The 144179-nt window shown below is 37.9% G+C and overlaps 2 protein-coding genes across 12 annotated transcripts; both read left to right on the forward strand.

Annotated features, from left to right (window-relative positions):
• The first annotated feature begins 17511 nt into the window (after window positions 1–17511).
• On the forward strand, window positions 17512–32927 carry LOC306848766 (AKT-interacting protein-like). Of its 5 annotated transcripts, none has more exons than XM_079383525.1 (10): window positions 17512–17593; window positions 19028–19131; window positions 20535–20743; window positions 21074–21138; window positions 21672–21772; window positions 24998–25086; window positions 25252–25350; window positions 27730–27837; window positions 31405–31505; window positions 31705–32927. In XM_079383525.1, exons 2-9 carry the CDS (start codon window positions 19090–19092, stop codon window positions 31475–31477), a joined length of 786 nt encoding a protein of 261 aa, XP_079239651.1. In that variant the 5' UTR covers window positions 17512–17593; window positions 19028–19089; the 3' UTR covers window positions 31478–31505; window positions 31705–32927. The 5 variants fall into 5 exon arrangements, with proteins under 5 accessions (XP_079239651.1, XP_079239648.1, XP_079239649.1 ...); XM_079383522.1 differs by having other exon boundaries at window positions 31405–31465; XM_079383523.1 differs by having other exon boundaries at window positions 31405–31465; window positions 31708–32921.
• A 1512-nt stretch (window positions 32928–34439) lies between these two features.
• LOC306871333 (chromodomain-helicase-DNA-binding protein 9-like) lies at window positions 34440–118080 on the forward strand. Of its 7 annotated transcripts, none has more exons than XM_079419166.1 (39): window positions 34440–34532; window positions 46694–48365; window positions 75056–75450; window positions 83741–83849; window positions 84915–85061; window positions 85290–85358; window positions 85950–86005; window positions 86205–86322; window positions 86475–86561; window positions 86686–86823; window positions 87440–87561; window positions 88423–88666; window positions 90696–90872; window positions 90962–91105; window positions 91205–91460; window positions 91558–91768; window positions 92925–93120; window positions 93212–93385; window positions 93528–93713; window positions 94472–94582; window positions 102021–102217; window positions 102612–102811; window positions 102924–103083; window positions 105543–105632; window positions 106265–106368; window positions 106456–106573; window positions 106681–106738; window positions 107299–107347; window positions 107464–107707; window positions 108522–108727; window positions 108845–109717; window positions 110830–110990; window positions 111206–111436; window positions 112313–112490; window positions 113028–113167; window positions 113279–113500; window positions 113608–113745; window positions 113848–113952; window positions 114662–118080. In XM_079419166.1, the coding sequence occupies exons 2-39, from the start codon at window positions 46827–46829 to the stop codon at window positions 115535–115537; spliced, it is 8829 nt and encodes a 2942-aa protein (XP_079275292.1). In that variant the 5' UTR covers window positions 34440–34532; window positions 46694–46826; the 3' UTR covers window positions 115538–118080. The 7 variants fall into 7 exon arrangements, with proteins under 7 accessions (XP_079275292.1, XP_079275293.1, XP_079275294.1 ...); XM_079419167.1 differs by lacking the exon at window positions 34440–34532 and adding an exon at window positions 34864–34975; XM_079419168.1 differs by lacking the exon at window positions 34440–34532 and adding an exon at window positions 34864–34975 and having other exon boundaries at window positions 112316–112490.
• The last annotated feature ends 26099 nt before the right edge of the window (window positions 118081–144179 follow it).

The raw sequence follows: 144179 nt of genomic DNA on the forward strand, positions 1-144179 counted from the left end.
TTAAAGCTTTATTTTTGTATCTCTTATTGCTTCTCTTTTTTTCTTTTCCTTTCAGAGAGCAGGTGGGTTGTAAAATGTTTCTGCTATTTTCGGGAAGTAATCCTAAAGTAGGATTACTTATCAAAAATATTTAAGGTAAAGGATTTACAGTGGTGTGAAAAAGTGTTGGCCCTCTTCCTGATTTTTAATTTTTTTGCATGTTTGTCACACTTTAATGTTTCAGATCATCAAACAAATTTGATGATCAACCAGTGGATAGAAGCACTCATTTCAGTAGACCCTTTTTGTGCTCCAATGTGTGTGTGTGTGTGTGTACGAATGTCAGTATAGCTTGATGTGTGTGCACAGATGTTTTTGGTACCAGTCAAAACATCAAGTTAAAACTTTGTTTTTTGAGAGCGGTGCGATTCTGATAATGGCGAATGGACAGAAGAAACCTCTCTCTCTAATGGATCTTTACTTTAAAATACCTCACCAGAACAATCTTACTAAAATAATCATGATCCTCCAGTAACACCAGCTAATAAAAAAATAATTCTCCCTCTTAGAGCAATATAGTCTGTTGTTTATTAATTCTGAACAGTGTTCTGATTTTAACAATCCGTGTAATAAAATATTCCTACACTGAGTTGAGTGCAAACCCTTGTCTGATGAGTGATGTACAGAGAGCTGAGAGGAGAGGACATTAATATTAACACACAGGTGAGGAGTGGATTGACTTTCTAATGCGTTTGATTTCAGACCAATTTAACAGCGCCTGCAACGCCTTTGTTTTAACAGGTTGTAAATGGAGTTGTTTATTCTTGTACTTTTTTCCATTAGGTAGATTACATTAACCTACCAAAAGGTTATGACCTGTCACTTGTGGTTATGACCTGTCACTTGTTTTTGATGGCTATGCATGTTCTCTGTGACGATATGGGCTATACATGAAGTTTAGTTAGGAGTGTGGTTATGGTGATGTCTCACTTGATATGTTGACGTAAAAACCAACATGTCTTAGATGTTCAACATGTCAATTGGACATCCTTAACACATAACCTTCCATTTCAAAATACAGATTAAGGAATTTAAGTACAAGCTTTCGTTTTTGGAAAAACTTCTTTTCATCCCAGAGTGTCTTTCAGAGTGCCAGCCAGTAATTCTCCATTAGGGGCATTTAACCAGAGACCATCTCATCGCAAGAAAAGCTGTCTGTAAATTTGCTTGGATTAAGGTTTTAATCCATCTTTTAAAAATGCTAATGTAGGTTTTATGCCAATTAAATCTATCGATTAAACATAGTGGTCTGAAATAGGTGTGAGGGAGATTAGCCCGTTTTGCTCAGAGACTAAATTTATTCCTATTCACAGATTCTTAAATTCATTTATTTAAATTGTGAGGAGTGTTTCGGAAATAACATGCTCCTTCTTGTGTGTTAGATAGATCATTTGTTGATTTAATAGACCACTGTTGATAGTTTTGAATGAAGAATAGCATATTAGACTGCAGGATGACATAACCAGATGTACAGTAGAGTTTATTTAGTTTAACAGATTCAGTGAAAATAACTATTTGCAAATTTTTCAAGAAATTTATGATTTATGGGGGGGGGGGGGGTCTGTATGTATAAAACAAAATAGATAAATAAATAGATAAGAAATAGTCAGCAGTGTCTTAGTTCCACATATTCTTGAGAAAAAACTAACTATTGATTGACTTCAGAAGACTATATTGTATATTAAGACTATATAAAATATATTGCACAAGTAGAATGGACTGCTGCAATAAATTTCATGGTGCTTTTGTAATTTAATTTGTACATTGGGTCTAAGTAAAGTCATAGAAGACTGATGAATTATGTTATGCTTTTGCAATTTTTCAAGAAAGAAAGTATAAATCATTCCTCTTTAAAAAAAAAGTAAAAAGTCCACTTTCATTTTATGGAAAAGCATTTTTTTTATTATTATACTGGTTTAGCCTTGGTTAAAGTAATGGAAAGCTATGAAATGAGGCTAATGCTGAATCACAGTAGAGTCATACAGCACAAGAATGATACGTCTCTAGAGTGATGTTTCCTTATGAGAGTGTGTTGACAAGATCGTCATCCAAGAGCACTTTGAATTTATGATCATGCGAGAAGCTTTCAAAGGACAGTTGTCCAGACTAAGACAAAAGAAAAGCTGGACGCAAAGTGCTTCCAGACCTGCCACACAAACACACTGCTGCATTGTTCACAGTCAGAGTTATTCCCGTAAACTCACATTTTTCATGTGCGGACTGGTTTGAGGTAAAACGTCATGATTTATGGATGATTTTCAACTCTGTATCTATCCTTCCCTTTTTCCTCCTCTCTTTCTTTTCTCTCCAGCCGTTCTGTTGCTAAAAACAGCCTTCGTTTTCCAGTTCAGAAGACGCATATTTTATTTCACACACCTTTCCTCTATTAAAACCTCCATCCTTACAGCATATGTGGTGCATTAATTTGGATCTGTGCTTTATTAATATTGACCTAATTTTGCATGATATATTAAAGCTGTGGCTCGTGGCACATCTGACTTGGAGCGCTAAGTGAGAGGCGTGCGGTGTGAGCACAGATCTGGAAAATGAGGCTATACTGCTCATATTAGCTTATGCTTCCAGACAACTAATGTCCAGGGGATGGGATAGATTAGCTGACAATTCATTATAGCTGGTGTGAGGGGTGGAGGGTCAGGCCTATTGCACTAATTGGGCTTATTGGAAAACTTCATCTTCGTAGGCTGGGTAAAATTAGCACATTATGGCTTTATTTAAATGTATGCAATTCTGTTTTTCTGCTGGAGAGCAACTGGAACATACTGTAAAAGAACCTCTCATAAACACACAATCTGTAGCTCATAGCCACATAAATGTAGTATTTGTGCTGTGTTTAGGCTAAATTTGTTGTACTGCAAGGGAATTTTAGGGATAGTAATACAATGAGTGTTTTGCATTAGCTTAGTGTAATTATGTCATTTGTAGTTGCTGTTCGCAGCAAACAGGATGTTCCCAGTTCAAAGTTTTCTTGCGGTGAGAACCAGTCAAGTCTGTCTGCCACACTGGTGAGCTCTGATAGAGAGAGACACATCCAACAGTGCGGTTATCTGATGACTGGCCTCTTTTCTGCTTTTTGTCTCGCTCTTCCCTTCTCATAATTGTCTGTTGGAAATTTTCAATGGCAATTGGCTGATCATTCCGCCCGTGGTTCACCAGAGCTGTTGTGAGGTCCTTCTCTGTGAACAGAAAAATACAAACTAGAAAAACTTTTGCTTGTAAAGCAGCAAAAAATTGCGTTAGCATTTTAAGTATGCTTAGGAATTAGAATTTGAGTGCATGAGAATCAACTCAAGATTTTAACAGTGTAACAGCTATTAAGGCCAGTTCGCTATAATCAATAATTATATTAGCTTCCACATCAAAAGATGATAATGTCTTGTGTGTTATAAACAAGTCTGCAGTTATGTCTTCTGCCGCTTTAAATGCTTGAACTGGGGCACGTTCAGGCTAAGACCGGTGCCCAACGTTTTGCTACGGTTTCGAGGTTGAACGACATGTTTCCTGGAAACGGTGTGCAATGGGGTTTGAGATACGTTTTCTCTTGTTTGGTGGGTGTGACAAAAATGTCAGCCCAATCAGCAGCAACATGTTTATAAACCATGCGATATTAAAGAGACAGCTCGCACAATGGGTCCAAGTGATTAATGTAACGTAAAAATACTATTATATATTTTGCTATTGTATTGTGGAGTAACATTTTCATAAACTTTTCTATACTCCTCTGATTATATAATGGTAAATATTACAATATCATAGCACAACAACAGTGATCAGCAATAATGATAAGCCTAATACTCACAAATAAAAGGGTCATATAGATCATAACACAGTCTCGGAGGCAAGAAGTGGATTACTTCACCTGAAATGTTTGTCTTTTCATCCTGAAATGCGAGGCAAATGTTGGATCATAATAATTAGGAACCCCAGTTTCCACAAATCCCTTCACTCTATTAGGATGTTCTCTTTTATTCTGGACGACAAGGGCAGTGACTGTAACGTTGAGCGTATTTTGCAGTATTAAACACCTATACTGTATATACCGATTTCATCAGGCTCCGAAAATTCTTTAAAAAAACACACAAAGAATGGCCTTCTCAGCTGCCATAGTTGCAACACTTGTGTCATCAGAACAGGATGTTCAACGCATCACCGTTTCCTTTTAAAAAAACGTTTTGCATGAACGCAGCCCTATTTAAAGTCTGATGGATTCTGATTGGCTGTTATTGTTTTTTTCATTTTCCATTCAAATTAGAACTATTATTACAACTATAGTTATAGGTATCATCATTGGTGTGAATGGGCCTTATATGTTTACATAGATGAAAAATAAATAATCACATTTCAGTATGCAAATAGGTAAATTTTACCATGTGGCCATTACTGTTTGTTAGATTATGAATGTGGATTCTATCAGTGTAGGTCAATGTGAGATTTTCCAACTTTAATCTTTGCAATTTTTATACTTTTCATTTTAAAGACTACATTAAAGTATTTTTAATGTACAAACTTTGTCTTTTTATCTTTTTGAAATCATAACCTTAACATTTAATAATTTTATGAATTAAATGGAAAAAAATGGATCATACAAATTAAACCTCTCTCACACGCACAGAGAAGTCACTGTTAACCTGAAAACCTTTTGCAAAGCTTTATGAGATTTGAAGTTCATTCACTTATAAGCACTTTTTAATTTTCTTTTTGATTTTCAAATGTAGTAATGTTGTGATTCATCTCAGATCTGGCTTGTTGAAGAAACTTCATGTTCCTGTGGAGAAAATGAATGGGAAAACACTTCTGCAAGCAACCCAGGCCAGCGGGAAAGTGGCCGCCCACTGTTGTGCTCTGTTCCAGGAGCCGAAAAAGCTTGATTCCTTGACAAAAAGCTCTACAGGAGGTTCATCTGCTCTGTGTTCAGTATTCAGGTGTGCGGTGTCCAGGTGTGCATTTCTTTCTGTCCAAGTGTCTGATCTCACTGTAACGAAGGATGCTCTCATTAATATTCTGCGGGAAGCACGACAAGCCATCAGGTGCGATTCTCTATTTGTTTCAGCACATCTGAGACACAGCCACATCAATACAGTACATTTCAACCCTAACAAGAACAACTGTTCTCCTTTCATCCCTCTCCTCAGATTCCCATTGTCTGCTCAATAATGAAAAGCAATTAGGTAGGTATACAAAGCCCATCGGCCATGCTGCCTTTTGTCTCATTTCCGTCCACATAATCCACAGGCAAATTTTTCTGTGTTTATGGAAGACGATGAGATTCTTACAGATCCTCTGGGTCACAATCAGGACAAAGTCCGCCAGCCCTGTATTTCCCATTTTGTCGCTGCTTATTTCCATCTAAATGAACGTGTTAGCGGTAACAGGTTTGTGCGCGAGCGTGCGCGCAGCCGGCCGTCTGAAAGCTGAAGGATATGAGAGAGGGCAGCTCAGATTGTATCTGCGAATAAATTATTCAGAGTTCAGCTTCTCTATCCAATGACCCCACTAACAGAGCACAAATTATTTAGCAAGCTGCCAGAGTGACAGCAATGCTACACACGTGAAGCGCGGACTCCCTGAGCAAAACCACGGGTGTGGGAGGCCACCGGGGGGGGGAGACGGAGAGAGAAAGAGCCTTATACATATTCATCCGTTGCATCAGCTTGCAGATGCTCTGATTTCCCATTGTCACTAATGTCCTCGTCTCCCCAAGCAGCAGGTTAGAGTTAGGCCTTCATGAACACGCTGATCTAAGAACACTTTCTTTGTTTTTCTTTCATCGACTGTCTCTCTGTCTTTGAAAGATGAGATGTATGGAGAGATTCCTGTAGCAGCTGATGAGATGATAGCTGGAGGACCTGAACTTGTACAGGGTTGTTTAGGGACACATGCACACCGGCGACGTCTCAGGTGTCTGTTCTGTACCCAGCATTCAACACCAGCACCTTAAAGCTGACACATGCTGCGGATGGGTTTGGTGGCAGACCGCCTCATAGTTGCCACTTTAGTCTAATTATATCCTTGACTATAATGAAGTCTGAATTTAATTGACTCAGCAGTGATAAAGCAGTTTTCTGAGACTCTAAAGGAAATTGTGAACAAAGGATGCATATTTTTTAATACTGAGATCATTTTAATAATAAAAGTGAAAAAAAATGTGATAGGCCATTTAATTCATTTCTACATTTTTGTAAATGCCACTGACAAAACTCATAATGTATATTTTTATATAATACAATATCAGTTCTTGGTTCATGAGTCAGACATGACAAAATTATTGAGTTGTGGTTCAGTAAGTTGCCCAGCTTTATTGAAAAACTGCTTTGTGTTTTTGATTCACTAAAAAGAGCTGGCTCATAAGAGTCTTTCTCTTGAGAATCAGACTTCATGCTGCATGATGTTGATTCACTAAAAGGAACCGGTTTATAAAGGCTTTCACTAGGCCTAAGGGCATCAGACTTCACTAAATCACTAAAAGAATCAGCTCATAAAAGCTTGACAATCTGACCTCACTGGTCGCACTGTATGAGGCTGATTCACTAAAAAGAACCGGCTCGTAAAATGATTTCGCTCAGGAATCAGACTTCACTTGTCATTCTGCTTTCAGTTGATTAAAAAGAACCAGCTTCTCAAAGTTCTTCTCTTGAGAATCTGACTTCATTGTTCGCACTGTATGTTTCTGATTCACTATAAAGAATCTTAAGAGTCAAGCTCAGAAGTGGGATCTAACTGGTCACGCTGGATGATGTTGATTCGCTAAAAATAACCAAAAGAGTCAAGCTCACCAATCAGACTTCACTGGTTATGCTGTATGTTTTTGATTTACTAAAATAAAAGGCTTATGGGAGTCATTAGTCGGAAATCCAACTTCACCTGTATGGTAATACAGGGAACAACACACCACATGTCTATATAATCTGTTTTAGCATTTGGTAACCTGAATAATAATAAAAAAAGATGTAGGCCTGCCCATCTGAACTCTGCATGATCCAGGGTGTGAAGAGCCCAAGCTAGCATGTTGGAGAAGCAAGTTTTGGTCCACTGATAGAGTAAACATAAACATAACCCTTAAATATCTAGAGCAAATTTAGAGTAAAAATGGTTTCTAGCCCTCAAGTGTGTGAAATACCAATGTGCTGTTGTCTCAAGCTCAGTCATGACCAACACACCAGAGGAGTAAAGAAAGAAATGTGGGAGAGACACAGGTGTTGGAGGGTGGGATGGCATTAGGTCTTATTCTTATTAGCAGTGATTGGTTCTCTCAGACCTCACACTTGGTTAGGGCTGTAATTGCCTCTGGCAGGATTGGGGCTGTAACCGTGGCGATCGGGGAGGAAAGTGCCATGCCTTTGTTTGCGGCAGCAGCCACATGCTGTTGTGTGTGGCACCAGCTTTTGGGAAATGATTGTTATAACCGTGGTGCTGCCTTTTAAAATCATTTTAATAGGCAGTGCGTTTCACAAGCATGAGCTCCGAGGCTTTGGAAAGCAACATCACAGAGGGGTTTAGAAGTTCAGCCCAGGAGAAAACGCAGAGGAAATGATAGAGAAAGGCCGCCACCTGCAGTTTATGTACTGAATTACTGCTGACCGGAAACAAGTGTATTAAACATGAAACAGCTTTTAATTAATTAAGAACTTCAAATTCTTCAAATTTGCTAAGCAGGCTCGGCAGCTCAGAGAAAGGGGCTCAAAAATATTTCATCAGTAGCCTATTTTATAGAAAATTATTTCAATATTGCCTTATCAAATGTGTCTGTAAATGCTCTGCTGCAAAAGGTGAGTTTTTATACTGATTAATTTAACTTTCACGAAGCCAGTCTCGATTCGTTTTCTTTAGTTTTTACATTATTGAAAAATGTGTAAATACGTGACTGTAACAAAAATAATCGCGCTATCGCGATTTTCTAGTGAACATCGATCAGTTTGATTTAGGCAAAAGCAGATTGAGATTTCTCTGGAATGGAAGTCGACTGCCTTTGTCTAAATCACACTTAAGTTCAGCTTTAAGTAGACGGGCTCGCCGTGCCCCTACTGCGTTAAGTGTCTAGTTTAATTTAATTCAATAATCCCGATAAATGAAATAAATCCCTTTTGGGACACCCATCTTTGGTTAACGAGATAATGCGAAATGAGGTTCGGAGAGAGAAATTAGGACATTATGGTTGATTGAGCTTTAACAAAAAGAGGAAATATTAATACCGAGATATCCTTTATGTCTTTAATTTTAGTTTAATGAATGGACGCATCCGTGTGGAAAAATAATAATCAGAGGGGAAAAATGAAAGAGAGTAGATTGTTAGGGGCTTAGTTTGGGAACGAATTAACATTTAATTCAATCCCAATGCAAATTGTTTCACTTAAACTTTTCATTTCATTTTGTGTTATGACTTATGCTTTTGCTTGTGTTTTAACAGTCTGCGGATGAAGCTAAGTTATGTTCTTGTTGCAGAGTATCTAACTTTAACTACAAGTGCTTAAAATAAAGACATGATTTAAAAAATATATAGCCTAGTATAATTTAATAGCCTAGGCTTTATAAAAATATATATTTTAGACTACTAGCCTATATATTCACAATACTTAAATGTTTTTTTTTTTACTCTAAATAAACTGAGTTGTATTTTGTATGTCGTGTTTGGCACACTAAGGCTAAAATATGAAAATGATCAAATGTTGTTTGAGCGCCCTCTTGTGTCCAGAAGCATTTCCTTCAAGTCATACTTATATACGTTCATTATTCGGTTTGTAAGCAATATTTCCCCATTTAATTATCTTCCCAGAGTAGGTTACTTACGACATTTAGTTATTGATTAAGACGAATAAATGGAAGTGCTTTGTTGTTTAGGCATCTCACAGTGTGGACAGGTGCTCTCACTAAGTAATATTGAATGAGCTGTCCTTGAGCAGCTGTTGTTCCACCAACTCTCAAAGGTAATCACAGTAATGGACGTCAAAGTTATCTACATACACACATAAATAAACGTGTTTCCGAAGAGACTCGCTCAGTAATCAATCGCGCGGCCACAGCGGAAGACGGACGCGCTGATCGATGCCTGCAGCTCATTACCCGGGTCCTCTAGCCTTCTCTGGAGGAAAACTGACACCGGCGTACAACCTAACACTGTTGTAAAGGCTCCTTTAAGAGAGGGCTTTTATTCTGACATCGTATGAGCAGTCTCGTTAGTTAAGCCGCTGTTGTCTGCTGAAGTGAACATGAGTCTAGTCGATCGCTGAAAGGACATTCCTGTTCATTTGCGATATTTCCTGCAGCTGTTACCTTGAGGTATTAGTAATTGACCTACAAGTAAGCATGCTTGCTTTATTTTGAAATACCTCTGCTTTTGATTAACGCTGTGTTGATACAGTAAGAGTTAATCATCCCAACGCGATCTTAAGTTGAATCACATAAACATAAAATAATAGCCTATGAAATGTCTACATTCACTGCGGAACTCGGATGCAAGTTAAACTGAAACTAGGTAACTCAAATAAGATATGGCTTAATAATTGATCTCTGTAGATTTAATATATACAGTGATTTGCATTAAACCGTAAGCCCTCACACTACAAATAAAAGAAAATCAAATATGGAAATATTATCTGTAGCAGCTCTTTGATCAGTTGTGCTGCCCAATATTTTCGTGTAAACCGTGATATTTTTAAGTATTTGGATAGATTTCAAAAGAGCAATATTTATTTTAAATAGTTTTTTTTTTTTTTACAGTTTAAGTCTTTACTGTAACTTTTCAGCAAATGAATCCATCTTTTCTATATAAACATAATATTTCAAAACAATAAATCTTTAAAATATTGAAAATGTTTATAAAACAGAACAATGACTAATTATAACCACATTAGAACATATTTCACCCAAACATGTAAATTCTGTCGTTAATTACTTACCCTCATGTCGCTCCAAACCCATAAGACCCTTTTGTGCCGAACACAAATGAAGATATTTTTAACAGATGCCTTGTGTACGCAAAAAAAAAAAAAAACACAACAACAAAAAAGTATGTCTGTATTCACTAATTATGTATCTCCAACCATTTTCACAAAAGCACCATGAGATGGCCAGCTGTCACTCCAACACAACACTGATGCATAATGTGCTCTCGTGAACGTGTTATTTTGTAAATAAAAATGCAATATTTTTTTGTGCACACAAAACATTCACATATCTTCATAAAATTGAGGTTAAACAACTGGAGTCACATGGATTAATTTAATGATGCCTTTACTACCTTTCTGAGGCTTGAAAGTGGTAGTGGTAGAGCAAAAATTTCTCTAAAAAGATCTACATTTATGTTTCAAAGATGAACAAATGTCTTAAAGGTTTGTAACGACATGAAGGTGAGTGATGAAAATGTTTGGTTGAACTAACACATTAGGTAAATCTGTTCCTTCAGTGACGCCAGTAGATCTCTGCTCTTCTGCTCCTTCCACCATCCCAAACCTGGATTATTGAGCCACGACAGAAGTTTCCACTTTGAATGCTTTAGCCTGGCTATTTTTTTCTCCAGCATCTGAAGTGAGAAAGAAAACAATAAACAAAATGTAAAATATATATATATATAGTTAGCCTGATGCTAACGGACTTTTTCCAAAGACACTAAACCATTTCTATAAAGTGAAACGTGTCATTTACATGAAAGAAAGTGTCAGGAACACTTGCATGTACTATTTGTGTAATTTTAGAGACTAAATTTACCTGAAATTAGTGAAAACAACAGTGAGAGACGCGTTTAGCTGTTTGACAGTAGAGCTGCCGTCCCGTTTCCATGGTGACTTTCTCAGCTCCAGTTCAGCCACGCCCATTAATGCAGGTAGAGGTCACGCAGAATGTACGCACATATAATATAATACATTATATTGTATTATATTATATAATAGCTTTAGAAACGGTAAACTTGGTGTAGAAATAACGTTGAATAAAAACATGAATTTGTACACAGCCTATTTACACATGTATCCCGAGGAACAAGCTTTGTTTAATGTACTTTTAAAATATATTTCAATATATTTAACACTGCTTCAGATATATGTCAGGTCATTCTTCACTTGCTACATGTGCATGGCTATTTTAGGGCTATATAGTGCGAAATAAACGTGCTTCTGCTAAATTTGGACTAAATTAGACAGACCAAACAAAACCCAATTTTAAACGTTGATTTTTGGGCTAAATCCTGACCAAATCCGACGGACCAAACAAAGACCAATTTTCAATGTCGATTTTTGGTCTAAAATAAGGCCATGACGGGCCGACTTGATTTAGCCCAAAAAACGACGTCTGGTGCTAGGTGGGTATTGATTATTTTGAGCTGTTTATACCAACAGCGATCACATTCTGATGTGCCGTGATTATAGCCATATATGGAGGGATGTTTATCATGTTAGATGATCACTTATGGCTTAGTGTGTACGTAGATACTTTTATTCTCCCTTCTTGAATAGTATTCTTCACTGAGGAATGTTACAGAAGAGGATTTAGTATACTTTGGCTGCCTTTATGTGCCAATGGATGTTGTTGTGTACATGCCTAATTATTGTTATTCATGATTGTTTATTGTCTTTCTTGTATTGCAGACTAATGTCTCTACTGCCTGTAAATTGATAATATCATGTCAATACATCATCTAAACCCAATCACCGGTCTCCTCATCCTTATATAATATTGTGCTCTATACCGGCACCCAGGAGGTTCACTCATTCAATTGCAATCAGATCCTGACAGTCAAAAGTCTCTCCAAAAAAAACGATGGTTTAAAGTTAAAGATAGATACAATCACAAATTACAATAAATACAGTATCTGCCAAAAAATACGGCCCATTATGTACGATACAATACAATATTTATTATTAAAATAAACATCATGTAGGCTATAGCCTAGGCTACATGTCAAAATATATGCAATTAAAAATCAAAACTAGACCTACAATAACCACATACAAAACTGTAACTCTATAGGCCTATAACCTATACAATATTTTAATTACATACAAATAAACATTTATCATGTCAAAATAAATACAATTAAGAATATAAATACTGAATAAAGGTAAAGACACTTTATTAATATAAAAATACAAGTATAATTACCCTATTGTAGATTGAGGCCTATAATTCAGTCTGTAATAAAGTAGTAAAAGTAAGTAATATATCTGCCCATGCATATAGACATTTAATGAGTTGTAGCATGGCTGAATAAGCGCAAAAGATGGATCAGCCTACAGCTGAGTGTGCATACAATAATAATATAGCTAAAAATGATGGTGATTTGTATCTTTCTGCATTATCTGGAATATATCTTTCAGTATCTTTTCGGTTTGTTATAGTAAAATGCCTGTCTGCTGAAGAAATATACCTCAGAGTATGTCATATACAGGCATAAATAAAGCTTAACATGACATATGAAGTGATCTATCCACTAGCATACATAGAATTTTGTGAATTTACAAAAGGAGCATATGTTCAGATGTCTAATTCACTCTTGTTTAATATGGTGACTTGGAGACCTCAGTTAAGTCACAGTGCTTTCTCTGTTCCTGCTTTTGAAGGTTGTGCCAGAGTGTCTCCCTGTTTCTCCAGAAGCCCGTCTGAACCTCATAAGAACTCATCTGCTTCAAGACTGACAGCTCAAGCCTGCCTTTTTGGGCTAACCCCTGCTGCTGAGCAATATTCATAAATTTAATTTCCAATCTTCTCTGCCTTTTATTAGTTTGGGTGTTATTAAATGAGATTGCTTCATCTTAATATATATCCAGCGCCAGAGAACGTGTCTGGGATCCAATAACATGGCCTGTACTTAGTGCATAGCTCTAATAAATGGAGGCGTGTGTGATGCATATGCGGACATAGAGCCCACATCACTTACTCGCTGATACTGCAGACAATAATGTGTGCACTGTCTTTCAAAGCAACTCTGCCAGAGTCCCAATTCTGCCCAGAGCATCCAGCCTAAAGATAATTCTTCATATTGTCTGTGCACTGGTTATTATAAGTGAGTTTCCCTATATATTTTTGATTAAAACTGTTGTGTGGATGCTAGTTTCTTAGTTAAAATTAAGTTATATTATTCTGCGTGCAGATCTGTTAAGATTAGCATAACATACCCAAGAAACAATAGTGAATTATGACACATATCATTCACGCTGACTGCACACAATTTAATAGTATTTCATTGGATTATCAATTAGATGGGGCGGTCATAGATTTCAGTTCATAAACTGTGCAATTCTTGAAAAATCCTAAATTGTTCTCAAATATTTTCATAAGAACATCTTATTTTTCTGACATGATTAATGTTATCTGATTGTGGTTATAATGACACTATAGTCTTTTTAGAGCTGCTTTATTGCAGAATCTTCATAGTTGAGTTTCCATAATTGATTCTGTTATTTTTGTTGTTTATCACAGTGAAGCTGCTTTGACACATTCTGTATTGTATAAAGCACTTTATAAATAAAGGTGACTTGATTTGGTTCTTGCCAAAAGCTGACTGATAAAAAAAACACCTTTTTGCACTGCCAGCAGATTACTCTTTGGCAAGGTCCGAAAGCTGAAAAATGCTGCCTTGAGGATACATTCCAAAATAGGAAGGCATCAAGCCACATCCTAATCCAATGTTAGCCTCAATTCCTTCTCCTATGCCCAGGGACGGATTAACGCACGGGCCTACCGGGCACATGCCCTGGGCACTGGACCAGAGGGGGGCCGAAATACTGCTATTCCCTGGCCGCGATCATTCAGTGCGGCACATCATCAGCTGCTAAATTGTTCGCTCATCTTCGCTGGCATTATGCATTATAACCAATCACACATGATTCTGTTGAGTTAATGAGTACAATGGCCAATAAGAGGCGTTCAGATGAGTCATCGCTGAAACAGCTGTTCTGTTCAGTGCACGCGCTCCTGAATGAATTCTGCTCTATGCCGATTTCTCTCATCAGAAACAAGTGCGGAAGTGCCTACGATGTAAGCAAGATATTATTTTCACAATGTAAGCAACTTCAGTGATTAATGGGAGTTTTTGAGAGTGCTTTAATTCTGTCAATGATAATGTTCTTTGATAATGTAAATTAGTGCAAATAGCCCACATTTTGCACTTATAGTGTAAATAGCATATCGCTAAAAATACTGCTATTTTCACTTAGTGTAGATAAAATTACTATATACTATTTGAATTTAAGAAAAAATGAGCGCAATTTCAACTGAGGGGGGCCTATAATCAGTCAGTGCCCAGGGCACCAGTGAGTCATAATCCGTCCCTGCCTATGTCTTCATCTGATTTTTTGCTGCCACAATCGTGTGTTGAGCTAAAAATGCATCTGAAAGTTGTGGATGATTGTCAGTTTGTGTAAATGTAGGTTTTTGACCAACTTTTTTCACTTTTTATGTTATTTCTTATCACCGAAGCCCTCTATATTTTGTTGTCGATCATTAAACCGTTATGCTGCCTTTGTGCACATACAGTACCTGCGAAGTCAAGGCAGTGAAGCATCAAGTCAGCTGCCTAAGCTTTCGAACACAGCCAACATACACACTATAGTGTGATGACGTATTTTTGTTGGCCAAACCTGAAGTTCGCATCACCCTGGTTCCTTTGACAAAATCCCAATAGTATTTTTCCATCGGCTTTTCGGTTATTGCAGAAACTATGCTCTGTGGCCAGCAATGCGTCGAACTGTATTTAATAGTCTGTGTAAACCAGAATAATGGCCATTATCTCAAAATAAACCCTTATCCCTTTCAGCAGGGTTCAGTTGTGCGTAAACACAGCTGATTAGCAGTGCATTGTCTCCCCCCTTTGTCCAGACTAAGAAACAGCACTCTGTCGCTTTTTCTTTTTCTCTAACTCCTCTTTCCACTTTATCTGCATCACAGGTTGTCTTTTTCCTGTAGAGGCTGCAGCTTAGGAAAGCTTAGCCTACTCTGTGAATAACCTTTGCTTTTAATATGAATATTTCTCTTTCATTATAACTGTCATATAGTAAAATCTACGCACATGATCGGGCACAATAGATCTCCTTTTCATTAGTGCAGTAAAATGCCAGCCCAGGCAGTGTAAGGGACTTCCAGCCCAGCCAGACTATTCGTTCCTCCGTCTGCCCTTGCTCCCATAACCACCTCTTGACAATGAGAATTAATATGCGTGCAGTTCTGCTCTCTCTTCTCGCTGGAGTTCAATAGGCAACTTTATCAGGGGGAACATTATTGAGAGCTTTGCCGAGAGCTTCTTCATCACACTCACATCTGAGCTGGCCCAACACTTGTCACTGTCAATCACAAGGTGATAATACACTGAAGATTTCCTCATTTGGTTTAATAAAATCTCCAGGCTTATTTGAACTGCAGTCATTATAGCAAATAATTGCTGCATTGAGGTGCTAGCCGGGCCATAGCCTTAGGGATAAGACAAGACTATTGCTGTGTGTGGGACTTGGTTGATGCTTTTTTTCCTCCTCTTTCCTCTCCCCAGTCGTGCATATTCCAACAATGAATATTGCATCTGAATCCAGCTCTGGCTTTTCTTATTCAAACTAACATTGTTATTACTTATTATGTAGACGTGAAGTCATTCGTTCTGCCTGCTTTATGGCTTTTGCTGTCGTGGCATATTTCACTGGGGGGCTGCCAATTGCAATTTTTAACTGTCATTTAAACCAAATTGCAGATCAGAATAAGCAGGCCCTTGCTGTCTCAGAGGAGATGCAGAGTGATGGAGAGGATGAGCACAGGATATTTTTCATCTGCAGTTTCGAACACAATGGCCTTCTGAGTGTCTGCTTTTTAGAAAGTCTGGTACATTAATCTATAACAAAAAATGACAAAACAACATCCCAGCTGCTCATTACTGTTGCTTTTTTCACTTCAAACAACAGACTAAGGAAGCAAAAAAAAAAAAAAGCCTGATTAAAATCCATTATTTTAAAGTCTTCTCAAAAAAGACTTTTTAAAGCAGGTTTTCCTAAATGGGAGCACAAAAAGACTTGCTGAATTTGAGTTCTGTTGACCTCTCAGGTCAAACCTCATTAGGTGAACTCATACATTACAAACCCTAAGAGACAGTATCAACAGAAAGCTATGACAAACATTGCTTCACAGCAGAACATATACAATATTCAGCGCTGACTTGTTCTTACACAGCATCAGGATGAAAAAGATTAAAAATTAAATTAAAAAGTTCAGGCTGAAACCAAACTGCCACATTATTTTATTTGTCGAACAAAGCAAACATTAATTTTCTGTGCTGGCAACATTCTTAACTTATCCAGCTCAGGTATATAGGCCAGAGGGTATTTGCATCAGAGGCTGAGTGCAATCACCTTTCTCGTGTCCAACATTTACATTTTGGAAATGCCACTGGAATCCAGTCAAATTCATCCTGTCAAAGAGTCAGTGACCTTGCTTTGTTTACTGGCTGCATGAAGAAACTACAGGCCGATTACTTTTATTAGCAGACTGCGTTGAAAAACAAAATGGAATCAGATAATTAAACAATAATTAAGTCAATAATTAGCTTCCACTTTTCAGTTCTGGACAATGTCATTTTCCTCAATTAGGTAAATCGGTGAAGCAGTAAATTAGCTTTTTCTATTTCTCTCTGTTCCTCATAAATTATTATTAGGCATATCCCTCAAGAAATCAATCAATCAATCAAACGTCAGGTACCAAATTTTACAGAGCAATCACTCCAGAAGACACAGCAGGAAGAATACTCATATGTGACTGTAGCAGGCCACCATGAAACTGTCTATATGTAATCTACTATTGTGACCATGTAATGAAATCAGTTTTGATAATGACACTAATGATTTCCGAAGCAAAAGCCTATGTGCTTATTTAGAGAGGGTGAAACTAGGCCGTCTGAAAGGGACAATGTTGAATTAGGCTACTCTGAATCCTAGTATTTGACTCCCTCTGTTGTCCTAAAGGGGACATTGCAAAATCAGTCAATCCATTTAGCAATCACTGTGTATGCGGAAAATGTATTTGCTGCTTAACTTTATTCTGCAACGCTGAAGTGAAAGGCCAAGTATGCGTCATCAGATATATCTCCAAGCATTTCTTATAATGACTAAAAACTGAACTTTTCTTATTTTAGTATAGCCTATGAAGAGAACTGATAGGCTACGTTACGTTATTTCTACTCCAACGGTGTTATATCTTAGGAATATTTGATGTTTTGATTTTATAAAGGCTTATATAAAAAAATTAAGAAATATATTACATATTCCCATTTTCATAACTTCATAATTAAAACAATGAATAGCTGTAGGTTCACTAAAGCTTGTCATAAATTGACCTCATTATATATGAATAGCTTCCAATGAATCTGTTTAATAAAAGCATGATTAAAAGCACCAATCCGAGTGTACTACTTTGGTCTGACATGATTAAGAGGGAAATGCACCAATAGGGTGCACCGTGCGTCTCTATAAGCCAATGACAGCGCGCGAGCTCACTCTGTGCCGTCCGTCAGCGGGGAGGGTGGAACCTAAAAAACATGTTTTAAAAAGCCGTGAAATGTCCTGAGTTTAGCACGGTAAGTTTCTCAAAGTACATTCGGATTTACAAATGTTTATGAACGTTTAACGTAGGTATGCCCGTGTATATCGGACTGTAAGCGCAAATCCACAACTCACGTCAGTTAAAACGCAGAGTTTATAACTTGAGCTGCCAACATAAGAAGCTAGTATTTTTGTAATCTGATTTAAAACCACTTTCGCTGTACACTTCGCTGCTGATGTCTTTCCCACAATATTTTCCATCTAAAACGATCGGTATGTGCCAAATATTTGCTCTCTAAACGTTAACCTGGAGACATTTAACCTTGTGGATTGCTGTTTTGAACGTTTGATAGGGTGAAGGGCTTGTCACTCACAATGAGAGCCAATCACCGTCTCTCACTTGTGTTTATGTCCCGCCTTTTCCTGTCAAGTTAGTTAGAGGTGTGTTCGGTATTTGCGTGAGATTATTCGGATAACAGGGTCGACGGTGGTTTAGCTAACTGTATAGAATAATAAAGTTTAAATCAAACTGTTTCGCATTTGGACAAGTTCCCGTGTAACATGTCTTCAGCCAGGTGACATTATTTGTCTCAAGTAAGTGGAACCCGTTACTTTTGGAGGTTTTGCTAAATAAAGGCTAGTCTAGCCATACTACAAATACCGTGACAATAACGCAAACTCTGTGTTTTCATCCCAGAGAACACTTCATTAAACGCTAAATTTTACCGGTCACCAAACAAAGCTTCCTGCAGTGGGTGTCAGGTAGAAATAAAGGCAATATATTTGCTTTACGAGGAGTCCGAGCTCTTGTTTCTAGTAGAGGCGGTTCGTCCAGTGTCTCAGGCGTTGATATGTCACTGTATAATATTACAGCTGGATTTTCCCTCACCCTGGTTATAATTTTATATAAACTATATGGAGAATTCTTGGGCCTTCGGTTAATGTCTGTTAGAGCTGACCGTATTGATTTGTTTGCTCTTGTAGATCAGAGGTTTTGGGGTCCATGGAAAACTATATATATATATATATATATATATATATATATATATGGAAAAGAAATACACAATACGTTTAAAGTTAATAAATAATAATCAATATAGCTTTTTTTATTATGTAAGCTAAGAGAAACTAAATATTCTGCAAAATAATTATTTACACACTTATAATATTAATTGTTTAGTCAGTGTAAATTGGATCTTTATATATACAAATGTATAGCTGCCTTTTACGTTTTAGGGGTCTCTCAGGATGATAATAGTTGGGGGTCTGTGTCATCTAAAAGATTGAAAACTTCTATATTAGACAGTAGCTCACTGAAGTTTTCACTAGCGCTGACAACAACATGGCAATTGGGGATTGGATTGCCACCAGCTGCCATAAAGCATCAGGTTGCCCATTGTGTTCTCCAAATGTCCAGGCTCTCATCAGCACTTTTTTCCTCTTTCTCTTTCTGTCTCTTTCTCTCACAGCAAATTCTTCGGATGCCACCAAACAGTGAACAAGCATACACCCATCGAGAGTTCAATGAGTAATGAACCCATTTTGGAGCATGTCGACAAACGCTGGTCGTAAGGTGAATTATGGCAGTCCACCTGTATGTCTTCTCATGAACACATTTGACTTCTTGATCCTATCGTTTATTTCTGATCTATTAAACTAGCTGGCGGATCAGTTTGTGAGATTGACACAAGATTTGTCACCATTTCTCCTGTCAGACAATGTGCTGTAAAAGCAGTACTTGTAATGCAAATATATGAACTTAGTTGGCTTTTTCTTTTTTTTTTTTTTGAGATACTGTCTGACATTGTTAGCTTATCCCTTTACCTGAAGTCTAAATGACTGGTCACAGAGTAATGTTTACAACAGGTGACTTCAATAAGAAACCACGTGGAAGGCTCAGGGTCTAAAGGTAATTTTGCACAGAGCAGCCTCTCTGAAGTCACAAGCTTTTTTTAAGTGAAGGAGGGCTTTTTTTCTTACAGGATGATGGAGGCTTGTCACTCAATTCTGATTTGTTTTGGAGTTATGGTTGTTTGTTGGTAATGTCTGAGAATTGCTGTCAATTAGTGCTTTTGATTTGGCTAACAGATTGTTTGTTGTAAACTACAAAGGTGTTGTCCTGACTTGGGTGTGGCGTGACTTTGCAGCTGTCATAAAGACGTTAAATTCAGCTGTTTCTTAATAGATTTCTGACTCATGACTAAACTGCTCTGTTTAATTTATGATAGACATTTGGACTAGCTGTTAGTAATTACTTTGAAGGGTGTATTTGACTGTATTCTGTGATTTATTCAGCTGTGTTTTGATGTCATTGGCTTTATTACAGGCTGTGTGCTGAATAGCTGAATCAGTTTGCAGTGTTTATTTTTCTTTTTATTAATCCCCAGACCTAGGATTTATGGTGACTGATTTTTACCTTCATAAACCTTTTTGATTCTTTACCTTTGATTTTAATCTCTTGAATTATAGTCAAGCCCAGATGGATTCTCTGTTTTTCTTTTCTCTCTGCTGATTTATGGAGAAAATGTGTGGAATTCTGCATTACGAATTTAAATATGGTAAAATGTATTAACCGTGCTAGATATGTATTGGTGGATGAAGGCCTTTGAAGGCACTGTATGAAAAATGTATAAGAAAGAAGCTTGCAAAAAGTTTTCCAAATCAACATCACATTTCAAAAGAAAATATTTATAGGTAGGTAGCATATCACTTTGCTAATTCTTTGATTTTTAGCAACTTGTTGTTCTACAGTAAAAAAAAAAAAATACTTTGTTAAGAACTGCTTGTTTCATTTACTACATTGAAAATGTACACTTCTTTGAAGAAATGATGCTGGACAGTGGCAGGCATATTGAGTATTAGATGATCATTGATATGGCCCTGGAAACTTCAAATGCTTAACATTATTAACTATTGCAAATAAAAGGTTTCTGTAGTTTTTAGAACCATTAAATAAGTGTGATTTTGTTTATGTAGAGATCTGACGGTGAGGAGCAGGGTGGTCCAGGAGAGCAGAGATCCAGTCCAGCTCGTCCTCCGTTTGGTAAAAAACAGCTTCCCTCCATCCCAAAGAATGCCATCCCCATCACTAAAGCCGCCTCGCCGGCCTCCTCAACAAAGCCTGCCAATGGCACCCATGCCTCATATGGCCCTTTCTACCTGGAGTACTCGCTGCTCGCTGAGTTGTGAGTTCTGCTCTGTTTTTATTTATTGGTTTCATGGGTAACTGTACAAAAGACCAGGTTCCACAGGCTTCGACTACGCTTTGGGCAATTTTTTTTAAATTTTTTTTTTTTTTTTAAAGAAGTGTTGAATAAATGAAGCTGTGACTATAAAACATCTCATACTTGAATATAATTTTATGATCATATAACTGAATTAAATAAGAAAATGCATCACGTTTGTTATTCAGCAGTTGTCTTGGAGTTTTTTTTTTTAGCAACACCCTTAAGTTTGACCGCATATTTTGAGGTGTATGTTTGAAATGTACAATTATGACCATCTGTCTGTTGCAGCACATTGGTGATCAAGCAGAAGCTCCCTGGCATCTATGTACAACCTTCATACAGATCAGCACTAAGTAAGGATGTCTTCGTCTCTGTTCTGTCTGTCACGGATGCTTTCAAACAGAACGCTCTTATGCTGCATTCCATTCAACTCCTATAGAATTTCCAACTTCCTGCTTGGAAAAGTGCAACAGAATGTGCAGTTGATGAACTTGGAATAACTTGTGTTGAATTCTATGTCTGTCAAAATGGAGTTTCAGTGTCACGTGAATATGTTGGTGCCTTGGGAGATGTGCATGATTAATGAAATCGAATATGTTCTCACACATGCGAAACATACTAGGATTGGCATTTTATTTTGTTATGCATCTACCAAACATCAGACCATGGAAATCAAAATGGTCACAAGTCAGGCTTATAGAAGACTCCCACACCTGTTTTTGTAAGGAGCACAGCATTAGTCATTGTGCTTCATTGCTTGTTTTGAATCCTCAAATAGATTACCTGTGAAATTATCAATGTTCAATAACTGAGTTGAGTTTAATTGATTTGCTATATTGCTGATTTGCTCCGTTAAGTATCCATCAATGTCTTATCTCTATTGCAGTGTGGTTTGGTGTGATTTTCATTCGACATGGCTTGTACCAAGATGGTGTGTTTAAGTTCACCGTCTACATTCCTGATAACTACCCAGATGGAGACTGTCCTGTAAGTATAGTATACAATTTCCACACATTTTTCCGCTGAATTTTGTGCTGTACCATGACCAAGGTTTTGCTACGTGTTCAATCTATCCATGGCTCGCTGTAATGGCTCCCCACACTAGTTTGCGGGGTTTTTTTTTTTTTTTTTGTAATTGCAGACTCATTTACAGTCATTGTAGGAGCACCACACACCATGAATTAGAACTATTTGAAGTGTTAGACCATTAAATATGAGCCCAAGATTAATATAGCGATGGTTGGTTGCTTTAAAAAGTTCAAGGAAAAGTGACCAAGTAGAAACGAATTTCTGTGCATAGCTCCTTATGCATTATATTTTATGATGAAGCAGGAGAGTAGGACACTTGCATACTTGTGGCTTTAAAATATAACACCAAGAGTGTGTATGCATGGTCTTGGCATTTTGTTGATAAATGGAGAAAACTGCTCCTCGATCCACAGCTGTTATTGGAGTTATGACTGCCGAAACTAGTGTTGAAAGTGGAGCTTGTATTTCCTTAGTGCAATCTAAAACCAAGGAACTGGTATAGCAGAAATACTTCCATTATACACGAAGTGCATGTTGTTTTTTCTTAAACCCTATAAATAAACATTTACTGCCTGTGAGACTGTGATGCAGTATTATGCTTTGTGTATATATAGCAGTTTATACAATACAGATTCTGTCAAAGCAGCTTTACAGTGTTAAACAGGATAATAGTGTTGCCACAGTTCATTGTTAATTCAGTGTCATCGTCCAGCTCAGTTCTTCTCAAATAATGTCTGTGCAATAAAGCCGACAATTTTGCCAGAAATGAAGCGTCCCCAACTAAGAAGGCCAAATGCGACAGTGGTAAGGAATGGAGAAAATCACCTTGGGAGAAAATTGGCTCAGTCGGGGTGCCAGTTCTCCTCTGGCCAGACGAAACCAGCATGGTGTATTTAATTCCAGGCTACAACACAAGTCAGATTGTACAGAGAAGAGTTTGTCATGTAAAGGTCTGTTTTAAAAAAAATACACCCAGGAGACTGATGATGATAAACAACTTTTTGAAGTAGAATTTGACTTGTACGAAGACTAAACATTTTCACCTCTTACTTAAATTAGACATGGTAAAATCAAACTTTGCTGAAGTCTTTACACGTTTCATTGTTTTAAAGGTGCCATAGAATGCATTGATACAGTATTTTAAATTGTTCTCTGATATCTACACAGAAGGTATGTGGCTTAGGTAAGGGCAAAAAATCTCCAGAAACGATTTTACATGTCCATTTACAACCCTAGGATTTCTCCCTAGAATGAAACGGTCTGTTATTGGCTTATTTGGCAGGGTCATGAATAATAATGAGCTCTGCTCTGACTGGCTGTTTCACAGCGCTGCGCAATGTTGAGCTCTGCTCTGATTGGCTGTTTCACAGCGCTGCTCAATGTTGAGCTCTGCTCTGATTGGCTGTTTCACAGTACGGCTCATCAGCAAGAAGGAAGCATAGGGAGGAAAATATATATTTAAATACTTTCTCTCGCAGTTATATCGTCGGGTAATTATACTGTATATAAAACGCGGGCATCAGGGAGCCGTTATTAATATGCGAGGCATTGAAACTGCTTTTGAACGATCCATCGATCGCGTTATAGTTCACTTTCAAGAGACGCGATCACACAAACTATGTTTACATTATGGAGCAACAGTACTTACCACACATGTCACAAGATCAGATGCTTGTCAGTGGTGCTCAGGATCTGTAAGTCATTCGCCATCATCCTCATCTCTCCTTACTGAGAGTGAAATCTTATGTACTGTAATAGGCTACCGCTAGCAAGGAGCTAACCATGTCCCTTTAGTGGCTCGCGTTATTTGCTTTCTGTGCCTTTCTGAATACAGACACCAACCCATCCCTGCACTTCACACCCCCTGCACGGCCTGGAACATAAAATTTATTTTATTTTCGCTGTTGTCCGCGCTTGTTTATTTACAATACCTGCAGAGCTTCTGATGGTTCGGCCGGCTTAGAACAAGGGCGGGTTTATGCAAATGTTGGGGGCGTAGTGATCCTGACTGTTGCGTCACAGTCGGTGTTATGTTCTGATTCGCCTGTTTTTCAGTGGTCTTTTTTAATCACGAGATTTGCATATGAAGGCGGAAACTATGGTGTTTGAGGCTCACTGTATGTCATTTCCATGTACAGAACTGTTATTATTTAAATATGCCAGGGTAAAGACAGTTTTTCATTCTATGGCACCTTTAATGCCAAATGGAATGTTGAAATACTTCAGTCTAAATTCTGTAACTGTATGATGTAATGTCATCAGGGTGTGTCTAAGAACAGAAAATTACTGGCGACATTATCAAGTCAGATGTTCATTTTATTTACATCATACAGTTTCTTACTTGCATGTTTGCTTGTTTTCTGATTTTTCATTTATAGAAATGAACGAACACTTCAAGGGATAGTTCACCCCAAAATGAAAATTGTCATTAATTACTCGCCCTCTTGTCATTCCATACCCACAAGACCTTCATTCATCTTTGGAACTCAAATTAAGATATTTTTGAGCTCTCTGACCCTGCATAGACTGCAACGCAACTGAAATGTTCCCAGACCCAAAAATGTAGTAAGGACATCGGTAAAACTGTCCATGTGACATCAGTGGCTCAACTTTTTTTTTTTTTTTTGTTTTTTTTTGCGAAGCTACAAGAATACTTGCACAAGAAAAGAAACATTTCATCTCCCCGAGTTACCGTATTCTGCCATTTTGGAGAGTATCATGACGCCCAGCGTAATCAGCATTGTTTGCGTTCAGGGGAAAGCTTGGTATTCTCCTAAATGGTGGAAGATGGTAACTTGGGGAGAAGAATTGTTGAATTTATTTTTGTTTTATTTGCGCACAAAGTATTCTCGTAATTTCACAAAATTGAAGTTGAGCCACTGATGTCACATGAATTTCATCAAAAAAATCTTAATTTGTGTTCCGAAGATGAACGAAGGTCTTACGGGTTTTGAATGACATGAGGGTGAGTAATTGATGACAATTAAAATTTTTGGGTGAGCTATCCCTTTAAATCATGGAAATGTCTATCGATAATAGCTATGCTTAACTCACGAGCGACTAATTGTTCAAAATGATTGGGAACACATTTTTACAATGCCCATGTCATCTCAGTTTGCTGCCACCAGAAGAGCTGATCTGTTCTTTTGTTGCTTTTTTTTTTTTTTTTTTCTTTTTCCTCAGAGGGTTGTTTTTGACACCCCAGTTTTCCACCCACTAGTGGACCCTGTCTCTGGAGAGCTGGATGTGAGGAGAGCTTTCACCAAATGGAGGTCTGTTTAAAAAAAAAAACACACAAAACTCCCCCCCCCCCCCCCCCCCCCTTTTGCTGTATTGACATTTTTGACATCAAGGTTGTTTTGGGAATATTTATCTTTTGTGTACTATGTGACTATTGGAAAAGCATTTTATTTATTTAAATTTATATAAATTTGCAGGCGAAACCACAATCATATCTGGCAGGTCCTTATGTACGCCCGCACAATCTTCTATAAGATCAACATCATGGATCCTCTCAACCCAGAGGCTGCAGTGCTGTGAGTAGGGCTGTCATGATATTAGATTTTTCATAAGAATTCACTATCGATATATCTATAGAAACCTTGGGGGGGGGGATATCAGTCAAATGTATTGAGTTTTTCTCTTTCACCCAACGAACATAAGGATACTGAAAAACACAGGGCACAAGACTCTGGCTTTCTCTGTCGTCTTTGGAGCTCCTATGAAATAACGAGAGAAAATGCTGTCAAGTTCAACAGTGTGATGAATAAATATTAATGGTAACACTTTACAATAAGATGTCATTTGTTAACATTAATGTATTAACTAACAATATGTTTATTACACAATTTATTAATCTTTGTTAATGTTAATAAAAATACAGCCAACTTGTGATTTTAATGCATTAGTAAATGCTGAAGTTAACATGAACTAAGATTAATAAATGCCGTGGAAGTATTGTTCATTCTTTTTTCATGTTAACTAATGTAATTAACTTATCTTAACTAATGAACCTTAATGTAAAGTGTTGCCATATTAACATCTAAGCTGATATTTTAACATGTTAACTTGCGTACCCGTATTTTAAGCTCTTTAACCTATAGTTGCACCGGCGCCACTGAAATCATGCAGTAAGAGCGCAGCTAATTCAGTATTAATGTGAGTCTAGAACGACCGCAGATGAAGCATTAAGTGCATGGCACTGCGAGCAGCTTAACCTTTTACAGAGTTTAATGTAGTAATGTGGTCGCTCAGTTTTTCAAGATCAGTTTTAATCGTGTAACTGTTAACAGATATAAACAAAGAAAGTGTTACTACGCACAGGCCATATTGATTGCAAATACAAAAGTAAGAAGAGTAAAGAAATCACCCTTTACTTAATATATGAACACAGAAAACCTCTGTTTACAGGTTAATGTAACACTTCCCACTCTATAGTAAAATAATGACAACTTACTCTGCTCACAGCTACTCCGAGAAGAGCTGTGTTCGGTGTTGCCAGATTGGATGGATGATTTCCAACAACAAAAGCTCACAAAAACCCGCCCAAAACTTTAACTGTCAAAATAATGTGATTATAATGGAAATCAAGGTTGATAAGAGAAATGTTTAACTCCTTAAAACAAAATGACGACAAAATAATAAAATAATGCTAGATTAAAAAAGTGCCCAATATAAGTGATCAGAATTAGCAACATAATTAGGTATTTTTTTTGACAACTGTCATTCATTGTCATTCATACTGTATGATAATCCGACAATAAAAAAAATTAACAACAACAATAATGTCCTGCTCTATAATTTCACACAGAACTAGAAAGTCTTTCGTGAAGTTCATACAGAACTTTGCACATTCAAAACTAACAAGTCCAGCAGCTTTCAGGGATATACCAATCTGGACCTTTTAAAAGATGAAAGACCGGATCGTATAGATATAAATAGATTTTGATAAAATAATTTAACTGTGCTCTGATTTCAGAGTTGAAGTGATATAGCCTTCATGTCATCTTTCCCTCAACAGGTGTAATTCACATTTTGAGAGTTAAAACACTCGCCACTTTACCATGTAACTTTATCCGTTATCGTGCTAAAAACCTGTCACTCATGAATCATTGCGTCTGTCTGCTGATCCCTAGTGATTGGCTAAAAGTGTGGCCGCGACGTCAACATCAGCACCAGTCTGCAGCGTGCCTGTGTTTAGTAACGTTGGAATGACTGATTGGATGCAGTATATGCACACTTGGGCTTGTATGTTAATAAATTAGCTTATACAATTTATGTTTGAAAACCGCAAAACTGACCCCAAACCAGCCCAAATTTTGTCCACCCGCCCAAGCCAATATTAACCCGCACAATCAAATTCAATCTGTCGCAGCTCTCTTGTTTGACAGGTGTCAGGGTTAAGGCGCAATACTGCCACCTGGAGGTCAACCAGGTACTGGCGCTGGAGTATTTTTACATGTGGTGTTATCATAAGAGACCTGTTCATTTTAAATATTGTGGTTATCGTCAATACCTGTATATCGCGACACCCCTAGCTGTGAGTAATAGATATTCTTTTTTTTCAGTCTCCACAGTTTGAAATCTTCCCAGCACATACACTAAATAAGTGTCAGCCACTGAAGTTGCTTCGGTTTCGATGAAATGATGTAACCACACTATCTCTCTCATGTGCTTGGCCATTGCCTGTGTTTGTTTAATCTTGTTTTGACTTCCTGTGCCTCGGAAGTCATATAGTGCTTACAGGCTTATTCCAACCTCAGGCTTGATTTCATACATCAAGATGAAAGCTTGTTTAGTACCCCCCCACATTCATTTCCTCTTAGTTGTGCCTGCCTTTCAGTAGTTCAGAGCTTGTTTTGAAGTCCTATAAACTCGACTGCTTTTGCTTACTTGTATCAATGCTTTCTGTGCAGGTATGACAAAGACATCCAGCTATTCAAAAGCAAGGTGGTAGACAGTGTCAAGCTATGCAATAGTCACCTGTTTGATCAGCCGAAGATAGATGACCCTTATGCAATAAGGCAAGTACAGCACTCAGATATTGTATTGTGAAGTTTTCCCCCACAATTATGAACTCTTAACCCTCTGGTTGTGTTCGGGTCAAATTCACCTGAAATTTTTTTTCTTTTTCCTGAAAATACTAGTTAACGTTATCGCATTGGACTCAAACTTACTGACTTTGCGCACATAGGGTACAAGTATTTCTCATAAATTTTTTTAGAATTTTCGTAATTTTTTGTGGGTTTTATTTCACCTAGTCACACTCGTTGTGTTCCCGGTCAAAAATGACCGGACTCCGAACAACTGCTTATAAATCTGTCATTATGCTATATTATCACAAAATATTGGATTCATTCTTTTTGTCAACTTGTTTTCTTTCATTTAGGACTGGTTTTGTGTTTCTATTTGCTTCTGATTAATCGTAAGCCTCATTTATCTGAGAGTAGGCACCTAATTTTTTGAGTGAAAAAAGCATTTTTTATGAATAATTTTCACAATATGAGAGAAAAAATTATGAAAATTTGCACTGTTTCTCACACTAGTGTACTTTAATGTTTAATCAAGAAGTTTGCTTTTAAATGCTTTTATTTTGTACAAAATTGCACAAAGTAACACTTGTCAAAAATTGCCGGCCATTGAAAGTGAATGGGGAAGAATAAAAGAAACAACTAGTGTTCAGGAGCATGTTGTGCTTGCAAACAAAGACCTTGGACCTTTGCATGTGTGGATGCATTTATACTCAAGCTATCACACACACACATGCGCACACACGCACGCGCGCACACACACACACACACACACCCATCCATCCATGCATACAAACTATTTTATTACACCTATTTCATCCTACCCTGAACTGCATGCAATATCCTTTTATAAATAAAAAAGGATCTCTCTCTCTCTCTCTCTCTCTCTCTCTCTCACACACACACACACACACACACACACACACACACACATGCTCAGACTGCCTTGTCTTTAGCCTGCATTGACCTCAAAAATAATCTTTTCTTTCACCACATATTCTAGACTACGGAGCCCCTTAGAGCTCATGGTGGTGGAAAGATTTCGGGGTGGGTGAAAAAAATTTGGGGTGGGAGGAAAAAATATTTTTCAAATCTTTTGCGTTCTCTCGCAAAGATGTTTGCGTTCTCTCGCAAAGATGTTTGCGTTCTCTCGCAAAGATGTACGCAAAGTTTTGCGAGGGAACGCAAACATCTTTGCGAGAGAATGCAAAGTTTTGCGAGGGAGCGCAAAAGATTTGAAAAATATTTTTTCCTCCCACCCCGATTTTTTTTTCACCCACCCCGAAATCTTTCCACCACCATGAGCTCTAAGCGGCTCCGTACTAGACAAAACATTATGACAATATGTTTAGAGGCTTTCGTGTTCTCTCAGAGTAAACAAAAGTTTACAATTAAATGCTAGAGCATACAAATGCCTCACAGTGCCTTGCTTGTCATTTACACGAGGAAGAGACAACTGAAGAAGAATTTTACAGTGACGATGCATTGCAAGATATATTGGAAGATAAAAATATCACTGGACAAGCTGAAAACCTTGCAACAACTGAAAAGAAGCAATCTTCTGATTTTGAGGACCCAGCTGAAGTTGATGTAACGTTCTGGTCGAGGGATGGAAAAAAAAAAGATTATTTTGAAGTCAATGCAGGCCAAAGACAAGGCAGTTTGAGCATTTGTGTGCATTGTGTGTGTGTGTGTGAGAGAGAGAGAGAGAGTTATAATATGAGATTCATAAAAGCATATTGCATACAGTTCAGGGTAGGATGAAATAGGTGTAATACAATAGTTTGTATGCATAGATGTGTGTGTGTGTGTGTGTGTGTGTGTGTGTGTGATAGCGTGAGTATACATGCACGCACTGGTCCAAGGCATTTATGTTTGCAAGCACAACATGCTCCTGAACACTAGTTGTTTCTTTCATTCTTCCCCATTCACTTTCAATGGCCGGCCATTTTTGACAAGTGTTACTTTGTGCAATTTTGTACAAAATAAAAGCATTTAAAAGCAAACTTCCTGATTAAACATTAAAGTACACTAGTGTGAGAAACAGTGCAAATTTTTATAATTTTTTGTTTAATATTGTGAAAATTATTCATAAATGTTTTTTTCACTCAAAAAATGAGGTACCTACTCTCGGATAAATGAGGCCTACGATTAATCGGATGCAAATAGAAACACAAAACCAGTCCTAAATGAAAGAAAACAAGTTGACAAAAAGATTGAATCCAATATTTAGTGATAATATAGTATATTGACAGATTTATAAGCAGTTGTTCGGAGTCCGGTCATTTTTGACCGGGAACACCACGAGTGTGACTTCTTGCAATTTTGTACAAAATAAAAGCATTTAAAAGCAAACTTCCTGATTAAACATTAAAGTACACTAGTGTGAGAAACAGTGCAAATTTTTATAATTTTTTGTTTAATATTGTGAAAATTATTCATAAATGTTTTTTTCACTCAAAAAATGAGGTACCTACTCTCGGATAAATGAGGCCTACGATTAATCGGATGCAAATAGAAACACAAAACCAGTCCTAAATGAAAGAAAACAAGTTGACAAAAAGATTGAATCCAATATTTAGTGATAATATAGCATAATGACAGATTTATAAGCAGTTGTTTGGAGTCCGGTCATTTTTGACCGGTAACACAAAAGGCGTGACCGGAGTCCGAACACAACCAGAGGGTTAAGCTGTATTTACACTGGAACTCGCATCTGACACAGATTGCATATTGTCGCACACATGTAAACACAACTCTATTTTTTTGGATCTACTCTGAGCCACTTACAAATGTGGTTTTAAATCGTATACCATTCTGATATCTGGACATCTGATCTACATCAGAGTTCGAACTCCAAGCCACCACAACTCGCAGCTGCCTTTGAGATGGAAACTTTATATTATATAAGAGATTGTGCACATTCGGGAGCATAGAAACATGTTTTGAGCCAGTGCCCCATGAATATTCCATCTTTGAAAACTAGCTTAATTTTCATCAATGAGGTGATTACACTAGTGTTTTTGAAGGAAGAGATAGAGATGCTGTACAGACCACAGATAATTTATACGCACAATCTCTTACTCAAATTCATTTAAATAAATTGCTGTAGAATTCTAGATCTAACAACCTGCAGATTACATAACTGGCAAAAACCACAGTTTTCATTAGTTCTGTCAAATGTTGTGCTACAAATAAGTTACAGCTTCAATGTGTCAATGTTGGCAAGTGGACACGATTAACCATGCTTGGAACATATCTGTTGTGCATTCGACGTGAGTTATATAAATTTCATGTACAGCCATTCAAAAGTCAAGAGTCAGCAGTTCAGTGGAATCATTCTAGTTTGGTTGGAATAAATGTGAATACAGGCAAGACAAAAATCAGTCAAAAGATCTTTGCAGTGTAAATATAGCCAAACTATTTGAAACTTGGATTCATTTGTGAAAATGAAACCAGGAGTTTTAGTTCAGTAGGGTTAAAAGTTCAGTGTTAAGTCATCAGACTGGACTTTGGCTCATTTGTTTTTCCGCATCTGATGTTTGTGTTTTCTCTCTGCAGCTTCTCTCCGTGGAATCCAGCGGTGCATGAAGAGGCAAAAGAGATGATGTTTGCACATAAAGTGAGTGTGTGACGCTCCCCTGACTGCTCCCCACAACCAAGTAAAAACTGGCTTCTTCCTGGTATCTGATGCATGTCTCTTTTTAAAGCATGAGCTTGTGTGTGTGTGTGTGTGTGTGGATCACGGTTTCCTTTTCTGTTTCCTGTTGTCTTTTTCTACTTTACATACTTGGGTTGGTTAGAATGTGAATTTAATTACACCCCTGGTGCTTGTGACCAATGGTCGTCTTGTTGTTGTAGCAGCGGCCAGAGGATTATAACAAAGGACTGCCGGTGTCTGGCCTGTCTTGGGTGAAGCCTGGTTCCACTCAGCCCTTCAGCAAAGAGGACAACCCCCTTCAGACATGAACATTCAGTGCTTCTGTCTGTCCACCAGGAGGGGCGCTACGCTACTGTGGCTGCATCGAACCACATAAATAGAATTCTGATGCAGTTCTAAGAACTTCATCTTCATTCGCAAAACCCTCGCTCAGCTTTAAAAGAAAACCGTTTTAAACTGCTATAATGGCTTGAGAATTATAGACCTGTTCCCAGTATAGAGCTAAAGACCCCACTCGTTCATTTAAGTGCTGAGGCTTGAACGCACAGACAGCACAGAGATGGTTCTAGTCAGTACTGTTACTTGCACGTGTTAATGTTTTCAGGCACAACAAAGCACCTCACTTATTTGTGTAGGTCATGCTCTTCTAATTGATAAACTTGGTTTAATGCATTTTATTTTCCTTTCCCTACAAACTTGGTTTATAAGGTTTTTTTTTTTTTTTTTTTTTTTTTAAATTTCAAGCATTTGCAGACTGGGAAAGAACGCTTTGATTTTGCGTCTTGATGTATTTGGGTTGAGGTCGTTTCTTTGTGTGTGTGTGTGTAATATCCTGTGTATGAAATGGTTTTAATGTAAAATGCAGAGCAAGACAAATACTATTCATTAAGACACCAAGTTAATCCTTATTGTTCAGTAATGTTGTTCACTTTGTGTGTCCTAACGGTTTGATCTAAATGGGGTTTGATGTGTAAATAGTGGAGCAGTTCAATGAAATGAATGGCCTCTATAGAGTACATAGCTCTCATTTATTTATCTAGAAATGTACGATGGTTTAAATTTTAGAAATTGTGCCGTTTTACAAATTATGTTTTTTACTTTTATTTTGGACCGTTTCAGTAAGTATACTGATGTGAGCTCAGCTGTGCAAGTAATGTTTTTTTTTTTTTTTTTTTTTTTTTTACCGTTATAAACAAATAAATGCATAAATCATGAAACTGGTCTGATTTTGTATTTAGTGGCTAGAGTTTGCAATAAAATATGTGTGTATATAATATGTGTGACCCTGTACCACAAAACCAGTTGTAAGTCGCTGAGGTATATTTGTAGCAATAACCAACAATACATTGTTTGGGTCAAAATGGCTGATTTTTATGTTAAAAAAAATAATAATTGGGGTATTAAGTAAAGATCATGTTCCATGAATATATTTTGTAAGTTTCCTTCCTATCAAAACTTGATTTTTGATGAGTAATATGCATTGCTATGATGTATTTGGGTTGCATTGCATGACTTCATTTGGACAACTTTAAAGGCGATTTTTCTCAATTTTTAGATTTTCTTGCACCCTCAGGTTCCAGATTTTCAAATAGTTGTATCTTGGCCAAATATTGTCTGATCCTAACAAACCATACATCAATGGAAAGCTTATTTATTCAGCTTTCCGATGATACATCTCTATTTTTAATTGAATTATATTTTTAAAGTATTTCTTAATGAGTTTTTTTTTTTCACTCTTGTTGTCTTCACTCATACTCTGAGCATTCTGATATTGTACTCGGTTGTTATAAATCGGGGCTGATAAAACAAGTCATTTTGGTTATTGATTTATACACATTTTCTGTTTGACATCAGGGCCATAGCCAGGATTTTTCAAATACCGAGGTCATTTTTTCTACCCCCCCCCCCCCCCCCCCCCCCCCCCCCCCCCCCACACACACACACACACACACACACCGGTGCGGTGGCTTCACTTTTATGACGTCATGAACTATCCAGTTCTCTATTATAGATCAGTGGATTCTAATGACAAATGAAACTTAGCGCTTGACAGTGCTGAACAGTCTGCCACTGACACACACAGGCGCACCTTCTCTCCTACTCTTTCCCTGCCCTTCTGTTGTTGGCTTTTTAAAACTTAATTTAGTTTGATGCAAGTTCCTCTTCATGTCTGCATTTCGCTCAAGACCACACTACGATCGATGTACTAGCTTACGTGAAAAAACATACGGCTTTCCCGCCTCTCTGAATCTGTAGCCTAGGTAACGTGACGTCAAGTGCCGCTGCCTGCAAAGACAGATAGAGGCGGAGATTTCACCTGAGAGATTAGACGGAGAATGTGAATTTAATTGGGAGAAAATACAGACGACATATATGGATTCGGACACGGACCGGGTTCTGTGTTTGGCATTGATCATCACTGCTGGATTGACTAATTTGAAATTTCGGGAAAAAATACCGAGGACATGACCTCGGTGTCCTCAATGGTAGATACGGCACTGTTTGACATGCTCCAGTTTCGGCTGGATTTGTCATGTCAGTGTTTACAAGAAGCAGTTCCCAAAAGATCCACCAGAGGTGATCAAATATCAGAGACACCGACAGCAACTTTTCCCCACTTCTCTCCTCCCACTGCCTCCACTACCATAGGCTGATTCACAATCACTGTAAAACCCTGACGCCCCGGCACGGCCATCTTGTTTGTTGAACGCTCTAGCTTCACGTTTTGCCTTCAGGACGCTCATGTTACAGATTACGAGTAACATTTTAAAGACATGATATGGATCTTTGCTAAAACTCAACTTGAGGACTCAAACGGGCGTCCCAGTCATTCCAAACACACGAATTCAATTTCGACCAATCACAGAGGACGTAACACATATGCAAATGCACGTTTATCATCATCCTACGTCAGCAGCGCTGGAACAGCCGAGGTCGCCCAGCAGCGATATTAACTACGACGCAAACTTCGCTATTCTGTCTCTCCGTAAATGATCGCGCTGTCACCGCATGATTTGGCTTCGTTTGGGTAAGTTCGTTTATTTGTTTCCTCTCCTAGACTAAAGATAATGTAGGTGGTTAGAGAGTGCGACAGTGCTGAAACTCAGGTGGCTGTCAGTCCTGATGAGAGAGAGAGAGAGAGAGAGAGAGACACACACACACACAGACACTGAAGGGAATCCCAGTCTGGATGAAACAAACACTCATAGCACCTGAGCTCAGGTAGACTGTCACGATATGAGCTCCACGTGAAAGGCACGACATGGACAGCACTGTGTTTCCAGCAAAAGGTGGTTGTGAACTAACAGCGACCGAGCGCACCTCAGAAAACAGACCAGATTGCCGTCTCCGGACGAATGTAACAGTTTGTATTTCAAGGATTATCACGTTCCTTCGCTGTCGTGACCAAATATGTGGAGGACACACGTTTAAAGTTGGAAATGCTGTGCTTTCAAGGTGATGTTCTGGAAGGTACAGTGATTTCATCTGTACTGGAGTGTAGTTTGATGAAGATAATCTGTGAAGACAGAGGTAGATTACACGCTTGACCACTGGACAATAATTCAGTAATAATAACTCATTAACATGCTGAGCTTTCTGATCCACTCACAAAGTACTGTGGTAATACCATGGTATCATGATATATGGGTGATTCTTCAATTTGGCACTTTTGACTACTTTGAGAGTTTATAAAGGGAAACATTCACAAATTATATGTTAAAATATTTATCACATTTACTGGAGTATAGATTTGATTAAGGCCTTGTTTAACCTTGAAGTTGATTTTTGTGTGATAACAATTACTGGCTAATACTGGCATTATTTTGGAGATGAATAGTGTATTTTTAATTTAAAGAAATGGTTTGGTTATGAATTGAAATGTTCAAATAATGACATGTCATTGACTCTCAGATCAGGATGGAAAAATTGTACATTTAAAAACCCAATTGCTTTCAGCCTGAAGGTAATGACACCATTTTTTTTTTCTTTTATGAAAAAACAAAAACAAAACACTTAAAGAACATCTATTTTAATTACCTAAAAAGTTTTGTAGGAAAACGTGCATAGTATTTTTATTTTTTTTTTAAAGAGAGGTTAAAGGGTCTCGATGGGCAACAGGTCCAAAAGAGAGAGAGAGAGGAAAAAAGGTAACTTAAGTTTATTATAGAATATTATTATTATTATGTTTAAAACCTGATAATGCATCCTTTAAAATTATACAACAAAATAAATCATTGGATTTTTTTTTTTTCAGAATAAACCCAGTTGACAGAAAACTCCTCCTAATTGAAGAATCACCCCCCCATATGTATTTTTGTTGAATATTACCATATCCATGTACATTTACTGAAAACCTGCTAATGCCTTTTGTACTTTATTGTTTGTGGGACCTCCAGAGCTCAGTTAGATGTTCTTCTGTTCAACAGTATTTTTGTTTCTGCTTAAATATATATAAAACTCACCTAGTTCCATAGACTGCAGCGATAATGTGCTCTAATGCTCTGCTTTCCTGGGGAACCCAACAGGGTTTCTTCAGAAACACACAGCATCTGTTTCACTGGACCGCTAGTTTATAATTTGCAAATATTCATTGTTCGTTTCAGCTCTGTATACAGATCTGTATGTGATAGACTGTGTGCAGGTTATTATGATCATATTAGTTCTGTCCATAGTTTCAAACTACAGGTTGAGTATGTAAAGTCTGGCCTGGGGAGATGCTGGGACTCCAGAGAGTGTTCCTTGCATTTAGCCTTCAAAATGTGCAGATAGACCACCTTGAGTGCACTGAAGTGTACAGCAACATTTTTTTTTTACGTTTCTACTTTTGACACGGCAAGTCAAACGCAGTGCCTGTGACGTCTGTCTATTGCTGTTTACATAAAAACAAATAAAAAAAAAAACAGATGGACACGAGAAAGCATCCTGTGTGAATGACCCCTAAGTCACTTTGGATAAAAGTGTCTATAAGTGCATTGCTCACATACTGTAAAAGGAAACATTCAACACTGAATTATATGTATATGGAGTGTTTTTGTAATATAGGGCAACCAAAATCAACTGCTGCGAGCAGGAAGTGTTTGAATTTAGAGATGCACTTCATCTCCAAAAACAATAAATACCTCGACGCCCATCTCCAACTGAAGTGCTGTTGAACTTACATCAGGAAGCAAAATGTCGCTCAGTGATGAGTCAATGGAAGCTCCAGCAGGGACAGGATAGTTTGAGCCCACATACATTTTCCTCTGCTTGAAAAAAATCATCTATGAGCATCATGAGTCAAGATGAGATAGAAGATAATTTAAGTACTTCTCCATTAGATCAAGAGAAAATCTTGTTCTGCCAGCTTTACATTAATTCATTTATACATCATCTAAGACCTGTAACTGGTACATTGTCAGTGGCTGGCACAGAATGTGATTATTTAATGTATTTTCGGACTCTCTTAATTATCGTGGTATGCCCTGTGTCTTTTTGTGCACCAGCAAGCAGTTGTTTCTTTCGGCTTCTCTTTGTAAGGAGTGGCTTTCGTCATTCCTCAATGGAAGCAGGTTCATTATTTGTCCACTGTTATGTAAGATCTTATGTATGGTCCACCTTTATGTTTAGAAGTATGCTAAGAATAGATACAGGTTTGTTGAACAGGACCACGCTCATCTTGAATTGCATCTGCAAGACCTGAATGACTATTAACTGTAATTACCATTATACATTTGTTTTGCATGTAGATTAAGGTTAGTCCTTTATAAAAGTTATTCTAGGACTAGACTTGCTCTTATGCTGGAATATAAGGGAAGTCTTACCGTTGGGGGATGGGTTGTTTCTTTGACTTTTTTCACTAGGAATGCACAGTAAACATGTCAGTTAGCAGGCAACATTTAAAAAAATGTATTGGCCAATATTGGGTATTTAATGGACTCTTTTCACAGACTATGATGGTGCGATTCATAGGTTATCGCAACAGTTTAAAAAAAAAGGTATTTTTAAGGATTTAACATATATATTTTTGCACTATAGTTTGTGTTATATTACGGAGCCATTAAACAAAAAAAGGTATTAGAAATACCTGCGAAGAGAGTGGCTGCAAATCAGTAGGAAAAGTTGTGTAAATGCTTTCGTGGATATTTTTATTTTTTTGCTATTAGACAAATGTGAACGCAAAAATTGCTGTAGTCCCCCGTTCACCACTATAGAAGTTTACCAAACTATGATGACTGTTGGCTGAAATGTGAAAATCATCAAACATCATCCAACCTGCACTTTAACTTAATCTAAAAAAAAACTAACACTAATTTAATAACACTGGTAAATGTTATCTTTTGCAAATTTCATAATGTAAATCCATTTTACATTTGTTATGATGCTAAAATTTTCTTGTAGCATTTACATTTTTTTTTTTTTTACTTTGTTTTATTTTTAATTAATTTAAACAAATTTAATGTTGCAATTTATCGTTTGCCAACCATAGGAAAAAAATAGCAGCTAAGTCATATCGGTCAACAATTTTGATGGACAGACATGTACTGTTCTTGTGTCCTCATGGCACAAGATGTTAAAGCTTGCATAAAAAGACAAGAAAGCCATATCTTCCTTCTGTTGTTCCACTTTTGATGTGGAAGTCGTTGAAACTTCACTCGCCACCTGTTGTGTTGGTTAAAGCATGGCTGTGCTGTGGGAAAATGAATCACTAAAAAAAGAGGTTACTTGATAGGGGTGGTCCAGGATCGGCTTCACTCGTCCAGAAAAAACCCTGACCCAGTCAAATACAGCTCCGAAACTGGTCTCGGGTCTTTGGCACCTGGCACCTCTTTAGATGAGTCACATTCTAGCATATATGACTTGGCTTCTGTCACAGGGCAGTTTCACAACGGAAATGGGTTGACGTGTGCAGTCCAAGACCAGCAGCAACTATGCCTCATCTTGTTGAAGTCATACACTCTCACTGGCACGAAAAAAATTGGATTAGATTTGTGAAACGCATTGAATCACATCATTGACTCATCTTAGTGACTCTTTCATTAACCAGGGATGTAAGACACATTGCAGAAATGCAGATCGAATTGGATATTGTAGGTTACTCTATGAAAGAGACTTGTGTAAGAGAGAATCTGTGAAGAGTGCGTGTTGGGGGAGGGGTCGCAGTGTTTTTCAGTAGTAGGAAGTTGTAAGTGTTTTTGCTTGTATAGATAGTGCACGGCTAATGGCCTGAGACGGCAGGGCTCTTATCAGCGTGTCTTTCAGCTGTGGACTGATGCAGTTTCTGGAAAGACACCGCTGGCCTCTCTTCTCAAGAGAAATGTTTCTGGCCTGATGCTTATCCTTGGAAGCCGGTCGATATAAATCAATCCTCACAGCCAAACAGGCTGATCAAAACTGGTAGGCTATCTGGGCTTGGAAGGTTGGCAATGAGTGTTTACATAAATCTGTTTTGGGTCTGTTGTGTCTGTGTCTGTTCCACAGTGTTATTTTTTAAATCATTATTTATTTTTCATTGGTACTGTAATCACAAATATGAATCTCCATCTTTAGAATTGATATTAAAATATCTGTTTTATGTCATTGCATGCTGTTTTCTTAATGTATTGTACACACCGAAAATGAAAGAGAGCTGCATTTTTTTTTTTTTTTTACAATTTGATACAGTATACCATTCAAAGGTTATCTTATCTTATTCTATACAATATCAAGGCTGCATTATTTGATCAAAAAAGCTTAATATTAATATTATGAATTATTATTACTACAATAAAAATAAGTTCTATTTTAATATTTAAAAATGTAATTTATTGCTGTGATGGCATTGCTGAATTTTCAACAGTCATTATGCCAGTCTTCAGAGTCACATGATAATTCAGAAAGCTGTTTGATATGCTGGTATGTTGAAAACAGCTTAATATTTTTGTAGAAACCTGTGTACATTATTTCAAGGTTCTTTGAATAGAAGTTCAAAAGAAAAGCTTTTAGACTATTTGAAATAGAAGTCATTTGGAACATCATAAATGTCTTTACTGTCACCTGTAATGTGTCGTTGTTGAATAAAAGTATTATTTTTATTTTATTTTAATATATTTAAGAAATAAAAAAAACATGACCCCTTTTGAACAGTGCTGTACATCAATAAATCAAGTCAGTGACTAATTGGTCAACTTCACAAACAAAATGGTACGATTTTGAATAAATATACAGGAGGCAAGCAATGTGGCAATAATAGAAATCCCATTATAATAACTGAGGTTGACACTCGCTGCATGTTTACTCAGTCTCATTGTTTGAGCCCGGCAGTTCAGCGCAACTTACTGTCTGCACGCATCGCATGCTGGGCTTTACTATATGTGACCCTGGACCACAAAACCAGTGTAAATTTTTCTAAATTGAGATTTATACATCATCTGAAAGCTGAATAAATAAGCTTTCCATTGATGTATGGTTTGTCAGGATCAGACAATATTTGGCCAAGATACAAATCTGGAATCTGAGGGTGCAAAAAAATCTAAATATTGAGAAAATTGCCTTTAAAGTTGTCTAAATTAAGTTCTTAGCAATGCATATTACTAATCAAAAAATAAGTTGTGATATATTTACGGTAAGAAATGTACAAAATATCTTTACTTAATATCCTAATGATTTTTGGCATAAAAGAAAAATTGATAATTTTGACCCATACAATGTAATTTTGGCTATTGCTACAAATATACCCCAGCGACCTAAGACTAGTTTTGTAGTCCAGGGTCACATATGTATTTTACAGTGTTGAGAATTCAAGATCATTCTAAATTACCACTGCTCCTTTTCACTTGGTTTCTAAACATATTGTAAAATTAAAACCACAGTAGAATGCAGTAAATGGAATTGTCTAATCAACACTGTTCAGAATTAGGGAGTAAATAATTAAATTTTTTTTTTCAATTAATTATGCAGCTCTATACTTAAGACTTTAAAAATCTGTAAGAAACAGTGAAATGCAAAAAGCCGATCTCACTTGTAGTCTGATATCATATCAGTTTCATCCAGATGACTTGACATCACAGTAAGCCTTAATTACAATGTGCCTGCCCAAATGCTTCTAGGTTTGAGACAGGTGTACTACTTGCAAAACAGTACACTAAAGCCAGCCCTAGATAATGGGAGGTGCCCTGTCATTTTGAACACTGGTGACAGACGCAGTTATGGCTACGTATTATTCAAAATCTCCACAGAGCTGTTAGTTTGCTGTTGATATGAGATGAGGCTCATGTTTGAGTTGTTTTTTTCTTATTTGAACGCTACTGCCCAAAGGACTGACCCTTACTTCGTGTTTTCTTTCTTTATTATTTTAAAAGTTAAATCAATATAAAACAGCTGTTACAGTCAATTTCAAATGCCCTTGTAGGCTCGATGTGGAGCGACAACTATTGTGTTATGCTTTCTTCTCTAGTGATTGAATATAGTCTATGTTGGTGTGTTAGTTGAATTATTGTAGATTTAATTGAAGTAGAAAAGGTTGAAACCACAGAGTGGTATTGTAGTAATGGACCGTGTCTAGGTTCTGTTCACTGCCATTTTGTTTATCTGTGCGTGTTGTGAGTCATCAGGTCGTGACTGACCTCCTCCACAGCCGGTGCTGGTCAGGACAGCCTGTTTCTCTCTCACCCTTTCTGTCCGGTTGTGTGTGCGTGCATGCGTGCGTGAAATGGAATGACCTGTATGTGTGTCCCACACTGCTCGAGTCGCTCCTGTCGCTGTCCTCCTGACCAGGGCTTGGCAAAGAATTATGCCGTTCCCACTGACTCTCTCTCTTATCCATAGCTGAGGGAAGTCTGAGGGGAGTGTGAAGCACCTGGTTTTTGTCTGGTGCTGAAAGCTCTTCAGCTGCTGTGCTTGCTGTAATGCCTGTTTCTGAGTTCCACTAATGGTGCCAAATGTTCCCCAGACATTCCTTCCCCTTTCACCTCTCTCAAGCCTCAGGGTGTTCTGGAGGAGTTTATTGCCAGAGTCTGACTTAAGGAGATAGGCATGTTAGAAGAGCATCAATGCGGTATTGTATCTTGTAATGGAGTGATGTAACATCGGGTTTGTATATAAAGTATGACATTACATGCTCAGTGCTAATCCTTTTGTGCTGAGTTTTCTGCTACTCCTTTTCACTTTGTTGCTGAGTTTATCCTGCATTGTTATATTTTGGCAAGTTGTAATTCTCAGCTTCTTATTAGGAAAAGTTCAATAGAACACCATTTGATTGTGAACTTCCTATTTGGAAACGCTGACTTTGCTGAGATGTGGGTGTATGACGTCATATGATTGTTGTGAAACCCAAGGAGAGGTACACAGTTCATGATAAACCTTCACTTTTAAAGAAATATATTGATATATATATGATGAATATATATTATATATATTGAGTCAACATTCTTGTATAAATTATGATCAAATTTCCTTAGCAAACATTTCCATTAAAGTTGCCATAGAATGGAAAACTGTATTTACCTTGGCATAGTTGAGTAATAAAAGTTCTGTACATGGAAATGACATACCGTAAGCCTCAAATACCATTGTTTCCTCCTCCTTATGTAAATCTCGTGAATGCAAAAGACCACTGAAAAATTGGCGAATCAGAGCATAACACCGACTGTGACGTTACAGTCGGGATCACTAATATGTACGCCCCCAACCTTTGCATGTACATGGGGCAGATGTGGCCTAATGGATAGAGAGTCGGACTTGTAACCCAAAGGTCGTGGGTTCGAGTCTCAGGTCCGGCAGGGATTGTAGGTTGGGGGAGTGAATAACCAACATTCTCTCCACCCTCAATACCACGACTGAGGTGAGACCCTTGAGCAAGGTACCGAACCCCCAACTGCTCCCCGGGCGCCGCAGCATTGGCTGCCCACTGTTCCGGGTGTATGTTCACTACTGTGTGTACACTTGGATTCCGAGTATGGGTCACCATACTTAGCCACACACTCTCCACCATGTTCTATGCCAGCCGAACCTGCACAGCCGAATCATCAGAAGTTCTGCAGGTAAGCGAGGACAACAGCGAAAATGGCAGATCATGGAAATAAATGTTATGTTCCAGGCTGTGCAGGGGATGTGAAGTGCAGGGTTGGTGTCTGTATTCAGAAAGGCAAATAACACGTTCTAATAAAATAACACAAGCCACTGAAGCAGTGGTCTCAAACTCAAAATCACACCTGCTTGGAAGTTTCTAGTGATCCTGAAGAGCTTGATTAGCTGGATCAGGTATGTTTGATTAGGGTTGGAGCTAAACTGTGCAGAGCTGTGGCCCTCCAGGAATTGAGTTTGAGACCAATGCACTAAAGGGACATGGTTAGCTTCTTGCTAGCGGTAGCCTGTTACATTACAGTACATACGATTTCACTTGCCACATAAACAGAGTAAGGAGAGATGACTGAGGATGATGGCGAATGATTTACAGACCCAGCACCACTGACAAGCATCTGGTCTTGTAAAATGTGTGGTAAGTACTGCCGCTCCATAGTATAAACGGAGTACGTGCGAACGTGAATTTCGAATTACCCAACGATACAACTGCGCGAGAAAGTATTGAAATATAGATTTTTCCCTAGAGCTGGGTATCGAGTTCGATACTTTTTAGGCACCGACCGAATTGCCGCGATACCACAGAGTATCGAAAAATCGTTCGGTACCAAATTTCGATACCTAAGGGGTTAATCTCATTAACGTCAGTGAACCAATAAGCCTGCAGCACTAGGTGTGTTTGTTTGACTAGAAGTGACGCGGTGCTGATTGATCAGTGTTTGACATCCGCGAGAGCAATCCGAAAGCGTACGGAGCAGTCTGCTCTCTATATCGTGCAGTTTCGCTTACTTGACACAGACTGAAGCTCGCGTGACATTTCAGCGTCTGCCGTATCACTAAATGAGGACATAAACACATGAACAACAGCTCTAGAACTGCTCTGAGAGTCACTTCATGAGCATTTTACCGTTTGATTTGAGTAAAACTTGCGTCATATCATTTACACACAGAACTGTAAAGGTATTCCCGGAAACCCGTCAAAATAAAAGTTCGGATTAACTTGGAAGACACTGCGGTAGAAATAAATTAATATTGTTCAGCAGAGTGTACATACTGCTACTATTAAAATTACTAAAACTCTTATTTTTAATTAATGATCACACAACATTTCTTCCATGTTTTAATTTTAATAGTAAAATTTTGTTTGCCAAAATAAATAAAGTTTTATTTTCAATAATTTAAAAGAAAAATTTAATTAATGTTTTATGCCTTCATTTGAAAACCAGATACAGAACTTCTGAGGAAAAAGAAAACATTTCATAAGGCTGTTTTAAGAATAAATTTGACATACTACAACATAGAATTGAATAACAATAAAACATATTGTGAAAGAAAATAAAACATCCACTTATGAAAGTGGATAAAGATTTTAAATTTCTTGAAGTCTTTAACAACCTAGAATAAATGAATAGAAATGATGATTCTGTCTGAGCTATGCGTTTTAAAACGAGCACACACTAGTGTAAACTGAAAACTATTTGAGCTTTATTAAAATTATTTGTACTGATTTATTGTGTTGGCTATATTTTGTTCCTTTGTGCAGTGGCTCAGGAGTCTTTGAGTCTGTATACATGTCAACAAGCTGAAAAAAATAAAACCAAAGTCTTTTGAGATAATGTAATCTTGTTAAAACTGTTTTCATAAAATTGGTATCGAAAAAAGTATCGTTCAGGAACCGGTATTGAACTCAAGGTATCGGTATCGATATCGAACATTTTTGAACGATACCCAGCCCTATTTTTCCCTGTGTTTCCTTCCTGCTGTGTGAGCTACTGAAATGATCCGCACTGTGAAAAAGCCAATCAGAGCAGAGCTCAACATTGAGCCGCACTGTGAAACGGCTAATCAAATATTACCTTCCAAATAAGGTAATAACAGACCATTTCATTCTAGGGACTATTCCTAGGGTTGTAAATGGACATGTAAAACTGTTTCTGGACATTTTTTGCCCTTAACTAAGCGACATACCTTCTTAGTAGATATCAGAAAACAATTTAAAATATTGTATCAATGCATTCTGTAGCACTTTTTAATGAGTATAAAGCAGTACATTATATTATGTGTGGATAATCATATCTGCCAAAACAAATGCTAGCATTTCCATTTTGTTTCTGCATACGTCACCTTACGAAATGGCAATCGTCACCTTACGAAATGGCAATCTGTTGTTTGATTCATTGAAGATGTCAATCTAACTTTGCTTAGAGTTGCTGTATTTCACATTATACACAATTAAACAAGCTTATTTTTTTTAATTACATTGAGATGTGTTGGAAACAGGGTTGTACATTGAGGTACCTAACTGGAACTAGCCTACTCCATTTTAAGAAAAAGGAAAAGCTTGTTTGAAAGTCTTGAAGTTTGAGATTTTATAGGCCTTTTATGCAGACAGGCAGAATTGTTGACAAGGGTGGAAGAACACTTAATTTCCCAGAATGTGGGTGTGGCCAATTTAATGTAAATTCACAATCTAAATTGATTTGAAGCAATTTCTCAAATAGTCCTGCTTGTAAGTGAACTCTGGCCACGTACACACTGCAGCTAAATTCGGTTGTCAATTCACCTTTAACACCTTAATCGCGTTCTGTACACACATAATTCACTAAAATATGGGAGTGATAACCGAATTAACTCCCGAAAAATACAGGTAGTGACAACCGCATTTACAGAAATTCTACGCAGTGTGTACGGAACTGAACTGAATAACTAGTTATTAATGACGTATTTCAACGTGCATCAGTGTATTCGTCTGTATGTGAGATGCAGGAACATAACAGTGAAAGAAGTCTTAACTTAGCACGGGGCTGGCTGCATTCATGAGCCCTGCGGTAAAGTGTCAGTGTTGCCAGATCTTCATAGAAAAAAACAAACAAACGAGGACAAGCACAAAAAACATAAAACAACCAAATGATTTGTTTATAACAAAAAATAAAATAAAATCTCATATCCGAGACAGACCACTTTAATAACTTCAGAAAGTGCCTATCTTTATGAGCTAAGACCAAACATGCCTGAAAGCGCTTGTAAATATGAGGACATAGCAACACTGCAAGACAGTACAAATCCTCCCGAGCAAATACAACGCTGCACGTCTATCAGTGGTAGTTTAGTTAAAATCGACGGACAAAAAGAGTCTTTAGTCAAAAAATGGCATAACAAACGGCTAAACTTTTATTCACTCCTGCAAGACGACAGAATGTTGCTATGGTTACAAATGCGGGAGTGAGTGCTATTCCATACACACATGGCGCAATAATTTATGGGACTCACTCCCGCATTTAAATGCGGTAATTTAAAGGGATAATTCGCCTAAAAATGAAAATTCTGTCATTAATTACTCACCGTCATGTCGTTCCAAACCCGTAAAACCTTTGTTTATCTTCAGAACACAAATTAAGATATTTTTAAAATCCAAGAGCTTTCTGACCCTGCATAGATTCAACTACAACGTTCAAGGCCCAGAAAGGTAGTACTGACATCGTTAAAGTGGTGGTGATGGCGCAGTGGATAAGACACATGCCTTTGGTGTGAGAGACCCGGGTTCGAATCCACTGTGAGACACCAATGTGTCCCTGAGCAAGACACTTAACCCCTAGTTGCTCCAGAGGCGTGCGACCTCTGACATATATAGCAATTGTAAGTCGCTTTGGATAAAAGCGTCAGCTAAATGAATAAATGTAAATGTAAAGTAGTCCATGCAACAGCATACATCGTGGTACTCCTTGTGAATGCATGTCAAAGACTGACACAAAAGAAAATAAATTGTGGAATAAAGTTAGTTTTGAATAAAGTTATTATTCATGGACTATTTTAACAATGTCCTTACTACCTTTCAGTTCCTTGAACATGTACGTTGCATTGCTGCCTATGCAGGGTCAGAAAGCTCTTGGATTTCATCAGAAATACAGACACTCTGTACTAAACACTAAAGACACTGAATGCTGTTAGTCAAATTTGGCTTATGCTATTAGGAAAGCTCAGAGAATTATGAAATGATGTTGAAACATTTTTAAAATATATTAAAAAAACATTTTAAAATAAGATTTAATTAATTATCTAATCAACAAAGTATGCAGAATGTTATTAAAATGGTTCTGAATCCCAAGTGTTTTGCATATCTGAAGTCATGTTATTTTGTTTCTCTTTTTCTAGACTGTAGCCCTTCTTGGTGATGGACATACAGCGGTTCAACAAACTCTGACCGTATTTAGCTCCCTATTGCATTCAGCAGTCCTGTCGTTGGGGCCGCTGAGGGGGCAGACACTTAATGCACTGAACTCAAACAATGACCGACCCCATCATGGACTTCTTTAATGACCCTAGCATATTTGGGGGAGGGCTTGACAGCTTAGTCCAGGATGATCCAGGTTTTACCCCTGGTTCTGTGTCCTTGGATGATGAACTTCACCTGGGTCCTAGTTTGGACACTCTTCAGGTGGATGCAGGGTCCAGATCTTCTACTATCCAACATGGGATAGCCTACAACCAACCTGTTGGGCATTTTGACACTATGAAGGCACAGACCTCAATGGAACAGTCCTTTCCTGATCCAGAAGGAGGTGGCAACAACAGAAGAACATTTTTGCCACAGCAGCAATCATTTCAAGGGCATACTATGAACCAAGTGCCCCAGACCAATGGACTGTTTCTTCACAACAGCCCCATGTGGGGAAACCATGATCAAAAAGGGAATAACTACCATCAGCACAATCAACACCATCAACAAATTCATCATCAACAACTTCAACTTAAACAATTTCAGCAGCAACAACAGTTTCAGCAGCATCAAGCTCAACATCAGCAGTACAGTCAGCAACATCAACATCTTCAGCATAGACAGCACAGCCTCAATCAACACCCAATCTCAAACCAGCTGCAGCTCCCTCACCAACAAATAGCCCATCAAGGCTTGCATCATATTGCCAAGACCTATCAGGAACATACAGGTTTTTACTATGAGAGCAACGTCCCTCAAAATCATTCCCAGCACGGCCACCATAACTCGCTCAGTGTGGAGGGTAGTCCCTTTCACTCTACGGTTGAGGCCTCAATGATGCCTGTGTCTTCTCAACAACACAGTGGCTTTCAAATATCCCAAGGGGTCCAAGGTTTTACTACAGGTCCAAGGTTGGAAGACAATGACCTGGCCTTCCCTGTCCAGTCTTCACCTGCAACCCATTCTTTCCCAACTGACTCAGTTAGCCACACTTCATCCTATCCTACTGCTCATTATACTCTGACTGGTCAGCCTCCCCCCTTAGTAAATGCAACCCGGTCTTACTCCTCTGCCCCAGTCTCTATGACAACCTCTTCAATGGCCATCCCATCATCAGCTTCAAACCTTTTGGATACTGGTTGTCCTTTCCTGTCTAATTCTGGAATGGAACATCAGCAGCAACGAGTCCAAATACCAGGCAGTCCGGCACAACGGTGCCCCTTAAATAGCTCCAAATCAAACCAGGATCCCTTCAGCTCTTCTAAGGTGTTCCCAGATGGTCTGAACTCATTCGGTGCAGACTGTCCATTCTCTACGGCAGAGCAAAGGAACCATGATGTGGCTGAACCTTTGGTTACGAGCCAGAGCAGTACTAATGGGTTTCAGGCACTGGAGGAGGTCTTGCTTGGAGAGCAACATGGTCACAGACTTGACCTGGCTGATGCTCCTGACCTTTTAGGGGATGAGCTGTTGCCTCAGCTAGAGGCACTAGACCAGGACGAGAACTCCAATCACCCTTGGATAAATGCAGGACTAGAGAATGACCAAGAAGAGGTCGTGAAGGACGAAGAAGGCATGGAGGATGTGCCAATGGTTTACAACGTACAGGTGAGTGAATCTGTTCTCAGATCTTTTCCAAAGGTTTCTTACATTTTTGATGGCTTTAAAAGTTCAGTGCTGGGATGTTGGAGTGAGTCAGAGATTACAGCTTTGAGCTCTTAGTTTCAGTGATCAGCTTTCCAGAGCTTATTTTGAAGGGAAGTGAATGATATGCAACAGAGTTTTTGTGGTTGTTGTTGGTTTATCTCCATCAGGAAATATACAAGTTAATGACATGGATGAGAGATAAATGAAATGACCGCTGGAATGTTGCCAAGCAGACAACAGACTTTGACAACAGGCTATATTGTAGTGTTCAACTGAACTGAAAGAGAAAGGACAAGACAGACATGCTCCATTAAATAATTCACAGCTCCTCCTGTCCAGGGCCTGCAGACAGGTACTGTAGCAGCCGATTAGGAGTTGCAATAGTGTTTAGGACTTACTGGGGCTAAGCATACTTAAGGCTTTAACAAGATATGGGTCAGGCCAACCGTAGGATAGCGGGAGGTGCACTCCGGCTGGCTAGAGTGGGTCTGGCTTGTGGTTTTTCTGTCTGCGTGTGTTGATGTGAGATTAGTGTTTGTGTGTGAGTTCAGGCAGAAGGGAGATGTTGATAATAAGGTTTCCTGAGGGAAATTGAGAACGAGAGAGACAGAGAAAAGAGCAGGAGTGCTGTCTAGTCTGTGATTGCAAGCAGCAGGCAGTGCTTTCAGCAGTACTGCCTGACAGTGTCAACTCTCTCTTTCACTGTCTGTCTCTCTCTCGTGATGCAGGAGCATCAGTCTTTCCCCTCAGCTCTTTGCTGCTGACACAGGGAGTTGAGGCTCAGTGATTCAGTTGCCACACACACACACACATGCGCAATCGTGAACTCTTTCCACCAGTTCTGCTGGGCACATGGAGTGCTCTCGCTGTCAGACATGTGTGCACAAATACACCTACCCAAATACAGATTCTGATTTGCCAGTGCTCTTGTTTTTCCACAAGGAAAAATGCAAACGAGAGTCTCCTCTTTGTGTGTCAATAGAGTTTGATTGTAGTATATTTTACCATATAGATTATTGGCCTATAGTATAATTTTTTGCCGTATTGTTGATGTTGGATATATAGATAGATAGATATAGATAGATAGCTATAGATATAGATATAGATAGATTAGTATATTTTATTGTGAATAATCATTTCCAGTTTTAAGTTAGATTCCTTTTGCACTCAACACTCCCTTCAAGTAATCTTTAAAAAGACTAACACAATTACATGAGATCTTTAACAGATCTCAAAATGAATATCCATCGAGTTGATATATTTTGTTTTATTTATTTAGATTAAAAAATGATTGACTTTTAAAATTGGCCATTTATTGGTTATTGCTCATAACATGAAAATACATATCGGATCAGCCCTGAATTTTAGTAGCCTATTGGTGCATCAATCTATTGGTGAAGATTATAATAGAAGTCAAAGAGACTTTGTGTAGATATTGAAAGCCAAATCAGACGAGATGGATTATGTTCTCCTTCAGCCAATCTGTCTGTCCTCACAGATCCTTAATTAAAGCAGAGGCAGGATGTGGATCAGAGTTCACATCGTGTGACTTCCTGTAGTGAGTGTGTTTGTGTTGCAGTGTCTGTCTGCATTTATGTGTGTGTGTCTGAGCGAGAGAGAGAGACGAGCCATTCATGTGCACTGGGCTGTGGAAAGCCAACAGATGTATAATGCGAGGCAGTCCCAGGGTAAAAGAGAGAGATGCACTCAACCTTCTCTCTCCCTTAGGGCCTCGTGGGCGAGATTGTGCTTTAATGTTCCAAGTCTTTCTAAGCCTCTGGACCACGAGGGGTTGGTGTTTCAATACTGAAACTTGACTTCACCTATATGTCACTTTAGCTGCAGTAGTGGGGAATGGCTGTTTTTTTGTGTGGTTTCCTTGGGTTAAATGTTTGTAGAAAGTACAAGATCATGGTTGAACATGTTCAGACAGAAAGTTCCCAAGTATGTAACTAGATTCAATCATGCTACTGCAAAGATACCGCTCCATCATGTAATGTATGTAAAGGCCAAATCAATTTATGAGGGTTTATGAGGTAGTTGGAGCCCCCAAATACAGAATAAAACCCCATTAGACTCATACATGATGACAAAAACTGTACACGTGTCTGTACTTACACAGGTATTTTCCTTAGGTTAGATCTGTTATGTTAAAAAAGGGGCATTTTCACAACAGTCTAGTGTTGTCAAAAATATCGATATTTCGATAAATATCGATACTGAAATATCTGAACGGTACCAATATTAATTTCCCGAAGTATCGATACACCGATACTAGCCGAGCTGTCACTTTCACTTCTCTCCAAAGGCGCGTGGACAAGCACCACACATGACCGCACTCGTCTCCTTCGCTCTGGTTAAATAGCAAAAGTGGAGTGAATAGAAAGATGACTGCTCTGGTTGTTAAAGAACACAGCAGGAGCGCTATCTGTAGGGATCTATGATCTCCGCGATGCAGAGAACGCGCACGGAATCCAGTCATAAAAACGGAATTTACAGTTTAACGCGGAATGTCACGGAATTTGTCAAAGTTTGGATGAATTCATCAAAAGTAGGTCATTACACTTAAATCAATCGCGATATGGACTAGTATCTGTAAATATTAAGCTGCAAAAGTCGATTTAAATATGAATCCTGCATGTTCTGCGCGTCTCTTTGTGAATGTGCTGCACGTGTGGTTTTGTTTACTAATGTGGCGCTCGCGGTGATTTCAGCGTCTGCCGTCTCAATGAGGATATAAATACATCAACAATATCTCCAGAACTGATCTGAAAGGCACTTTATGAGCATTTTACCATTTAATTTGAGTAAAACTAGCATCATATCATACACACACAGAACTTTAGAAGTATTCACGGCAACCCGTCAAAATAAAAGTTCGGTTTAACTTAGCCTATTAAAGACCGTGTGCCAGAAATAGGCTATATTACTATTATTTAGTAGAATGTACATAATACTACTACTTACTACTACTGTTAATTTTTTTTAAAGAAATAATCACAAAATATTTTAATTTTAATAGTAAATCCCCTTCATTTGCCAAAAATGTAAAGTTTAATTTTCATTAATTCAAATATAAATGAATTAAAATTGTTTTATGCCTTCATCTGATTTCCAGTAAAATTTAAATACACAACACAGAATTTCTGAGGGGGAAAACACATTTCATAAGGCTACTGTAAGAATAAATAAAAATTGTTTGTATGCATTCAAATAATAGACATGCTAAAACACAGAATTTGGTAACAATAAAACATAAGGTGAGAAAAAATAAAACATTTCATACGGCCCTAAACGTGTCATTTTTGTTACACTTTTAATAAATTAAATTGTATAATTTTCATGATTTTAATGAATTAGACATGCTTTTAGATTAATAGCATTTAATTTGACCATAAAAAAAAAAGAGTCCAGAAAAATTCAAACTGAAAAAAACGGAATCCAGAAAAATTAAAATGGAAAAAATTGGCTGTAGAAAAAAATAAAACGGAATTTGGGGAAAAATAAAACGGATTTCATAGGGCCCTATATCTGGAAATATTTTGGTTATGAAGCAAATGAGAATATCAACAAATAGAACTTTGGATTTTAATTAGTACATGTATTAGTAAACGTTAGTTTCAATTAACATTTAACTAAGATTAATAAAAGATTAATAAATAAATCAACAAATGCAGTACCTCAAGACATTTTTTTTGTTCATGTAAAATATACTGCATGTTCTCGACTTGTTACATTTATCTTTAAATTAAAAAAATTACCCCCTTAATATTGCGGCAGTTTTTTTCACCGTGGTATCGAAAATGGTATCGAGTAACGATATTTTTCAAGGTATCGTATCGAAGTTAGAAATTCCAGTATTGTGACAACACTACAACAGTCTATGAAAATGTCATATCATATACCTTCACATTCTGATGAACCCTTCTTGTGATGGCGCAGTGGATAAGACACATGCCTTTGGTGTGAGAGACCCGGGTTCGAATCCACTGTGAGACACCAATGTGTCCCTGAGCAAGACACTTAACCCCCTAGTTGCTCCAGAGGCGTGCGACCTCTGACATATATAGCAATTGTAAGTCGCTTTGGATAAAAGCGTCAGATAAATGAATAAATGTAAATATGAATCAATATGAAATAATATTGTGTAAGCTGCTCTGTTAATCAAAATTTAAAATGGTTAAAATGGTTAAATAAATAAACTGCCATTAGATATGACAGTTTAAGAATTGGTGTAGTTAAAATGTGAAAAACGGTTTGGAATGAGTGACGTGACAGGGCAGAGCAGCGGTGGTCACAGTGTTGCAGAGTGGTGTGATAGCGTGAGGGCCCAAGAGAGCGAGCAAGACCGGCAGACGGCATGAACAGAGCCCCTTTGTGCTGCTGCTTTGTGCAGAATGAACATTTAGCAACATATATGCAAATACCAATCCACATCACTCACATTCACACACAAACCCCCTAACCTGCTGTCTGGATGGGATCCAGATGATGGATCTGTTTTTAAAGGGGTCAGAACATTTCTTTTTCTTTTTTTTTAATTGGCTACATTTTCTATCTTCTTTCAGACTCTTGGAATTAAATAGGCTATTTTATGCTGTACTTTTATCCTCTTATCTAAATGACTTCTTTACATGTGAAATGAGTATTAACTTTAACTATGAATTGCAGGTTTGTTGTTGTGTCCAATCAAGGTTAGCAGAATAGCATATCCCATTTAGCCCCTGCTGGTATATGCTGCAACTACACAGTATGGCTGCGTGGAGTATCTTTCTCCACTGATGGCAAAAAATATTTATCTATTTGGACAAAATTACATAACATTTCAAAAGTCTAGTATGGGATCAGATTCCTGTCTAAAGTATTGCAGTCACGAATTAAGAAATAACAAGCGTGAGAATTTAAAAACGCAAGTAAAAATATATTGCACAAGATTTAAAATGAAAGCTAATTTTTCAGAATAGCAAACAATGATCACGGATCGAAAAATAATAAGCGTAAATCAAAAAATTAATAACGCATTTTTAAAAATAATAAGCATGAATCAACTTTAAACACATTTAAAATCACAAAATTTAAATATTAATGCAAAATTCTCACTTGGGCACCAAATCATGTTTTCCTTGGTTATATTTCTCTGTTTTCCTGCTCTCAGACATTTTCTGCTCATATTTTTAGTTTTTATATGCTTATGCTGTTTTTCCCTTCGCTCGTTTCCACGTTCTGCGCTTGCTTTTCTAAATGTTGCGGTTAGTTTCATGTAAATCAGGGCGGGTTTAAGCATCATCATTGGTCCACTAGTTTTTGATCGACAGCTCCTCCTCTAGCCAATCAGACGAAGAGGGGCTTTGACGTCACTCCAATGCGCCTCATTAGCTGCCGATGCTCAGTGTTGTTCACTTGTACAGGTGAAAATGGATTACTGTCAGCTGGGAAACATCTTTTCATACAGGACACTGTTATGTGTGTCTACCTGTCACTGCTGTACGCCTGCCTGGCGATCCGTTAACATTAAATGAATAAATTGATTAATTATGAATAAATTGATGTAATGTTTTTGCATTGACTAGGCTAGATTTGACTACTGATCAATGAAAGTGACAGTGGAGACAGTTATAGAGGCCAGGTGGATTTGATATACATAAACACAATATGCAACAAGCTACATAATTGCATAACACTATATATTTAAAACATTAATATGATAAAGTAGGGTTGGGCCGATCGACGATGCCATCGTCCTACACCGATGACTGATAGACATCACGATGTTGGGCCGGTGTTCTGACGATTTGTGCTACCCTGTCAGATTTTGCTTCCAGCATGATGTAGTGTGAGGCTTTATTAACGTGTACACCTACCCCAGCCCTAAACCTACCATTACAGTTGGATAAATACAGTGTTGATAGCATAATCTGAAAGGTATCATTATTTGTTAGAACACCTGCATCGTGATTCCCCCCCCCCCCCCCCCCCCCACCCCGCGCAATCCTCCGCATCCCAAGTTCGGAAGAAAATAAGGTGTGGGAACCCCTAAAGGGAATAAATACGAGATGAAGAAAAACTGTATTTCAATAGCCTACTTTCTCCCGCAGTTATATCATTGGGTAATTATACTATAAATTGCGGGCATCAGGGAGCCACTATTATGCCTGGCATTTTGAATGCACGATCGCTTTTTAGTTTCACTTTCACTTTCGAGATTCGCTATCGCGTATGGGGTGGTGATGGCGCAGTGGATAAGACACATGCCTTTGGTGTGAGAGACCCGGGTTCGAATCCACTGGGAGACACCAATGTGTCCCTGAGCAAGACACTTAACCCCTAGTTGCTCCAGAGGCGTGCGACCTCTGACATATATATATACATCATCCTCCGTTATTTCTCCTTACTCTGCCAACGGTTGCCTACAGTACATAAAATTTCACTTACCACATAAACAATCGTTATTTGTTTTCCGTGCCTCTTCCTCATGAGATATTGCTTAAATGTATGTCATTTTATGATCCAAGTAACACAAAATGTGATATTACAAAACCATCAAGCTTATCAACAATTACATATTGTACATGAAAGAAAAATCTGCAAAGCTGTTTACAAAAAAAAACAATGACAAAAAATGAGCTAAATATTGCCTACAGACAGTTAACAATTATGAGCAATATACAGCAAACTAAACAACTGTGACTGGGATGTATTACTCTTACTCATATTATCCTCTCCTAACAGTAATAACCATAAGACTTATTATCAGTCCGGTATGGGAGAGCCAGGCACACATAACCGTGACTTCGCGAGGCTGGTGCATATTGTGGCTGCTCGAATAAATACAGGTGAATAGAACCACGACGGGTCTCTAGGATGTCCTGTATGAAAAGATGTTTCCCAGCTGACAGAAATCCATTTTCACCTGTACAAGTGAACAACACTGAGCATCGGCAGCTAATGAGGCGCATTGGTGGACCAATGATGATGCTTAAACCCGCCCTGATTTACATGAAACTAAGCGCAACATTTAGAAAAGCAAGCGCAGAATGTGGAAACGAGCGAGGGGAAAAACAGCATAAGCATATAAAAAATTTAAAATATGAGCAGAAAATGTCTGAGAGCAGGAAAAACAGAGAAATATAACCAAGGAAAACATGATTTTGTGTGAGAATTTTGCATTAATGTTTAAATTTTGTGCAATATGATTTTAAATGTTTTAAAATTTGATTCATGCTTATTTTTAAAAAATGCGTGATTCATTTTTTGATTTACGCTTATTATTTTTCAATCCGTGACCATTGTTTGCTATTCTGAAAAATTAGCTTTCATTTTTAAATCTTGTGCAATATTTTTACTTGCATTTTATAACAAGCATGAAATTTTGTTTTCATGCTTGTTATTTTTTAATCCGTGACTGTAATACTTTAGACCAGAATCTGATCCCATAGTCTAGGATCAATACCATTTTTTTTTAAAGAAATTAGAAGAATACTTGTATTCAGCAATGATGCATTTAATTTATCAAAGGTCACAGTAAAAATATGCATGATGTTACAATTTTTATTCATCTGAGAATATTTTTTTTTTTTAGCACAACTGTTTTATATTGATAATTAATTAGTTAATTGATAATTATAAGAAATGTGTTTTGAGCACCAAATTAGCATATTAGTCTGGATAAATGGTTGCTGAAAATTCAGCTTTGTGATCACAGGAATAATTTGAAATATATACAAATAGAAAACAGCTATTTTAAAATGCAATAAAATATTACCGTTTTTACAATGTTTTTGTGATGGCAAAGGCTTGTGATGTTTTTGGTTTCTGGCTTTCTAATTTAAATCATTGTTTGTACCTTCTTCAAAAAGGTACAAAAGCTTTCTGTGGGTCTGTACCTTTTTGAAAGTTACACTTTTGTACCTAAAGGGTTCATACTGGTACCTCGTACTCTTCAAATTGGTACCTAAAATGTAGAAAAGTGTACTTTTTTTAAAAGGTGCTCCATCAGTGACAGCTTTTGTAACTTTTTTTTCTGAGAGTGTATATGTACGCATTTCTAATAATTTAGATTATTTATATTTTAGATGGATTTCCATTTGTAAATACAGTACAATTTTATTTTCAGCATTTTATTTTAGCCAGTTGGTTCTATTACAGCTTTGACATTTCCAGTGCAGATTAATCAAGTTTTTGTGACGCTGCTTAAGGCCAAAGTATACTTCACTTTTGATGCGTACGCCAGGGACAGTGCACATTGTGCAAATTTCTTTATCAGAATAGTACTGTGTACTGTACGCGCACCGCCGGATTTTTGCAACCACGCATAAATTGTACGCGCTGGTTGCACATGCGCATTTAACTCTCTTGCAGTAATTAGTTGTGGGGGTATCAATTCAGATAGCCGAAGAAAAACTGCATAAACGGAACAAACCGGAATGCGAGTTAGCTACAGCGATAATGGAGGCCTACATAGACGAGAGATTGTGCAAATAGGTTAGAAAATATCCTGAAGTGTAGCATGAAAGAATACAAAGATATTTATATGGGTTTTAACTCGTGGCGAGAGATTGCGTCAACATTGGCCCCATTAGGCCAGGAGAGGAATTGCAATTTGGCGCAAAGAGCATGCATTGAACGTCTGTGTACGCATACGAGTCAAATGAAGTATACTTTGCAAGGCTGTGCGTACGACTGTACGTAAAAAAGAAGTATGCTTTGGCCTTTCATTTTCTATTTTTCTGCTGTATTCACTGTTTGTGTCTGTGTACAAGGGAAAAAGATGCGGGTGTCTTATTGCAAGAGTGAAAATGGCTAAAGTGTGTCTACCCCTTCCCCAATAACCAATGTGGCGTGACGTAAGGTGTGTGTGTGTGCTTTTGCTTGCATGTGCCATGTGCTGCGTGAATGCGCTGTGTTAGTAAAACCGGTCTGTGTGTGTGCGCATCCGCCTCTTTGTGTGAGTGCGTGCCTGTGTGTGGCCAACTTGCTTGGCTGCTTCCTGACCCTGCGTCTGTGAGGTTTATATAACTGGGCCGGTCTGTCAGGCAGAGCCTCCAACCAGCACTGTAACCTGACACCTGATCACCTCCCGGTGTATGTCTGAGTGCTTGTGCCCCCCATCTGTGTGTGGAAGTGTCTTGCACCCATTTTCCTTCACCTAGTTCAGTTCGGTATGCATGTGCATTCGTTTCTATTGTCTGCCACTAGCTGACTGCCACAGACGGACATTCTCTCATTCAACCAGTCTGACAGCTCCGTTTCTCCCTAGAGCACTGATCTAAGGTCAGCATCGAATGACGGGTGACGTCAGGTTCACTGATCTGGGGAGGGACATGAGGGGTTAAAGGTAAACAGGAAGGGTTTCTGGTAGCATTTCTATAGATAGGCGGTCTTTGCTGTGCAGCGGAAGGGGGGGGAGGACAGGAAAGGAAGAGGGAGGACGTAGAGAGAGGGAGGGGTTAGCCGAGTCATAAGAAAAAAAAAAAAGCATGTGGGAAGTTTGCCAGGCCAAACTACACAGTAGGTCTCAATCTCAAGCCCTTTTTTACTTTGTTGTTCTCACTTTGCATGTATTTGTAAGTGTGTGGTGTATGTGTGGCATTCACCTCAGTCTGGAGATTTACACGCTTGGACTTTGGGATCAGAGACTGTGTGTGTGTGTGTGTGTGTCTTTGCGCTAGCCGGCCATTTTCTCAGCTCACATGAGGGGGGCTTAGAGGAATGTCAGGAGTTCAGGGCGATGACACTGTCTGATCTCCTGCTGGATCTTTTTAACCCTTTACACACACACGCAGGACACACGGGGAGATTAACAGGTGTGGGATGTCATCTTTGAGCTGGAAAATGCTTGTTTCAGCTTTCTAGCGCTGTAGTGTTTGCAGTTTGGAGGAGAAGTATTTGATTTGGTTACTGTTTGTTTATTAGTTTTTGACCTGGAGATGGTTTTTGGTTTCTGATTGGCTGGAGGTTCGGGCTGCAGGTTTCTGATTGGTCAGTAGGTAAACAGGACCCTCAGGTAAAAGTCATGGCAGTTCATCAGTTGAGCTACCGTTGCCTGGCTTTGTTTACAGAAAGAAAATTGCTTTTGTTTCACAACCATGTTCTCCTTAAAAATCCAAAGTGCCGAGAGAAATTAAATGCATTTTCTTTAATCGTTTACACTTTTTTTGCTCACTTTCATTAAATTGGTGAAAAAAAGAAAGATTTTACAGTATAAGCGGTATGTCATGGAATTTGGGAAATTTTGGATGAATAAATCAAAAGTCGGGCTGCACCATTAAATTGCAGTATGGACTAGTGTCTATTAATATTAAAGTGCAAAAAGACTGCTATTTAAATATAAAGTCTGCATGTTCTGTGTGAATGAGTCTTCACATGCTCAAGCATATGTGATGCTTATGGTGTTTTCTGTCTGCCATCTCTTATGAGAACACTGCACATAAATTTCTCACATCTCTAGAGCTACTCTAAAAGCTCATTTCATGAGCATTTCACTGTTTCATTTGATAAAAAAATGATCCTATACACACAGACTCTCTGTCTTCATGATAGCTCATCAAAATATATGTTTGGCTTGATTTGAAGTAATTGTAACAGATGTTACTATTGTACAGTAGACTTTACTTCTCATAGTAATAATAATAATGATGATAATACTATTAAATAGTCATAATACTGCTACTACTACTACTAATAATACAATTATTGAAACTTTATGGAATATCACAATTTTCTTCCATATTTTAATATTATCAGCAAATGTAGGTTGTGCTACACTGTTGGTCAGAAACTAGAAGGAATTATTACATTTTAATTTGATTACAATTTATAATAGTTGTTTTATGCCTTCATTTGGTTAGCACTGTTCCAGAAAAAAACATAAAATTACTGAACAAATTAAACATTTCATACTATTGTAAAAATTGTAATAAATTATTTAATGTTAATGTTTTATGAATGCAGTTGATTAAACATGCTTTTGATATGCTCTATTTACTAACTTTTACTAATTACTAACATTTATTTTAACCATTAAAATAAAATTTGAGAAACTTTTTTTTTTTTTAATGCATGTTTTAGATACAAGGGTAGGTGGGGGGGGGCTAAAAAGTGTAGAACACAGGTTTCAATTATGGCTCTCCCAACTTTTTTCTTTGGTCACTAGGGGTGGGAGAAAAAAATCGATTCACCTAACTATAGTGATTCTTTTTAAAAATCGATTGGTTTATCTCAGAATCTATTTATATTTAATTATTTAAATTTCCTAAGAGGTGGTGGGGAGAAGTTACCGCTTTTATTCCAACAGCGGGTGAAATGTATAGGTGTGTTCGACTTGAAGCAGCACCGTGCAGTGCACCGTGCACGATCAGTGTATGACATCAAAGTACGATTCGAAAGCATTCGAGCGATTCGAAAGCATGCGGAGCCGTCTGCTCTCTGTAGCTCTCGGGGTGCTTTGATGTCCTACACTGATCGTTCTGCGTTCGCAGTGCCGCTGCATTAGATGTCGTATACATGTCAAGTCTGAAGGCTAAAAAAATGCGACTCGTGTCCGAGCCCATCTCTGCCTTGGGTTGCATCAGACACATTTTGTTTGCATTTATTTTTGTCTTATATTAAGTGTCCTGATATACATAATGTTATGCATAAATACCATTTTAAAGGATAATAAAATGTTCACTGTATAAGGAATAATTTTTGTGATTATTTATATAACATTATTACATATTCTATAAAGCTTGAAGCATCAGAATCGGCATCGTATCGGCCAATCACCATGACAAGAAATCGGTACGCTGTATCGGCTGCAAAAATCCTGATCTGAGCATCCTTAGTCTAAACACTTTGGATTTTACTCACTGCTGGGAAGACTTGACTAAACATGTTTTACAACACGCTATGCAAAGTAACATAGCACTTTATTTTATTTCAGAAAGTATTTTTTCTACTCATTTTGTTGAACATTGGACCATTATATTCATGTGCAAGTTCAGGGTTCTGGTGCTTGAAAGTTTCATGGTTCAATGTACTTTAAAATATACAATGTTTATGTGTATGCTCCTGAAATAAAAGTTCAGAAAGATGGTGATGCATTGTTTTGTTAATATGACTCATCATATAGGCTACAGTCTCGGTACAGAACGGTATGATCAAGTATTTTCCATTGTCTGGTCTTTAATAAGCAAACAAAAATCACAATAAATTCTTATATGGAATCGCAATAGTCAATTATCGCAATATACAGTGGTGTGAAAAAGTGTTGGCCCCCTTCCTGATTTTTTTTTATTTTTATTTTTTTGCATGTTTGTCACACTTTAATGTTTCAGATCATCAAACAAATTTAAATATTAATCAAAGATAACACAAGTAAACACAACATGCAGTTTTTGAATTAAGCTTTTTTTTATTATGAAGGGAAAACTAAATCCAAACCCACATGGCCCTGTGTGAAAAAGTGCTTGCCCCCTAAACCTAATAACTGGTTGGGCCACCCTTAGCTGCAACAACTGCAATCAAGCGTTTGCGATAACTTGCAATGAGTCTGTTACAGCGCTGTAGAGGAATTTTGGCCCACTCATCTTGGCAGAATTGTTGTAATTCAGCCACATTGGAGGCTTTTCGAGCATGAATCACCTTTTTAAGGTCATGCCACAGCATCTCAATAGGATTCAAGTCAGGACTTTGACTAGGCCACTACAAAGTCTTCATTTTGTTTTTCTTCAGCCATTCAGAGGTGGAGTTGCTGGTGTGTTTTGGATCATTGTCCTGCTGCAGAACCCAAGTTCACTTCAGTTTGAGGTCACGAACAGATGGCCAGACATTGTCCTTCAGGATTTTTTTGGTAGACAGCTGAATTCATGGTTCCATTTATCACAGCAAGTCTTCCAGGTCCTGAAGCAGACCATCACACTACCACCAGCATATTTTACTGTTGGTATGATGTTCTTTTTCTGAAATGCTGTGTTACTTTTACGCCAGATGTAATGGGACACACACCTTCCAAAAAGTTCAACTTTTGTCTCGTCAGTCCACAGAGTATTTTCCCAAAAGTCTAGATCATCATGATTATCATGAAGAGTCCCAAGCATACAGGTTTCTCATCTGTATTTGTATGTGTGTGTTTTGATTAAAAAAGAATTTGCATTTTTGTGAATGGTGTTCAGATGGTGTTAAATGTGTTTGAGTGATGTTTGCATGTGTGTCTGACGGCATGTTTTGTGTTCTCTGTCTTTCCCTTTTGCTCTAAATAATGAAAGAAGTGTAAAGGACTAGTGGAGGTTTCCCTCTGAGTGCTCGTTTTCTCTTTCACCTGCCTATCTGGGTTCCTCATGGCCTCATCTAGCTGTCTGTATGTGTTGTTCTATCTATTGTTCTATCTGTCATTCTGTTGATCATTATCTAATATTTTAAACACATATTGAAGAAAGTGGTCTGTTATTGTCAGATACTGATCATAAAATAGTTAAACACTGTGCAATAAATTGGTCTAGCCTAATTCATACTTGGAGGGTGTGTTTAAAAAAAAAAAAATGTTTATATATAAATAACCCTTCAGTGAGCATAGAGTGGTGTAGACTGAGACTGGGGGTTGATGGTAATCCTCTGAGGCAGATTAGGTCACCCAATCAAACTCTGAACCTGTGCTACCCACACACATGAGCACTAGATTCCAGTATACGTTATGTTGGGGAAGTCACAGCAGTCTTCATGATTAGTCATGCATATTTACTTTATGTAATAGTTAGAACCTTGAAAAGGTGGTTTACCCAAAAGTGAAAATTCCATCATTTTCTTACCCTCATGTTGTTACGAGTGAATGTAGATATACATTCACATTGTGTTTGAGCATGCCTGCATCATTGTACCACAATACTGAATGTATATTCTCATTTGTGAGTGTATGTGCATTGTGTTTTGTGGTGTGTGTGTTTTAGAGGGGTTTGGTGTGTTCTGTATGGGTCATTAATAGCCGTTGTGTTTAATGGGTTCAGGAAACCTCAGGCCTTCCCTCATTAATACTCTCTCTCTCCCTCCATCCCTCCAGCTCTATCTGCCGTACTCCACATTAGTCTGCAGTCTAGTCCTAATTATGGACTCTAAACTCTCTCTCTGGTCCTGACAGTGTAATTCATTTTCACCTAAGCAGGACACAGATTTTAGGTTGTGGCCAGGGATATCATTACAGTGTTAGACTGTAAGAGCTCTAGATGAAAGTGACACCTTTGTGTGTGAAAGTGTGATATTTAATAAGGTTTCGAAGAAAGTGCTTTTATGAGAAACTGTTAAACACACAGAGGATGTTCATTATCAATAGCAAAAGGAACTGGATGTTAAGTATATTTGTAATTTTTTCTTGACTGTGCGAAAGTTGTCTCCATGACGCTGGGGTTTTGTGGGTGTTTGTTAGGGTGTTGCTATGTAAATGCCACGGTGTTCTGAGTATTTTTTTAGCATGTTGCTACCTGGGTTTGAGGGAATAATGGGTACCGAAACCCCATATTATATAGACCCCGGGGCAAAATTATGAAATGATTGGATGAACATTATATGGTCCTGAGACTTCCGCAGAAGATAGACCACTTTAATTATTGACTGCTATCAGAATGTGAAGAAAATTTCAACCAATATGAGAAAAATGTTTCTGGAAAAATTTAATTGGCTTTAATTAGTGACGATGGCAGAGAGAAATTGTCAGAAGTCTAATTACACATTAGCTGTTAGAGTAACCCAATTATATTTTCAATTTTGGCTTTGAAGTATCATGAAAAGATATTTGAGGTAAACGACTATCCTTAGTTTGAGGGGAATGCTTATTGGTCCAATTTAAAATGGCACGCCACATGATATTTTGGCGATTAGATGTTTCCTCAAGTCCCTTCAATGTACAACCATTCAAAAGTTTGGGGTCGGCAAGATGAAAAAATAGAGAGATAAAACTTTTATATAAATTATTAATTTTATTAATCAAGGAAGCATTACATTTATCAAAACTATATAACATTAAAAATTGTTGATCAGATTTAAAATGTTCAAGATGCTGTTCTTTTGAATTCTCAATTCATCACAGAATCCTGAAAAAAATGTATCATGTTTTCCACAAAAATATTTAGCAGCACAACTAGGGATACACTGATTTGAAAATTTTGGCTGATACCGATAACCGATCATTCTTTATATTTGAAAGCCGATAACCGATATGTTGGCCTATAAGTCTAAATCCAAATTTTAATATAATTTTTGAGAGCCTGATTACAAAAAGGTCTCATCATTAAAAGCCATGTCCCAAACACCTCAACATAAGCAGCCTAATTTGAAGAGTGTACGTTTTAAAAAATAATTTTACACTCTTTTTACCAGATTTCCTCATAAAAAAAGTATTACACATAAATAATAAAATGTATAAATAATGGAAACAACTCAATGGACATCATTACTTGCGTGTAAAGAATCAAAATGCATGCGCCATAAATCAGTAAACTGGAATAGCCTCTGCATGGACAATAAAGAAATTATTTTAATTACTAAACCATATTGTTGATGAAAATGATAAGAGAAAAATAAAATTGGTGCTTATTAATAATGCATCAATAATTTTGAAGAAGTAACAAATGAATACCTCTGTTTTTATTGCTGTTGGGGCTGCATGCACTGTAGCTGAAGAGCTGAATGAACACCAGTAAACTGAAGCGCTTGTTACTGGGTTTAGTTTATTTCATATATTTATGCAGAGACAATGGACAACAAAAGTGTTGTGCTAGAGTTAGCTATAAAGGTCATTTGCATCTGCAGCATCTGCCGCTGCCGCCTCTCGCTTGCTTAGTCGGGGACACTTCATTTTTCCATCTTTACATTTACATTTATTCATTTAGCTGACGCTTTTATCCAAAGCGACTTACAATTGCTATATATGTCAGAGGTCTCTGGAGCAAACAAGGGGTTAAGTGTCTTGCTCAGGGACACATTGGTGTCTCACAGTGGATTCGAACCCGGGTCTCTCACACCAAAGGCATGTGTCTTATCCACTGCGCCATCACCACCCCCATCTTTCTGCTGCTCTAACTGAAAAAGCTGATTGTCCAAAAACAGTTTTCTTAAATTTAGTTGAATAGTCACCTCTAACTGATGACCTAGTCTGCCTGATATTGTCCTTACAGAAAGTCGCACGTTGTTTAAGAGGTGGTGGTGCAAGATCATGAAACAAACACACATCAGCAAAAAAATAAATAATTGTCAAATAAGTTAAAACTTTTAATAATATTGCAGTAATGATAACTCCTTGGCTTTTTAGCAAAAAAAAATCCCAGCTTGTTTATAAATGGTATAATGGTTTTAACATAGTTAATGAGGCTATTTGAGAATCAGATATTTATAGAACATAAACACAAAATGACAACTTGTATATGCACTAAAAAGATGGATATACACAAGTTATCATGAACTAAGTTATGCACTAGTCAGATGTGTAACTCTTGAGTTCTTGGCTCTTCCCTTAACAACGCGTTGAAACATGGCAAATAAACCCCAAATAATTCACAACTTTTTATTACGTAGTGTTGTCTTTTATAATGATATATATATATATATATATATATATGTGTATATATGACAGTCCCAGTTGTAGTTATTAATGTTGTGCATTGCTGTTCAAGCTACTCGCGCTGAAGCTGAAGACCTGAATGAACACCAGTTAACTAAACTGTAGTGCTTTGCTAGCAGCTTGTTTAACTCAAGAAATTGCATCCTATGAGACTATTTATACTACATAATACAGGATATAATAATAACAACTTATTGATAAGTATTTCTTGACAATCAAATGAGTATACTTCAGAAATTAAATCTAATGTGACACTGAAGACTGCAATAATGGCTGTTATTAAAACTGCAATAAAACAGTTATCTTAAAATAAATAATATATATATTTCACAATTTTATTGTTTTTGACCAAATAAATGAAAAAAAAAAATCAACTTTTTTTTTTTTTTTTTTTTTTTTTTTTTTTTAGGGAAAAAAATACAAACTGTTTAATAATGACAGAAATCTGCTGAGCTGTTTGAACCTTTCTGCATGCACTGATAAGATGATGAAATTTTAGTCTTCATGTGACCGCTTGGATATCTGGAATAGTTACAGGCACTAAAACAAAGGAATCGGTTATATTCCAGGATGCTGTAGCAGCTCCTACCTTGTTAAAAGGAGCACAATTTGTCAAGATTGCACTGTACAGATCAAGAAGTTCACATTCATTTCAGTGTCTTTCTTCCATGGTGGCTTAAGCATTTGCCACACACAGGCTTGAAATATCCTTGAAGATATCCACCTATTATAGGAGGTCTGAAAGTGGGCGGGTTTGTAAATAACAGGGCTCGCAAAATTTCTAAATCCCTGGTAAAAACATTTTCAATAAACAAATATCAACGAATATTAAGGAAAGAGTTTTATTTTACTATTTACAAGGTATCTGCAGAATTCTTAAAACTATTTAAGGCAATTTGAAAAAGTATTTCTTAGACAGTTTTAAATACGTTAAATGGTATAAGGCCTTAAAAACTCTTTTAGTTTAGTCGTATCAAATTTAAGGACCCGTGGGAGCAATGTTCCCTCTAATTTTTTTTCTTGCTGAGCAAAACTTCTCTATTGGGCGGACATTTCGGGCACCTGAGCAAACGCATTCTTTATACCAGACCTGTACAGCATGCACACAAATAAAGTGTGTAACTTTTAACTTTTAATGTGCTGTTTTTATATTTGATTTGACCCTTGATGGAACTAAATGATGTACAGTTTAGGTTACCTGAGAAAACATTTTTACTGAACAATACACTGCAGCTCAAAGTTTGGATCAATACATTTTTTTTAAAGAAGTTTCTTATGCTCATCAAGGCTGTATCTATTTGATAAAAAATACTGAATATTATTTCACAAAATAATATTGTGAAATATTATTGCAATTTAAAATAAATGTGTTCTATTTTAATAGACTTTAAAATGTAATTAATTCCTGTGAAGCAAAGCAGTATTTTCAGAGTCACATGATCCTTTAGAAGTCATTTTAATATGCTGATATTTAATCAATGTTGGAAACAGTTGTACTGCTTTATTTTATTTTTTATACTGTATTTTTTGGGACCTGTGATATTTAAAAAAAGAAAAATAAAGTTAAAAAGAACAGCGTTTAGTCAAAATAGAGATTTTGTTACAATACAAACTGTTCAAACGTTTGGGGTCAGAAATGTTTTTCTTTCTTTTTTAAAGATACTTTAAAAAAGTTTAAAGAAAGTTCAATAAACTTTATTCAGCAAGGATGTGTTAAATGGATAAAATTGATAGTAAAGACTTCTATTGTTAGAAAATATTTCTATTTTGAATAAATGCTGTTCTTTTTAAACTTTTTATTAATCAAAGAATCAAAGAAAAAAGTAACACAGGTTCCAAAAAAATATTAAGCAGCACAACAGTTTGAACACTGATAATAAATCAGCATATTAGAATGATTTCTGAAGGATCATGGGACACTGAAGACTGGAGTAATGATGCTGAACATTCAGCTTTGATCTCAGGAATAAATGCTGTTTTATAGTATAGGTATTACAATAGGAAACCAATATTAGAAATTGCAATAATATTTCACTATATCACTGTTTATTTCTGTATTTTTTAAATGAATACAGCCTTGATGAGCAAGAGACTCAAAACAAGGTCAATTATTTATCAGGTTTATAATATAGCCCTAACATAATATATTATCAAAACAAAACTATTTAAACTGATAGAATAGAATAGAAACTGAAGCAAAACTTAAGCTGAGATCTGTAATTTAAATATAAAAAAATGTGAACCTATGAATTCTTCTATACCAGTACAGTTTGTACAATACTGTTGTGTGTGACTGAACATGTTTCAGAGTTTTGTTACCGTTCTTTGCCCATCCTCCACTATTTCCAGCACTTAATCAAGCCACTCTTCTTTAATACGAGGACGTTTTATTTCACATGTCATTGCGTTTGCGTTGTCTCTCGTGTTGAGCGCATCGCAACCATTGAAGTATTCAGTTTCTACAGCGACTCATTTGGTGCATATCGTTCTCTTTCTATGAAACCTGTAAACCGCATTCACCGGCTCTAACTCTGTCGTGACATCAGCTCTATAGCGGTTTGCCAGAGCATTGCTATTCTTTCCCTTTTACTGGCGGCATTCAATCAAATGGCTTCCCAACTCATTTTTGTGTGCGCGAGGCACATTATTTCTTCTGCGCGGCCGCGGTGGAAGAGGAGCAGCTTAGAGGGAACACTGTGTGGAAGCCCTGTATTTAAGGTAGCCCGTCGAGCAGGGCAGTGATACATTTTGGTAGCCCGACTGGAAAACACAATAGCCCCGGGACGTTGGGCTAGCGATTTTGCGAGCCCTGAATAAGTTGCGCAGATGGAGAACTGAAGGAATGGAGCTCTCTCTCTCTCTCTCTCTCTCTCTCTCTCTCTCTCCCGCTCTCTTATGCGGAGCTGAACTCCTCCCAATATCTTGGTGCTGCTATTTCATCTCATTTACATATTAACCGTTTGGTTGCCATAGTGTAGAGGTGGTTTGTGCTATGTTTTCCTCCTTACAGTGTACAAGCACACTCTTTTCTTTGCTTTCTCTGTCACTCATATGTTCTTCATCTTAGGATATTCTCTCTTGAAGGCATGTCCATGTGCAAGTAGGAGTTACACAGAAAAATAAAATAAAAAACAAATTTCAAAAAATTCTATATAACCTTGTCAAAAAGCTTTTAGGAATGTAGAAATATAATTTTTACATTACCACATCCTCTTCACAACTTGCAAGCATATTCAAAGTGTGTGTATATCTGGTATTCCCTACATTTTGGGGTCCCCTCAAGTCTAGTAATACCAGTAAACTCTGAGCTTGTGGGGACATTTTTGGTCCCCATGAGAAAACAAAAATCATACAGAATATAAATCATACAGAATCAGACCTGCCAACCTGTACGCATTTTGACCTCAAAGTACGCAGGTACGATTTGTCACTTTCAACTACACAAAAACCTGGTGACGCCTTTTGTGCAGCACAAACCAATCAAGCAACAGCAATGAAAGAGCACTTCGACCAATCAGAGCGCTGGGTTCATTCCCCATCTAGCAAGTGGGATGATTGACAGATGCGTAGACCTATCATTAAAGAGAGACTGCAAATAGACAGCAAAACAAAATCCCGCTCGGTCTCGTACCTTTTTTACTCCCGCCGTCTGATTTCTTAAAAGAGGACAGTACACATGGTACTTACAACTAAGGTAAACGGGTTGGGTTGGATGTGGAAAGTTAAAATATTGAGTTGAGTTAACTTAATCCTCTGTAGTCGACGTGATCGCATTGATATTCTAGACGAACTGTGAACAGAATAAAAGCACACATTCATATTCAGTCAGATCTGCTGCGGTTTATTTGTGTTCATATAGCTGCACTCACTGAACAGCGTCCTAATATTAGGGCTTTTAGCCCTAAAAAGTGCATGTACTTGGATAAATACTGATATATTTGCACTAGAGCTTCGTCCGTGTCTAATAAACCTTTAAAAAAGTCTTACCGGAACATTCACATCTGTGTTCAGCTGCTGACACAAGAGTTACCGTGTTTGGGTAACAGCTTCACAAACAGTCTTTTCAACTACACAGTAGTATTTCTGTATTACAGTCATTCATAAGTTAATAGTTCAGATATAAACACTGATGTTTATGGTAGCGATCAAAATAGACCTTTTGAAAGTTAACTGGTGCTTCAAATAACATTTGTGTCGATTGCATTGTTTCGCCACTAGGTCGCAAAGTGACTTAATGTGTTTGTGATTGAATCAAGAGATTCGTTTAAAAACGCTGATTCATCCAGTAAAGAAACGAGTCACACATTAAATCATTCATTCAAACCACTTTTTCATCATTTTAATATGAACTAAATATATTATAAATACATATTAATTTAAATGTTTAATAATTAGTTCAAATTAAACACTTTCAAATAGACTGCAGCAATGATATTTTGTCACACATTATTTAGTTTTTTTCGTGGGAGAATCGTGATCTCTGTTTGAGACAAAAATTGTGATTCTCAATTTATCCAGAATCGTGCAGGTGTCGTATGTGACTGAGTGCAGACCTTTGGGAAATATCTAACATGAATGACGTTATCCTAACACTACATAATTTTCAAGCTAGTTTGCCTTTTCACCAGGCATTTAAGTTGGCAAAGTAGTGTAAAGTTACCTGCTCGGTGACAGAAAAGTGTGTGTTTTTTCATGGCTTGCAGCTAAACAAAAAAAAAAACATGACATCAGATGAGGACACTGACAGGGAGGGAGAGAGCAGCAGACCTAAAAAGAAACCAAAAAGAGTCCTTGCCTCACAGCAGTTCCTCACAAAATATCAGGATATGATATACACCCCCCCCCCCATCACACAAGTGGTACTCCAAAAAAAATGCCAAAGGTTGGCAGGTCTGCAGAATGAAGCTTTTTTTAAATCTAAATATCTAAAATATAAAGTTTTGTGTGAGGAGGGTAGATTTAGGGGTAGAATAAGGGGATAGAAAATACAGATTCTACAGTAATAAAACAATTACACCTATGCAATGTCACCATAAAACATGAGTGTGTGTGACAATAGTGCTGTCAATGACTGAATAATTAGAAATGGCACAAGTTTTTAATTTTTATTTATTTAAAAAAAGTTATTTCTATACAATTTATTTTTATTATATTATTTATTTTGGCATATGTTAATTTGTATACATTTTCAATTATTTATGTATTTTTATGTAAGTAGATGATCATATAAGGTGTTTATTGAGGTTTTTGAGTTGCTTCCACCAGGCCAAACTTCAAGGCCTTGTTATCTGTCTCTTTTTTTTTTTTTTTTCTCTCTGTCTCTGTTTTATCTCTCTCTCTCTGTCATACAAAGCCTGTTTGTACTGCGCGCAAAACATTTTATTGTTGCTAGCATACTGCTGGAAGAGGAGTGTGCACATGCGCCAGCAGAGACACAGCTATACTATGTGCCACCTAGTGAGAAGGAGTGTTTTCAGATGACTTTCAGTTCGCATGTATTGTCCTGTCTTAATTTAACCTTGCAGAAGTTGATCTTACTCCAGTCTCAAGGCTCAGCCTAACCACAGCTAATCTCTCTGCTACTCCATAAGATTCTTAAACTAAGATGACCCAGTTTTGTGCGTGATTTCAGTTGATAGTCATAACACCCATGTGGTTATATGCCTCACATATTATTTGGGGTGTCATAAATGCACGTTCTTCCTCCTCCCTTTTTTTCATAGTGCAGTTCATTTTTGCTGCATGTGTATGTGTGGGCTCAAGAGGTTTGTTGCAGTGCACGTGCACAGTTGCATATGGCCAATGTGTCACACTTTGAGAAAGTCAGGGCATGACCTCATTTCCCTTGAGGATCTGTTGTCACTTCCTGTGAGTCTATCCAGGCAGCAGCACATGAACTCATGCCACCTGCCCCTCTTCTGTATGTGTGTGTGTGTGTGTGTGTGTGTGTTCAAACCTGATGATTGAATTGCTGACATGATTATGACATTTCAAATTATAATTGTGATTTATTTTACCTGTTTAGGTCAAAACATGTTGTTTTGACACAAATTAGCTGTTGAATTATATGTGTAGGTGTATTCATTTCCTTAAACACTTGCTGTTGTGCATTTTGTGCCTGGCAAGTAGAGAGATTCAGTATTTTTGGGGTTAAGTTGTGAAAGTTAATGCAATAACAGCTAGCACCCTCTGCTGGATCTCCTGTTTCACAATGAGCTAAAGAGAGAGAGAGTGAGTGAGCGAGAGAGAGAGAGAGAGAGAGAAAAAAAGAGTCCGGATTTTAACGACATCTCTAATATTCATGCTGATGCGTTTTGCTGCTTTGTGCTTTCATTTCTCTCCGCTTCGTCCGCGTCTCCTGCTCGCCGCACACACCCCAGCCTGAGAGAGGGGAGGGGAATGAGGGAAAAGGAAGGAAAAAAAACAAGTGGAAATAAGGAAAACAAGCTACAGAGCGTCCTACTGAGCCAGTACAAAAAACCTTTTGTGTTAGCAATCCTACCTTCGTCTGGGATGTGAAAGGAGGAAGAGGAACGAGAAGTCTTGTCGGTCTATGCGCGTGTGTGTACATAGGAGAGGACGAGAAAACGACGGCCGGGAGAGATCGAGCACAGTTGTTCTCGGACGGACGGTCGGAGGGAATCGATGAGAAAGTCAGCGAGAGAGGAAGGGAAAAGAATAGACTGAGCGCAGCAGAATGAGAGAATCCCGGACCAGCGTGGCTGCTTCGTCTGTCTCTTCCTCATTCCCTCGTTTTCCGTGAAGCCTGGCCAGGGGAGGAGGAGGAGGTGAACAGGGCTTCTTCAGCCACGGACCTGCCGGGGGAGGGAGGGAGAAAGGGAAAGTGAGAGAGAGAAGGGAGGAGGGAGCGAGAGAGAGAGAGAGAGAGAGAGAGAGAAAAAACGGCGAAAGGGCAAGACTTTTGTTGGCGGTTGGAGAGAGGGAAGAGGGGGGAAAGAAGAAAAGAAAAAACATGTCTACGGTGAACAGGCCGAGAGGACGGGTGAGTGAGTGAGCGAGCAAGCGCGTGTGTGTTTGTGTGTGGGGGGTGGAGAGAGGTGGAGGTGGAGGAGGAGGAGGGAAGGGTGGGGGAGGGGGCCAGCAGGAGCAGGAACTGAACAGCTACAGGCTCATGCGGCAGGCTACACAATCGCCGCCATCTTGTGCTAACTGCTTCTCTCCATTTCTTATTCTTTCACTTGTGTGCTAACAGTGAATGCGGTGTTATCTTGCACTTGACTCCGTGTTCTCTGGCTCTGTCTGTTCTTCTTCCTGTTTCGTTTCTTTCGCTCACCGAGGCGCAGTGCCACATGTGTGCATCAGGCATTGTGTGGCAGCGCCGCGTGCACGTTTCTGTTTCAGCATAGTTTCATTCTAAGCGGAGACATTGATGACCTGAGCGTGGAGAGGGATTGAAATCGCTGCGGTGCTGGCAGCCTGTAATTTCAGTTATTTATAGATGTTACATAGCTGCAGTGCTCACGCTTGCTGCATTTTCCCCTCTCTCTCTCTCTCGCTCACGTCATATTCTCTCTATTACTCATTTTCTCACATATGCTCTCCCGCCTTCCCCCTATAGCTTTTCTCCATTCCTGCTGATTTACCCCTTCACGCCTCGAATGGATTAGTGTGAATATTTCACGAGAGCTCGCTCTGCTCTCCGGCTCATGTTTAGCCACCAAATGAGTTAGTGTTTATAACCCACCCCCACTCTCTTTTCTTTTGTTTCATTCTTTCCAGCTAATTCCCTTTATTTAGCCATCAGGAAAGCGCAGGCCGGGTGATCCGATTTTATGTCTGTCTCGTTTTTGGAGTCAACAAAGCTTTATTGGCATGACTGGAACATCGCTCTGGCCGTGTGTCATATTTATAAAGAGCGAGCGTGCAACGTAAAACCTAATAAAGTAAAAGATAATATCTTTCTCCTTTTTGATGGGTTCAAACTCATTTTAGCTGCTTTCCGAGTGAGAAAGAGAACAAGAAATGGAGGAAAAAGGGAGATTGCATGTCAGCGAAACAGGCATGAATAATAAAAGTTGACATGTCTCGGCCTGCTATATGATCGTGCTGTGAATTATACATGACTGTCTTTTTATTTCATGGGGTGAGGGGTGGATAATGTGAAAAGACGGGCTCTCAAGTTGAAGATTTTGTCTTTTGACCTTTGATCAGTGTGTGATGTCATTCTGATGAACTGTGACTTATTAACGACCCTATACCTTATGTTTACTAATGATATCTCTCATGTTCAGATGATTAAACCAGTAAAAAAAAATGTGAATATGTGTGTGTGTGCAGGCCCAGTGGTGTGCTGCGTTTGCCTGTGCAGTCAGCCAAACCATTCCTTTATCTTCCCCTATAGCTGGTTGGCCACGTGAATGGATAGCAGTGAATATTATGAAACCAGGCATTAGGAACATTGATGATGCAGCAGTTCAAAGATGGAGGATTTCCCATGTTGTCATCCAGTATGTGTGGGTGGACTCAGGCACACCGTGCTGCACTGCTTGAGCAACAATCAGATGGGATCTCCGAGGATTTTTATCTTGGACCTCCTCTTACGTTTAGTCTGCTGGCAAGGTCATGAAGTAACTAGTGTGCTTATTAAATTCTCAACCAGTATTGAGCTGGGTAAATAATGGCCCCAAACACTTGAACGGTATTTGAGTTGATGTAAGCAACCTAACAGGCTTCATTGAAATAGGTGTTGTGAGAATTCACACCTGTCTCAGTATCAGCCCTAGACTCTGTAACAGCAAAAAAGAATCAGGGGAGTAAGATGTTTAAGCCAATCAGTAAGCTAGCCAATTATAAATGTTCTTTGCCTGTCAACAAAGTATGTAATTAATTTTTTGCCCACCAGGCAAAATGGTTGGCAAAATTCCCAATTTAACCTGCCACTGTGATTTGGGGAAAACAAATGCACAAAGACCGATTAAAGGGGAGCATTTCTTTTTGCATGAACAATCTCTGGTCTCTTTTGTGCCATTTTAATTAAAATCGGCATGAAATTAAAATCTATTTTCTGAATGAACGTAGTGATCTTATTATATTAGCCATTTATACATGCATAATTTTTTTTGATATAACTGAAAAGACAGACTTCTCCCTGTTGATGCATGATGGACTTCTCTGACCATTTAGTCCACCTAAATAGAGTCCGTTTTCTTACAATCGATTGCAAGCCCACATTCCTGCATTTAATCATCAAAACCAATGAATAAAACCAAGTCCTCGCTCGTTTTTTTAATTTATTTTTTTATGATAATTGGACTTTTTGCACTTGGATGTGCATCACAAAACAGAATAAAATATGAACAATATGCATGTAAAATCTGTCTCTACTTGCATTACATTATGAATTTAACATCTGTTAACTTTCCATTTACACTGTCGTCTTACACTTTTTTTTTTTTAAAGCCCAGTTTAGATTTGACTAATGATAACAACAAATAGTAGACACAGGTTTTTGAAATCAGACATCAACTTTGCGTAGATGAGCAAAATTAGCCGCCACTGTGTGTAAAACTACCAGCATTTGTATGGTGGTGGCTGTTAACTTCATACCCCGCCTGTGAATGATTTTGCATATTCTGGTTTGTTGGCATCTCTTTGGAGGTCTGTGCTTTAGAGTGAAGTTCTTGTGCTTGAAGTTAGCTTACAGAACCTTTTTAATCATATGTGCAGAGTAACTGTTTCACTGTACTGACTTTGTCCTCTTAATAAGAAACCTATTAAAGTATTTACATCCACTCGAGTCCAAGTTTTCTAGGTCATGACTAGAGGAGTAATTTTATGGCTGTTGAATTCAGCTCGTCGTTCTGTTTCTAGTCCAATAGTGCTCTTACATTGACCGTCAGACTAGTCTACATGGCTTCATGGTATCTTAAATTGTGCATTGTTCATCATGGGTTTAGCATATGGAATTACCGAATCCTGAAATAGAAGCCTATCTGTCGGCTTCTTGTACAGTCCTGCCTACACAATTCTAGATGGAGCCAGTCCTATGGAGAACATTGATATCTTGTTTGGGTGGTAATATCTTTCTTTTTCTCTCTTCTCACAGCCTCCTAAGAACACTAATGGTCCTAACAGCCAGCCGCGGGTACTCAGCCCACCAGTGAAGAGCAGCTCCTCTTCTTCCTCTTCATCATCCTCGTACATATCCGTGTCAGAGAAGCGGGCACAGAAGCGACAGCAGCAGGAACAGCAGATGGAGTCACCCCTTTCGGACGATAAACAACAGAAGGCCAATCGAATCATCTCAGAGGCCATCGCCAAAGCACGAGAGAGGGGAGAGAAAAATATTCCGCGCGTCATGAGTCCAGAAAGCTTCCCGTCTTCTTCGTCGCAGCACCGCAGTCACAGGGCCGGTTCTTCCAAGTCCAGAGGCAAGAATAAGAGTTCCAAGAAGGCCCGGATTGTGACGTCATCAAAGTCCAAACAAAAGGCTCAAATTGGGTAAGACCGCTGTAACATTCTCCCCAAGCTGAAGGATGAGTGACATTTTGTCTCTTTGATGTTTTGATCATGGAGTGGGAGGAAAAGGGTTGTACAGCTCTTTCTGTCATGATCTGTGATGACTTCTATTCTTCCAAGATCTCTGTGACTTCACCTGCATGTTGTTAGCCATGCAGTTAATCACTGCAAGTTTTCCTGTTTACAGATGTGGTCTTAACATGTGTTTGTGTATTAAGTCTAAATCTGATGATGAGTTCTCATTGATCGTGAGGAGCATTGACTCTTATGTTAAACTGCTACTTCAAGCTAACAGCATTTAATGAAGCAATAAGGTAGAAGAGGCTGTGCAATATTGTGAATATTGTCAAAAGTAAAGGCCATTGTTAGGCATGCAGTTTCTAATTTTTAAGAGCATTTGTGAACATTCGACTAAAGCAGAAATGCCTCAACTTTTAAGTATGAAGAGCCTAAAATTATAGACAATATATTTCAGTGCAAAAATTTTGTGTCAGCCATTTCTTTTTCCTTAAAGCACATTGCGATTTATGTGAAACTAGAGCAAATTCACTCCAGGCTAGTGCATAAACTTGTATGCAAATGTTGAGTTTATGTGCATATCAAGTGCTTCCCATCAGGTTTTCTTGAGTGCAACTTTTGCCAGCAATAGTCTCTGACAAGTGTTATATATATATATATAGAGAGAGAGAGAGAGAGGGAGGGCTGGGTATCGAGTTCGATACTTTTTAGGCACCGACCGAATTGCCTCGATACCACCGAGTATCGAAAAACGTCTTGTCGTTCGGTACCAAATTTCGATACCTAAGGGGTTAATCTCATCACCGTCAGTGAGCCAATAATCCTGCAGCACTAGGTGTGTTTGACTAGAAGTGGCGCGGCGCTGATAGATCAGTGTTTCACATCCGCGAGAGCGTTTCGAAAGCGCACGGGGAGCAGTCTGCTCTCTATATCGCGCGGTTTGTTTATTATACACAGACTGAAGCTCGCGTAACGCTCGCGGTGATTTCAGCGTCTGCCGCCTAACTAAATGAGGACATAAACACATGAACAACATCTCCAGAACTGCTGTGAGAGTCAATTAATGAGCATTTTACCGTTTGATTCGAGTAAAACTTGCGTCATATCATTTACACACAGAACTGTAAAGGTATTCCCGGAAACCTGTCAAAATAAAAGTTCTGTTTAACTTGGAAGACACTGCGGCAGAAATATATTAATATTGTTCAGCGGACAGTACATACTGCTACTACTAGGATACTATTAAAATTATTAAAACTTTATTATTATTATTTTTTTTTAATTATCACACAACAGTTATTCCATTTTTTTATTTTAATAGTAAACCCCCTTTGTTTGCCAAAATAAATAAACTTTGAATTTCAATCATTTAAAGAAATTAAATTAATGTTTTGTCTTCATTTGAAAACCAGATACAGAACACAGAATTTCTGAGGAAAAATAAAACCTTTCATTAGGCTATTTTAAGAATAAATTTAAATAAACTAAGTTGTTTTTATGCATTCAAATAATTAGACATACTACACCAGAATTTAATAACAATAAAACGTGGTGAAAGAAAATAAAACACCCACTTATGAAAGTGGATGAAGATATTAAATTTCTTGAAGTCTTTAACAACCTAGAAATGATGATGTGTTTTAAAATGAACACGCACTAATGTAAACGTAGCCTAACAGATGTGTAAACTGAAAACAATTTGAACTTTATTAAAATTATTTATTTATTGTGTTGGATATATTTTGTTCCTTTGTGCAGTGGCTCAGGAGATGAGGCTTTGAGTCTGTATAAATATCAACATTAAAAAATAGTTTTTTGAGATAATGTAATCTTATTAAAACTGATTTCATAAAACTGGTATCGAAAAAAGTATCGTTCAAGAACCGGTATCGAACTCAAGGTATCGGTACCGGTATCGAAAATTTTTGAACGATACCCAGCCCTATATATATATATCCAAAGACTTCCTAACAGCTGAGGACAGAATCATCCGAATGTGACTGAATGAAAATGTATCTGTAAATATCTAAATGAAACTCTGACACCTTAATACTTCCTGAACTGAGTTTTACAGAGCATTTGGATTTGCTTGCCATATTTGCAGTGCTACAATTTTGTATTAAAAAAAAAAAAAAAAAAAAAATTATATATATATTTTCTCCAGAAATGTTGGAGATTTGAGTACTGAAGAGTAACATGGGGACAATTTTAAAGTCATATTTTTTTATCCAATTTTTTGTCAAATCCCCTCAATATGATGCAAAGAACTACCTTTCTAAAACACAAAGATTAGGCTATACTAGGATTATCAGAAAAATAAGTGTTATATTATAAAGTTATATTATCGTCATGTTTTTAAAAAGTATTATTTTTTCATTATCTGAAAAGTGTTATTTCAAAATAATGTTCATACTAAATACTGATATTTTCTCTGAAAATTAAAATACACCTTGGTACCCCTTGAGGCCTTCTGGGGGTCCCTGGACCTTAGTTTGAAAATCCCTGATCTGAAGGTTGAATGGAAAAATTATCAGCCTTTTTTGTGACCCACAAAGATGGCAAAGGAACAAATCTGGTGTTCTCCCTTTTTTGTTGTGGTTAATGATTCCTTTATGTACTTCACATGTAACAGCAGTGCTCACACAGAAAGCCTATTCTGGTGAAGGTGAATAGATCATAAGTCTGAATCAAACATGCAGAGCTTTATGACATCATGATGTCATCTGATCTGCATTAACGGAGGACTGAATGGAAGAATGTGACATGAGATTTCTAGATCATGCGCATTATGTGTAGGCCTCTGCAAACTTTATGCCACTAAATATCATCTCAAGCTCTACGATTGAGTCTAGATGCTGCTTTGTTCTTAGAAAGGCTGTGTGCTCTCTTTAGTCTCTTATGGTCCATTGGTAAGATTATGAAGCTAGCATGAAAATGTTTAACATTCCTGCTGTGCTTGTAAAAGCAGTGTGTTGAATTTCTTCTGTGACTTGTTCATCGTGCTTAATGGATTAGCAGTCTGACTGACCCAAATACTTCAGCAGTAAAGGCAAGACAAACAGGACATGTGTATGTTCAGTCTCAACGCCTCATTGGGTGATTTTTTTTTTTTTTTCTTGTTTAACACCGTTTATTGTCTCATGTTGTATAGATTGCAATATTTACCACATCTGACAGAAGAAAGCAGACGTTGATTGCTTTTAAAATGCTGGTTTGCAGACACTCCAGAATGAGAGAGACATGTTTGTATATTGATGTGGTAATAGGCTAAGTGGTCTCCTTCTCCCTGTAAAGTACTCAAAGTTACCTGTCTGGTTTGGCAAGATTTTATTGAGCGCGTTTTGCTCTGTTAATGTTGTGAACAGGATCTTGTCACCTATCATTACTCTGCTGGCACTCTAAGGTACGTTGTTGCCTCTCTGCTATAAGAGGCTGGTATTTATTAATGGTTGAGTGTTATGTTGTAGCTAGTGGTGTCATGACCAAACGCAAAGACCACAGTTAAATGAATAACAGTGTCGGGAATAACAAGTGTAAGTGTTGACGATCAGCTGAGGAAGATGTATAGACCCTGTCCCAAATGCTGGATGATTGACAACAAAAGCCAGGATAGACCTTTCTGCCACTAGTCAGCAAGGTCGGTCACACTTTATTTTAAGGTGTAATTTTTGCTCTATAAACTCCTAATTTGCTGCTTATTAATAGTTAGTAAGGTAGTTGTTAAGTTTAGGTATTGATTAGGGATGTAGAATATGGTCATGCAGAATATGTACTTTATAAGTACTAGCCTTATAAACAGCCAATATGTTAATAATAGGCATGCTAATAAGCCGTTAGTTAATAATGAGAACTGGTGTACTAAAGTTTTACCGCAAGGTCATAGCTTGCAAAATTATTTATAATTTATAGACTGAACATTGCTTTTTAATTAAAAATCAGTAGGCCTACTTTTGCAAGATATTGTACAGGAAAGTGTTCTGTCCTTTTCTTTTTGTTTTTACTTCTTTTTTTTTTAGAAAATTATTCTAAATATCTTTAAATAAAGGTTAAGTGTGACAGCATCCACCTTTAATGATGGTAAAACCTTATCTAGAATCAAGAAAAAATATTAAATAAGTAATTTCTGGAAACTTGGATTCAAGGAAAAAGATGTTTACCAGTTATTAATAGCATACATTAGTGTTAAATTTAATACAATAGAAAAAAAAATACTAAAATAAATAATAATGATTTTTAATGGACCGTTATATGCAGTACTAAAATAAAGGGGTATTTCTGCTAAAATCAGTGATATGTGAGCTTCTGGTATAGTATTCTCCCACAGCATAGCAAACTGTCATATTTCTATCTGTCACAACAACAATATATTAATATAATATTTATTATTATTATAATATTTTAATGAGTTCCAGAATCATTAAAGCTTAAAAAAAAAGGGAGAGTATATCAATATTGCTTTTTGTCCAAAAATATGTACGTAAAAAAAGTATGTACAATTTCCATACTCTGTGCTGCACCGGGATCGAATTTATATCCTCACTTGGATATTTATCAAATTTATACCCCCCCCCCCCCCCCCAAAAAAAAAAAAAAAACCCTTCTGAATCATAAAAATGGCAATGGGACGCCCTACTGTCTCTTGCACTTCTTGAACAAGTCACAAGTCCACATCAAGTGTGTAATTTGGGACATGGCCATCATCTGCAGTGAGGTGTTTGCTTAATTGTTGCCTCACAAATCTCAAATGACACTCAAAAAAGTTTGAGGTTGTAGTTAAGGTAGCAAAAATACAAAAATGTGAGTGTGATGCAAGAAGTCTGTGGACAGTTGTAACAAACCCCCTTAAGTCAGGAAATTCCTTATTGGGAATAACCATACCTGTTACTACCATGGGTTCTTTATAGGTTTTCTTATCTGAAGAGATTTGTGGTAACTGGGGGCTGGATATTGATTTTCAAATCACTGTGGAGACATGGAGGCTGAGGTGGGCCTTTAGATCTTGCTTTCATAAATAGCAGGGTTGGTGTCTTTAAGCCTGCAGTGGAGAGCAAAGCCAGAAACCTACTGACCCGCTTTGCACCAAACTGCACAGTACAGCCAACAGCTGCCATTAAAGTAGACCATGTGATCTCAGAGACAGAGATAGAGACTGCAGCCAGTCACACACACCCATATTTATAGCAGTACAGTCTGCCAGGCACGTTATGGCTGTGCTGATACAGTCATGTATCAGATTTTTCCCCCTCATGCTCTTGCATCAGTACTTCTATTGATATTTTGTATGTATTCATGTGTTCGTTCATTTGATTACAGAAGAATCAGTTTGTTAGAAGTGCAAACTTGTTTTCCTTAGTGCGGTCACAGATGCAGTGCTGGGCAAAAGTGAAGCGGACCATGCAAGATGGATTGAGACTGACACCACAAATTCAATCTCCCTGACACACTGAGTTTGTCTCTCACACGTTTAGCACTGTTTAATTGATTTATGATATGTGTATGATAAATGTTGTGTCGTGAGGTGCTGAGCGTGTGATGGAGATGAATGGAATGGATGTTTATTTAGATATTATATTGAAAGAAAGAGATGAAAAGGATTTTTTAAATAAATATATAGTGGGTTTCTCATCGCAGAGCTGATTTTAAACTCATTGTATGTGTATGTTTGTGCAACCATGTGTTTGTAGGAGCTTTTAGGGAAAAAACTGAGCAACACTGCGTGTATGCATATGTAGCCTAGGTTACAATCCTGAAATATTAATGCAGCCTTCTGCGTCTGCTTCCAAAGACCTTCCACTCTCATCCATCGAGTGTGTATGCATGCATTTAAATAATTTCTAGCTCGTATTCATATAGCCTTTAAATACAGATGCATCATAAAAAGTAAGAGAAACACACACACACTAAAATCTCCATGTTCTTTATGACTTACCAAACCACCCATTTGTCAAACATACAGAGGCAACTACAGTCAATAAGAAAAAAATATTATGCTTTGTTGTATGCGTTTTGATGTTTTTGTTTGTTGGTGAGTTGACTTTGAGCTGTTATAAAGATATTTTCAGAGCACTTAAGTTAATGTGACGAAGTACAACCCTTATAGGGCCATATGATTTCCGTGGTCCAGTCATAAAAACGGAATTTACAGTATATAGCGTGGAATGTCACGGAATTTGCTCAATTTTGGTTGCATAAATCAAAAGTAGGTTAGTACAGTTAAATGAAAACACAATATGATCTAGTGTCTGTGGATATTAAGTTACAAAAATACCATTTAAATATGAATCCTGCATGTCTCTGTGTGAATGAATGGCACACAAGTGTGGTTTCGTTTACTATACTTTAAGAAAAAAATTAAACATTTCATAGGGCCTTAAATTAGACAGAGAAATTAAAACAGAAAAAGTGGAATTTGGAAAAAAAAATAGAACAGAATTTGGGAAAAAATAAAACGCATTTCATACGGCCCTACCATTATAATGACAGGTGATTTAAATTCCTTTAGGTTCCTTTAAGAGTTACTAACTAAGCGTTGACCAGCTGGGATTTGTGATGTTGCCCCACTTATTCTTTTTTTCCTTTTCAAAACCGAGTGAATAGAATGTTGGCCATATGACCTGTTGACTGGTGCCTTTTCAGCAATTCTACCAGTGCATGTCGCAAATCTAAGAATGATAGTCTGACTCCCGCTGCTGTTTGGGAATCTACACAAATGGTCTGCTGAAGAAAAGATCAGTGACTGTGGCATATCTTTTTGCATTTGCATTCAGAGCTTTATCTTTTTTTTTTTTTTTTTTTATCTTTCATATTTGGTTTCTTTTCTTGCTACTCTAGAGTTCTGTTCTTGATACACCAACATGAAAATGTGAGGCATACAATCAATATTTTCTCGTATATAATATATCATACAAGATGAAAACTGCTAAATAAATGCTTTGATTTTATAGAAAATCTACTTTTTATTTTTCTATGTTATCATACTTGTTTTATAAAATAATAAAGTTTGTGGTTGATTCTGGACCCATATGTGGGTACTGTTGGATCCCTTGACAGAGGAGAGCAAAAGAAAGATGTTTAGGGTGTTAAACTGGCTTACCTCACATGCTTTCACAGGTTAGCTCAGTCCAGCTCTGTCTGTACACACACACACACACACACACACACACACACACACACAGTGCAGTAAAGACCAGCTCTCAGTCTCATTTCACAGCTGCTTTGTCGAGCTCGTGTGTCACTCACAGGATACAACATTACTGCTTCCACCCACGCCACCAGCTTCACTCTGATCAGGTCGCTAGGCAACCAGGAAGTCACGTTGTCCCAGAGACTAGTGAAGTGTAACATCATCCACAGAGCAGGACCCAGAATGAGAGCAAGTGAAGCACACAGCTGATGTCCTGGCAATCATTTCCTGTGTGCCCAGCACTGAGAGGAGAGATTGCTAAAGTGTGACTCTTTTTAGTGCCCAGCATGAAAGATGGAATTCTGTGAAATCATTTGACTTTATTGTTTGCACTGAACATTTTTCACGTGTGCGGAAGGTTTGGCTTCATTACTTGGCATTTACACTGGAGTTAAGAAACTTGTTTAGTATTATTTATATACTACTATTAATGTATTTATTAATATTTAAATTAGTTTTTATTTTTGTATTTTCAGGTTTTTTGTAGTTTTTTTTTTTTTTTTTTTTTTTTTTTTTTTTTTTTTTTTTTTTTTTATATATAGTTTTTTAAATAAATATAATTTAACTATTTAAATTTCAGTTTTGGTAATTTTACTTAAACCTATTTCATTTGCCAAAGCGGCTTTTCTATTTTTAAGGTTTATTTCAGCTTTATTTCAATTATCTAAAAGGTTGTTTAATAATTTTAGTTTTAGATTTAGTTGACCGTTGTCAATAACATCACTGACAGATATGAAAGTGTGTGTGTGTGTGTTTATGGTGCCAGTTTTTATGTGTGGTGTCGGTTTTATTTGTGACCAAATGAAAAAAAGTGGCTTTACAGTTTTACTGCCTCTAAGAAACATACTGTAGATTAACTCGGGTTTCAAAATTAATGCAAAATCATATAATATAGTAATTAAGTGCTAGTAAATCACTAGTAAATCAGTTTTTTTGCCAGGACTGATGCAATCAACAAAGCGTCATTTGGTGTGTTTCCATAAAATATTTAGCGTAATACTGGTTTCTTCTGATTGAATTCCAGTGGGTATTAGTGTTAAAAGTCTCTCTGTGTGTTCTTCTCGTCTACAGGAAAATCGTTATAAAGCTTGGAAAGAAGAAGCGAAAGAAGACCGATTCCTCTGAAGAGCTGTCTGATGATGACAGACCAACTCGACGATCCTCTAAAGATGATGATTCGGTGAGCGCTTTTTCTTTTTTTTTTTTTTTTTTTTTTTTTATCTATTCTTGATATACCTTGATGACACTTTCATGCTGTCTTATATAAACATCTAGCAAGAAATGTATTTCTAAGTGGTCATTTCTGGAGCTGGTGGCACAAATTGTATGCACTTTGTCGTTGACCATTCTTTAAACTGCATAATGCAGTGGTGCTTCCTGCAGCAAATGCATGTTCAGTCCAAGAGCGAGAGAGACTGAGATGACTGCCGTACCCTCAAATGAATTCCATCTCTTTCTTCTGAAATGACTGACTTCTCATTCCTCCATCCATGATATACCCACCTCTACCCTTCCAGATATAATTATCCTCTTTAAATACCCCTGTGATAATTAAAGCAGTGTTCTCTTGATGACTCAGTTAGGCTGTCGGACTTAAAGCCACAGCCATGTACATTTTGGGAAACACTGGGGTCTCGTGACAGGGCGGGTGGGTCTTTCTTTGGTCATCCTGAGATATTCTCATCCTCTCCATTTACTTTAACTCATACACATTTAGGTCATGTTATATTTGGAAGTACAGACACTCACTCTCTCTCTCTCTCTCTCTCTCTCTCTCTCTCTCTCTCTCTCTCTCTCTCTCTCTCTCTCTCTCTCTCTCTCTCTCTCTCTCTCTCTCTCTGCTGTACTAATTTATTAAAGGCCCCCTCATGGGCATCTCTGATTTGCTGAGTGAAAAATAAAATTGTGCATGCGCAGGGTTCTCCTCCTCTCTTGGTCATCTTAAGTAACATTTACATGGCTCAAGAAGCCCCTGGGGTAAATTTATCCCAACCGTAATATGATTTTGGCAAAATATTTAAAATTCATTAGATTTTTTTTATTTATTTGAAAATGCTGTCATTAATATAAAGTTTATGCATTTATATTTAATTTCTGAATGCATATGGATTATACACTATTCAGAAGAGGTGAATGACTTGAAAAATGACTTCAAAAATGCATACTTTTATTCAACATTAATGCATTAATAAATGAATGAAGTTCTTTTTAACTTTCTATTTGGAATTTTTGTTTGTGTCTACAGAAGCGACGTTCGAACCGGAAGGTCAAGAGGAAGAAGTATGAGGATGATGGCGAGGCTCGATTGTCCGATGAAGAAATGAAGGTCATCGTAAAAGCCAAGAAGACCAACTCCAACCCTCACAAACAGCCTGCGGTGCAACTATTTGTGGTGAGTACATAAAATCTCACTGCAGTTAGCAGCACACGGAATTGTTTCTTATGAGGTGTCCCAGCATGCTCAAGCAGTTCTCTGATCTTGAATATAATATGCGATGTTTAGAATGAGTAAAGCCAGTGCATCCTTTTATGTTTGTGTGTGTGTGAGAGGGGAGTTGTGTGTGTTTAAGTGTATGTTGTGGAATGAAGAGGCTCTGATCTGGTTTGTGTTGCTTTATAGGAGAACCCGACTGAGGAAGATGCTGCTGTGGTTGATAAAATCATGGCATCTCGTGTGGGGAAAAAAGAGGTAAGAGTTTCACAATCTCTGTCTTTTATTAAGTGTGTTTTTCTTATTCATCTTTAGATCTCATTCAGTTTTATTTTGGAAATTATTGCCCTCTTTGCACATGGTATTACACATGACACTTACACTCCCTGTGATCAGATTTTGTCAGGGGAGGGTCTCTAATTTTATGACTGTGTACATCACACTGCATGTTGATGAAGATAAATCACGGAAAATAGGGGAAAACAACAGACATTTTAGTGCATAGTTGTCCTGAAATATGCTGGAATTTTAATCTTGTAACAAATGTGACATTTCTAGCAGAATGCTCATAGTTTTAATCTGTATTAAACTTTGATATGTGTGCTAATCTGTTTATTAATTTAGCAAATGCTTCTACCCCAAGTGAGTTATCTGTGTTATGATTTATCAGCCATGAAAAAGAGAATGAATTAGCTTTTATTGGGAAAAATGAACTATTCATTATGAATTAAATTACTTATATTATTTTTTTCTTCATTCAGAAATAACTATTTATTTATTTTAATAATATTGTATATTATATTTTAAATATATCATGTATTTTTTTTTAATTTTTCATTCATTCAACAGGTTTCTTCTGGTGTGATGGTAGAAACTGAAGAGTATTATGTCAAATACAAAAACTAGTAAGTCAATAAGGCACTGCTTTTATCAGCTTTAACAGTTTTCTCTGTTAGCTTTCAAGCTGTAAAAAAATCTGTTTTTCATATTGCTAATAACCAGGAGCAGCTCAGAGAGCAATTTAGTCATGTGTTGATGAGCACGCATAATTTAGCTTGTGTGTAAGGGGCATTCAGTAATTATGTAAACTTGTGTGTGTTGTAGCTCGTATCTTCACTGTGAGTGGGCGACAGAGCAGCAGTTAGAGAAAGACAAGAGGATCCAGCAGAAAATCAAGCGCTTCAAGATCAAACAGGCGCAGAGAGCACACTTCTTTGCTGATGTAAGAATGCCTGTGTTTGTTTTTAACTTCAGCGAACACAAAAAAATATTTAGTATGATGCATTTCAGGTTAAATGTGATTTCATTTAGTCATAATAATTACTGGGGAGACGCACAGGATTTATTTGTAATTATTAATTGTGTGTGTTTAAGATGGAGGAGGAACCATTCAATCCTGACTATGTAGAAGTGGACCGAGTTCTTGAGGTCTCATACTGTGAGGACAAGGACACCAGAGAGGTGAATCTGCGAATTGTGTGTTTGTGTGTGCGGTTAGCACTCTGTATAGTTCATGAAGGGATGCTCTCTCTTTGTTTATTATTTTGTGAAAGTCTCAAAACCTTCTTTTTGTGTGCATGTGTAGCCGGTGGTGTATTACCTGGTGAAATGGTGCTCATTGCCATATGAGGACAGCACATGGGAGTTGAAGGAAGATGTAGACCAGACTAAAATTAAAGAGTTCAAAAAGCTGCAGGCAACAAAACCACACACCAACAGAGTGGTGAGATCATCTCTCTCTTATATCGTTTTATTTTATTTATATTTTACTATCATTCAAACGTGTTCTTTTTAATCAATAATTCCATCTAGAAAGTACCCATTAGCATTTCTATTCCAAATAAATGCTGTTCTATTTCTATTCTATTCATCAAATGTATTAATCATCCTAAAAAATTCTAATTATATTTCACCATATTACAGTTTTTACTGTACTTTTGATCAAATAAATGTAGCCTTGGTGAGCATAAGATATTATTATTTAAATTATGTATTGGCCATATATTCCTCTTTCTCCGTGTAATTGCCTCTGAGCTTCAGAGACCTGAAACAGCTCTTTAACATGCCTAAACTGTGCTTCACTAGATATATAATACTCACTTCTCCATCATTTGATGAATTCCTGTTGCTATAATCACTAGAAATTGTACACAAACTTCCCTTTAATGAAGTGTCTATAATTTAGATAGAAAGGAGACGTTTGTGCTGCAAAGTATTTAAGCTGAATTGGTGTAACAAAGCAAATAGTGCCTGGTTAAACTGTACTGCGGGTAGTTAGCATGTATAATGCAAGTTTTGGTGCTTGAATTGCATTTACTGAATTTTCCATGCTTTCTCAGGAGCGTCCACCGACGAGTCACTGGAAGAAGCGTGAGCAATCACGAGAGTATTGTAATGGAAACTGTCTCAGGGATTACCAGCTGGAGGGGGTCAACTGGCTTCTCTTCAACTGGTATAACAGGTAAGTGAACGCTCAGCCCTGACACAGGGATCCTTCCTCTTTATCCTTCCTTATATACATCAATAAAACTACTGAGTAGAACGTCATCAAATGGTCGACTTCTTTTGCTTGATTTTTATGTATAGATAGATATTTGAATGGCAGTGTGTGTTGAGTGTTGTGGAAATCTAATTTTCCGTTCAGACATCAGACATCATTGAGACCATCAATGAGATAATGAATTAATGAAATAACTTTAAATTCCAGCGGCTCATCTGGCTGATGCTTTTGTACAAAAGCAACTTACAAACCTAATTTGAACGTCATTTAAGTGTTCCTATAATATATTAGCTGAATTTCCAGGCTTTTCTCTGTTTTGTCCTTGCTCTGGATATGCTGACGCTCACTGTTATATGTATTATGTGTGGCTGTGTGTGCAGTAGCACTACATTTTAACAGGCATTGTGTCAAGGTCTAATATTGTGATTTTTTTTTTTTTTTTTTTTTTTTTTTTTTTTTTTTTCTTCTTTATTTCAGTTTTGAATCAGTATAAAGGTCATTGCACACAGAGTACAACATTTTTGTCTGAAATTTTTTGCACGTTAAAAAATAAATATGACCTTACGTTGTGTCAATGTTTACACACTGCCTCCAAAACTTTCGTCGGTCATAAAAAATTTTGGATCAGGTTCGATTTCTGCGTTTTCGCATCCATAGGATAGGATGACGAATATGAAAAAAACGAAAACACGCATACGAAAATTTTGAACATACGCCGTGTGCAAAGACCTGTACACCTACTCTTGTCATATAGCCTGGTGTCTTGTGTGTGGGAATATTAAAAAGGCAAAAACTCTGATGCCCCTCTGTCTCAATTTGTAGGCGTAACTGTATTCTGGCGGATGAGATGGGTCTGGGAAAGACCATCCAGTCCATCACATTTCTGGATGAGATCTATCGCACAGGGATCAAGGGGCCGTTCCTCATTATCGCCCCTCTCTCTACCATCGCTAACTGGGAGAGAGAGTTCAGAACCTGGACGAACCTCAACGTCATCGTGTACCATGGCAGTGTGATCAGCAGACAGATGCTCCAGCAGTATGAGATGTACTTCAGAGATGCTCAGGTGAGATTTCACACCCACACACACACAGCAGAGGAAGGTCAGCCTCGCATTGATCTAGACCTCTTAACTGTAATTCAAGGCTTTTGAATTGGTTACCTTTTAGTATCATGTTTTGTAAAGGAGAAAGATAGAGGGGGAAAAAGCAAGCCACAACTCAATTATGGTTATTTTATTCCTTTTCAAACTAAATGTAACTGTGAAGTTGGCAGAGTGTATCCCTGAGAAAGTCCATAAAGCAATGCTTGATATGCAAAAAAATCAAACATCACTGTTATGGCTGGGTGGTATTTCAGCATATACAGTGCCTCGTAATGGTAGAAATGTGTCAGCTGGTATGAAATTTGATATACCCTGTACCGCTTATTCCACAGTGTATTTGCATAACTACCAGTGAAGATGGAGTAATATGATGAAGAAATAATAGATGGAGGAAGAAAAGCATTGCAATCTGTTGCATTAATACAGAATTCAATTGCAGGATTGTTCATAAGAGATATTGCTCATCTGGTCAGAATGAATGTTAAAAAAATTATAATGTTTAATATAAATTTTATAAATTAATTTTAAGTTAATTTGTAATGCATTATCATATATTTTAATTTGCATCATTCCATTTTATAAAATCGGTTTTACCAAGGGGTTTGCATCCTACACGTTATAAAAAAATTACCTTTCATTTATGAAGTTATTAATTCACTGTATTATCAGAAATAGGCATAACCACATGATTAATATATTTGTATAATTTATGATTATATATATATATATATATATATATATATATATATATATATATATATATATATATATATATATATATATATATATATATATATATATATATATATATATATAAAATGTGTGTGTGAGAGAAATGCATTTTTGTTGAATTTCCTGCAAAAATACTCATATCATTATATATACTATGATGAAATAAAAATCCCCATGCTGTTATATAGGGCTGCACAATTAATCAAATTTCTAATCGCGATTACAATTATAGATGCCACGATTACATAATCGTTCAAAGCTGCGATTACAAAAATAAATAAACAATTAAAAATGTCCACTTGCATTATTCTGTGTGCTTAAGAGGTGCTAATGGCACGGTGGCAGAAAAGTAGGATATTCTTATTGAGTATTATTATATTATTAATATACTAAATATGTTAAAGGAGTAATGGAATATAATTACATTATTTTGTTAATTATTCTATCAGTTGATGTGGATTTGTAATTGACTGAATGTCTTTAAGCTACTGTTTTTCAATGCAAACACCATAGAAACCATATAGTTAGGCTACTTTTTTTAGCATGGTAATGAGGTGCTGTACTTTTGGTTATGTATAAAAGGTGAGGCTGTTACAGTTTTCCCATTAGTACTGTCAAATGTACATCTGCATCCCAACGCAAGCTCCTGCTACTCTGAGCTCAAGCTCCTGTTCTAATGTGCATTTCTAAGAGAAAAAACTTGTAATATTCAGTGCTACCAAATCTGGTGCCACTGCTCTCCAATGTTAGTCTGGAGCCCTGATAATATGAATTGTACTGTAAAATGTTACTGTAATTTGAAATTGTGTCTGTTTAACTGTAAATTAAATATATAGCTTTAGGAGACCATTTTTTCTTTTAGTTTTAGTATAACATTATTATACCATGCATAATTTTACCTTTTTTTGTTTAAAGAAGAAACCAAACCAATGTATAGTTGACATTTGAGGCTCAATGCTATAGAAAAGCGATAAAAGTTCAAGAAGAGTGTTTTCAGCTTTTTTAAAATATATATTTTATATAAAAATATGGCTTAAATCTGTTCAAAATAATCATTATTAATAATCGCAATTACAATCTCAAGGGAATAATCGACAATTATGATTTCTGTCATAATCGTGCAGCCTTACTGTTATATATGATTTTTGTCATATCACTTACACCTATTGACAGTATACTGGTGTACCGTGCAAAACCTCAGAGAACACAAAAAACTGTCAAATGTTTGCAGGCACTTATCTCTCTTTCTCTCTTACAGGGTCGTGTGATAAGAGGTGCTTACCGGTTTCAGGCAGTCATTACAACATTTGAGATGATATTGGGAGGCTGTCCAGAACTTAACGCAATAGACTGGCGCTGTGTCATCATTGATGAAGCCCATCGGCTCAAAAATAAGAACTGCAAGCTACTGGAGGGCTTCAAACTTATGAGTCTGGTAAAAATAAGACATAGTTATATTTAAAACTTATCACAGTTGTCTTTTCTTTTCCTATGTTTTTAACTTGATATCTATTGACCTCTTAGGAACATAAGGTTTTGTTGACGGGCACTCCACTACAAAACACAGTAGAGGAACTCTTCAGTCTGCTGCACTTCCTGGAGCCGACCCGCTTCTCTTCTGAAAGCACCTTCATGCAGGAATTTGGAGACCTCAAGTCTGAGGAGCAGGTGCTGTATTTGTAAATACGTTATATATTACTGTGTTTAAATTCATGTATGTTCTGTATATATTAACTCTTCTTTATTTGTATTTGTTTGTGCATGTAGGTCCAGAAACTCCAGGCCATCCTGAAACCGATGATGCTGCGTCGTCTTAAGGAAGACGTGGAGAAGAAGTTGGCCCCTAAAGAGGAGACCATCATTGAAGTGGAGCTCACCAACATCCAGAAGAAATACTACCGTGCCATCCTAGAGAAGAACTTCTCATTCCTGGCTAAGGGAGCTGGCCAAGCCAACGTCCCAAACCTGCTTAACACCATGATGGAACTGCGGAAATGCTGCAACCATCCCTACCTCATCAAAGGTACAACCATTTAAACCCCAGCTGCTGCCAAAACCAACAAGCCTACATTAGGCAAGGCAAGGTCCTAAGAAGTCTGTTGCTCTCTCTTCTCTTCTAGGGGCTGAGGAGAAGATCTTAGAGGACTTCAAGGAGGTGTACAGCCCCGCAGCAGTAGATTTCCACCTGCAGGCTATGATTCAGTCAGCAGGTAAACTCGTTCTCATTGACAAGCTGCTCCCCAAGATGAAGGCCGGTGGACACAAAGTGCTCATCTTTTCTCAGATGGTGCGCTGCCTGGACATCCTGGAAGACTACCTCATCCAGAGAAGGTGAGAATCGAAAACAGCGGCATGCAAAAGGTGTATTTCATTGCTGTGAATGCTCTCACCGTGTTCCTGCCGAGTTCATGGGGTTTAACTGCTAACTGTGACGTCCCGCTCTACTATATTTGTTTTAGATACATTACAGTGTATATATGCCATTTTAGCAAGCAATCTAATCTGCTTGTTTGGCAGGAGTTCAATGCCACATTTTGAGTTGTTCACATGTGTCTCATTCATTTTTCTCTTGCCTCAGCTTGTCTGTGACAGTCTAGCAGTGTGTATAGCGTACTGTTTGTGAACTAAGGGCTGTGTATGTTGGCTGATGCAGCTAGGGTGCTGCAGGACACAGACACTCCAGGGATCTCACATCAGGCACACAGTCCCAGAGGCACAGCTCTCAGAGAAAGCAGGAAGTAAAATGGAAAAATTAGTGACTAAAAAAGAGAGGAAGTGATAAAGGACATGAATGGCGGGAAAAAATAAAAGAAAAATGAGTGAAAAGGTGATGGAAAGTTTTAGGAGTGAGCTAGGGTCGTATTAATGCAATGTTGCTCTTGGGTAATCAACATTATGCCACAGATGCTGATTCAGCTTTACTAGTATTGAACCCGGAATATTCTTTTAACACATTTAGTTCATTAGGTAATGACAATAAAACAATGTATTGTAATGTCAATTTGTATAGATGAAACTGTTTTGATGGTAGAATATGTGCATATACAGTACTACCATTCAGAAGTCAGTAAGATTTTTTTATTTTTTTTATGAAAGAATGGCAGTAAAGATATTTATGGTTCTGCTTCAAACGATTTCTGTTTCAAATAAATGCTGTTCATTTGAACCATCTATTAAACAAATAACCCTGAAAAAAAAAAAAAAATAATCTGTTTAAACATTCTTATATTAAGAAGCACATTTTTTAACGTTGATAATAATAAGAATTGTTTAATGATATTTCACAAAATTTCTGTTTTTCTATTGTAATTTTGATCAAAATAAATGCAGCCTTGGTGAGCATAAGATATTTATTTTAAAAACTTAAAAAAACTGACCACAAACTGTTGGCTTGTTGTGTATGTATGATATCTGTGCACTGACTGTGAGGAAGTGCTCGATAAGGTACATCGATCTGTAATTTCTAAGTCAAACTGACCTTTTTCAGATACCTCTATGAGCGGATAGACGGCCGTGTGCGTGGGAACCTCCGTCAAGCAGCAATAGACCGTTTCAGTAAACCAGACTCCGATCGATTCGTCTTCCTGCTGTGTACTCGAGCAGGTGGGCTTGGTATTAACCTCACAGCTGCCGACACCTGTATCATCTTTGACTCTGACTGGAATCCTCAGAACGACCTGCAGGTACATACACACACACACACACACACATACATACACTTGATTGTAGAAGTTCCTATTTTGGTTTTTATTTTTTTATTTTTTAAATCTACAGGCTCAGGCTCGCTGCCACCGGATTGGACAGGATAAAGCAGTAAAAGTATATAGACTAATCACACGTAACTCATATGAGCGAGAGATGTTCGATAGAGCCAGTCTAAAGCTGGGATTGGATAAAGCAGTGCTTCAGAGCATGAGCGGACGAGACAACAGTATAGGAGGAGGAGGGGTAAGTCATCAAATGTTACCCATGTATCAGGGTTTTTTTCTCCAGCCCTCATTACATTGTTGTTCTCTACATGGAGATTCGCACTGTGGTGTTGACGGATATTTGTTGTACTGGTGAAATATATATTGTCAATCTTTTATAGCAGATGCAGCAGCAGCTGTCTAAAAAGGAGATTGAGGACCTTCTGCGGCGTGGAGCTTATGGTGCCATCATGGACGAGGAAGATGAGGGGGCTAAATTTTGTGAAGAGGACATTGACCAAATCCTGCAACGCAGAACCAAGACCATCACTATTGAATCTGAGGGTCGGGGCTCCACCTTTGCCAAGGTCAGCTTCGTTCTTTCATCTTTTATTTCTCGTATGTTTAAAAGTATTGATCATAATGTTTTCTTACAGTTTCTCGTATAAAGGCAATTTTCAGACATTCTTGTTAAGGTTGCTAATATATTGAAATACAATTAAACAATGAAGGAGAAGCTTTAAGGGCTCCCTGTGGTTTCCATCAAAATATCCACTTAAAAATGCTTAAAAATGAAGAAATTAAGACATAAATATTAGTATTGTTATTCTACAGTTATTCTATGAAATAATAATAATAGTAAGTATTTGTAATATTTGAAATACTCTCTTTTATATTTTATAGTGCAAAAGTATTATTACAATAGTAATAATATATCTAAATAAAATATAACAAAAAGAAGCTTTAAAGGCTCCCTCTAGTTTGTAGTTGTAGTTTTGGAGTAATGTTTGAAAATTAAGAAATTAAGATGCAATATTATTATTATAATTTTACAGTTGCTGTGGAAATATTTTTTTAAAACTATTCACTTTTATGTTTTTTCCCCAAAACGTATCTTTTGAGTCATTAAAAAAGATCACATCACAATAATTATCAGAGAAAAACAAAATACTGGAATGTATTTTTTATTTTTTTTGTCCGATATTTTGCAGTCCTAATTGTTATGTATTTGTGCTTATGCCTTCCATATGTTTTTTTTTTTTTTTTCACCTGCAAGGGTCATTTTAGAGACATTATTTAACGTGTTGTTCTAATTTGTTTTTTAACATTTCTCATTTGTTCACAGGCCAGTTTTGTAGCTTCAGGGAACAGAACAGACATCTCTCTGGATGACCCCAACTTCTGGGACAAGTGGGCTAAGAAAGCAGAGATTGACATGGATACAGTCAATGACAGAGTAAGTTATACACAAACTCTGCCATAATCACTAGTTACGTATGTAACTGTGGTTCTGTGAATTCCAGATGACTGCCAGAGGCGGTGCTTAAGCACTAGTGGATTATTGCAGCGCCAGCTCGATAGGTCGAGATAATATACCAAAAAGGTCACGTGGTGACGTAGGCTGAGCCTCGAGTATAATAGACACACGAGCTCAGCCTTCGGTCTCGATACGCCTTTCTCGCGCATTCCGAGTGACAAATAACTCTAGCGGTCATCCGGAATTCACAGAACCACAGTTACATGCGTAACTAGCATTCTGTTTCATTCCTCCTGACCACCAGAGGCGGTGTTTAAGCACTAGTGGATGTCTCATACCAACATAGTCATGAGTAGGGCTGGGTATTGTTCAAAAATGTTCGATATCGATACCGATACCGATACCTTGAGTTCGATACCGGTTCCTGAACGATACTTTTTTCGATACCAATTTTTAAACAGTTTAAAAAAAGATTACATTATCTTTTTAATTTTTTTCAGCTTGTTGACATGTATACAGACTCAAAGACATCTCCTGAGCCACTGCACAAAGGAACAAAATATAGCCAACACAATAAATCAGTACAAATAATTTTAATAAAGCTCAAATAGTTTTCAGTTTACACTAGTGCGTGCTCGTTTTAAAACGCATAGCTCAGACAGAATCATCATTTCTATTCATTTATTCTAGGTTGTTAAAGACTTCAAGAAATTTAAAATCTGTATCCACTTTCATAAGTGGATGTTTTATTTTCTTTCACAATATGTTTTATTGTTATTAAATTCTATGTTGTAGTATGTCAAATTTATTCTTAAAACAGCCTTATGAAATGTTTTCTTTTTCCTCAGAAATTCTGTGTTCTGTATCTGGTTTTCAAATGAAGGCATAAAACATTAATTTCATTTTTCTTTTAAATTATTGAAAATAAAACTTTATTTATTTTGGCAAACAAAATTTTACTATTAAAATTAAAAGATGGAAGAAATGTTGTGATCATTAATTAAAAAATAAGAGTTTTAATAATTTTAATAGTAGCCTAGTAGTAGCAGTATGTACACTCTGCTGAACAATATTAATTTATTTCTGCCGCAGTGTCTTCCAAGTTAATCCGAACTTTTATTTTGACGGGTTTCCGGGAATACCTTTACAGTTCTGTGTGTATATGATATGACGCAAGTTTTACTCAAATCAAACGGTAAAATGCTCATGAAGTGACTCTCAGAGCAGTTCTAGAGCTGTTGTTCATGTGTTTATGTCCTCATTTAGTGAGACGGCAGACGCTGAAATGTCACGCGAGCTTCAGTCTGTGTCAAGTAAGCGAAACTGCACGATATAGAGAGCAGACTGCTCCGTACGCTTTCGAATTGCTCTCGCGGATGTCAAACACTGATCAATCAGCACCGCGTCACTTCTAGTCAAACGCACCTAGTGCTGCAGGCTTATTGGCTCACTGACGTTAATGAGATTAACCCCTTAGGTATCGAAATTTGGTACCGAACGACAAGACGTTTTTCGATACTCTGTGGTATCGAGGCAATTCGGTCGGTGCCTAAAAAGTATCGAACTCGATACCCAGCCCTAGTCATGAGGAATGCCACTCCCCTGACAATAGTTCAAGGTTGCTCCTGAAGGACTGCTGAACTGACAACATGAGGGGCAGCAACGTTGAGCTTGTAGAAGCGGGCAAAAGTACACGGGGAAGCCCAAGTAGCAGCAGCACAGATATCTGCCATTGAGACTCCTCTGAAAGCAGCCCAAAATGTAGACACAGACCTTGTGGAATGACAAGAGTTACCCTCTGGCAATGGTTTTTGGGCCTGCTTGTATGCCAAAGAGATAACCTCAACAATCCAATTTGACAATCTCTGCTTTGAAACAGCGATCCCTTTCCTTGCACCACCATAACAAACAAAAAGCTGATCTGTGCTCCTAAAATGAACGGTAGCATTCACATATCCCTTCAGGGCTTGCACAGGACACAGAGGGTGATCCCCTAAATGGTCTTACTGTGGTGCTGACTGAAAAGCCGCTAAACTGATTGACTGATTTATAAACTGCGGAAGCAGAACTTGAAGGATTTGGTCTGAGCACAACACCAGAATCATCCGGTAACCACCACATACATAAATCACTGACGGACAATGCATGTAACTCACTTACACGCTTAGCAGACGCAATTGCCAACAAAAAAGCAGTCTTTAAAGATATCCATTTTAGGTCAGCTGTCTGCAAAGGCTCAAATGGTGGCAGACAAACAAAATCAAGATCAAGTTGCAAATCCCATCCAGGAAAATGGGGGTTGCGAGCTGGTCTCAGCCGACTTGCACCCTTCAAAAAACTGCACACGAGATTATGAGAACCAAGAGAAGAACCCTTAACCTGAATAGGATGCACAGAGATGGCCGCAACATATACTTTCAGTGTGGAGGCTGCTTTGCCTGAATCCAAAAGATGCTGTAAAAAACTAAGAACTCCAGGAACTTCACAGCGTACAGGATCTAACCCACGCTCCTTGCACCACAATGAGAAAATCATCCAACGAGCTGCATAGAGCTGACATGTGGATGCAGCTCTAGCACTAATTATGATATGAACAACAGCGGGCTCACAATCTGTTAAGAGACAGTCGGCCCCAGAGGCCAAACCCAAAGCTGCAGACGGGCCTGATACGGATGCCATACTGCGCCGTTCATCTGTGACAACAGATCCTTCTGAAACGGAAGCTGCCATGGCCTGCCCATCAACAGAGACAGAAGCATGGGGAACCAAGGCCTGGTTGGCCATCTCTGTGCTACCAGCAACACTCTGTGGTTGCACAGAGATATCCTGTGTAATGTGTCCCACAGAAGCGGAAGAGGAGGAAAGGCATAAAGCGGGCAGTTTGGCCACTCGTGAGACCGAGCATCCTGCCCCAACGGGCTGGATGTCTCTGTTCTTGCAAACCACAAGCGACAGTGACTGTTTGCCTCTGTTGCAAAAAGATCCACTTCTGCTTTGCCAAACTGTTCCCATATCCTCTGCACCACATCCAGGTGAAGCCTCCATTCCCCTGGGTGCAGAAGATCCCTCGATAGAGCATCTGCTATCTGATTTCTCGATCCCGGGAGGTGAACTGCCCTCAACGATGCTAGTCGAGGAAAAGACCATTTGAGTATCTTGTGGGTAAGATGCAGAGACTTGAGGGACTTTGTTCCACCTTGATGGTTCAGGTGAAAAACTGTCGAGGTGTTGACGGACCGAATGAGGACATGACGGCCTGATAGAACTGGCAAGAAATGCTGAAGGGCGAAGAAAACCGCACTCAATTCCAGTAGATTGATGTGGTCCCTGGACCGAGCTGGAGACCACCGGCCACAAACATCCCTGTGATTCCATGATGCCCCCCACCCGAAGAGGGAAGCATCAGTCATGACAATCTCTCGCCGAGAAGGAATGACCCCTAGAGGAACACCTGACATCAAAAACTCCCGGCGATTCCACGGTATCAATGCCTGGATACAACTGCGCGAGACAACGATCAGCCGTTGAAGATGTCTTGCAGGACTCAACCGCAAACTGTTGTTCCACCGCTGCAGAGGCCTGAGGTGAAGTAAGCGGAGTGGAATCACCGAAGTGGCGGCGGTCAGTATCCCCAAGAGTTGTAACAAAGTCTTGTACGGCAAGCTTGCACCCAGGTCAAAACAAGCAAGGAGCTGCAGAATACTGCCCACTCGAGCATGTGAGAGGGTGGCCGACATTACACAGGAGTCCAGTGTCATTCCAATGTAAGTTATTGTTTGCACTGGATTCAGACAACTCTTTGCCTTGTTGACTGCAAGACCAAGTTTATGCGCATGTTCCAAAAGCATCCTGGTGTCGCGGACAGCTTGTTGTTTTGTGGGTGAACACAGCAGCCAGTACAAGGCAGGATTTGCATCCCTCTGGACCACAGCGGATGTAGAGCTGCAGTCATGCACCTCGTGAAAACTCGAGGGGCCAGAGACAGACCAAACGGCTGGACCCTGAATTGGTAGGTCTGGTTCTTGAAGCTGAATCGAAGAAACGTCCTGTGGTGAGGAGCAATCGGAACATGAAAGTAAGCATCTTTCAAATAGATGCTTGTGAACCAATCTTCCCTGTTTATTGACCGAAGAACGTCAGCTGCACGTAACATCCGAAAGGGAAGAGTTTTCAGGAAAACGTGCCGATGCCTCAAGTCTAGAACTGGACGAAAACCGCCATCCTTCTTTGAAACGAGTAAGTAAGTTAGTTGAATTAAAACCGTCCCTTTGAAAGTGGGTATGAACTATTTCTATGGCTCCCTTCTCTAGCAGCGAACAAATTTCTTGAGAAAGAGCTTCTGAATGAACTGGATCCCTTATAACTGTAGGGACAATCCTTGAAAATCTTGGGGGCCGGAGTCGAAACTGCAGAGTATACCCCCTGCTCATTGTAGTCCAAACCCATGGATATAGTGTAATCTCCCTCCAGTACTGCAGGTGTAGACTTGAGAAATTATCGACCTCCTGCCCAGCGCCTCAAGCTTTGTGCGTGCGGCATTTAACGGTGGGGGGGGGGGGGGGGCTGACTTGGACCCCCTGGCGACTGCTGCTGATGAGGTCGAAAACCACGAGTGTCCTCAGTGGCACGAGGCCTCTGTAACCCCTGAGGCTGTTGTGTAGGACGCTGACTGAATCGTTGCTCTGGTGTTGCAAAACGATGTCGAGTTTGAGTGCCCGGCACCTTAAAAACAGGAGTGCGCTGAGCCGGAGTCAACTGACGAGTGGCCTCAGACAATTTTAACCTCTTTTCCAGAAGCTCTGGAACATTGGGTCCAAACAGGTGACCAGGAACAATTGGGAGTTCTCGTAGTGTCTTTTTACAATCCTCTGGCAGTTTTGCCGGGGCGAGCCACACTTGTCGGCGAGCTGTCAGAAGCGTGGCTGTAAGAGTACCCAGTTCACGGGTGACATGGCCCATAGCCAGGAGCGCAGTTTGAAGGCATTGTGAAACCGAAGGATCCACATTTGCCGATTCTAGTGTACTAGTTGTGGCGAGGAGTAACTGACATATTGTGTTCTCCGCACGGGTTATATACGCGGTAGACTCATGCTTTTTTGAGTAACGAGTCTGTGCGACCGCACAGAGTACTGGGGCAATGCACATTGCCTCGCAGGGCCTCATCTGGTGACACCACAAGGGCAGTGACAGGTTGCTCAATTTCTTGAGCACAGCCAACCCCAATGCTATCTGCATCCACGATAGATGCCAGTGTACGGGCAGGCTTTGACCGCCGTTTAGGTGTACTAGACCCTGTTAGGGAGTTTGAAAATTCTGCAACGAAATCCTTGCATGGTGGCATTGCAAAGTTAGACCCAGCTGAAGGCTGCCTAAAAAAGAAGTTGGACTGGGCTGGTTGCACTGGCGGGTTATCCAGACCCAAACGAGCAACCGCCATCTGGAGCACAGTTAGGGTATCATCCACGGAGGATGGAGTTAGTCCCGAGTTCATCGAATCACCACTAGAACCCCCTGCAGCTGAAAAAACTGTATTCTCCTGGGGGGATGATTGCATAGCAACATCCACCGCATTGAAATGATCCTGAAAACGAGTCAAATGCGCTTGTAGAGAGCACGTCAAAGTCAGTGCGAGATGGAGAAGAGGAACTGAAAGGTTCGTCATCCATTTCCCTAGAACCCTCTCCATCTGCCTGTGTGATAGCTCTAGGTGAGGGAGGTATAACAGGCTGGAGCGTCTGAAGAAGGCGTTTTATCTCTGTCATCTCGGAAGAAAGGACAGCAACTGTCTTAGAAAGAAAAGCTTTATCTAATTGCTCGTTCCTTGACATTGCCTTCTTAGATGGGGGAGCACCGGCAGCCGCAGATACACCACGTTTTCGATTCCTTGTGACGGGTTGCTGCTCTGTTCCTCCAAGTCCTACTGAGGACTTGGGATCCAATTTGGCAAGACGGAGCCGTCTTTCTGACATGGGTAAAAGGCTAAAGTGCAGACATGTGTCCGTGAGAGCCTCTCTCAACTGCTGTATTCCCGAGCAGGGCGGACAAACATTGTGGCCATCGTCAGGTAGGAGAGTATTAGGGCACAGCTTACATGTTATTGCGAATCCAGTAGCAATAGAACCGTGAGCCATGGCCACCGCAATAACAGGGCAAAACAATGAGATACAAAAAATATACACTTGACAACTGGCCGTCGGATTATACAGAGGAGCTCAACGTATCGGAAACTGCTTGGAAAATAGCAGGGAATAATCGATCTATCAGCGTTGAAAAACACTAGCCACCGGATAGACCCGAGAAGCACTTGGTGTTTCACAAAATATATATTATTTAGAGATAAGGTTAGCGGGGAACCGCCAACGTATAAGGGTGGCGAAACACAGCCTCCGGATAGCACCGAGAAGCACAAGTCGTTTCACAGAATCCGTCTCTAAAGTGATAACAGTGGGGATGTCACTGTACCAACAAGGAAAAAAACACTAGCCACTGGATAGCGCTGAGCAGCACAAAGTGTTTCAAAATTTTATGTAAGAGAACAGAAAAATTCTAAAAACTCGGCGGGGAACAGTCAGTAATTGATCGTTAACACTGGCCACCGGATAGAACCTGAGAAGCACCAAGTGTTATCAATATATCAACAATATATCCAATAAAGCAAACAAACTCACCAATTCAGTCGAAAGTCCAATCCCAAAAAAACTCCTAAGAGCACGCTGTCACAGCTTGCGAGGACAATAATTTGCTGCTCTGTTAAGCTGCACTTGACAGCGCGAAAATCGATTGAAGAACGACCTATCACAGACAAGCGAGAAAGTGAAAGAGACCGAAGGCTGAGCTAGTGTGTCTATTATACTCGAGGCTCAGCCTACGTCACCACGTGACCTTTTTGGTATATTATCTCGACCTATCGAGCTGGCGCTGCGATAATTCACTAGTGCTTAAGCACCACCTCCGGCGGTCAGGAGGAATGAAACAGAACAAAGTTTAACAGTGTAGCAGAGAAGCCCGTATCCTCCTAGCTGACTCTCCAGTGCCAGGATTACTTTGACAACTGCCTAGACATCTGTGTTAATAAAAAATAAAAAATCAAGTTACAGAAAGCTGCTTTGACTGTCAGTGGCTGATGGGGAAAACCCCCAGAAATGAGATTTTGAGCAGAGAGGCATTGCTGTAAGAGATGACAGGATGCTGGCTAACATGATTGGTATTTAATTTAATGTACTCTTTGAAGTAACTCGATCATTGTTCCTCTGTATTTTAGTTGTAAGTGCTGCAATTGAGAGCAAAGACCGATTGAAAGCAAACATCAGTTTTCATGAATGCGGTTGGCCTAATTTAAATGCATAGCACTGCTCGCAGTAAAGGTGGGTCAGTGGTTCTGTTTTAACTGTTGTTATTTGATGTGGTTTTGCTACAGAACAGTCTGGTGATCGACACCCCTCGTGTCAGGAAACAGACCCGGCCATTCAGCGCTACTAAGGACGAGCTGGCCGAGCTCTCTGAAGGGGAGAGTAGTGGAGATGACAAACCCAAACTCCGCCGGCCACATGACCGCCTCAACAGCTATGGCCGCACAGAGTGCTTCCGGGTGGAGAAAAATCTCTTGGTGTACGGGTGAGCGATGGCTATTGCTCTACCGATATGGGTTTTGTTATATGCCAGTACAATAACTATATATACTCAACTGTTTTAAATTTTGTACAATTTTTATTTTTGAAAGATGTTTCTTGACCAAACGTTTCTGCTGCTTAAAATTTTTGTAGAAACCATGATACATTTTTTTTCTCCAGGATTCTTTAATAAGCGGAAAGTTCAAAAGAACAGCGTTTATTTGAAATAGTAACATTTTAAATTTTATATATTTCAATTTAACATGTTTAATACATATAATACACTACATAAACTTTATAGCAAATATGTAAATATAGGAAGTGAGACTCTTCTCAGGCAGAGTTCTTGACACTGATGATGAAATGAAGGACCATTGAATTTGTTTCCGTGGTCGTAGGTGGGGCCGCTGGAAGGATATCCTGGCTCACGGGCGCTTTAAGCGTCAGCTGACCGAGCGTGACGTGGAGTCGATATGCAGAGCACTCCTGGCATACTGCCTCGTTCATTACCGTGGAGATGATAAAATCAAGAGCTTCATGTGGGATCTGATCGCTCCCACAGAGGACGGCAGGACCAAGGAACTTCAGAACCATTTGGGTATGAGGACTGAAATTCAGTTACCTGTTGCATTTTGATACATCCAGGATTAATGTCTGTTTATAAATCATGTGACATTATTTCGATTTTTTTTTTTATGTGACTTGTGCAGGTTTGTCGACTCCAGTGCCACGAGGCAGAAAAGGAAAGAAGATGAAGACTCAGTCTAGCTCATTTGATATCCAGAAGGCAGAATGGATCCGAAAACACAACCCAGAACACATGTTGTCTGATGACGGGTACAAGAAGCATCTGAAACATCACTGCAACAAGTGAGTATTGCATCGCAAACACAATATACGCTACTGTTTGATACACCAAAAATTTGGGGTCGATAAAATGGTGTTTTTGAAAGAAACCTGTTAACCAGTGTTGTATTAATTTGACAAATAATACTGTTTTTGACAAATAATACAATAAAACAGTAATATTGTAAAAGATTATTATAATGGAAAGTAACTAGAGTTTTCTATTTAAATATATATTTAAAAAATGTAAATTATTCCTGTGATGACAAAGCTAAATTTTCAGTAGCCATTAGTCCAGTCTTCGGTGTCACATGATTCTACAGAAAACATTCTGTGATTATTTGATGCTCAAGAAATGAACTTTTTATACTATTATAATTTGTTGAAAAAAGTTATACTGTTTAATATATTTTTGGAAAAAAAAAAAAATTATTTTTTTTAGAATTCTCATTTCTCAGAATTCAGTTCAAAAGAACATAATTTATTTTAAATAGTTTTTCCTCATTATAAATGTCTTTATTGTTACTTTTTTAAAATAAAATATTAATTTCTTTCAAAAAAAAAAAGTTTTGTAGTATTGACCCCAAACTGTATTATGCATGATCTGATGTAAAATGCACAGCCATATGGCTGGTGTTAATGGGTGTTAACACAGTACAGCACTGTGTAACGACAAAGTGACCAGAAGTAATTTGTTTGCCATTTTTGTTAACAGCTGTTGGTAATGCAGTGTAGGCATGTCAATGGTTTTGACAAAGTTAAGAAAAATTTAGCCTTAGGCAAATGAGAAGTGATTTTCACATGTGAAGACACTAAAGCTCACAGATCCCTCTCTGGTGAGATACTGTAGTCAAGTGTTGGCAAGGAATGCAGTATTAATATTGCTGTGAGCAGTTTCACAGTTCTATACGATTTGTTTCAGCCCACATGCAGAGCTAAATAATATATATATATATATAAATGAAATGCACAATGCCTCAGCCTGTTGTGCAGCCCACCAATAACATTAGGCCATAAAGCAGCAGTAACACCCACTTTCAACCACACAGCCACTCATTAGATGGATATCTGCCACTCTGGAGGAAGTGTGTGATGCAGTGATAAAAGGGGAATCTCCCATTTTAGCCCTTTGATCTTTTTGTGGTAGAGCCCACTCTCACACACTTGTTTAGGGGTTTTTCTCTTAGGGAATGGAAGATGAGAGGTGCTTTCAGGTCACGCTCTTCAGTTTTCGACACTTACGTTGTCAAACTCACAATCAAATCTGGCTGGCTGTTCCCACTCTGTCTTTTTGTTTGTCACAAACGCTTAACAGTTCCTGCATTAGAAAGCAGCAGCATGTCATGCTATAAACCAGACTGTGTGATTGTGCTTTGATAATTGATCTGTTCTAGACCTGGACGTGTGTTAAGAGAGTTTTATTACTGTAAGGCTGGCTGCATCCAGGGTTCTCTGCCATTGGAGAAAGTTCCCTATTGTTTAGAAAGCTGTCCTGTTTAACACACACACATAAGCGATGACCTGGGACACAGCTGTCAGCTTTGTTATGCGTCTGCATTTTTTCTCAGGGCTGAAATGCCACTAATGTTAGGGTGAAAGTGTGAGTTTTAGTATGAGATACTGTAAAATAAGTCCTTTCACATGAAGATCATAACATGGACAGATGTGAATAAGCTTAAAAGCAAAGTTCTTAAAGTCATGCTTCGCATATATATGCATACACACACACACACACACACACACACACACACACACACACAAATGTTCTAAAAAATTTACAGATATAGGATTTTTACATTTTCTTAACTGTTTTTCAACGTTTATGTTTTTGAACGGTTACATTGTCTACATTTACTGTCATGCATGCTCTCTGAAGCAAATTTCATAAAAAAAAAATGAAAAGGCTGGAAAAGGCTGTATGTGTTAGCACTCATTAACGCCAGCCATATGGCAGTGCGTTTTACATCAGATCGTACACATTTACAGTCCTGTTCAAAAGTTTGGGGACGATAAGATTTTGTTTTGTTTTTGAAAGAGGTCTCTTGCTAACCAAGGCTACATTTATTTGATCAAAACTTCATAAAAGTAATGTTGTGAAATATTATTACAATTTAAAATTCTGACTATTTTAAAATGTAATTTACATGGCAATGACAGCTGTGTTTTCAGCAGCTACTGCATTACTGCAGTCTTCAGTGTCATGGTTCTTCAGAAATCATGCTAATATGCTAAATTGGTGCTCAAGAAGCATTCGTTATTATTATCAGTGTTATTAGCAGTTACAGTTTTACTATAGAACGTTCAAAGTATTTTTTTATTAATCTTTTGTAACATTAATAATGTTTTAAACTTTATTTTTATTCTCACTTTTGATCAATTTAATGCATCCTTGCTGAGTAAAACAATATATATATATGTATGTATGTATGTATATATGTATATATATATAATAACACTTTGATCTCAATCTCTCTGTCTGGCAGGGTGCTGCTGAGGGTTAGAATGCTGTACTATCTGAAACAAGAGGTGATTGGAGTGCAGTGCCAAAAAGTGCTGGATGGGGCAGATGCCAGGTAAGCATTGCCATGGATCCTCTCGCCTTATTACTCTCCCTGGTCTGGGAAACCAAAACATCTGAGGAGCGTATTCTACATGTATTGTACTAATAGTGGTAGAAGTAGCAGTACCAGTAATTTCTGTATATAAGAGTTCTTAGTATTTTAAATTATGTTTTTTAACATGCTGGTCATTTGTATTTAATTTTAAGCCATATAAAACTGATCAAAACCTAATAATATAAAGCAGTTCACTTGTGTATCATAGATCCCTTCGCATATTAGGATTATAAAATAGGTCCTCATTGAACTCCTCCAGTATTAGTCAGTTTAAGCCAGTTTGTTTAGTAAGAGGAACATTAAAGCGCCATCTGCTGTTCTGCTGAGGAAACTTCAGGAACGTACACATGTAATATCAATGCCTGTATTTAAAAGAATAGTTCACCAAAAATAAATTCAGCAAATGACAATATCAGACTTAAATCTGTTCCAAAATCTAAACCTTAAAAGTGTGTTCATGGTGTGTGTGTGTGTGTTCACTGCTGTGTGTGTTAAAATGCAGAGCACGAATTCCGAGTATGGGTCACCATACTTGGCCGTATGTCACTTCACTTCACAATGGTGGAAATGTTTGTTTTGCCGTCTTGCAGTGAGATAGAGATCTGGGTTCCTGAGCCGGATCATTCAGAAATGCCTGCTCTGTGGTGGGACATGCTCTCAGACAAATGTCTCCTGTTAGGAGTCTTTAAGCACGGTGAGTCTGATCAGCTCTGTTGCGCTCAAGGCTTTCTGTGTGGGTCGGTTTACTCTTTTATCTAATGGTTGTTTGTATGTATTGTAGGTTATGAGAAGTACAACACTATTCGTGCAGATCCAGCACTGTGTTTCTTAGAAAGGGTTGGGCGGCCAGACGAGAAGGCCATCGCTGCTGAACAGAGAGGAAATGACTTTATGGATGGGTAAGAGACACAAGCATTGCTCCATTCATACAGATAGGGGAAGTCTTTTATCAGTTTCTGCCTTGTTTGTAACTGTGTGTGTGTGTGTGTGTTATCTGTGTGTGCAGAGATGTGGACGACCCTGAGTATAAGCCTGCTCCAGCTTTGCTGAAGGATGATATGGAGGTATGCAATTGGAGAAGAGAGAACTGGGCCTGATAAGAATGTCACACACAAGCTCAAAGAATCTCAATTAGAGTGACTTCAGGAATGGGCGAATTTTAGAATTGGTTGCCTTTTCAATTCATGAGTTGGAATTTGAATTGAATAGGCCACAGCCCATAGTATGTTCAATTGGAATGACACGAAGAGGAATCTAGTTTCAATAAACACGGTCAAAAAACAGAAGTGTTTATTAGTTCAACATGTTTTGTGACTAAATAGCTGCCTATTTGTTCCCTGATATGTAGAATACTTGGAATACTGTAAAATACTGTGTGTGTGTGTGTATTTACAGTATTTATAATCATTTATAAATCAACTGCAGGAACTTTAATTTTCTATATTAATGTATATAAAATACATACAATGGTCCTGGAAATACCTCATGTGCTGCATGTATGGCAACATACACAATAACTCATATTAAAACATACTGTTACAAACATTTACAACAGTTTCCTGTGTGCTACCGCAATTCAAATTTAGTTAAAATTCCATGACTCAACATGTGCTCTTATCTTTAGGATGATGCTTCTTCCCCAGGAGACCTGGTCATCACTGATACAGGAGGAGGTATTGACAAACTATAGTGTTACATAGTGTTTCTCATCCCCTTTTTTAAATAAACATTTTTGAGTTAATATTAAGTTATTGTTAGTTTTTAGCAGTGTGTTTGTGTGTTGGTGCAGAAGGAGGGTCTGTATTAGATGGTGGTGGTGGGACTGGATCAGGGATGTACTGGCCCTCAACCTCCGCACTGACGGCCCGACTACGACGTCTGATCACTGCTTCTCAGCGCTTCACCAAGAGCAGACAGATACTTCAGATTCACCAGACACAGCAGACCATGACCCCTGCCCTCTACCCTCTTCCCCCCACGATCAGCAACACACTCAATCCCAAAATTGCTGCTAAGATTGAAAGACAACAACGGTGAGAGACTATAGTTAATGTCAGCTGTGATACACTACACTAACATTTGCCCTTCGATTTGAAGTGTGCAGGAGTTCATGCTAGTTGCATGAAATCAGAGCCAGTCTGTAGATTTTTGGCCGCTGGAGTTGATAGATATCACAGAAAATCATGTAGTGGATGATGGTTACACTCTTTATACCTATGATTCCATCCAGACATGTTTAAAATTTTGAGCTGATTTTAGAACACTTTTTTTTTTTTTCATTGTCATGTGTCTCCTAGCAATGAGGTGCTGGTTTCTGTGTGAGTTTGTTGTTGTTTTCAGAAAAGCTTTAAAGTATGTTGTGGTGTGTGTTCCTCAGTCGTTTAGTGTTTGATGCCCAGTTTTCTGTTACCATTTAAAAAGTCTGCAAGTGTAATATTCCTAGAGTTATATTGTTTTAGTAATATAGGGTATTCCAGCTTAGCTTTAATTCGATTTAAGAATGCACATGTTTTTCTGCTTTTAAAAAATAAATGAATAACACTTGACAAATAATGTAAACAAACATGAGATGTGGCCTAGAAAAAGCTGTTTTATTTTACATAAAATGGGCAGCTCCCCACATGATCAGCCATTCAACGGAGTTAATAAACAGAAACATCTTGAATCCACTACTTGGATTTAAGACGAAAAAGAGGCAAATATAAACCACAGAATTACTAGGTGCAGCTTTAAGAAACTTTATAAAATATATCTTTGTATGAGTGCGGTTCACTTTTTTGTCTAGAATTTCTTTGTGTGGGCCAGTAACTTTGTTTATGAATTGATCTTTTGTCCATTTCTCAATAGGTGGACGCGGAGAGAGGAGGCGGATTTCTATCGCGTGGTTTCAACATTTGGGGTAGTGTTTGATCCAGATTTGGGCCGCTTTGACTGGACCAAGTTCAGAGCCATGGCTCGACTGCACAAGAAAACTGACGAGAGTCTACACAAATACCTGTGTGCCTTTATTGCCATGTGCAGGAGGGTCTGCCGCCTGCCTGCTATAGAGGGAGGTCAGTGCCAGAAACATCTATTGATGCACAACATCTGCTCAACTTGGTTTGCCACCAGTCTGCCAATACATTATCTTGTACTCATTCATCATAAGTTTTTGTCTGCTCTCCCCTCAGATATGATGGACTCCTCTCTTGCTATACAACCAATCACAGAGGAGCGTGCCTCCCGTACCTTATACAGAGTGGAGTTGCTGCGGAAGATAAGAGAACAGGTGTTACGTCACCCGCAGCTTTATGAGCGTCTCGCACTGTGCCAGCCAGGACCGGATCTTCCAGTGTGGTGGGAAACAGGATCCCACGATCGGGATCTTCTGCTTGGGGCAGCCAAACACGGAGTCAGCCGAACAGACTACCATATCCTCCGTGACCCGGAGCTCTGCTTTATAGCGGCACAGAGAAACTACAGCCAGAACAAGGGAACTGCAGCACAAGTCCAAGCCCAGAATCAGATGCCTTCACTGGGACAGTGTCACATCCCAACCCCCCTTCAGCATATTCAGGCTAAAGAGGCTTCTGCTTCACCGCTCCCAAACCAAACTGAACTGAAGGAAAAGCTGCTGTCAGAGGGAGAGGAAGAGAGTGGAGAGCAAAATCCCAAGATGGAGACGCCCTCTATCAGACCACCCACACCTTCAGGAGTGGATGAGAAAGATGATATCCACAAAGTGGGAGAGAACGAGAGCCGGATGGTGGCGGCCAGAACAAAACCACTCACGCCGAACTCAGTAACTCGAAAACAGAAGAAGCTGAGTAAACGGAGCCGCAGAGAGGCCAGGAGGGGGTCGGGATCTGACTCAGACTCGGGTGGCTCCTCATCCAGCTCTTCGGCAAGTTCATCAAGATCTTCTTCCTCATCCTCGTCTTCGTCACGGTCTGGATCCAGTTCCTCGTCTTCGTCTTCCTCCTGTTCTTCAAGCTCTTCGTCTTCATCATCATCGTCATCCTCGTCTTCAGAAGACAGTGACAGTGAGGAGGTACCAAAGAACGGTGAGTAGTTATCTGATTAACTTATAGTAAGCTGTCGCCTTTCTAAAGTAACTGTAACAGTAAGAGTTTTTATTTTTTAATAGAAATTATTACTTTTATTTAGGGCAGTTAATTGATTAAAAGTGACAGTAAAGAGATTTATAATGTTCTAAAAGATTTCAGTTTCAAGTAAATGCTGTTCTTTTGAATTTTCTGTTCATCAACTATTTAGAAGCACAACTGTTTTCAACAATAACTGTGACAAAAAATGTTTCTTGAGCAACAAATGAGCATATTTGAATGATCTCTGAAGGATCACGTGACACTGAAGACTGTAGTAATGGCTGCTGAAAATTCAGCTTTGCCATCACAGGAATAAATATCAATCTGTTGATCAAAGAAATGCAACCTTGGTGAGCCCTTGTTTTAAAAACATTCAAAATCTTACCAACCCCAAACTTTTGAATGATAGTGTATTTTGAACAGTGTACAGTATATGGTAGTGTTTTTTTTTTTCATATTTTCATGTGTGCCAGTGCAAAGGTGATTTTTAAGCGGTTTTACTTGGGTAGAAGGCAGACCCAGTAACAGCATTCAGGTGTCCATTCACTTGACTCACTAATGCATTAATCAGTTTTGAGGGTCATGAGTTTAAGCATGCCCAGAGACTATTTTAAGAGAGAGAAAAGCTTCATTCAATATGTATATCTTCAGTGTGGTTTAAAAGCTTGTGTAGTGCTTACGGCAGTGTGCAGCCTATATACTGTATACTGCCTGCTATTTTTTTTTTTAATATGTGAAGCTTTTATGTAATAAGCTTTTAACATACAAAGTTGCGATATATCCTCTATTACATGTTTACATTCAGCAAGAGGCGTTCTGTTGTCATCTCAGAAGTAAATAGTTGTTTGAATCCAGTTTTATGTGAAAATGTCCTGTCTGTTAGTCTAGCCAAATGAGTCAAGAAAAGAGATTGATATTGCTTCTGGTTCATTCATCACACTGGAAATGGAAGGTCAAGTGCATTTTGATAAATGTAGTAGGTTGTCTGAGTTTTGTAAAACGTGAAATGGATAATGTTTAAAGTATGTTTGATCAGTATAACACGGTTACCTCTGTCTGTATTCCGGTAGCTTCAGCAGTGCCTGGTGTTAAAGGCTTTGATGAAGACAGCTTTGCCTCTCTCAACACTACACAAGATGACATGCAGGACAGTCATGTGACCAACGGTCTCTCTAACCCTCCACACCCTTTTCAGGGAGGTTATATGCTTGCTGCCTCCTACTGGCCAAAGGTGAGCAGCCCAGGCCAACATCCCTGTCCGGTCTCACTCTATCAGTGTATCTTATTTGAGGCTCTGTCACAGTAAGAGCAGTGTTGTTCATTCAACAAAAGTTTGGAATATTTGGAATATGTTTTTTCTCTACCCCACCACAATCATAATGTTCCACCTTAAAGTACAGAACTTACTTGTAATGTCCTTACATTAATATTGTCCACGCATTGCAGGACCGTGTCATGATAAACCGGTTGGACAGTATATGTCAGGCAGTGTTGAAGGGGAAATGGCCAGGGGTTCGTCGTGCATACGAAGGCAATGCAGTGACTTCTTTCTACACCACCAAACTCCTGGACAACACAACCACGCTCACAGAAGACCCTTCAGCCTCCCCTCAGGGTTCAAAGGTGAAGAAGCATGTTGCAGACAGAGAAAAGGAGTTCTCAGTCAAAATCAATGACGTATGTTATTTTACGTTCTCCCCCACAAATGCCGATCTGCAGTGTCATTGCAGCGCTTGGCATGTTTTGTTTGTTTTTATTGTTTGGTCTTCCCCCTTTTCCTCCAGTATTTGTTTCTTTCTTCCTTTCATTTGATTTTGCTTTGAAAATTTTGCAGGTTCAGTTTAATTTTTAGTTTACATTGTTAGCGTTTTTGCTTAGATTGAATCTTGCTGGGATCGAATCAAATCTACTACACTGAAGTTGCAACATTCGCACATTTAAACTAAACCCAGTGCACAAAATCTTAGCCTCTGTCCTTTGCTTTAAAGGTGAAGTGTGTAATAATATTATATTTAATTATTATGCTTTATTTAAATATTGATATACTTTATTTTAATATTTTACAATGTTATTGTTTTACTGTATTTTGGACCAAATCAAATTCTGGGTGAATCTGGGTGAGCATTAGAGACAAGTATACATTTCTATTTTTGATAAACAAGTAGTCCTGGTTGAAAAATGTCTTATTAGCTGAGCTAATGTTGCTAATATCCGACTGGTCGGGATGCTCAAACGCACAGAGCAATGTTTTGATAAAACCAGCTTGTGAGAATCAACCCATGTTCAACTTATTTTTGGCATATTAAACTGAGAATGGAAAAAGTATTTGTGCATCAAAAAAATTACACACATCAGCTTTAAGCTATATGACTTCACTGTGTTTCTGTTACCTCAACCCACTAGTGGCGATTTTGCTAAAATTCTTTTCTGTATAAAACCTAATGCCATTTATGAACCTCGTATGAGGTCTCAAACCAGTCTCATAGGCTTCATAGGGATATGCCCTATTAGCAATGTGTCTTTAACCGCTGACCCTTGGCCTGTGTCTTGCAGCAGGAGGGCAGCCTTAAACTGACCTTCCAGAAGCAAGGTTTGCCTCTGAAGCGCCCCCTGGAGGGTGAGGAGGGACCTCTTGCCCAGCAGCAGTACTTAGCCCGGCTACAAGAGTTACAGAACGCATCTGATACCAGCCTTGCAGACTACACTAAAACACAGAACAGCTATCCACAAGGTAATGTTCAACCATATTTGTGACCCTAGACCACAAAACCAGTCATAAGTAGCACAGGTATATTTGTAGCAATAGCCAAACATACATTGTATGGGTCAAAATTATCAATTTTTCTTTTATGCCAAAAATCATGTAAAGATCATGTTCCATGAAGATATTTTGTAAATTTCCTTCCGTAAATGTATCAAAACTTAATTTTTGATGAGTAATATGCATTGCTAAGGACTTCATTTGGACAACTTTAAAGGCGATTTTCTCAATATTTAGAGTTTTTTTGCACCCTCAGATTCCAGATTTTCAAATAGTTGTATCTTGGCCCAAATATTGTTCGATCCAAACAAACCATACATCAATGGATATATTTCAGAAAAGCGTTCGGATGATGTATAAATCTCAGTTTCGACCCTTATGACTGGTTTTGTGGTCCAGGGGCACATGTTCAATGAGATATCTGCTTTACCCACCAACCACACTGCACTGTATGCAATGTACAGTACTGGATGACACTAAAAGTGCATGTTCTTTGTGTTACTGCAGTACTGCCAGAGCAAATGCAACTGAATGGAGTTATGGACGGACAGCCCATAATAAAGAAGAGGAGAGGACGGCGGAAGAATGTGGAGGGGATGGACCTGCTGTTCATGAACAGAAACAGGCCTCCTATGATGGCAGAGCAGGTTTGATTTGCTTATGACCTGTTTTTTTTTACTTTTCATTTTATATTCAGACATTTAGAAAGTTGGCATGCTCCAGTATCAATAAGGCGAATGCATGACCTATATTTGCAGACTCCTGCTGGCTGGAGTAGCAGTGTTGCCAGTACATCCGCTCCCCCTGGGTTGAGCACACCTCAGGGGCCCAGCACCCTTGATATGGAAACCCGCGTTCCCGTCATCAGCCTCAAAGATGGGACGCGACTAGCCGGAGAGGATGCTCCAAAACGGAAAGATCTTGACCAGTGGCTAAAAGAGCACCCAGGCTTCGTGGCAGATGTGGGAGCCTTTATTCCTGTAAATAGCAGATTTTTCTGGATTAAAAAACAAACAAACAAGTTTTTATTTCAGATTGCTGTCTGTAAAAATATGCATGGAAGTTTCTGATCATACCTCTATTGCAGACCGCAAACAAGATGCAGTTTCAAGATGGCAGACCAAAACAGAAGAGACATCGCTGCAGAAACCCAAACAAAATTGACATCAACAGCCTAACTGGAGAAGAGCGAGTACAGATCATCAACAGGCGAAATGCTCGCAAGGTGAGTACGTGATGGTAATAGATTTTATGGACAGATTTTAATTTTTTTCTTGCTGATACTGAGTGTTGTTAGTAATAATTGTTTTATATTTCTTTGTTCCAGATTGGTGGTGCATTTGCTCCTCCTCTGAAAGATTTAAGTCGTTTCCTGCAGGAGAATCCAGAGTATGGTGTCCCACCAGAGTGGGCTGACGTTGTTAAACAGTCTGTGAGTAAAAAGAGAAACATTATTCATTCCAAATATAGCGCATTAACAGAAATTAGAGGTGCCGCACTATACCGACATGATGCTAACCATAGTATTTAAAAAAAAAAAAATAATAATAATAATGTGTTAGTACTATACAATCGATAATATTGTAAACAATCCAGCACTGTGTAATGCTGGCTACCACCCATCAGAAAGAAGTCAACTGCAAACATTGTGTAGCTACTGCTGCCACACAAAATTATGTTGAAGGAGACATGCTACCCACACCCATAAAAGTGAGCTTGCCAGTGTGGGAGTTTTTGGATTTCATAAAAAAGAAGTGGTGTTAGACACCCCAGTCTGCTGGAAGTGCCAATCAACAGTAAGATCGTTTTGCACAGTTATGGTTACAACCTCTCTGTCCGCCTCCATACACTCGTATTTTGAGTGATTCATTGTCCAAAAAAGAGAAAGCACAAAATGAACAAAGTTCAAGATGAATTCCACTGATAGCAATAATAGCTAGCAATAGTTAGTATAGTTAGCAATAATAGTGTTATCGTGAATTCTTTTGGCCACAATAATTGTGTGATGAAAATGATGACAGCCCTAAAATATGATTCTAATTTTACCAAAACCTGAAGGAAACCATAAAACCCTTTGTATTAACTAAAACGTTATGGATGTTTTTTTCCTACTTGTATAAAAGATGTGTTTGTGTTTCCAGGGTTACCTTCCTGAAAGTATGTTTGACCGTATCCTGACCGGCCCCATCGTTCCTGAAGAAGTGTGCCGGCGAGGACGACGTCCCAAAAACGCTTTGGCTAAAGCATCCACTGTGGCCAGTGCCAACGCCGCCCTGGGGCTCAACCCGCTCCTAACCAACGGCCTGCTCGCTGGGCTGGACCTACCTAGTCTTCAAGCTCTTCAGCACAACCTCCAGAGCCTCCAGTCTCTCCAACTCACCACTGGCCTCATGGGACTGCCTCACGACCCCACCAACATGGCCACCATGTTTCCGATGATGCTATCCGGAATGACCGGGCTGCCGAACCTCCTCGGGATGAGCGGTATCCTCGGAAAACAGGACGCGGCAGGTGTGACTTTGACGAGCGACGAGGATGGGAAAAAGAAGAGCGGTGTAGAGTCCGCCACACCCAAAGGGTCGGCTGAGACTTTGAGTCCTGATGGCAAAACGGAAAGGACAGAGGGTCAAAGCTCAAAAGCCACCACCTCGACGGCCGCCAACTCCAATCAAACAAGTGCTTCTGCTTCAGGCCACCCACTGGCCCTCAACCCCCTTCTCCTCTCTAGTATGCTCTACCCAGGGATGCTTCTTACGCCAGGCCTTAAACTGCCTGTGGCCAACCAGCCGCAAGCTGCAAACACTCAGCCAACCCCACCACAGCAACCTGCTGCCTCTAAAGCCACGGCGCAGCTGCCCAGCCGCTCGGAGGACAAAGACAGCGATGAGGGGGAGGATCCCGACGAAAAGAAGGATACCAGTGGTCCAGAGGGCTCAGCAAAGGCGGAGTCATCCTCCTCCGAGTCTGACAGCTCCTCCGAGTCATCCGAGGATTCCGATTCCAGCGACGAAGACTGAGTCTTTATACATGTATAAATAAATATTATATATTTATATACATCTCTTAGAAATGTATACATATAAACACATATAGGAGTTATCCTGCATTTACTACATCATGTTTTTTGTTTCCATGTAAATATAATAACTAAAGTGTTGTGTAATGAAGAGGAAAAAACGGAAAACAGAGATCCTAGGAAAACTGAAATGAGATTTCAGTGTTTGTTTGGGTACAATGTTGTTTCGAAGAGACGTTTTGCATGTCGAAAAACAAAACAAAACAAAAAAAAACTTTGTGAAATTGTATTACACCATGATGTACAATTGCAACAGACAAGAAGCAAAAACTAAAAGGCATTATTGTTATAGCTATGTCGGGATTTAATTTTATTAAAGAGATGAGGACACTGTTGCTCATTGCAGAGCTGTATAATTAATATATTTTGTTTTGGGAGAAAGAACACATCGACTGTTTGGGTTTCATTTGTAAATACTTGAGCAGGATCCTGAACACATAGACTTCACAGAGCATACCTACAGATCCACAGCAATAACACACAGGCAGCTTATGAATGTCACTGAAGCTGTAGAGACCCTGCGTTCCTTTGTTTGTTTGTTCATTCATTCATTCATTCATTCATCACATAAGTTCTTGTTCATTCACTTCTCTTGCGATTTGTGCATCTGCTTACTGGCCCGGACTTTGCCTCCTGCCCAAGGTCTGTTCTTTCTTTACTTTTTCTTTCTTTCGTTCTTTCAAATTCTTTTCATACAGCTATTTTACCCAAAGATTTGAGTTTTGTACATGGAAACATGTAATCCATCTTGTCAACATGCTGTACGGTGACATCCACAGTGAACCATTCATTCTTTAAGGGACACATTCCTCTCAAAGCCCCAAATCAATGTGCGTGCATATGTTTGCAACAAACATAACCGTTCAGTTTCAGACCACTTCCTTCACATCCATATATTCATGTTTCTTTTAGCATTCAGACAGCACTGTGTGTGTGTGTGTGATGTTCTGTGCATATGAACACTGTTGCCTCAATTTGCATGAAAATCTATGTGTCCAAGGTCCTGTCGGCCTTGCGTGCAAACCCCCTTGTGATAAACAGCAGTGCACATATGCTCTCTTTTCCACAGACTGCTACAGTATTGTCATATTAGCTCATCGCTTTTGTAATCCACGTGAGAGTATTGAGAGGAATTCAAGTATTTGCAGTATTTCAGTTACTCTAACAACCCTACTATCAATTCATCCGCACTGATAAAGGTTACAAAGGTCAAAAATCACACGTTCCCTTAGTCTGTCAAAATGCAGATCCACATAGTCGCCTCGCTGCTGTTAGATGTAAATGACTGATCTAGAAGTGTCCTTATGCCATACTTCAGTGTCTGTCCCTCATAATACGATTCGTCGCAATCCAGCACCTCGGCCAACACGATGAACCTCATTGGCGTTTTGAATCAGGACGTGTATGTGATTATTTTTCTGTTACGTGTGCTGATGTGCTTGTTCTAGACTGTTAGGCTCATTCAATTCACGCGAGTCTCTGCTGCATCACGTTTGTTCATATTCAGGTTCGGCTACTGAAGTTTTCCATTTGTGATGCAAATTTCTTCGGGATGCACTGCACAATGCAACTCTTTGCCTGTCTCACTAGTGAACACTGTTATATTGATGGGTCTTTCCAAGCATGTTTGATTTCATTCATCATGGTTTCACACAGATGCCCTCTCTCTTATCTCTCAGTGTAACTTTGCCTCGTTAGATGTTCTGAATGCCGTCTCCTCTCCACTGTGGCATCAGATCTTCCTCTTTCCAGTTAGTTCGTGCTGAGCCACGCACTTTGAAACTGTGTACAGGTATTGCTGCTTTCCACTTCTTCCCAAAACCGCACATGAAACCTATCTAGTTCCTGTTTTTATGACATCCGCAGCGTTAGCATCTCATTTAACAGAGTGATGTTCTGAGAAGAACTGCAGCTTTGACTGAGAATTGGACATTTGTTGATTTTCCTTTCTTTTTTTTCCTTTTTTTTTTTTAATGTACATTAATTCAATATTTTGTTTGTATTTCATGTTGCGTTATGAACCGCTGGACTACTGACCAGAATCAGGGCAAGACTTGCCGTTGTGGCACAAAGACAATGACATCCACCATGCAACCGCAAATGAAATAGAAATACACTACTGCAAATAAACGTTTGTTTTCAATTATGTAAATGATTGAATTGACAGACAAGACTCATTTGTTTTCATATTTTTAATACTTTGAAATTAAAGCCCCTCCTTTTTTGTTTTTGGACAGTTGCAATACTTGCAAGTTGTGGCCTGTGTAGTCAATTAATGCTTCTTGTAGTGCAGGATTCATGTCTTAAAAAGTTTGTAATTTATTGATTTACTTTCTATGAAGTTCTATAGAAGAAATTGAGGTTTAATTATTTTTATTAAACATATTCTGACTCTACAGAAAAATCTTGTCTCATGTGAAATTTGTCAAATGTATTTGTTTGTTTTGAGCTGAAGCACCAGTTATTAAAATCTAAAACTGTCTAAAATCTAAAAATGTTTTTATTAATCGATGATAAACTGAGCTTGTTTGATTGTGGTTGGAATTTTAAAGTATTTTAAGGTAATGACATTGACAGTGCAGTGCACAAATGACACTTGTCAGTAACAACATACAGCACAGAATGTGACGATCTAATCTGTGTGCTTGCAGTGATGGACAAATAATGTTATATAATGATTGGGAAGTAGAGTTCTTATATAATATTCATTTCATCCTATTCAGAAATGTGACACAATCAGAAGTAAAATGTTGGCTGACTAGATATACAGTAATACTGCACTAATAACAGACAACTAATAATTGACAAACAATATATATTCTTGTTGTGACTTTACATCAAGCAAAATAATACACATTACAAGCTTGGACAAAATAAGGTTAACTGTTATTATAGGGGTTAATATCAATTTTGTTAGCTACGGCGAAATACTGAAGCATCGCAATTATCATATATCGTTTTGTTGTCAGTATTCTCTATAGTATACGTTTTCAAGCCATATGTGAAATGGGTGACTTGTCAGACTTTCAAAAAGAACAAATCATGGCAGCCCATTTACCAGGAGCATCTGTAACCTCAACAGCCCAATGGTTTTAGTGTTTTGAGAACAACAGTCTTTACGGTTTTGGCTGTTAGGCTAGTATTCATCAGAGAAGAAGAATAAGGTGAAACATGAAAGTGAATGATAGAGATAACACTAAGGATGATTGCGTCAACATTAAGCAAACTTAATTGACCTGGAATATCCTGTTTCCACAAAGAACTTCACAAAGCCAACACCCATGAAAGAACTGCAACTGATCAAATATAAATCACTGAAACTAATGCTAAAGAGTGAAAAAGATGGTGTCACGATCATAAAACCTGGACATTTGGCCAGACAAATCACCTGACTGGAACCACTATAGACCTTTTTGCAGAAAAAGAGTGAGAAGCCAATTCCCTCCTCCAACATCTCTAAAGCAACATGGCAGATGTTTTGATAGACAACATTCAGCTGAAGACTATTCAACAATTCTACCAGTCTCTTCTAAGAAGGTTGGAGATAGTATTAAAGGCAAATGGTGGTAAAACACATCTTAATAAATGTTTCGCAGGTGTTCACGTTATTTTGTCCCCTGTATATTCCAGAATTATGAAAGTACATTAAAAGGATAAACTAGCCTAACTACAGAAGACTATGATGTGTGTTGTGAGATTTAAGCATGGAGACATTTGGCTACCTCCATGTCTATGAAACATGGTACAAAGAAAATGAATTAGTGAACAACACGAGTGGTCCTGATATCAGAACAGTTGTTTCTGTCCCTCAGGATGTTTGTAATCTGGAGAGAGATCTCTACAGCTGCAGCTCTGCCAATCTCATCAGAAGACAAACAGCCCTGCCTGATGTTACACACCTGTATTCACACGATGCTGATATGTACTCAACTATTCAGTGTGCTGTACATCAACCATAAGGGAAATCATCAAGTTGTTGATTACTACAGACAAATGAGGCATTAGATGCAGTCATACTTAGCTACTCGCTTGTTTCATTTCCCCCCTTCGCTGTTTTATACCCGATCAATCATATCTGACAATACAATGTAAATATATATTTATGCACACTGGTTGCATGTTGCTGAACAAACCCCCACCCCCATTGCAACCCCCAATACATTGTCAGATATTATATGTAACATTTTAATAATTTGCTTTGACTTCAATACAGTAACAATATCAAAGCCAAACACTTTAATTTTGTATTGCACCTTTCAGACAGTATTAGGTCTTAAATATACTATACATTATTATTTGCTTTATATAAAATATTTTTATTTATTTTATATATATATATATTTTTTTTTAAATAACATGCTCACCAAAATATTATTACAATTTAAAATAATTGTTTCTATTTTAAAATGTAATTTATTCCTCCGGACCAAGCTGATTTTTCAGCAGCCATTACTTCAGTCTTCAGTGCCACATGATCTTTCAGAAATTAATCTAACATGCTGATTTGGAGCTCAAGACACAAAAAATAAAATAAATGAAAAGTTAATTTTATTTCAAATATTAATTCAGTAAAGTTTATTTATAAAGTCTATTTAATGTCACTTTTGGTCAATTTAATGCATCCTTGCTGAAGAAAAGTAATAATTTCATTCAAAGAACAAAACAACAATGAACAACAACAAAAATGCTAACAAACTTTTGAATGGCAGTGTATATAAAGCTGTCTTTATATTTGAAGAAGTGTCTCCATGGTTCTTAAACATACAGTATAACATTTGAAAACCCCTGACTTAATGAGCCGATCTAACAAGTCTATGTAGACTATTATGGCATCTGAATATAAAATAGTGATTAATAAATCAAACCTTTCGACAGGAAGTGCTACAACCTGTAAAATGAATCAGTGGGTCAGTGCTGTCATGTGCGTGTAGATAATGCTTTGACCCTGTGGACAGAGATTAACAAAAGGGGCTTTTTCTGCATGTTCAGCCTGTCATTTGTTACCACGGACAGACTCTGATTGACAAAGTGGCCCTGCTCTGTTTATCAGTAACCATGTCTTGACACGCCATCAGGTTAAATGTCAACTCACGTTGCCTGGCAGGTGAAACACACAAAGTCTGCAACAATCTGAATAAACAAACCTTGCTAACTGTGACCATGCTGAAGTATGTTTGCAGTACCTGCACCAATGCCAACAGGAAGTTCAAAGTGTTGTCATAGAAATCAGAGCCCTGACTTCCACAACAGTGTTAAAGGAAACATACTTAGGCAGGAGATTTTACTGATGCATTTCTAAAGAGCACATTACTGCCTTCGGACAACATCTGCTAATACTGAGATACTTTGCTAACTCTTTTTTGAAGACTCCATACAGGAATCTCTGGATTGTATTATGGGGTGCAACACAAGTAAAGGTACTCAAGTCACGGATCCATCCAAAAAACCTAAAGACAGACCCAAATCTGCCAACTCATCGGACAAAGAAGAAGAGGACAATGTCAATGAAATTTCACACACAGAGAATAATGAAGTAGTGACAGAAGACAGCTGATAATGTTCATTTTCTGGTTACCTTCCTCAAATTTCTAAGGTAAGATGCACATATGTTTGTTTTGACTTGTCAGGAAACTATTTCTTATATCAGCTTGTATTATAATATTGCATAATCGTTTCTTTATCTGCTCCAGTGAGAGACATGCATCAGAAACTGTTGTGAAGGTATCATGTATTTGATATTATATGTTTTATCTGTTAGTTGCCGTTTCTATTCGGTCCAGCTGTGATCGGCTGAAGTTTCCAGAAGAGTGCGAGGAGATCTGCACCAACCTGTTTCTTTACATGATGTCTATATATAGGTCTATATATATATATATATATATATATATGTTCTCATCTCATCTCATCACGTCATCTCTGTCCATCATAACTACTTCAGTACCTTCTTTCTGTATGTATTTTTGGTTCCCTGTATGACCGGATTGTTGAGGAAAGTGCCAAAGGTTAAAAATTCATTGTTACTGTGATATTAGCAGAGATTTTCTTATATCATTAGCCAATTCTATTCTTTAAGAATGTAAATAAATATTCTTAAGAAATGAAAAATGCATTATTTAGGCTATTTATTTTACACACACATAAAAAAACAACAACAACAACCACATGCTTTATGTTTTACCATTATGATAATTCGGTAAAGTATGTAAAGGCAAAAAACATGAGTGCTGGAATTAACCTGTAATATCTTCCACGACCAGCAGATGCCTCTCTCTGTCTATTTACAGTTTTTTTTTTTTTTTTATTTACACACAAAATATTTACTTGTCTCACATTTTCTGAAACCTGACACTCAAACACCAGAACCACACACCAAATCTGCAGAACCATACATTAATTCTCAGCCTTTGACTCTGGTTTTAATTTGCAACACTTTTTGCAAAGCACATCACACAGTTCTACGTAACACACAAAAATCTAACAGGAATTAATATTATGGCAAAGGTGTTTGCAAATGTTTGCTTTCAAGATGTGTTTGTGATATTTTGAATGCAGTGCTTCATTTTGCAAGAGGTGTTTTGCATTTTGTGTGTGCAATTCTTGGACTTGTGTGTAAAGTTTTGAAAAAAAAAAGAGGCAAAGTTTAGAAAATTTGTGTAAGCAGTTGAAAAAACTAAATTTAAATATGGTTTATTGATATGTTTGATAAAAACTGAACCTTTGTGAGACCATGTACAATGAGAAATTGTTTAAGTTATTAACAAAATAAATAAATAAACAAACAACTGTAGGGGGAAAAGGAAAGGGAAGTGGAGTGTGGCGACCCATCCTCGGAATTTGTGTTCTGCATTTAACCCATCCAAGTGTACACACAGGAGTGAACATACACCCGGAGCAGTGGGCAGCCAATGCTGCGGCGCCCGGGGAGCAGTTGGGGGTTCGGTGCCTTGCTCAAGGGTCTCACCTCAGTCGTGAGTGTTGGTTATTCACTCCCCCACCTACAATCCCTGCCGGATTGTAAACTAGATAAATAAATACATTAATTAATAAAAACTTTTTTGTATTTTGTTAGACTAACTGGAATATGTCACAGCACTTACATATTGATGCCCTATTGTTCATTGTATTGCTTCTATTGTCCTCATTTGTCACTTTCGATTAAAACTGCTAAATGATTAAATATAAATGTAAAATAACAAGTGCAAATAAACAAGTTATTATAACAAAACCAACAAATAAGACAAAAAAATAAATAATGATATATGTCAGATATAATGATATGTAAGTTCAAAATAAAATAAAGTAAAATTAATATAATGCAAAGTAAAGAAAGAAAGTCAACAAATTAAAGACGTTAAAATTGCTGTAGTAAGTAATAAAGGACAATAATGTGTAATAACGAGCCTTAAAAAATAACACATGCTAAAAAATGCTACTTTACAAAGTTGTTTAAAAGTCGTTTTGTCAGAGTGGGGACTTTCCATTGACATTTATTATTTTTATACTAAGCTAATTATATTTTCAACCCCTGGCTGCCACTAAACCAAAAAAAAAATTTCATTTGAGATTTTTATTAAAACTGTATATAGGATGTTTTCCTCGTGGGGACTGTTCTGCTTCTCATAATGCAGGCTAAGTGATTTTAGGTTCTACTGCAGTATTACAGTCCGACTCTGATCCCATAATGTAGGCACAAACAGACTCCAAAATTGGCACAAACGGCTAGGCAACACTAGGGGGCAAAAGTGCTCTATAATGGAATGAGCATTTTCTCCAGCTTCCACCCCTTGCTGAGAGCACTCAATGTGAAATGTATGTTTTAGGATTATTAGCACAGAGTGGGTTGAGCTCGCAGAAAAGCTATTCTATAAAGCCCAGTTTCACAGTCTCATCAGAAAGACAGCAGGAAATTGATGCAAAATATTATTATTACGCAAATGGATACTGTGAATGAATAAAATGTTTGAGAAGATAAATGACAAGCATTTTTAAAGAAAATGTAGCACCTAATAGCTTTTTAATTTCACATGATGCATGAAAAGGAGGACTTAAGAGTATTTCTCCTGCCGTTTCCTCTTAGTATTGATGAGAGCAAACACACCTGCAGTGAGCCGGTGTCTTATCTTCTCTTTATCAGTTAATTAATATGAATGCTTCAAATACCCAGTATCTCTGTGGCTACAGTAAACCAAATGATCCATTGATGTTAACAAAATGTTATGCTAATACACGCGCTCCTCTGTGGGAGCGTAGTCTAGTGCAGCCATTGATTGACATCAATTTAATTTAATTGTTGTCACAGACAATTGGCTGGAGAAATATCGCTTCACTGGGTAATTCTGTATGCAGTGTGACCAACATCTGGATCTGAGATGATTCAATTTACACCTCTGAAAAATGAAATCCATTTTCCTAAAATATAAAATTTTTCATATCAGTTTAATAAGGCGAGATGATCTTGGAAGAATGAGGATACTGACAGGGTTCCTCTTCTTTATTTCAAATATTTTGTATACACTCAGTAGCCACTAGATTAGACTTGTACATAGGCTTGTTGATGCAACTATCTAACCGTATTAAATGTGGCAGCATGCATAACAGCATGCAGATGAAGCATGCAGATGGGCAGGAGATTCACTTGTTGTTCAAACCAAACATGAGAATGAGGAAGAGTATCTGCAAATGGGATTTTCACACGTAAAAGTCATACATAATGAAACAGATTCCAAAACCAAAAGCAAAATTATCACCATTCTTGAAGCAGAAAGCCTTTGTTAATGAGAAAGGCATGAGAAAAATTACCATGACCACCAAAACTAGACAGTAAAAGATTAGAAAATGTTGTCTGGTTTGATAAATTTCATGATTATGTATTTTTGTAGGCCAACCTGGAAGTTTGCATCCTCCTGGTGCCCTCAACAGAAACCCAATACGATTTTTTCCATTGGCTTTTGGATTATTACATAAGCTCTGTGACCAACAAGTGTTTTGATTCTTACATGTTTTGTTCATTATGATAATCTTCACAAACAAACACAACTTTTATTCATTTTGAAGCCTAAATACAAAACCAGAAGTAAACAGCTAAACAGTGGCTAAACAAACTGCATCACAGTTACTTCAACACCACCACAACCTTTGTAGCTACTGTAGTTCCACTAAGCCACTTGCTAACAACTGCCTTTAAAGACTAACTGCCTCAAGTAAAGACTTTAAAAAATTATATTTTTTTATTTTGAGACGAGAATATCTTAAGCTTTTTTTGTTTTTTCTTTTACCACAGACCTTATTTCAGGCATTTAAAATGCTAAGTGCTAAAATGCTAGCCCACAAAGTGCTAAAATGCTGACTCATTTCCGGGTTTTAGCCTACAAAAATACCTCATTGCTGCAGTACTCTGGTTCATATCAGTGGTGGTGTTATTTTCTAAATTTTTTCATTAAAACCTTGTTTAAATGCCACAGCCTATATGCCAGTAGCCTACTGCTTCCCATGTGCATCCATTTCACACACAGTTATTCTCAAATGGCTACTTGTATCAGGACAACTCACCCTATCACAATGCACACGTCATTCCAGGCTCGTCATGCAACAACACCACAATGAGTTCAGTGTACTCAAATGGCCTCCACAGTCACCAGATTTCATTCCAACAGAGAGATGCAGTTGAATGACAGAATCTCTTCATTTCCAGCACCATGTTGAATCTGTAACATTAAGAACTGTAGATGAAATGTGTGATGATAAAGTGGCCACTGAGTGTATACATATACAGTACATTTACTTAGCTTATTAAGACTGTAAAGTTAAACTGAACTACACATTAATAATAATTATAATTCCACTCATACAGCATGTTATAGTAGAGCTTGTGTATGATTGATCTGTGTCTTGCTTCAAGGTGAGTGAGACAAAGCAGTTGGTTCCCTGTATGTGCATCATGTGTGTGTTGACTGTACATGTGGAGTGTGTGCTGTGTGATCTGCTCTGTCTCAAGGTGAATGAGAGTGAAAGCAGCTCTCTGGCAGCTGCAGTGTAATTATGTGAAAGCTGCTGGTGTGTGTATATAAAATGCCTGCCTGGCAGGTGTAGCCATTCATCTCCCAGATGAGTTTTTTTTTCTTATTCTTTTTTCAGAGCTGAGGCAGAGAGAAGTCTTTTCAGCGAAAATGGAGAAAAATGGGAAAACATATTCTAAATGTCATTCATTCAGCCACCATGTCACTCTGACCTTAAAATATCATCTATCCCTTGTTGTAAATGTGGACAAGAGAATCCTGTAAAATACCACATTTTGATAAGAGATGAAGCCCACATAAAGGGTGTGTGTATATGTATGTGTGCTGGGCCATCAGTGATGGGGTGAAAAGGTGGCACTGATTCTGGAGGCTCACAGCTTCAAGGGGCCACATCAATTCCAGCATTACTGATGTAGTGACAATGCATTCTGCATCACAGTAGAAATTAATGAATTCACAAATCAGGCACTGTGTGAAAACTAAATCCATCAAAACAAAAAAACATTCTTCATACTTGAAACAAAATAAACGTTACCTGATAAAATATTTAAAAACTATATTAAAAAATATATTTTATTTCAGCTACAGTTGCCAAGGCAACATTTCACATTTGCATTTTGTTTAACTTGATGTACTAAAATAACTAGAACTGAAATAAAAATGGATAATATAAATCAAAAACTGACTGAATGACATGAAGAAACAGAACAAACTGAGACAGACTACATCCAGAAGAACTGTGGCAACGTCTCCAAGATGCTTCAAGAAATCTACCTGCAAAGCTACCTGTTGATTTAATGTAATTAATAGAAGTTAATTAATAAAGAAAATCTTTCTGTGACATTATTTTTGACAGCATCCTCATTTTACAGCATTTTTACACAAGTGCCTAAAACTTTGAACATTACTGTAGCTTTACAGGCAGGTTTCTTGAAGCATCTTGCATCTTGCACTGGCTGTTGTCAGACTCCTTGTGCAAACGAAAATCTCACTGGATTATTACCATTAATAAAACAAACAAATAAACATAATAATAAGAACAAGACCAAAGACATTGGAGGGACAATATAGAGCTCTTAAGGGTTAGCGTCAGATACCAATAAATGATTTTGATCCAGGTGTGCACTCTTTGTTAGGCAATATGGTCTCCCCATTAGTCAAGTTATTTGTTTGTTTATTTATTTACTTATTTATAGAATGGATTAATTAATGTTTTTTCCCTTGTCTGCCGTCTGTGTACTTGTTGTCTGGTAAGTGGATACGTTACATGAGAAGTGCGGATTGCTTTATGGCAGCAACAAATGCACATGTACAGCTATCCAATGCATAGCCTACCAGTGGTATATTTATGACAGTGAATTACACTCATATAACTGGGGAGCTCCAAAGTCATAAAACCCCAAAACTACACAAAGTTGCTTGATCTTGTCTACGATTTTTGTATTTTTCTATTATTATTTATTTATTCATCAAGCGATATCTCAATTCCCTGGATAATACATTGCCAGAGCTTCAAATGGACCTGATACATGTCCTCTCGACCATGCTATGCTACTCAGATACATTTAAACTCTAAGTCTCTCATGTGTCTACACTCGCCACTGACATCATCACTGATTATAATACGCTATTTTGTCTGTTTAAACCGTTCAAAAATGTTCTCGTACAGACCTGTAGATGGCGCAGAAGTAAAAAAGAAGAAGTGGAAAAGCGACGCGCTGATGCTTTATTTTGTTGTTTTTAGACTCGAGTTTTATTTATTTGCGATTACGAATACGTATTAATCAATTTTTGTTGATGCATGCAAAGATATGCTGTGAAGAAGCCGATGAAAGTGAAATCTTGTAATATTTTTTTGAGGAGAAGGCCTATTGATTTGTTTCTGAAATGAGCTGAGTTAACGCAAATTGTAACTAATGTATCATCATACTTCCCCAGTTCATTGATTACAGTACATTAAGGCAATTGTTTTGTATTACAAGTTTTCTGAAATAAATATAAATATTTTAAATGTGCAAAAGGAGCATTCATTAAATTTGCATGCAATTCAGTTACAGTAATCTGAACACTGGATAAAGCCAGGTCCAACATTTGTTTCATTTTGTTGACATTAGAGTTGGGTTTTTTTCCCACACTATTTTAGGAATAAAATGCTACATAAATCAAGCAAATGATACATAAACACTCCCCAGTAAAAATATTGGACACTTCTAGCTCATTTTGATATGTATTGTAAACGTACTGTTTTGATATTGTAAAAGAAATCAATGCAAATAGATGTGCTATAAACTAAACTCTTTAATGTAGGCTGTGTAGGCTATGTAGACATGTTAAGGAAGCAAAATAGCCCAAAAACTCTAATTTAGCTAGTGCATGAATAATATTAAAACTGTCATTGCAGTTTATTAATCAATCATTTGATTTTCTGCCACATACAGTACAGTACTAGTTAGTGATGTGTTCATGGGCCCTTTTTTCCAAACCAAGGCTGCTGGTTTGTAGTTGCTAAAATAATCGTTGTATAGTTACAGATCCCTGAAAACTAGTTTTCTAATTTCATGTATAAATACAGTACACTGTTATAAAAACAGCAACCCATTACACTGTGTCAGCAAGCTTGTCTGCAAATTTGCCAACACTGATGTTAGCCTTAATGCAATTTCTGAGTTTGCTGACAAATTAAACACTTTTAACTTGTTTGGTGTGGTACTGTGGTGCTGTGTTGTTATTGTACAGAGCTAGAGATGTGTAATGTATAAAAAAATGTGAAGACCAAGTGAGGGAAAATGATTTAGCGTATGTAGTCATCCAGGGTATTGATTCATAAAACATAATTAGATTTTTTTAAACAATGAGGGGTCCGTAGAAAATTACAATGGAGGCCCTGAGTTACTAGCTCCAGTTCTGTGAGTGTGTGTGTGAGAACGTTTGTGTATGTTTAGTGGTATCTGGGTGTGTGTGTGTGTAGTAGTTGTGCCAGTTTTGGTACAATGAAGGCCACAGCATGTCTCCCTGTGTCTCCCTTGTGTAAAACTCTCAGAGCTCATATAACAGTATCAAATCACTCTCTCACACCCCTCAATCATTTTCTCAGTTGTAATTTCAGTACAATAGTTACATGAGTCATGGAAACAGCATGCATTTCCTAGAACAAGTAATTCTGTAATTATAGGGTGAATATGCAGTTGTCAGGGATACATTGTTGCACTTCATCAACACAAAAACAGATGGATCTCTGTTTGATTGTTTTATTGAGCCAAAAACCATACTAATGTTGTTCATTTATATTATTATGCCATCAGAGCTAATTTCTATATTCACCACATACACTATCCCGTCCATACTAGCCATTAGACAAACCGTTCTAAAAACGTGAATGGTACCAGTAATATTTCCATTTGAGCTTGGTTTGGCACAGAATAAATACAAACTGTTCTTGGCACAAAATTCTCATCATGCTGGTAGAATGCGTGTAGTGACGTTGCCACTCACGATTGGTCACTTGTTTGATGTCTGGCTACTAGTTTCTCTCTGTAACTGGCCAAGTGTGCTATTTGAATATCTGACCATCCTCCATAACATCCTCCATAACACGGTCGCGTATGTATTACAAGATCTGTTATCAGCCCCACAGTGGAAAATGAAACCGTAACTGTACCGGCTAGGCCAGATCGGCACGGAATCGAATGGTTAAGCAACGAGAGCGGTTTGTCCAGTTTGGAAAAGTGTCTATTGCTTTCATAGCATTTTCATTTACATGTACATTTATGCATTTGGCAGATGTTTTTATCCAAAGGGACTTGCATTGCATTCAAGATACACATTTTATGAGCTCTTCAGTTCTTGCTTTCCCTGGGGATTGAACCCATGACCTTGGTGTTGCTAACGCCATGTGCTACTTTTTGAAATCATTAACAAATTCTCATTTGAAGGAATACTGTATTTTACCTGAAAATGAAAAATTGTTCTCGCTGTCATTTTGTTCCAAATCTTTATGACTTACTTTCTTCTGTGAACGATATTTTGAAACATACCTTAACTAGTTTTTTTTTTTTTTTTGTCCAAACAATGAAAGTCAATAGGTTTTGTATAAGCAAAGATAGTTGAAACATTTTTCAAAATATCATCGGTAACACTTTAGTATAGTGACCAATTCTCACTATTAAGTACTGTAGTTGCTTATTACCATGCTATTTATGAAATTGGCTGTTTATTAGTACTTATAAAGCACATACAGTCAAACCAAAAATTATTCAGACACAAGATATAATTTTTGATTTTTTTTTTTTCTAGTGTGTGTGCAGGACACTATTGCTAGTTCATTTATGCAAGTGAGGATAGCAAAATAAAGTAAACTGTGACATATGCCCAAAAATTCTTCATACAGTGGACTACCCGTAAAACTGATAAAAATTTGGGACCAAAAATGATTCTGACACACCTGATATTGTTTTGCTTATGTGTTTTTTTCTTTAATTGCTAATGTGACATTTTTACAGCAAAGACTGAACAAAATTAAGCATTACTTGGTAACTGGTTGACCTAAATTGGTATTATCTAATTGTGTACTTAAATTTAACAGCTAACAGCTGGCAGCTATTCAACCTAATTCATTTGTGGGACAATCTAACAAAAGGATGGCATTATCAAGATGAATTTGTTCTGATAATAGTTCTTGTCATATTTTATTACCATTTTCTAAGCTATAGGCCTAGCGAATAAACTGTGATAATGTGAGAAATGTTGAAGTTGTCTGAATAAAGTTTGGTTTGTCTGTATTCTGCATGACCATATTCTACATCCCTAATCCTACCCAATAACTAAACTTAAACTACCTTACTAACTATTAGCAGCAAATTTGTAGTTAATTGAGGCAAATGCCATAGTTAATGGTTTGTTAATAGCGAGAATTGGACCTTAAAGTGTGACCAAATCATATTTTGTGTTCAGCAGCAGAAAGGATGTCATACAAATTTGGAATGTTATGAGGGTGAATAAATGATGACGTTAATTTTGAGTGAAATTTCCCTTTCTCTGTAACATGTTTCTATATCATTTCCAGGCTGTGTACTTGCTTGTCAATGTGCGTGATTCTGTATGCACTTGAATGTGAAAGCTAAGTTAATTGTGCATTGGCAGAGCCTCATCTGAGAGTAATGTCATTAATGTGTGTGTTGGTGAGTGGGTGGGTGAGCATCAGCGTGTAGAAGTAATATAGACCTCTCTGCTCTACTGGAGAGGACAGAGACAGAGCGAGGGAGAGATGGAGAGAGCACTCCACACTGTCATTAGTGCTCTTTCATACTTACATTTTTAATGTAGAGGAACAACATTCATGTTCTTGTCTCAAAGAAATCAAGTACTTGTCCTGCAGGCCAGTTAGTCACAAGCAATTACTCTAAATGATGCAAAAGCCAGAATATTGTGGGGTTAAATTGCTTGTGGAGAGGCTTTTGACATGTGACTGTCTTTCTCATCTCTTTGAGAATAGGTGCATTTCAGGGGAAAGAGAACCATTAGAGTCCAATCATAAATAACTCTCTCTGTCCTCTGTTTGAGACGAGAGAGGAAGAGAGCAGAGGCTAAACTACCTGTGATTGAATTTGAGGGCATTATAGTTTGGACTCGAGTCAGATTTCCATTATGTCAAACAGCCATAGTGTATCATATAGCCATGCAACAACACACCCACCTGTTAAATATTAGATTACTTCAAAACAAATGGAATCAGTTAGCACAAGGCATTTAAGATCCTTTCAGTGCTGCAGCTGAAACACTGCCCAAAATTACTCATACTGTACCATTGTAACCTTACAATCGGATTACATCCTTTAAAACCCTTTACCTCACTAGCAGCTCCATAGAGGTGGAGGTGGGTTAGAAATGGTCAATCCAGAAGACCAGTTCACTGGAGAATGATGATTGGACTGTGTGTTATTAACCAGAGCAGTCAAAGAGCCAAGATATTATAACAAGGAAAAATCAACCCAGATTCTCTCCCTCTCTCTCTTTCTTAGTGAGGCTTTGGCTGTCATGGTTGTCATAATATAGCCTTGCCAAAGCAATACAGAAGAAGCAGGAAAGATATACACAACAAAAAAAGCTTATTTAAATGCTTTTGAAAGCAGTCTTTAATGTTCACCAAAGTTACATTGATTTGATCAAAAATAGTAATATTATGAAATACTAGAACTCAAAATAACTGTTTTATGTTGTAATATATTTTCAAATGCAATTTATTCCCGTGATACAAAGCTGAATTTTTAACAGCAATTCCTCCAGTGTTCAGTGTCACATGGTCCTTTAGAAATCATTCTAATATGCTGATTTGGTGATTAAAGGAGTCATATGATGCAATTTCAAGCTTTCCTTTTTCTTTAAAGGGGTCATCGAATGCCCATTTTACACAAGTTGATATGATTCTTTAGGGTCTTAATGAAAAGTCTATAACATACCTTGGTTAAAATTTCTCAATGGTAGTGTAAGAAACACTTTCTTTACCCTGTCAAATTCAGCTCTGTTTTCAGCACGCTGTTATAGTCAATAGTTGTGTTCGACTTGAAGCGGCGCAACGCAGAACAGTCAGTGTATGACATCAAAGTACCGCGAGAGCGATTCAAAACCATACGGATCCTGATGCTTTTGAATCGCTCTCGTGGTACTTTGATGTCATACACTGACCATTCTGCGCAGCGCCACTTCAAGTCGAACACACTTATTGTTTCTTTAAATCCTAGTGAGCTTTGCTGACTCCGCCCCTCTCTTCCGTGGAGTGACGAGCAGGCCATAGATATGTGTAGATTCCTTTTTTGACTGCTCCAGATACGTTGACGCGTCAGTCATCTTGCATTCACCATAATAATCAATGAATATTCAAAGATATACAAGCGTATAACTTGCTGTTGTAGACGCATAAAGTCAATGCGCTCAAAGATTCGCAGACCGTTTCAAAAATGGCAGATGGCTTACTTATCGCGGCCCATAGAAACTGTCGAAAATGAGGCATCTAGGTATATATATATAAATCTATGGAGCATACTAAGTCTTAGCCACAAAACTGGCTAACTAGCACATTATTAGGAAAGACGATTTGCAAAGATTCATAAACACCCTTATACTCACTTCTTCTGTAGATAAAGCTGGATCACGAACATAGATGCATTTATGTAGATCGGGGATCGGCTCATTCACTTTAAAGCAAAAGTAACGTTAATCCTCTGCCTTCAGCAGCTCAGATGTCAGGAGTAAAAGATGACTTCTAATATTCATTATTACATCCAACAACTAAACACTTCAATCGCTTAATCGGAGACATCTTGGCTTCCCCTGCACCGGAGGCGGACAGCTCTCAGCTCACTCAGGGCGGGTCTAAGGTAAGACGGTCTTGTCAATCAACTATCGTGGGCGGGGCCTGTGCAGCACTACGTCATTCTGACAGTCTACGTCTCTCAGAACAGCCTGATTTGAGAAAGGGTTTTAAATAGGGATTTAAAACAAACACTGGGTGGATGCATAGCCAACGATACGATACATTGAAGATAAATATGAAGCAGCTAGCATGCTATGAATGCGATGCGATACGATTCACCCCTATTACGATGCAGTGCAACAATGCATCGTAATAGGGGTTCGATTCAACAATGCGATTCGATGCAATGGAAAAAATATGATACTCTTAGAAAGATGTGTTAAAAATGACACAACCTGTGTTAAATTTTAACACATTAATGGGTGAGTTCTGGGACAACTTGTTAATTTTTACTCATTCATTGTGTTGATGGCTTTAACACAGTAAATGTGTCAGAAAGGTTATCCCAAAGATGTGTAAACGTGTATAATTTAACACATTATGTACTGTCCTTCACTACATACATTATGTTAAAAAACATACATGAAATTCTAAACAAAATGTTCACATTTGACAAAATGAATGGAAAATTCATTGGTTGTTTAGCTTGTCAAAATATTTATTATGATGAAATATCAACAATTACATTCATAGAACTGCAGAATATATATACAATTTTAAGCAGTCAAAAAGGAAATGTCTAACATAGGACAAAACAGTTATTTTCATCTCATTATGTAACATGACACATAACCCCACCTTCATAGTCTTCATAGTCCACCACTTTTTTCCAAACTTTGCTGGATTGCTGGTGGCCATGTGGGACTGCAATGGCAAAGTATTTTGAAAGAAGCCTCTTTGATGGTCAAAAAACATTTCTTATTATCAATGTCTGTACTCCTCCATCTTTTCCACAGAGTAAAAGTCATTATCAAAATAGCCTTTTAAAAGCCAACACACCTTTGGGAATACATGAACTTCTCTGAAGACTGGATCCTGCTCAGAACTTTGCCAACATCAGAATGTTCCCAGGTCTGTATGCGTGTCCACAAACACAAATGTACTCAGTCCTTCAGTGGAGATCCTGGGTTCCAACACTAGACAGAGATGGAATTTATTTTTAACCTGCATTTTTAAACCTTTTTTACTCTAATATATATTTGTAAGTAACAGCTTGTCAATAACATACACACATTTCAGCTGAACTGTAAACTAAATTATGTCAGATTTAATTTTAATACTTACATATCCTAAATTCTGTCCAAAAATGCTGAGATCCATAGAGAGAAAGACTCCAACGGAGGATTTAGCCTTCAGCTTGTCTGCAGTAAAGGGGTAGCTGTTTGAGACAAAAACACACTAAGACACATGCAAGCAATCACAATGTGAAGATCTTTCTCCTTCCTAGAGTATAACCCACCTGTGCTCTGATATTAGGTACCTTCCTGGTCATGTAGGACTGCAATGGCAGAGAGTCTTCTGCCTAACGAAAGATCAAAATAATGCTCAAATATAAACTAAAGAATGCTTGATTTGGTATGAATGAATGATTTAATGTGAGTTTTACTGCAGTGCTTACCTGAATTGTGAACATAGAAAATGGTCCATCTTCTGATTGGTTCATTTGCTGTATAATAAACATAATGTTAGACATCACATATTTTATATAATGTTAGCAAATTTAGATTGTAAGCTACCTGGTCTGCACCAGTGACTCAAAAGCACTTATAACACATTGCTAATAATTTCAGCAAACTTTTAAATACTTTAGACAAAATAAATAAAGAGCATTGCCAGCACCATTTCTTTACTGACAAAAAAAAAAAAAGTCGTCATACTCACCACTGCTTGGAAAATTTTTGCAAAATCTTGGCTTGACTCACGAAGATCAACTGTGGCCTATTTACTATTTACAGAGTTTAGAAATGTTGATTTCCAAACTACATAAATTTGAAGCAGATAAGTATGTGAAGATATCAAATTGACAGACACATACTGCTGTGAAAATGAACACTGAGTTACAGATGTGGAAACTAAATAATTCCAACACTCCCCAGTCTCCTAGCAGATATTAAATAAAAAGAAGCCAAGAGAAAGTTTTAGAGACAGGCATTGAGAACAATCTGTCTTATTACATTCTTTTGTATTTCACAGGCCCAATTAAATGCCAGACTTTTATAAAGGCAGTTTGGAGAGTTGCTATACAGCAAATACATACTGATAAATTGATATGTATATACAGTGGGTACGGAAAGTATTCAGACCCCCTTAAATTTTTCACTCTTTGTTATATTGCAGCCATTTGCTAAAATCATTTAAGTTCATTTTTTTTCCTCATTAATGTACACACAGCACCCCATATTGACAGAAAAACACAGAATTGTTGACATTTTTGCAGATTTATTAAAAAAGAAAAACTGAAATATCACATGGTCCTAAGTATTCAGACCCTTTGCTGTGACACTCATATATTTAACTCAGGTGCTGTCCATTTCTTCGGATCATCCTTGAGATGGTTCTACACCTTCATTTGAGTCCAGTTGTGTTTGATTATACATGGTGGACATATATATATATTAACCTCCTGAGACCCAGCTATGGAGTTTTTGCCTCTGCAGTAGACATTCTATTTCAGTGAATTTCTCACATGTCACAGTTGTAAGTCTGGATGTCCTGTACAGAACACATTCAGGGCTTTATAGAGATACTAAATGATTGGACTTTTCACCATGACCACTCCCTCTCCTAGGTCTTTAAAGATGGCTAAATTTAATTTAGTGAAACATTTTACATCCTTATGGAAATATGATTATATTTTGTAATTGTCATTTAAATCGGAATGTGACAAATTCAAATATGACTTCCTTTTATGAAACAGGACATCATTTCATACATGTCCACTGTAGAGGACACCAGGACTAAAAGCATGTTTATTATGCATTTTGGGAGACATCGCATGTTTCATATTCAACAATTGAATATGAAAATAAATTATATATCTATTTTGTTATGAAATATTAGATATTATTATGAAAATCTGGCCAATTATTACTCCCAGTATGACAATTCTTTTTTCAACATGCTGTCCCAACAGCAATCCATTAATATGCAAATTAGATACAGTAGAGATACACTGTGTTTAATGGGAAAACCAGTTTATGGAAATTTTTACACATTGCATAAAACAAAATGGTATATCAAATCATTTTGTTATATATTTTATAACATAGTTGAGAATCATCCTTAAACAAAGTTTAGAAGAAAAAAATCCTGAAACCTAAAAATGTATTGATTTAAAAAAAAAATCCCATTGTTTTTGCCTTTTTGATGTCTGTTCATGCCATTTTATTTTTAGAAAAACTTAGTCCTAGTGTCCTCTACAGAGGACATAGAATAAAACATGAATAAAATATAATTTTTCAAAAATGTTAATTTTCCCTTTTTTTTCTAATGCTCTAAACAATGTAATGACATGAAAAAATACTAAATTCACAAAGCTTTTTTTTGGGGGGGGGGGGGGGGGGGGGTCTAATATTATTTTCAAGTGTGCCTGCAGGTTTTTACATTTATACCTTTTTATTTCTATATATTACAAAATGAACCACAGTTATCACAAGTACAATGAAATGTTTGTGATCAAATTACAACTTAGTTCAGGATCTTGTCCTGAGATTTAGGGTAAACCATATTTGTTTGTTTTAATATGCCTTATCAGTGGTCAGTTTTTGTCAGATCTCCTGAGAACCTATCAGAGAGCTTCCCATGTTGCGCCCAAGTTGTTTACCAATAGAATTTTGACATTAATATCTTAATAAATATTGAGATTAACGATCAACAGCACTGATCTAAGGTAGGATGAGTGAGATAACAAAGAACAGACGAGTCAAATGCAATCAATAGGAATAACCACGTGGTAACAGCTAATGCCATACAAATAAAAGGTTATTCAGTTGTTTGATACGCTGAATATATATATATCAAGCATGGAAAAACAAAATGAAATTGCACACAAAATGGTATAAATATGTATTTGTATGAGCTTATGGGTATAGGTGAATATAAATAGTTTTAATTGGAGATGGTACTCTAACTGTATGTTTAAACAGATCAGGTATTGGTGTAGCTAAAACATAGTTAATGAGAACAAGTTGCTCTGACAGTACTTTAATTTTATAGTATGTAGTTCATCTGATTTCCCTCTGGATCTGAGAACTGACAGCTGAGAACATCTGCTAATTACACACACACACACACACAGTCAGAGTTCAATGTAACACTGCAGTGCAGATGAAGTGTGTGTGTGAGAGAGGGAGTGAACAAGCTCCATTCAGATATCTTGCTCATTCTGTGGGGTGTTGACCCTGAAGCATTGACAGTTCAAAAACCCATTAAATGTGTAGCGTTGCCAGAGCTAAAATGAGAAGCCAGAGGCTATTCTGGATAAGGTGAAGTGAGAAAGAAAACAAAGTTTGGAATATGTCATAATACAACACTAGAGGTGATGTTGCATCAGCTGCTGTTTAATACATCATATCGCACATGAATGTAATGAAGGCAGTGCTTTGTATTAATCAGCAACGATATTCATCAAGCATGTTGTGTCCTTAAAACAAGGAACAAATGCTTTTCTTGGAGCTTGTTTTGATGAAATGTGATTGTGTCGTTTGCCCGCTGGCCATGAGCACAGACGAAACATTAAAGAGAGACTGGAGAAATCTATGCATCACTCATTATTCACAGTAATACATATTTCCCCCATCTGTGGCACAATTGCATTTGCAGTGTTTATGATCTTTTTGATTGTGTTCATTGATAGCTCTATCTCCACAGCTTCATTTGTTATCTGTGTTTTATTTGGAGCTGTAAACGTTCTGTGCATTCTGCTCGGGAAAAGAGCACAAGTCATTTGGAGCATCCTGTCAGTTCTGCTGTGCTTTAAATGAGATGGAGAGACTGCGTGTGTTAGTAGAAATGGAAGTGGGAGGCAATAGACTGTGAAATAAAAACCAATGCATTTCAATACCAGGCTCATTGTGACCTTTTCCACAAAATCACCAAACAAACTCTGTCTAGAGAACTATTCAGGTGGACTCGCCCACTTACAGACACACAGCACTTTTGTTTCTCGGACAGACTGCAGTAAATGTTCTCTTCTGTTGTGTTGTTCAAGACTGCGTTTCTCAAAATCACAGTTACCTTAAGTAGATTATAAAAAACATCAGTACCAGTTGGCTTTGATGCTTTTGGGACACGGCCCTGTTTGATGGTTCTGTTCTGTTTTGTACTGTTCTGTTTTATTCCATTCCAATAGCCCTTGAAATCTACAGCACAGCTTTATTCTGACTGTTCATGGAATAGTGTCCTCAGAAGCTAATTTCAGAATTTCAGTGGATGCAGTGTGTCCTAAGCCCGAGACACACTGCACAATTTTCGGATGTCCCAGACGAAAGATGGGCATCATGAGACAATCATGGCGATTTCCGTCATCGTGGCTCCTAATCGGTGGTCCTGTGGCATACAGTGAGAGAGGTTCAAAGATGTCCGTTGTCATGGTCTTGCGACCAAAGACAGCCTACGATACCCATACAGCAACCAGTGTCGGCCCGAATCCGGCCCATATCTGTCCCGCATGGATTTCACATGGGCCAGATGTGGGGCCGGATCTGGACCAACACTATGTTGCTGCCTGGGTAATTTTCTGACAGTGTCAGAAATTGATCGTGATCATCACACAGTATGTATGCTGCTACGACCCACGTTTGACCAGGCAATAAAAATGCGACATGGCGCTAAAACATAAAACTGCTTACCTCAAGCTCATATTCCTTCTTTTTTCGCCGCTTCCACTTTTTTTCAGCACACATAAAAACTGCCAAAATGTGATTCATCATGCTCTTTTTGTTTACCACTAGAGCATGCTGATGTTTTATTTTTTTATAGAAACGTTTGTCGTAGTGTACGAGTCAATAGGTGTCATCATCGTACAGTCTACATGCATGTCATACCCAAGTTTATTAGATCCATGTCCTACAGTGTGTTCTGCAATGATCTTATAGGATTGCTAAATTTGTGCAGTATGTAGAAGGCTTTACAGACACAATACTGTTAAAAATGTTAAAGGTCCCATATTGTCAAAACTGAAATTTCCTGGCTTTTTCATGATAACTGAGGTCTAAGGGCTATGTAACTACCATACAAGTTTCAAATCAGTCAGTCCACAGTAAAGTGCACACAGCCTGCATGAAGGAGCTGTGTTTTTTCATGATCCCCAATTATTCTTTTTTAATAATAATTATTTTTTTTTTTTACTTTGTACATTCATTTTTATATTTATTTATATTTGCTTTTTTTTACATTTCTTTGTACATTTCTTTATTTCTAATTACAGCAGCTTTTAGCATTCCATAAAGATACAGCACTTCAGAGCAAACTCAGCCGAACCTGAAGCTGCTGAGCGGCGTTTGGATACATGTAAATATATGCTGTGCGCCTTCCTCTCAATAACGTAATAAACACAACAAAAACAGACAGCAGCGAGAAAGCAGCAGTTAAGAACACATGTAATTACAGTGATGTGGATGTTTGCACGAGCTCTGCAGTTTGGTACTCTAGTAAAGTCGAGTCACATTACATTTATTTATATAATACTTCATGAAATAGATAGCCTTAAGTCAAAAACCAAGCAGCTTTACAGTATTAACATGAAAAACTAGAGTCAGTGTTGGAATTACAATGCTTCTCGTATAAAGCAGCTCTCCAGTGTGGAGCTAGCTAATGAAAAAATAAATAAAAATGAAATATTACTTTTTTATCAGTGGGAAAAAATATCATTTCATTAAAGTGATAGTTTGGTTTGCAGAGATCAAAGCTTGATCTAGCTCAGGTCTGTTTTGATTGTCATAACCCTATAAGTTATTTTAAGAGAGATTATGTTGAGAATAAAATAGTTTATCTAAAAATAATACGTCTTATCAATTACCTTTATTAAAATTAGCATAAGTCAATTTTGAGCGTATGTACGCAATCTTTTTGGCAAGTAATTTCAGACTTGAAAATCACATAGCAGCAGACAAGAGATTTCTTAATAGAATCAAAGTTTATTTCACTACTCTAACACAATACTTAAGCTAAATGACACAAACAGAAGACGTAAACAAATACACACACTGAAATTAATTGTTTTGATCTGAAGAGAGTTTTAGGTTCTAATGCTCGTTTCAAGAATGCTCTAACTTCAACCTGAGGGAAATCACACGCATGGAACTCTTCTATTTTTACTCTTAGCGATGAATACAACCAGTTTCCAGCAGATTTAGGAAATATTGTCTTACTTTTCTTGCTTTTAGTTGAGTTCAGTTCCATCCCGGTCCACGAAAGATCGTGCGCGGATTGGCAGCTTGGCGGCTTGGTAGGTCGTCGTCACGAGAATACTCTTCAGTGGTTGGTTGGCTTCGTTCTGACTTGATGAAGCTCCCAGGAAGTTGGTTTCAGTTTCTGAGGCTTTAGATGTCAAAAAGTTCTTTGGAAGTTTGAGTCTTGATCTCTGTTCACTGCTCGATCATAATGTTAAATGACTGAGAGCGCCGAGTGAGCTGAGCTTAAGTTGAGCTTAAAACTTTTCTTTTCAACAACCAACCAACTGAGACACACAGTTGGGTATCTGTCTTTAACGGGCCGATTTGGGATCCACCCACGGGCAGCTGACTCAATCGGATTCTTCCTGTGGGGCGGAGCCCTTCCCTGCACAGCTTCTTTCCATGCATACATTATTTTGTTCAGTTATTTTATCACATGAAGAAATTATTGACAGCAGATTTCTATTCGTATTGTAATCATGCATTGATGAGAACAGACAATTTTCATCCACACCAGATTACTGCTGATGAAATCAGCTTTCATAACAAATCAAACACCACATATTTTTGCATAACCAAAGTACATATATCAATTGTATCCTTTACACGGTTAAACCATGGATGAAACAATCCTTAATTCTAAATAATCACACCACGCATGCGAAATTGAACTAATATTGATCAGGAAAATCATACATCACAATATTACAACAATACCATAAGTTCCCATAACACAGCAAGCTTATAAATGACATGAAAACAACCTTAATATATATGGTAAATATATTGTATATGTTGTTTTCGAGTATATTGCTTCAATAGCAGAAAATAGTATAATTTGCCCCTTTTAAAATACTTGTGCGAAAACATTGTATCTCTTTGTCTGTCAGAGAGCAAAAAAGGCGCGTTCCTCTTTTCGGACGTCGGCTGTAAAACCGTCTTCCCTGCGGATAACATCATTGAATTACTGCGTTAATGGTCAGGGAATCAGGGAGTGTTTGTGTGGAGTTTCTCCAAATGACAAGGTCTTTTGCCCTGTTTGACTTTATTTATAGTACCGATTGACCGTGCTGTTCTTTAAAGATATCCAGATGTTCCTCTCAAATATATTCTGGGTTTTTAGAGTTCTCCCGAGATAAGAGATTCAGGGCAGGAGATAGGCCAGCCAGTCACATGCTGGGAGTGGGGCTTTGATTCCTGTTCAGGAATGTGTCGTCTTGAAATTAGGCGTGTGTGTGTGTTAAACTATTAAATGTAACTTAATAGTTTAACTAATTGCAAAAGCTGTATATTTAAAGTCTACTAATTAGAGAGTTGGACTTGTAACCTGAAGGTTGTGGGTTCAAGTCTCAGGTCTGGCAGGGATTGTAGGTGGAGGAGTGAATAACCAACACTCTCTCCACCCTCAATACCACGACTGAGGTGAGACCCTTGAGCAAGGCACCGAACCCCCAACTGCTCCCCGGGCAGCCGTATCATTGGCTGCCCACTGCTCCGGGTGTATGTTCACTACTGTGTGTACACTTGGATGGGTTAAATGCAGAGCACAAATTCCGAGTATGGGTCACCATACTTGGCCACACACCACTTCCCTTCCTTCCTTTCCCTTAATAAGTGAAATAATCGGCGATTAATCATTCTAATAATCATTAGGCAAGGCAAGGTTATTTATATAGCACATTTCATACACAGTGGTAATTCAAAGTGCTTTACATAAAAGAAAGTAAAATAGTCATTAAAAAAATCACAACAATAAAAACAAGGAATTTAAAAAACAAATTCTCAAGCTTTGTTCAGAAATCTTTCAAATATACCATTTTAATATATATTGTTAACATATATGGTCATAACATGCAATACCATATAAAAATTAATCATATACATTCTTTAAATATATGTTAATATACTAATTTTACTATGGGAATTTCATATATGTTATAAACATATACATACATATATCCAGAATATAGATATATGTGATAATAATATATTGCCTTAAATGTAACATATACGACAACATCACTACTGATATAGGGACATATATGTCATATATTACATTTCCGTATGGGAACTATTGGTATTTCTAACTGACTCAATCCTAATGATCTGAGTGGTCTGCTAGGTTTATATTCAGTGAGCATATCTGCAATGTATTTAGGTCCTGGGCCATTGAGTGACTTATAAACAAGTAAAAGTACTTTAAAATCAATCCTAAATGTAACTGGAAGCCAGTGTAAGGACCTGAGGACTGATGTGATATGCTCAGATTTTCTGGTTCTAGTCAGAATCCTGGCAGCAGCATTCTGGATGAGCTGCAGTTGTCTAATGGTCTTATTTGGCAGGCCGGTGAGGAGACCATTACAGTAATCCACCCTGCTGGTGATAAAGGCGTGAAGTCACACCAAGGCAAAAGGCAGTAACTTCCAGATTATCAATATTTGGTTGCTGATCACCATTTACAAAATTGTTAGTGACACCTGTATAAAATCTAGTGATTATGGGCTATCTCATATAGGCTATTGCATATATATATATATATATAAAGTGCCCTCCAAAAGTGTTGGAACAGTAAAGACAAAATTGCCCTGTTGGCTGTGGAGTCAAGATATTTACAAATATGATTAAAAGATGAATATGAAACAAAATTACAGAATGTCACATTTTATTATTGGGTGATTCAACACATAGATGTTTTACCAGCTAAGGAGTTCAGCACTTTTAGAGTTTCATCCCTCTATCTGATGTGAGCATAAGTATTGGAACAGTTGCCTCACAGGTCTTTCTAAGTGATCAGCTGTGTCCTGTTGCATTAATTCTTCAAATATTACAGTTTTTTACAATCATTTTTGCACTAATAACAGAACCTTCATGTCATTTTTCAAAACTCTAGACACATAATTCACAACCAATGATCAAAATGCACATTTTTCAAAACACTTAACACTTTTTACAAATGCTTGGATAAAATACACATGAGCCAAAGATCTTTTGTTCATTGAACTAAAATCACAGGTTCAAATTAACAAAACTTAACATTAAAGTATTACTATTTCAAAATACAACTCGCACATTACATCTGAATTGAGTGTTTATTCATTTCATTGCAATGTCTATCTAACCATCAATTGATACAACTGCTCAAAGTGCTATGTAACTGTTGCATTACTCTTATGGAAAATTATGAACAACATTATGAAAGTGAAGCAACTGAGGACTGAGTATGTTCAGGTATGATCAGTTTCAAGATGCCTGTTGTTGGGAGAAAATAAATCCCCAAAAATCTATATCATTGTTATCTGTATTTATTTTTCCTACAGTCTTTTTAGAGGTTGATAGAGCTGGAAGCTGATGAAAACCATTCATATTTTTGGATGAGGCAGGCCATGACATGGATGAAAGGTTGAGAGCCCAGTGGTTGAGAGGGGCCCAGAACGATGTTCGCTGGGGGCCTACCCACCCCACACTGAATGTGATTTTGAGGGGACCCAAAGCAAAATCAGTGCAATGGGCCCAGAATTCCTAGAGATGGCACTGAGACCAATCATTGTTTCAGGCCCATCCACAGTTTATCACCTTGTATTTACCCCATATTCCCCTTTCCTTACTGTAACCCGACTGAGGAGTTTTTCTCCACATGGAGGTCGAAGGTTCACAATAGACCTCACAAACAAGTCCCTCTTCTCCAAGCCAAAGATGATATGTGCAATGATATCAAAGGAGGCCGATGTCAGGCCTGTATTTGCCATACTAGAAGATTTTTTCCAAGATGTTTAACTAATGAAAACATACATTATGATGTGGATGAGAACCTGTGGCCAAACTCACAAGACAGGGTTGATAAAAACATAGAAGTGCAGTGAGGGA

This window comes from Barbus barbus, assembly GCF_936440315.1.
Source record: "Barbus barbus genome assembly, chromosome: 1".
NCBI lineage: Eukaryota > Metazoa > Chordata > Actinopteri > Cypriniformes > Cyprinidae > Barbus > Barbus barbus.

Bases quoted from the DNA above. Each gene is read 5' to 3' on its own strand.
- LOC306848766 (XM_079383522.1), top strand. From the start codon at position 19,090: ATGAACCCATTTTGGAGCATGTCGACAAACGCTGGTCGTAAG. The intron at 21,139-21,671 runs GTAAGGATGTCT...TCTCTATTGCAG, and splicing joins TTCATACAGATCAGCACTAA to TGTGGTTTGGTGTGATTTTC. The intron at 31,466-31,704 runs GTGAGTGTGTGA...TTGTTGTTGTAG, and splicing joins AGATGATGTTTGCACATAAA to CAGCGGCCAGAGGATTATAA.
- LOC306871333 (XM_079419166.1), top strand. From the start codon at position 46,827: ATGACCGACCCCATCATGGACTTCTTTAATGACCCTAGCATATTTGGG. The intron at 86,006-86,204 runs GTAAGTCAATAA...TGTGTGTTGTAG, and splicing joins TATGTCAAATACAAAAACTA to CTCGTATCTTCACTGTGAGT. The intron at 113,746-113,847 runs GTGAGTACGTGA...TCTTTGTTCCAG, and splicing joins ACAGGCGAAATGCTCGCAAG to ATTGGTGGTGCATTTGCTCC.